The sequence below is a fragment of the Bidens hawaiensis genome, unplaced genomic scaffold (assembly GCF_021521415.1).
Source record: "Bidens hawaiensis isolate Kalapana, Puna unplaced genomic scaffold, B.hawaiensis_p1.1 tig00419365_1, whole genome shotgun sequence".
In the NCBI taxonomy this organism is placed as follows: domain Eukaryota; kingdom Viridiplantae; phylum Streptophyta; class Magnoliopsida; order Asterales; family Asteraceae; genus Bidens; species Bidens hawaiensis.
In genome coordinates this window covers 262,051-383,946 of record NW_027504836.1, presented here as the reverse complement: position 1 = coordinate 383,946, position 121,896 = coordinate 262,051, and the positions used below count along the sequence as shown (strand labels likewise).

At 35.4% G+C, this 121,896-nt stretch overlaps 9 protein-coding genes, 1 long non-coding RNA gene and 4 pseudogenes across 12 annotated transcripts; 5 read left to right on the top strand and 9 right to left on the bottom strand.

Annotated features, from left to right (window-relative positions):
* Positions 1 to 10,802: 10,802 nt before the first annotated feature.
* LOC143608435 (secreted RxLR effector protein 161 pseudogene) lies at positions 10,803 to 11,534 on the top strand (annotated as a pseudogene).
* Positions 11,535 to 16,964: 5,430 nt separating this feature from the next.
* LOC143608444 (uncharacterized) lies at positions 16,965 to 17,944 on the top strand. Its single transcript, XR_013149252.1, has 3 exons — positions 16,965 to 17,494; positions 17,562 to 17,640; positions 17,720 to 17,944. It is a non-coding gene; the product is annotated as an uncharacterized LOC143608444 (long non-coding RNA).
* A 1,213-nt stretch (positions 17,945 to 19,157) lies between these two features.
* On the bottom strand, positions 19,158 to 20,847 carry LOC143608401 (cold-responsive protein kinase 1-like). 2 transcript variants are annotated; one of them, XM_077083450.1, is made up of 6 exons: positions 20,616 to 20,847; positions 20,216 to 20,539; positions 19,858 to 20,086; positions 19,629 to 19,779; positions 19,437 to 19,511; positions 19,158 to 19,306 (listed from the first exon to the last, which is right to left on the bottom strand). In XM_077083450.1, the coding sequence occupies exons 1-6, from the start codon at positions 20,683 to 20,685 to the stop codon at positions 19,259 to 19,261; spliced, it is 897 nt and encodes a 298-aa protein (XP_076939565.1). In that variant the 5' UTR covers positions 20,686 to 20,847; the 3' UTR covers positions 19,158 to 19,258. The 2 variants fall into 2 exon arrangements, with proteins under 2 accessions (XP_076939565.1, XP_076939564.1); XM_077083449.1 differs by having other exon boundaries at positions 19,158 to 19,511.
* A 3,569-nt stretch (positions 20,848 to 24,416) lies between these two features.
* Positions 24,417 to 27,802, bottom strand: LOC143608376 (chlorophyll a-b binding protein CP29.2, chloroplastic-like). The gene is made up of 2 exons (XM_077083426.1): positions 27,284 to 27,802; positions 24,417 to 24,892 (listed from the first exon to the last, which is right to left on the bottom strand). The coding sequence occupies exons 1-2, from the start codon at positions 27,785 to 27,787 to the stop codon at positions 24,530 to 24,532; spliced, it is 867 nt and encodes a 288-aa protein (XP_076939541.1). The 5' UTR covers positions 27,788 to 27,802; the 3' UTR covers positions 24,417 to 24,529.
* Positions 27,803 to 29,252: 1,450 nt separating this feature from the next.
* Positions 29,253 to 30,407, bottom strand: LOC143608416 (cis-prenyltransferase 4, chloroplastic-like; annotated as a pseudogene).
* A 166-nt stretch (positions 30,408 to 30,573) lies between these two features.
* LOC143608415 (uncharacterized) lies at positions 30,574 to 32,687 on the bottom strand. Its single transcript, XM_077083462.1, has one exon. It carries the CDS (start codon positions 32,572 to 32,574, stop codon positions 30,688 to 30,690), a length of 1,887 nt encoding a protein of 628 aa, XP_076939577.1. The 5' UTR covers positions 32,575 to 32,687; the 3' UTR covers positions 30,574 to 30,687.
* Positions 32,688 to 34,155: 1,468 nt separating this feature from the next.
* Positions 34,156 to 37,594, bottom strand: LOC143608390 (pyruvate decarboxylase 1). Its single transcript, XM_077083438.1, has 4 exons — positions 36,972 to 37,594; positions 35,837 to 36,000; positions 34,795 to 35,752; positions 34,156 to 34,529 (listed from the first exon to the last, which is right to left on the bottom strand). Exons 1-4 carry the CDS (start codon positions 37,464 to 37,466, stop codon positions 34,359 to 34,361), a joined length of 1,788 nt encoding a protein of 595 aa, XP_076939553.1. The 5' UTR covers positions 37,467 to 37,594; the 3' UTR covers positions 34,156 to 34,358.
* A 24,171-nt stretch (positions 37,595 to 61,765) lies between these two features.
* Positions 61,766 to 62,748, bottom strand: LOC143608434 (trihelix transcription factor GT-3b pseudogene; annotated as a pseudogene).
* Positions 62,749 to 71,280: 8,532 nt separating this feature from the next.
* Positions 71,281 to 73,901, top strand: LOC143608433 (protein LNK2-like). Its single transcript, XM_077083476.1, has 5 exons — positions 71,281 to 71,632; positions 72,739 to 73,003; positions 73,470 to 73,599; positions 73,685 to 73,832; positions 73,893 to 73,901. The coding sequence occupies exons 1-5, from the start codon at positions 71,609 to 71,611 to the stop codon at positions 73,899 to 73,901; spliced, it is 576 nt and encodes a 191-aa protein (XP_076939591.1). The 5' UTR covers positions 71,281 to 71,608.
* A 9-nt stretch (positions 73,902 to 73,910) lies between these two features.
* On the top strand, positions 73,911 to 75,507 carry LOC143608432 (protein LNK2-like). The gene is made up of 3 exons (XM_077083475.1): positions 73,911 to 74,369; positions 74,967 to 75,112; positions 75,198 to 75,507. The coding sequence occupies exons 1-3, from the start codon at positions 73,911 to 73,913 to the stop codon at positions 75,460 to 75,462; spliced, it is 870 nt and encodes a 289-aa protein (XP_076939590.1). The 3' UTR covers positions 75,463 to 75,507.
* Positions 75,508 to 77,195: 1,688 nt separating this feature from the next.
* On the top strand, positions 77,196 to 84,015 carry LOC143608370 (flowering time control protein FY-like; annotated as a pseudogene). Its single transcript, XR_013149245.1, has 18 exons — positions 77,196 to 77,508; positions 78,702 to 78,790; positions 78,900 to 78,968; positions 79,052 to 79,156; positions 79,236 to 79,331; positions 79,409 to 79,491; positions 79,564 to 79,635; positions 79,787 to 79,884; positions 79,977 to 80,036; positions 80,133 to 80,193; positions 80,923 to 81,010; positions 81,082 to 81,144; positions 81,234 to 81,312; positions 81,400 to 81,489; positions 82,143 to 82,234; positions 82,313 to 82,704; positions 83,324 to 83,497; positions 83,588 to 84,015. The product of XR_013149245.1 is annotated as a flowering time control protein FY-like (transcript).
* Positions 84,016 to 90,095: 6,080 nt separating this feature from the next.
* On the bottom strand, positions 90,096 to 95,023 carry LOC143608399 (protein NRT1/ PTR FAMILY 5.4-like). Its single transcript, XM_077083446.1, has 4 exons — positions 94,904 to 95,023; positions 94,588 to 94,805; positions 91,556 to 92,061; positions 90,096 to 90,936 (listed from the first exon to the last, which is right to left on the bottom strand). Exons 1-4 carry the CDS (start codon positions 95,004 to 95,006, stop codon positions 90,096 to 90,098), a joined length of 1,668 nt encoding a protein of 555 aa, XP_076939561.1. The 5' UTR covers positions 95,007 to 95,023.
* Positions 95,024 to 106,306: 11,283 nt separating this feature from the next.
* LOC143608383 (aspartyl protease AED3-like) lies at positions 106,307 to 108,767 on the bottom strand. The gene is made up of 3 exons (XM_077083430.1): positions 108,253 to 108,767; positions 106,836 to 107,310; positions 106,307 to 106,755 (listed from the first exon to the last, which is right to left on the bottom strand). Exons 1-3 carry the CDS (start codon positions 108,658 to 108,660, stop codon positions 106,406 to 106,408), a joined length of 1,233 nt encoding a protein of 410 aa, XP_076939545.1. The 5' UTR covers positions 108,661 to 108,767; the 3' UTR covers positions 106,307 to 106,405.
* A 1,316-nt stretch (positions 108,768 to 110,083) lies between these two features.
* Positions 110,084 to 114,230, bottom strand: LOC143608380 (DUF724 domain-containing protein 2-like). Its single transcript, XM_077083428.1, has 6 exons — positions 113,727 to 114,230; positions 112,827 to 112,947; positions 111,890 to 111,990; positions 111,738 to 111,810; positions 111,607 to 111,660; positions 110,084 to 110,839 (listed from the first exon to the last, which is right to left on the bottom strand). Exons 1-6 carry the CDS (start codon positions 114,198 to 114,200, stop codon positions 110,214 to 110,216), a joined length of 1,449 nt encoding a protein of 482 aa, XP_076939543.1. The 5' UTR covers positions 114,201 to 114,230; the 3' UTR covers positions 110,084 to 110,213.
* Positions 114,231 to 121,896: the final 7,666 nt, after the last annotated feature.

Sequence of the window (121,896 nt, the reverse complement as noted above, 5' to 3'; positions counted from 1 at the left end):
TCTCTTAGCGAATGGCCTTAGCGAATGGCCTAGCTCGCCCTTATTTCCTTAACGAATGACATGCTAGTTCGCTAATCTTCCCTTAGAGAATCGGCTGGCGAATCACACCTACTTCGCTAGTTACCCTTAGCGAATTAGGGTTAGGTCAGGGAATGTCAGAACATTCCCTGACATCGCTAACCTCGTACCAACCTTTTCCGGCGCCGCCGCCGGAAAACCGCGGATTCGCCAGAAAAACGTGTTTTAACTCGTTTTCACCGTTTTTCGTCCCGTTCGATCCAGATCTGAGCTAGGGTGACCCCTAAGCTCATCATAGGTTCGGTTTATACCCGAATCCACCCGGATCTCGTGACTTAAACGGTTTAACGGTGTCGGCTCGTCGTTTCGTGTTCATAACTAACGGTTTTAAGCTCAAACAATAAAATACTATCATTACCTCGGGTCGGTTCTCATTTTCCTTCTTGATATTGGTTTAGAGAGAGAGAACTAGAGAGAATCTTAAGTGTGTGTTTTGGATGGTGTAAGGGATATGTGTAAATGAATTAAATGGAGGATTAAGGGTATATATATTTTTGATCATGGGCTTAAGCCCATGGTCTTTCCTTCATTCCTCCATAACCCAAGTCCACAACCCATATCCATTTACCCAACACAAGTCCATCTCGTATTCTATTCAACTAAACCGATAACGACCCGCTATAAAATAAATGAACTTTATTTATTAATATAACCGAAAGTAGGATGTTACAGCTTAGTTGGGAAGCAAACGAGTAAACCGTTTCCGAAGTCGGCGACTTTCAGAGCAACCCGAGCCTTGGAACTAATCCATGGAGATTTATGCGGGCCCATTACTCCTAGTACCATAGCCGGAAATAGGTACGCGTTCGTCTTGATAGATGATTTTTCACGTTTCATGTGGATTTTTTTGTTGAAGAAAAAAAGTGAAGCGTTTGAAACCTTCAAGCGATTTAAAGTCATGGTGGAAACGGAAAATAGTGAGAAAATCAAGATGTTTCGAACCGATCGAAGGGGAGAGTTTACTTCTCATGATTTCAATCGGTTCTCTGAAAACGAGGGGTTTATTCGGCATTTAACCGCTCCATATACACCTCAACAAAACGGTGTTGTCGAGAGGCGGAACCGCACGATATTGGATATGACTCAGAGCATATTAAAAGCGAGACAAGTTCCAAATTACATGTGGGGTGAAGCGGTGAGGCATTCAACCGACGTGATTAATAAAATTCCAACTCGAGCATTAAAAGACAAAACACCGTATGAGATGTTAAAACGAAAGAAACCGGATCTTAAATTTCTTAAAGTTTTTGGATGTGTTGCGTATTCAAAAATAGTTGCGGGAAATATTAAGAAGTTAGACGATCGTTCGAATCGTTTAGTTTATCTCGGGAGCGAGAAAGGTTCGGCGGCGTATCGTTTATACAATCCATCGACTAGGAAAATTGTTTTGAGTCGAGCGGGTGACACGGTTTTTGACGAAAAGCAAAGTTGGAATTGGGGTAAAAGTACCGAAACAATCGACGAGGAGGGTCGACCACCTAGCATGTTTTTGGTTAACTTTGGTGATGAAATTGACACCGGAGAAGGAACCGTTAATATCGAAAACATCGGATCGAGCCCTGAGTCAAACTCTACGAGTTCAAGAGGTGACGGGGGTGAAGAAGACGACGAAGAACCGATAGTCGAAAATGCTCCAACAAGCTCGGCTAGTACAAGCAACACGGTTACACCTGAGCCAGCTGTTCGGAGATCTTCTCGAGCCACGGTTACCCCGGTACATTTTAATGATTATGTCTTGAATTCGAGTATAATTGATGAAGATTTTCTATTGCTTGCGGATGATGAACCGGTTTGTTTTGATGATGCAAAATTGAAACCGGAGTGGATGAAAGCAATGCGTATCGAGATTGACTCGATAAATAAAAATAATACGTGGACGTTAACCGAGTTACCACGTGGTTCTAAGGCGATTGGTTTAAAGTGGGCTTTCAAGGTTAAAAGAAACGCGGATGGCTCGCTTAATAAACACAAGGCGAGACTCGTGGCAAAGGGTTATGTTCAGCAACCCGGAATCGATTTTGACGAGGTTTTCGCACCGGTGGCTAGACTCGAAACGGTTCATTTATTGTTATCTCTCGCAGCGAATGGAGGTTGGGAATTGCATCACCTCGATGTCAAATCAACGTTCCTACATGGCGAGTTAAAAGAACAAGTTTTTGTTTCTCAACCGCTTGGTTTTGTTAAAAAGGGTGAAGAACACAAAGTATACAAATTATCCAAAGCGTTGTACGGATTAAGGCAAGCTCCGAGGGCGTGGAATACAAAGTTGAACGTTATTTTGTTAAATTTGAAGTTTCACCAGTGCATAGAAGAACAAGCGGTATACCGAAAGAAAATTGTAGCCGATCTTTTAATAGTCGGTGTGTACGTTGACGACTTAATCGTGACGGGTTCCAATTTAAACTTAATAATGGAGTTTAAGCACGAGATGGCTTTAAAATTTGAGATGTCGGATTTGGGAAAGCTAACTTATTATCTCGGAATTGAAGTTTCACAAATCAAGGATGGGATAAAAATTAAGCAAGAAGCGTATGCGGAAAAAATTATAGCTGAAGCGGGAATAGAGGTTTGCAATCCTGTTCAAATTCCATTGGATCCGAGTATAAAAGTTTCTAAATTTGAAGACGAAGAAGATTTTGATGCTACGAGATATTGAAAGATTGTCGGGTGTCTCTGGTACCTGTTACAAACTCGTCCCGACTTGGCGTATTCGGTCGGAGTCGTAAGCCGGTACATGCAAAGCCCGAAGCAATCTCATGCAACTCTTATAAAGCAAATTCTTCGTTATATTCAAGGTACTCTCAGTTTTGGTATTTCTTACACTCGTGGGAAAAACGTGTTAGTTGGTTATAGTGATAGTAGCCATAACATTGACCAAGATGATGGCAGAAGCACTACGGGGCACGTATTTTATCTTGGGTCTTCACCAATTACTTGGTGTTCTCAGAAACAATGTACAGTTGCACTCTCATCGTGTGAAGTAGAGTACATGGCGGCAAGCGCAGCCGCGTGTCAGGCGGTTTGGCTAAGAGACTTGATAAGTGAGTTATTCGACAAGGAAATTCAAGCAGTGGTGTTACGTATCGATAATACATCAGCAATAGCTCTCGTGAAGAATCCGGTTTTCCATGGAAGGACCAAACACATCAAATCTCGGTTTCACTACATTCGAGAATGTGTTGATCGTGAAGAAGTAAGTGTCGAGCATGTTAGTGGTGTTAAGCAATGTGCTGATATCTTGACGAAGGCTCTTGGGAGAATCAAATTCAAGGAGATGCGGGAATTACTTGGAGATGAAGACTTGTCGGTTTCGAGTTCGAAATTCCGGGAGTGATTGTTGGGAATTTCGGTTAAAGACCGTTAATTGGCGTGCAAGGTTAAGTAACGAGATTTAAGGAGCGGATAATTATAAACAATTAAATGTGCTTAGATTTAATTGTTAGTATAATTATTATGTCCTATTATTTAGCAATCCTAGTTGTAGTCTAATTGTGATAGGTTAGATTATAAATACTCGTGCTTTGGGGTTTAGAGATTGTAATTGGGTAATTGAGTTTTATGAAGGTTCTCAATAATAACAAACGTGTTTGGGTGTTTAGCCAAATTAGCGTGTCTGGTTTTGAGTTTGTGTTCAATACCTGGTACCAATTCCATTAATTTTTACCCGTTTAATTTGTTACAGATAAAATATGGTATGACCAAAGTAAATTTACTAGGCATATGAAAAAACATCTAAACAATAATACTTGAGTAGAAAGAGTTTTGTCTTAACTCTTAAATGAGCAAACTTATGATACTTTTCAACAATTAAGCTAGGGATGGCAATGAAACCCGAAACCCGATATAAATGGGATTAGGGTTTGGGACGGGTTTGGGTTTAGTTTTGAAATTTTTCATGTGTTTGGGACGGGTTTAGGATTTCTAAAATACCGGGTTACCCGACCCGATTACTCGATAACATTCACCCATTTACCTGATTATATACGGGCATAACTTATATTATTATTATTATTATTAGATTTTGTTGCTAAGTGTATACCTCAGCAACAAAAATAAAATAAAATCAAACAACATATATAAATTTAAATGAAACTTGTTTAGCAGGTTAATAGAGATATTTTACTATACATATCATTCTTCATTTGTTATAATCAATTAGTTATAATTTATCAAAAACCGATGGGTTTTTGATTGGGCATACCCAACGGGTACCCGAAACCCCACTGGTTTGCCCGATACCCGAAAAAAACCCGACGGGTTTGGGATGGATTTGAGATGGGTTTTACTAATCGGGTATGGGTTTAGGATTGCCTAAACCCGTCCCAAACTTGACCCATTGTCATCCCTAAATTAAACACATATAAGCACACTTTTCTTTTTCTTTTTATTTCAATGGGCTTAATAGAGAAAAGACTTTTTAAAAATTGAATGGCAAGCCCAAGCCATATGACTTGTCATCTTTTAGGTATTCCTGTATATTAATGGAGCTAACTCGTTCTGTAACAACTCGGGTTTTCAATTAATATATTAAAATCTAATACCTGACCCGCCTTATACTCAAAAAAAATTTTATCGTAAAACACTTCGTTTATGAGTAATAATATTTTTAATCTTGTTATTTATTATATCTAATTATTTATCCAAAATAACTTTGAGTCATATTCATTTTTCACCCTAACTCATAGTTTTAACTAATATTGCTCCCACACTTCCACTATAGGGACTAAAGTGCAAATCCACATTTATAACCCATTCAATCTGTTAAACCCGGGATCCGGCCCAAACCCGTGCCCGTAGTTCGAACCCGATTACTCATATGATAGCTTGGACCTTAATTCTCGTATCTATTTTGGGAATTAAATCTTTATACGCGTTTTACGTTCCTTAATTGACCTGCCGACGTTGTTAAATTGGTTAATCGATCATTGCAGATTCGTTTTTCTTGTTTATACTAGCCGACATACCTCGTTCTTCAATCTATATCATAACGCGACTCATAACACAATTAATCTCGAATACACAACCCTAGACGCATCGCCAATCATTACCCTAACACGAATTCCTTTTATTCAGTCCGTAATGAACTGTACAGACGCTTAATGAGCCGTCTGTTGAGGTTCGCCGTTCATCACTGTGTCGTCTGGGTTTAAGGTAATCAACTATATCAACAAGTTCGTTTTTGGTGCAATTTCATTAACCCTAAACTTAATTTGATGAATGCTAACTGGTTTAACGAATTGAAGTATTAGGGTTTATAGCAATTTGAGACTCTCGCAGTATATGTTTTTAAATTTTGGTTCTCATTCTTTCACCAATTGACACACCAGCCCCGGTGGCTTGGTGTCTGTGTGTTCTATAACGTAACCCGGCTCGGGGTGCATGTTCGAGCCTCCCTTAGCCCCGTTTTTGATGTTTTATTTTTTTAAAGGTTTTATTAATTGGTATTAAATATCTATTTCATATAAAACAAATGGTATTTTATTAAACCGACACTAATGAGTTGCGTTTCTTGTCAAATAAATCTCATTGAAAACTTTTGTATATATATATATATACACATATATATATATAAATATATGTATTACATTTCGATAATAAACTTTAATTCACGTTGTCTCGTCGTTAAACGTTTTTATAAACTTATATCTTTTTTATATATGTATTTATTTTTATAAAAATATAACATATATAATTATAACTAATATGTTGAATACATGTTAGCAATTAGTTTTCGTTAGAGACTCAAGATGAATATTTACTATATGTTATTACTACAAATCATGACTGTTTATCTAAATATTTGTATATTTGTATTTTATTTATTCTAATAATTATAATTAAAGCCTATATTAAAATTTGTGATTTTATAAATATTAAACAAAATGATTTTAATAATCAATAATGTTAGTCCTTGGAAAAATAATCACTATTAAAATCAATCGTTCAATCCAATAATATCCAAGTCACAACATAATTTAATTCACGTCGAAATCTCAAATTTATTATATGTGCTATTTCATTATTGATTAATTCATAATATTAATATTATTTAACTAGAAATCTTTGACGGTAATCCCGAAGGGTTTACTTTTCTCATCATTTCTTATTCCGTTCATCCGATCAAGGTGAGTAATCACTCCCCTAATTTACTTGTTTTCAAATGTTTTGGGGACACTTGCGTACCACTTATCATATTATTTTTTTTATTATTTCTCAAACGCAAACTGTGATCTTTGTGTTGTGTATCAATTGAATGATTGCATGTTACTTGCTATTTGCTTACTTGCTTACTTGAATCGCATTCGGAGAGGTCCAACATAATCTCATTATAGTATGATCATACGACCGTCGTAGTGGCCGGAGCCCGATCGCATTGGCAATGGTTTCACCGACACCTCATTTTTTGTAACCAATGCCCATTCGCATGGCAACGGTTTAGCCCTTTCTTTTTGGTTGATTGTTTATGTATGTGCTATGGTTTAATTGTTTATACTCACAGATAACAGTTTTGCCTATTTTTATTCACTTATATCATTATATATTATTACCATTTTTGTTTGTGTCAAAACTGGTGATCTACTCACTTAACATGTGTTGTTGACAAACATATATTTTGTACGCATTTGCAGGTTATAGATTTGGATTGCTTATCGAACTGAAGCTCACATAGAGATGACTTTAGGATAAAACGTATACAAGAATAGTTGGTTTTGTATTTGTAATTTTCTTTATTTTTGTTGTATATGAATGTTGTTTGATAATAAATAAGTTAATTAGATATTGTCGCTTTATAATTTCATGATAGTAACCTTGTGAGCTGTGACAATCAGCTCACGCCCCGACATTTCCGCCTTAGGTTGGGGTGTGACACGTTCAATCTATCCGAGATCAACTTGCTAAAATTTGAATTTGAGCCAAGTTTGAATGAACTTGAATGATGTTAGCTAAAGCAACATTTTTTCAACCAAACACTGTTAGTATACTTCTTAATAGTTGAGGGGTCTGTTTGTATAATTCCAAATGTTTAGGGTAGTTTATGTAAATTGTTTTGAGTCTGTTGGTATTAATACTGTTGTAACAGAAGTCAAAGTATTCGTTAATAGAAATTTCGTTTTCCCTCTTTTCATCTACTTAAAACCCTAAAAAACTCTAGCTTTCAATTTTCTCTTAATTCTCCATTGTTGCTGATACCTTGCTTCAATTGGTATCAGAGCACTGGTTTCAATCGATCATTTGCTTCATTTGATCCAACGAATTGGATCTGGAGAATCGATTTGGTCAGCAATACACCAGGAGAAGAGCCATGGGAACTCCCGCACCGCCTCCGAGAGAGAACTACATCCCGATTCCAATTCAATGCCCGATGTTAAGTGAGACGAATTACACCATATGGGTTGTCAAATTGAAGGCTATTTTCAATTTGCACGGACTATGGGAGGTAATTCAGCCGACTGATCCGGCACCGGCAACTGTTGATGTAAAGAAGAATAACGCCGCCATAGCCTATCTCTTCCAAGCGTTACCAGAAGATATGGTACTTCAGATTGCGAATCTTGAAACGGCGAGAGAGATGTCGGAAGCCATCAAAACACGGTTTATTGGGGCAGATAGAGTAAAGAAAGCGCGTCTTGCGACCTTGAAGAACGAATTTGAAGGTCTGAGGATGGAAGATGGTGACAATATAGACGGTTTTGCTGCCAAGATAACAGCGATTGCGTCTAAGGCGAATGATTTGGGTGAACCATTCGAAGAGAAGAAACTAGTTCACAAATTACTCAATGTTGTGCCAGAAAAGTTTATCCAGATAGTAGCTTCAATAGAACAGTTCTTAGATCTTGATACGATGTTATTTCAAGAAGCCATTGGTCGTCTAAAGACGTTTGAAGAAAGGACTAATCTGAAACATAAGCAATCAATGGCTAAAGATGACCAGTTATTGCTTACTTATACAGAATGGCAGGCTAAGAAGAGGGATAATGGGTCCAAGAACAAGAAATGGGGATCAAAGTCTGGTCAGAAAGGAAAAGACACAGATCGTGGTTCCAAGAACCAAAGAAATTCAGATAGGCCAAAGAAAGATAAGTCACAAATTAAGTGTTTTAAATGTGAACAATTAGGACACTATGCGAGTGAGTGTTCTGGTTTGAAAGCCAAGAATCAAAAAGCTAATCTCACTAAGATTCAAGAAGAAGGAAGTGGGCAAGGAGAGAATGGTCCAGCTCTGTTTATGGCTCAGTTGATTGATTCAGAAAACAAGGAAAAAGTTTTTCTGAATGAGCATAGAGTGAACCCTTCAAGTTTTGAATCTAAGGATGATCAAGAGATGGAGTTGTATCTTGATAATGGGGCATCCAACCATATGATTGGTAATGTTTCAATGTTTTCTCATATTGATAAAGGTGTAGCTGGTTCTGTAAAATTGGGTGATGGATCTTGTGTTGAGATACAAGGAAAAGGTTTTGTAATTCTAGAAGGGAAGAATCATGAGCATAGATTACTAACAAATGTGTACTTTATACCACATTTGAAGAGTAATATATTGAGTCTCGGCCAGATTACCGAAGGTGGTTGTGAGGTCAAGATGAAAGGGAATTTTCTTTGGTTGTTTGACAAAGATGGAAAGTTACTAATGAAGGTAACTAAGTCTGCAAACAGATTGTACAAGATTAGTTTGAAGATTGGTTCACCAATGTGTTTCCAAGCAAAAATTGATAGTTCACCATGGTTATGGCATGGTAGACTTGGACATGTCAATTTTGAATCATTAAGAGTGATGACAAGTAAACAGATGGTGAAAGGAGTACCATTGATTAATCACCCTTCTCAAGTTTGTGAAGCATACTTGGCCGGTAAACACACCAGAGATCCATTCCCACAACAATCCCAATATAGAACTGATAAGCCTCTCATGATGATCTCAGTTGATCTGTGTGGACCTATACAACCTACAAATTCAGCAGGTAATAAGTACTTTAAGCTTTTACTTGATGACTACACAAGGTTTATGTGGTGCTACATGTTAAAAAGTAAAGATCAAGCATATAATTTCTTCAAGTTGTTTAAAGGAAAAGTAGAGAATGAGTTTGAATTGAAGATTAAGTGTTTGAGGTCTGATAGAGGAGGAGAGTTTACTTCTCAAGAATTTAATATGTTTTGTGAAAAGGAGGGTATTACAAGACTGTTAACAGCTCCATATTCTCCTCAGCAGAATGGGGCGGTAGAGAGAAGAAACAGATCAGTGTTGAATATGACTAGAAGTATGCTCAAAGCTATGAGTATGCCTCAAGATTTTTGGGCGGAAGGGGTAAGACATTCAGTGTATCTTCTGAATAGACTTCACACAAAATCATTAGATCATTCTTTATGAGGCTTTGAAGGGTAGGAAGCCTGATTTGCATCATTTAAGAGTTTTTGGTTGTGTAGGCCATGTGAAAATCACACAACCAGTGCTTAAGAAACTAGATGATAGAAGTTTTCCAATGGTCTATCTAGGAGTAGAAGCTGGCACAAAGGCTAATAGGATGTATGATCCAGTGAGAAAGAGAATTGTAGTTAGTAGAGATGTGAAGTTTGAAGAGAATAGAGAATGGGAATGGGCTGAGTATCTAAAAGAGGTTAGTACTGATGATCCTAGTTGGATTGATTTTCTGTTCACGAAGATGAGGTTGTGGTTGCACATGGAAATGTGGTTCAAAATGATACAACACCTTATTCATCTCAGAATGAAGAAGGTGAGTCATCTGGTACAAGTCTTGAAGAGACTGAAGGAGGGTTAAGAAGGTCTAGTAGAGTATCCAATTTACCTCCTAGATTTGGTGATTGTTCTTGATGGGAACATAAGGTATGGTTTGAATAGAGAAGAAGAATCTCAGTTTGTGCAGTTGGAAGCTCACTATGTTGAGTTACTTCTTGTACAAAAAGGAGAACCATTGTCCTATCAAGAAGCAGTTAAGGAAAGTGTTTGGAGAGTGGCTATGGATGAAGAGATTGAAGCCATAGAAAAGAACAAGACTTGGGTGTTAGTAGATCCTTAGGAAGTGTAATCCAATAGGTCTTAAGTGGGTGTTTAAGATAAAAAAGGATGTTTTAGGTAAAGTAACAAGACACAAAGCCAAGCTGGTTGCTAAAGGGTATGTACAACAATATGGTGTAGATTCTGAAGAAGCTTTTGCACCCGTTGCTAGGATTGAAACTATAAGGCTGGTCTTGGCATTGTCAGCAAAGATGGGCTGGAATGTGTATCATATGGATGTAAAGGCAGCTTTTTTACATGGGGACTTAAAGGAAGTTGTATATGTGAAGCAGCCAGAAGGGTATACTAGGAAAGGGGCTGAACTGAAAGTGTTTAAATTGTCAAAAGCCCTTTATGGCTTGAGACAGGCACCAAGAGCTTGGAATATCAAGCTTGATACAGTTTTAAAAGAGTTGAAATTTAAAAGGTGTCAGAATGAACAAGCACTTTATGTTAAGTCCAACAAAGATTCATTGTTGATTATCGGAGTATATGTGGATGATCTTCTTGTTACGGGAAGTTGCATACAAGAGGTAGAAGAGTTCAAACTCCAAATGAGGTCTAAGTTTGAAATGACTGATCTTGGTTTATTGAATTACTATCTTGGCATTGAGGTTGAGCAAACGAAAGAAGGAATATTCAGCAGACTGCTTATGCAAAAAGGATACTGCAAATGGCTGAGTTAGAAGACTGCAATGCAACCAAACTGCCTATGGAAGCTGGATTGAAGCTATACAAAGATGAAGGTGGTGAGGATGTTGATGCAACAGTTTATAGGAGACTTGTGGGCTCATTGAGGTACGTAACTCAGACAAGACCTGACATATGCTATGCAGTTGGTTATGTGAGTAGATTCATGCAAAGTCCTAAAGAATCTCATATGAAAGCTGTTAAGTTTTTGCTCAGGTATGTTAAAGGTACTCTTCATTATAGTATAAAGTATGGTAGGTTTGCTGGAGGTGGCTTGGTGGGTTTTAGTGACAATAATCATCTAACGGATAGTGATGATGGAAAGAGTACTAGTGGCAATGTGTTTTACTATAATGATTGTCTTGTGTCATGGCATTCACAAAAGCAACAAACAGTAGCTTTGTCTTCCTGTGAGGCTGAGTTCATGGCTGCAACTTCTGCAGCATGTGAGGCACTTTGGTTACAAGGCTTAATACAAGAAATTACTGAAAATAAACGAGAGGCTGTGGTAATTTGGGTTGATAACAAATCAGCTATAGCTTTGATGAAAAACCCTGTTTTTCATGGCAGGAGCAAACACATCAATACTAGATATCAGTTTATAAGAGAGTGTATTGAAAAGGGTCAAATCCATGTTGACTTCATAAGTGGTAATCTACAAAGAGCTGATATTTTAACCAAGGCATTACCAAGGTTGAAATTTGCAGAATTAAGGTGTATGCTTGGTGTTGAAGAATCGGATTGGTTAGAGTAAAGTTTTTGGAATTAGAGGGGAGTATGTTAGTATACTTCTTAATAGTTGAGGGGTCTGTTTGTATAATTCCAAATGTTTAGGGTAGTTTCTGTAAATTGTTTTGAGTCTGTTGGTATTAATACTGTTGTAACAGAAGTCAAAGTATTCGTTAATAGAAATTTCGTTTTCCCTCTTTTCATCTACTTGAAACCCTAAAAAACTCTAGCTTTCAATTCTCTTAATTCTCCATTGTTGCTGATACCTTGCTTCAAACACTACTAAGATCGAAAGTATATGAATCTCATAAATTTCAAATTTGTTAAAGCACCATTTTCCATGTTTTATTGTTACTTTAATATATATATATATATATATATATATTTGCATAACTGAGCTATAAAATTGATCATTGTCCTTAACACTTAAATTAACTAGTATATTAAATAACGTTTCATAAATTTCATGTGATGCATGCAGGTGCTCGATCACTAAAGTTGTTTATGGAGTTGTGTCGTAAGTGGGGATTGGGGAATCTGGGTTGTTACCGTCTACATTCTCATCTGGCAACTAGTCAGACCCAAAGTACGTATGTTAGTTTAATTACTATATCTTGATTTAACTTTATTATTCGATATACTTTTTGGAATTGAACATCAAATTGCTAGTGGATCTCTAAATGATCCGAAGAGTGGGCATGAATATCACGTGTACGTAGTGTCAAGCATGTCTACTAATGATCGGATGTAAATGGACGGATTTTGCAACCTATATCAAATGTGAACTTGTACGCATATTAGTGCAACGAATTAAACTAGTTTATTTCTAGGATTTGATATTAAACGCCAATAAAAACATGTTTATGGTGTATCATGAATTGTAGGGTGTACAAGATATTGTTATTAAAGTGATTAACATGGCACACATGCCCTCATTTACCCTCGTTTATTACTAAAAAAATGTTTGAATATTTGAATGTAAAATAATAGTCAAATATTGTTACATGCTAATATTCGATTCAAATGATTCACTTCCTCTCTTTTCTCAATCAAATAAAGTTTTAGAATCCTTAAAATTTTCATTATTAAAAACTAAACGAGTGAAAAACTAACGTGAGCTTTAGAGAATATAAATGCAATATATTTAACAAAATCGAAAGCTCATATATGTGGTATAGAACATATTTTATTTGTGGAAATTATAATGTTTTATGGAACGTAAAATAGAATATGTGATATGAAGACCAAGTTATTCGATTTTTTGACGTTAGTAAAATAATTTCGAATAGCTTATAATATAGCCTAAAATAGGAAAAGGTTGGTTTAATGTTGAACAGGAGATAAATTGAAGAAAGGTCAGTGCTGAGATTTTGGACCAAATAATTTAATGTTGTCAAATCATAGATCGGTTGAATATAATACCTAGCTAACTTTTGAACCCAATTTAAAGTCCTTATGGGTATGTCAATTCATCATGTATATGTCAATCATACGTCACACATACAACTCTTTCATTAAATAATACATTTATCCTCACTCTCACTTCTTCCTTTTTCTTTCACACATTGTATATTATATGGCCAAAGAAAAGTGAAGTTTAATCTCAGTCGTACACTCTTTGAGATTAAATCCTAGCCGTATAAAGGATTTTAAATGGTAGTTTTCCGGTCGGTTACCGGCGGTTCCATCAACCATTTTTTTCGTCCATGTCGTGGGTAACCGCCCAACCCTAAATAAAAATATATATCTCGCCCTCACTTCCTCTACATCATCCTTCTCAATTTAAGATTGCGTCCATGTATAATCAATCTTTCGCGAAAACCCTTATGACCAAAAAAATTTGAAGTATTGCATCATCAAAGTTGTTTAATTGATTCTTCTGGTAAGTCGATCGTTATTATTCTGGTGAAACATGAGACTTTATTTGTGTCGAAGCACGAGATGAATCTGACCTGATCCATGACGATGTTTCCACGGATTTCGAGATGAACGAACCACGTCTTGATCTTCTTCTCCGGCTAGTTGGGATCTGCAATGACTTTTTGGGGGTGTGGAGGTGACCGCTAAGAAATCTCCAGGATCTCTTGTTCACAGACACAAAAATATGGTGGTGGCTCTTATTGAGAATGACCAACCCCTAATAAGGAGGTGGAGACCTCCTTATATAGGGAGCCTCATGGCCACCATCATGGTACCTCCACAAAACCCCCTCAGCCCAATAACATTGTATTAGTCCATATAATAAAATAAGCCAAACATAATAAATTTAGGGTCGTAAAACCGGGTTTAGTACCATACCCCTACAAGCCCCCCCAAGTCCAGCGTTGCTCCTGGGCGCGCAAGCGTTTAGGTGGAGCGCTGGACTTTATGAGGGGTGGTAGGGCGTGAGGCGGTTTTTTCCCTTTTCTTCGGCCTTATCTTTATTGTCTTTGAGTTTTGGGAGGTTTTCTTCATGATGGTGACGTGTTGTGGTTTTTGTGATAATGATGGTGCACTAGCATGAATAAGATATAGCACGCCGAATAATAAAAGCCTGCGCGCGAGGTGACTTACGAACTATGAGAATAATAAAAGGTTGCGCGCGAGGCGACTTACGAGCTATAAGAATAATAAAGCTTGCGCGCGTGAGGCGACTTACGAGCTGTAAAAATAATGAAGCCTGCGCGCGAGGCGACTTACGGATCTGAGAATAATAAAGCTTGCGCGCGTGGCGTCTTACGAGCTATAAGAATAATAAAAGCTTGCGCGCGAGGCGTCTTACGAGCTATATGAATAATAAAGCTTGCGCGCGTGAGGCGTCTTACGAGCTGTAAAAATAATGAAGCCTGCGCGCGAGGCGACTTACGGATCTATGAGAATAATGAAGCCTGCGCACGTGGCGTCTTACGAGCTATAAGAATAATAAAAGCTTGCGCGCGAGGCGACTTACGAGCTGTAAAAATAATGAAGCTTGCGCGCGAGGCGACTTACGGATCTGAGAATAATAAAGCTTGCGCGCGAGGCGACTTACGAGCTATAAGAATAATAAAAGCTTGCGCGCGAGACGTCTTACGGGCTATAAGAATAATAAAAGCTTGCGCGCGAGGCGTCTTACGAGCTATAAAAATAATGAAGCTTGCGCGCGTGAGGCGACTTACGAGCTGTAAAAATAATGAAGCCTGCGCGCGAGGCGACTTACGGATCTGAGAATAATAAAGCTTGCGCGCGAGGCGACTTACGAGCTATAAAAATAATAAAAGCTTGCGCGCGAGGCGTCTTACGGGCTATAAGAATAATAAAAGCTTGCGCGCGAGGCGTCTTACGAGCTATAAAAATAATGAAGCCTGCGCGCGAGGCGACTTACGGATCTGAGAATAATAAAGCTTGCGCACGTGGCCTATGGGTTTATGAGGATTCCCAACCTTTAAGTTTGGCGCGTAGCCATATGGGATATTATGAGGATTCCCTACCTTTAAGTATGGCGCGTAGCCATATGGGATATTATAAGGATTCCCAACATTTAAGTATGGCGCGTAGCCATATGGGATATTATGAGGATTCCCAACATTTAAGTATGGCGCGTAACCATAGGGGATATTATGAGGATTCCCAACCTTTAAGTATGGCGCGTAGCCATATGGGATATTATGAGGATTCCCAACCTTTAAGTATGGCGTGTAGCCATATGGGATATTATGAGGATTCCCAACCTTTAAGTATGGCGCGTAGCCATATGAGTACAATCATGGTTGTTCTTATCCTGATTTGGATTAGACTGTTCATTTGTTATGTCGCTTACGCGCGGCCTGCACAATGTCTCCTTTATTCTCACGCGCGGATGTGGTTCGTGAGCGTGCATGATGCGTGAGCATCTAATATGCATGAGCGTACGTGAAGCCCAATAACATATGTGATGCGTGAGCATATGAGATGCGTGAGCATGTGATATGCGTGAGCATACGTGATGCGTGAGCATATGTGGTATGCGTGAGCTGTGGCGTAGAGTAATCGCCGGGAGCGCGCATGCGATCCGCTGTGGCGTAGAGTGATCGCCGGGAGCGCGCATGCGACCCGCTGTGGCGTAGAGTGATCGCCGGGGGCGCGTATGCGACCCGCTGTGGCGTAGAGTGATCGCCGGGGGCGCGCATGCGACCCGCTGTGGCGTAGAGTGATCGCCGGGGGCGCGCATGCGACCCGCTGTGGCGTAGAGTGATCGCCGGGGGCGCGCATGCGACCCGCTGTGGCGTAGAGTTATCGCCGGGGGCGCGCATGCGACCCGCTGTGGCGTAGAGTGATCGCCGGGGGCGCGCATGCGACCCGCTGTGGCGTAGAGTGATCGCCGGGAGCGCACATGCGGCCCGCTGTGGCGTAGAGTGATCGCCCGGAGCGCGCATGCGGAATCCGAAGTTGATCCACAGGGAGCGATTTTGATCCGCGGTGGCGCGCACGATCTAGAGATTTTGAATATCCACATCAGGTAGGTTTTATGTAAAACCAACAGATCTAATAGGATTTATAGATCTATGAATATGAAGTGTGACTGTTGCTCAAACGAACCCAGATCTGAAAAGATCATAACTAGATTTGGTATATTTCACTTAGAAAAAACACAGATCTAAGGGTTTTCCCCAAAAGTTCGGTGGTATTTCTTCCTGTGTATTTCCAGATCTGGAAGTATTTTTAGATCTACGGATTTTTGGATTTCCATAGATCATATCTGAAAGAAGAAACCGTAGACCCGAGATATTGATGAACAGATCGGAGGGCCGAGACGAGAAGCGAAGCGTGGTTCATTGCCGTCCCACGGATGGCGCCAATGTCGAAGCACGAGATGAATCTGACCTGATCCATGACGATGTTTCCACGGATTTCGAGATGAACGAACCACGTCTTGATCTTCTTCTCCGGCTGGTTGGGATCTGCAATGACTTTTTGGGGGTGTGGAGGTGACCGCTAAGAAATCTCCAGGATCTCTTGTTCACAGACACAAAAATATGGTGGTGACTCTTATTGAGAATGACCAACCCCTAATAAGGAGGTGGAGACCTCCTTATATAGGGAGCCTCATGGCCACCATCATGAGGCTAGGCCCATTAGGGTACCATGATGGTGGTCATGAGGCTCCCTATATAAGGAGGTCTTCACCTCCTTATTAGGGGTTGGTCATTCTCAATAAGAGCCACCACCATATTTTTGTGTCTGTGAACAAGAGATCCTGGAGATTTCTTAGCGGTCACCTCCACACCCCCAAAAAGTCATTGCAGATCCCAACCAGCCGGAGAAGAAGATCAAGACGTGGTTCGTTCATCTCGAAATCCGTGGAAACATCGTCATGGATCAGGTCAGATTCATCTCGTGCTTCGACATTGGCGCCATCCGTGGGACGGCAATGAACCACGCCAATCCGTGGAAACATCGTCATGGATCAGGTCAGATTCATCTCGTGCTTCGACAATTTGCTTATTTGAATTTTTTAATTTCGTACAGGTATTATGTGCCTCCTCATCCTTTGATTAAAACATTGGGTCATAATCCTTACCATGCCTAATTTTCAGTAGGTAATATTGCAACATTCTTCATAAATTCAACCGAGTTTTTTTATTTTAGTTTTTAGAGCAACCGGATCACGGATTCTCATGATCTTGAAGAAGCATTTGTTAAAAATGTCAGAATATTATGATTATGTAAATATACATGTCAAGTTGTTGTTCATTGATTATCAATTAACATAGGCGAAAGAAGATGGTTTATTTGATAAGTGAATTGGATGTTTCATCAAATGTCTCATCCTTGTATGAAGGTAAGTTTTTATATTTTAAGAAATAACTTTTCATGTATTGTGATGGTGATGATTCTGGCTGTAGATAACATTTTGAATCTTTATCAAGCATTAGCAGTCAGCCACTTTAATTCAGTGATAATTGCCTTGATGTGAAGAAAGTTTTGATCGGTACACCCGCCTAATAGGGCTGCTCTTTATCATATGACAAAAGCTGTTTTTGCTAGGTCTCTCCTTTCCCTACACTTTGTTATATTTATACATGTACATCTCTTGTCTTGCATTTAGTTTCAGGTTTCCAGATATATCATCAATCCAGGTGAAAATGCCACCAGTAAACTGATCAAGCAAAAGCAATCCAGTTATTGTCTAGGTAGACTTGTGATATTTAGCTAAAGATGAACACTGTGGTTTTGTGCTTATGTATAGTTTTTGTTGATGTATTGTGACAGTTTGAAAAATGCAGCCGCTTCTACTAATTAAGGATGAGCAAATGGTAATGATACCGGTACTGAAAACGTGTGTTTCGGTACAAGTGCCAAGTTTTTAAGAAAATCACGATACCGTACCGTACCAATACCAAACTAAGCATTTTTAGTACCAGTACCAAATATTTAAGAAATTCGGGATCGGGAAAATGCCCCAAATTCCCTTTAAGGTTTTGACGATTTGCTTTAGAAAAACAATGGTGATAATCAACATTTAAGTGAAGGGCAAAGAAGCCACGGAGATTTGAAGACTTTGCAAGTTATGGATCGAGTTGGTAAGTTGCTCAACCTAATTACTTTCTTCTTAACTTATATTATGTTTTCATACAGAGGAGCTGCTAGAGTTGTTATACTCTACATGGAACCTATCATTGTATGCATACAGGAGTACATTGTATAGTTTATCATTGATATAGGAATGACAGTTTAACCCTTTGAATGCCGAAAAGGGTAAACTTGTCATTCTATAAATTATGACCATAGAGAGAGTGATTATATGTTAGGATTATAACATTAATTTTTTTTTAATTGTTGTCCATAACATAAAACTTGATTTTTTTTGACAGAAAATGGTGTAATTGTTGTACCTTTACAAATGAGAGCCACAGGTGCAACGACTCTTGGTGCTAAGCCATTCAGATGCCCGCTTTTATCTAAACGGGTCGGGTCATCATTGTATTTAATTCTTTTTGGAAAAAAAATTAATAGAGTTTGGGACATCAAGAGGCAAACAACAAATCTGTAGTAGATATTAAAGACCACAAAAAAACATTAACATGTGTTTCATATTTGGAACTTGGGAATTACTCGAATTCTTTTGATGGTAGATCCACCCAATGACTCAAAATGAAATCACTTGCGAATTGTTGCCTACAATTTCTCTTTATGCAGTTTGACATTTTATTGGTAAAAAGTTCCACAAACAAATTGATATAGTAAATTTAAGTTCCAGAAATGACCCGTTTGACTTTTGCAAAAGCTTTTATATGAATGTATATGAAACTTAATGGACTAGTCTATGAATCTGACCCGTTAACAAACTAACTGATAACTTTAAGCCGTTCTAAGACTGTCTGATATGAACAGGATGAAACTAGAATGCAAAAAGGAATAACCCAAAACTGCACTTTGACTTTTTATGTGTTCGCGTGTTGATGGAGTTGAAGTATCTCATCCAGAGCTACATCTACTCATTCATGTTACCGTATTAATGTAGTCCTCACATTCCCGTGTTGATGTTCCCGTCCACCGGACGGGTAAAGTACTAGTTATATGAAGGGGCCAAAAGAAAAAAAATAATTATCTAAAATGATGTCACAATCTTACAGACAGACACCCTTGAAAACATTGATGAGTACAGTTACCTTGTAGCAAGAAACCATTCATAGAGTTAATTTATAAATCATCTAGGAAACATTTGTGATACACTATAAGAGTTACTAACTTGTGGAGAACTAGTTACAAAAGGATTCACTGACTGTTTGCCTCGGGAGTTTGTTGTGTCTAGCGACTTACCCCCGCTAGAGGAGGAACGGCGCGGTTGGTATATCCCTGGTTTGGTTAACAATCTTATATTAAGTTTGGCTGTTTTTAAGAGCATCTCTAGTACTTGGCTCATTGAGGGTCTTTGGCTTGAAACCGCTTGTGTACAAAATAATGCAATTATAATGAACCGCATTACCTCTTCACTCGGATAATCTGTTAGGTCAGGGTCAACAATATCAAGAAGTCTTTCTTCATCTTTCAGCTTCCAAGCCTACAAATTAATATAGACCGTATTGTCAAGTCACGTCATGTCGCAAACTTTCAATGAAAAACACAGGTATTCAAATAAACAATAAAACTATATTTTGATGATAGTAAAAAATAATACATGTTCAACAAGACCCAAGAGATCCTCCCCGAATGCCGCTTTACTGCTACTTCTACAACTTATAATTTCCAGCATAAGTACCCCAAAACTATATACGTCCACTTTCTTTGTAAGTTGTCCAAACAATGCATACTCTGGGGCCAAGTATCCCCTATCATATTATATTATATAATATCAGCGCAAGTTTATAGAAAAATATATTTGGTGAGATAAATGAATATTTTCGTACACGGTTCCAGCTACTCTAGTGCTAACATGAGTAACATTATCCGGGAAAAGTCTTGCAAGCCCAAAATCACCTATTTTGGGATCAAAGTTTCCATCAAGAAGCACATTACTCGCCTTTATATCCCGATGCACAACGCCTTCATTGTGAAGATATACAAGACCGGCAGCTGTGCCTCTGCATATACTAGCTCTTTTACCCCAATCTAGCTCTACTTGTTTGCCTCGTGAACCTACAATATTTTAATAACCTTACACTTATTTCATATAAACATTTTTTTTGCTAGTATATATTTTGACATATATAAACAAATGTAATTAGTATAGTCCCACTCATAGCATAAGCGTATAACTATATATACCGAGTATGGCAGTAGCAAGGCTGTTGTTGTTAAGATACTCGTATACTAAAATCCTGTTACCATACTCGACACAACAACCAACTAGCTGGACGAGGTTCGGATGCTTAATCGTGGAGATCATATTAATTTCAGCTAGGAATTCAACCGTCCCTTGTTTCGATTCAGCAGAAAGAGACTTAACGGCGACTTCAGTCTGGTCTCTTAGAACCCCCTTGTAGACAACTCCAAAGCCGCCTCCACCAATCTTATTTTCAGGATGAAAGTTTCTGGTGGCTGATCTTAATGAATTATACGAGAATTGTTTAACGTTGTTCGTAGCGATTTCTAACCAACAAATTAAACACATGATGGTGAATTTGAGTGTAATTATTTATGTAAAATAAAATGTGAAACACCTTACCATCTGCAGCTTGAGTACTTGTAGTCTTTGCTTTACATGAATCAAAAGCACCAAAACAACCAATACCCATTGCTCCAAGTCTGATATATATTTAATTAACCCACGTCTGTTCTCCAACTAAATTAATAAAAAAAATAAAGATGAATTAATAAGTGCAGAGGTTGGATACCGGAATAGCTAGGAGAGGAGACAAAATTATATTAAATGATGAAATAATTGATGTAAACAAATCACCCATGGTTCCTTATTGGAAGGCAAGTTGACAATGAGGGAAAGCAAAACCGAACCAAATTATAAAATATGTGATGTCATGTTTGATATTTTTCAAAAATGATGAACATATAAAACTATTAATTACTCTCTCCGTCTTATTAAAATTATTTATATTTCATTTTTTATTTGTTCCATTACAAATATCTATTTTCAAAATTTAGAAGCTAATTTTCATGTTTACCTTTAAATACACACAACTAGTATTAATAAACAATATTGATGGACCCAATTTTCAAGAACATTATTATCATTTGGTAAACAAAAAAAGTAATTATTCAGTCTACTTTAAACTTTGTGTTTTTCAAATTAATACACTTTTAATTGAACGAAGAGAGTATAATTTATGCGATGGCGACTAGATCAATGTGTTATTGCTGCAAGAGAAGTTCCTATCGAAATTCACTATGAATCTTTGGGGACTTATTATGAGATTTATGGACACTATCTAATAGTAAGAAGTATAAAAAAAGAAATTCTTTATATATATATTCGAACCACTCTTGGTCAAATTTCTCTTTATCGAGAAATAGAAGAAGCCATACAGGGGTTTTGGCAGGGCTGTTGTAATTCTATGCTGCCAGGGGGAATTCGAATCTCGCCAGGTTAACTAGGACTAGAATTGCGGAATTTCTACGTGAATCAAGATCTAGAAAAGGAAGTTTTCCAATCACTGACTCAAACCCATTGTCAAATTCTACTCAGCACCCAAAATACATAAAGGATGTCAACTAGTTTTGTGTTAAGTTCAGTTTGGTCATACAAATTATTTTAATGAAAATGTTTATTTTGTTTAATATGAACAAATTATATTTCTAAGTGGATGTAAGGGGTGTTTGGGAATTGGGATTTCTTATTTTTACCTCCTTAAAATGTATAAATTATAACAATCAGCTATAAGTTATAAATTTATCCTCTCATATAATAATTAATCTTGACGTTATTTTGACGTTATTTTACTAATCTGCATGAAGCCTCGGGTGGGCAAAAGTGAAATTGCACTAATTTTGACGTTATTTTACTAATCTCGTGAAAATAACGTTAAAAGTGACGGACGGTTAATCAGGCATCATGCAGTGGCGTTGATAGCCGAAAGACAAGGGTACATGCACCGATCAGCCGGTGTCCCGATGATTGAGTGCTATGTGCCTTATGTCCAAGGCTTGATGCAAAACTACTATTGAGCCGGGGGTCTCACCGGAAGCAGCCTCTCTATCCTTATGGGGTAGAGGTAAGGCTGTCTACATCTTACTCTCCTCAGACCCTACTATAGCTTTGCTATTGGTGGGATATACTGAGTACGATGATGATGATGATGATGATATAATAATTAATCTCAATTTCAATTTTTTTTTACTTTTCATTAGTTATAATTTATAAATCATATGGAGGTAAAAATAAGGAATCCCATACACCCCTAAATATAACAAATATATTTCTTTTACTTTATTTTATGAAAGCTATAAATAAATTCCAGCGTTTACTTGTTAAGTTTAAAGCTTGCATAAGCAAATTAAAAGTGGTGATAATGTATACTCACAATTTTAAATGATTTTAAATGATTATAAATGACACATGAATAGTCAGTCAACCTCTAATTTTGTACTAATTTAGGCCAATAATTTGAAATAAAAATTGTCGCACAGTAGGATGAAAGGGACCGGCCGGTGGCTTATAATATGTTTTCTTTTTGACTTGTGATCGTGTTTCTTTTTGGTGAGTAAAATTAAATTAATTGTTACATATATTATATGGTTGTGGAATCAGAAAAACCTAAAGTTATTTTCACACGAGATCGAAACTATCACCAAATATTTCTACTTTCTAGCTTTTTGATGTTCATCATAGTAGGATGGTTATGTGTCAATTCAAATCCACCTTTGTACGTGTTAATCAAAATAAGTAAATAACATCCATGGGTTTCTTATTTTATTTTTTATTTTAAATTTTGAATTTTACTTTAGAAATGTTAACTTGTTTTATAATACAAAGGGAAAGAAAAAGTTAACAGAATAAATCACAAAATATGAACACATGTCTTCATTCGATCATTTGTGTTCGTTAGTTTACGTTTGTTTAAGTTAATTCATTAGCTTATGTTCGTTAATATATTCATCATTTAAAATTTCCTTTAACTCATTACAACGTACTTAGTCTAGTTTTAACAAATTTTTATGTCTAACATATTATTTTCCGCATTACTTTTAACTTGTTTTAGCTCAGTTATGTCCGTTCGTAAAACCGTTGTTTGTATGATTAATGAATGAACATATACGGACATAAACATGTTCATTTTCTTAACAAACGAACGCGAAAAAGTAAACCTTGTTGGTGTTCAATCGTTTGTTCGGTTAAAACTAAACGAACAAATTATTGTTTTAGTGTTCATGTGGATTGTGTTGGTCCTTCAGTAAAATAGGAGCTTTTGAAGGATCTCACCCCCTTCAAATTATTGTTTTCGTGATCCAGATGTTGGTCGAACAATTTGGAAAACTAATATTAAGGAAAACATTGATTTCCATTGAATGCTTTGTTTCTTTGCAATAAAAACATATGCATGAAGTAAAATCGCCTAATGTAAGTTCAGGGCTACAATGACTTTTAACTTGTTTTAGCTCAGTTATGTCCGTTCGTAAAACCGTTGTTTGTATGATTAATGAATGAACATATACGGACATAAACATGTTCATTTTCTTAACAAACGAACGCGAAAAAGTAAACCTTGTTGGTGTTCAATCGTTTGTTCGGTTAAAACTAAACGAACAAATTATTGTTTTAGTGTTCATGTGGATTGTGTTGGTCCTTCAGTAAAATAGGAGCTTTTGAAGGATCTCACCCCCTTCAAATTATTGTTTTCGTGATCCAGATGTTGGTCGAACAATTTGGAAAACTAATATTAAGGAAAACATTGATTTCCATTGAATGCTTTGTTTCTTTGCAATAAAAACATATGCATGAAGTAAAATCGCCTAATGTAAGTTCAGGGCTACAATGACTTTTAACTTGTTTTAGCTCAGTTATGTCCGTTCGTAAAACCGTTGTTTGTATGATTAATGAATGAACATATACGGACATAAACATGTTCATTTTCTTAACAAACGAACGCGAAAAAGTAAACCTTGTTGGTGTTCAATCGTTTGTTCGGTTAAAACTAAACGAACAAATTATTGTTTTAGTGTTCATGTGGATTGTGTTGGTCCTTCAGTAAAATAGGAGCTTTTGAAGGATCTCACCCCCTTCAAATTATTGTTTTCGTGATCCAGATGTTGGTCGAACAATTTGGAAAACTAATATTAAGGAAAACATTGATTTCCATTGAATGCTTTGTTTCTTTGCAATAAAAACATATGCATGAAGTAAAATCGCCTAATGTAAGTTCAGGGCTACAATGACGATTACTATTTTCCAAACGGACTCGATTTAATGTCAAATGTAACTAACATATCAACCGTAAAATAGGTAGGTGTCTCAAGCTTTAATTTTACGAGCACATAACAATATTTGTCACAGCACACGATCATGGGGCTCATATAACATAAACTTTATTTGCACATAATTAATTAATCTTGATCAAGTGCCACCAAGGGTCAAATGTTACAATCTTTACAGCCACGTACTTATATAATATAGGGAGACAAAACAAATTAAGAAAAGAAGCCGAAGGTATCAAGAATGGTGGTGTGAAGTGGGTCACTCAAATGGGTAACCCAATTGTTGAGTGGACCTTTCCCCGTGGCCGCAGCTTGGACCGCAAAACCAAGAAACGCTACCATTGCAAGACGGGCGTGTTTGATCTCTGCTAGTTGGAGCACCTCTTTCTTTTCAGGGTCTGCTGCCAAGTTCAACGGGTCGAATGGACCACCCGGGTAGATTCTTTTCTCGGGATCTAGCTCGGCATTCCTTTGGAACTCAATGTACCCGATAACCAAAACCTCAATCCATATCAAAGTGGTGATGGAGAATGGCAATGGTTGACCCAAGTAAGATGACCCGTCAATTAGTTCCACCTGAAAACATGCCTTAGTATACATTATATATGTGCAAACGCCAGTGCCGGCTAAGAGGCATGGCTTGGTGGTCGACTGACCCGGCCCAACACCCCAATAGACCCAATTTATGTATTTTTAATGTTTAAACATAATTACTCAACTAATTTAAGACCTAACTTTTTGTTTGCCTTTGGCCAAAATATTCACGATTCTCGAAGACAGACCTAGCAAACGCTCACTATATAGGATGTTGGGTCAATTGACATCGTAGTTTTCATTTCTTTCTTTTTTTTAATCATATTATGGTTTGTTGATCGAATTTTAACTTACTTAAAACAGAGCAATTTATAAATTTTGCATCCAAAGAACAAAATGAAAAGCAAAAAAATAAGTTCAGTTTCAATTACATATTTCAATTATTCTTTCAGTATGTTTGAGTGGTTATTACCTTTTAATATGGTCATTTCAATTACTTCAAAACCTCATTGCATGTATGGTCTTATGGTTTTAGTTATTGTAGAATCATTATTTATGTAACCCGACCCGACGTCTAAGAGAGATCGAAAATTAAAAAAACCCGACCCTGATGAATAAAAATCACAAGTCTGTAAATCCTATCAAGTCCCACATTCGGAGGTAGCATGTAATGTCCATGTGTCTATAATATACTTACATACGATTTACTACAAATTGTATGTTCCCATAATTAGTTACTCTAAATTAATTGGAATAAAATAAAATATGATTTTAATTATATATATATATAGGGGAGATTTCAATTAAAAACCCCTTTGAATTTTAAGAACTCGAAAGAACTCAGTGTAACGATTTTTTTTTTGAATTTTTTTTACACATGCGTAATATATGTAAGTTACATACACGTAAAAAAATTACAGAATTTTTTACGCACCGAGTTGACTTTTTACACATGTGTAACGAACGTAAAAGTTAGTGTAACCACTTACATATTTATTATTTCTCCTACTTTGACTTTTTTACCAGATTTAATCTCAACCCCATATTCCAATCCATTTAATTAAATGTGTGGCCTAGAATTGAGTTCTTAAGTTCTTAAAACTCAACATGGTTCTCAAAATATCCCTCCCCTATATACCCTTATATATATATATATATATATAGGGGTGAGTTATTGTACAATAATGACTTATCGTACATTACGTACGCGACACTGCTGGTCATCGATTTCAGTTTCACGCGGTGACAATTTGGTAAATAACCCAAACAGTAGTTCGCGATCAAATTTATCGATTTAAAATCGATTCCGATCCAAATTCATAACTCCTTAATCTATCACATCCAGTTTCTAAACTCTAATCACAACTTACAGTATGAAATCTCAAAAGTCAAAACCCAATTTGAAAAGAACGTCACTGAACATTAAAAATCTTCAAATTGATCAAAAATTGATGATTTAATCAATAGAATTGATGTGTAGAAGGCTTTAGAATCATCAATCGATTATGAAATTGCATAATAATACACTTAATTGAGCTATGATTAGGGTTCATGTTTAAACGTTCTGCACAAAAACTTTAAACGTTTTGGACTTTTTGTACAGAACTTCTAAACTTTTTGCACAGAACTTCTACATTTTTGTCTAGAACTTCTAAAGTAAAAAGTTTAGACCAAAATGAAGAAAAAGTTTAAACGTTCTGACAAAAAATGAACAAAAAGTTTAAACGTTTAACTAATACGTTCTGATCAAAACTACAAATTTAAACGTTCTGACCAAAACGAACACCTTTAAACGTTCAAGTTTAGATGTCATGTACCAAAACTTTAGAAGTTCTAACAAAAGGTTTAGAAGTTCTATACAAAAACTTTATACGTTCTGTTTAAACGTATTATACGTTCTGTTTAAACGTTCAGAACAAAAATCAATTAAACTTTAAAAGTTCAGTACAAAAAGTTTATACGTTCTGTTTATACGTTTTAGGTTAATGTTAATACGTTCAATGTTAAAACCCAGAACTCAAACTCAAAATTGATAACTGAAACTTCAAATTGATGATTAATTGGATCAATTTCAAAGTTTAATTGATCAATTAGTTCATCAATTTCAATTTCAATTGATCAATTTGATAAACTAACCTGTGAACAACTCGTGACGGAGAAAGATGGTGTTCACGACGGTAACGTCGATGGTCGCGACGGTGAATACAATCGTTGGACGGTAACGAATTGATGAACGGTGATAGTGAAGGCGGACGGAATCGATGGGGGCAGTGGATCATAGTTGATGAAATTTACAATATTGCTATCGTGAGATTTTGATATCAACAGTGTAGGAACTCGCGTACGTAATGTATGATTAGGGATTATTGTATTGGATCTTTTATCTATCTATATATATATATATATATAGGTTTCAACATAGTACGTACATACCTTTCCAGCATCTTGCCATGTAACACCAGTGACCGATTCAACAGTGAGGGCACCGAGGGTTGCCAACATAGCCCACCTTCCGTGGATCAGCTCACACTCTCTAAACCTCTGCAGCCCAAACACCTCCGTGTACGGTTGGAACGGTGTCGACTTCACGTCTCCACTCTCGAACCGAGTCCCAATCACGTCTCCAGCCTCGTTCTTAGCCAAATTCTGGTCCAACGAGTCCAAATCAAATTGTAGGTACTCAGCAGGTTTGCCCAGACCAAATGGGTCAAACCCGTAGTCCCCAACTAGGCTTCCGTCTAGGTACTCTGGCGCTTTTGCGCCAGGGTACCATAACGGCCTGTCTGATATGACAGACTTGGAAACCTTTTTAGGTGGCGCGGGCTTCTTCCCGAACCCAAAGCGGGCAGTGACCCTACCACCAGAGTTGCATGGCAACTCTGGAAGACGTGTTCCAATGAAGGATGATGCGGTGGCAGCAGCGGTGGCGGATGCCATGGCTAAGGCTAAGGGCTAAGGTTAGGTAAGGCTTGGTGTATGAATTTAGGTGGTGTTACTTGTATAATGTTGGAGGGGTTATCTAAGTGAGAGTTTGATGATCGTTGGATGATGTGAGTGAGTCCATCTGACGGGTGAGAGTCATCATGCCTTATCTAACCCTTATCTATTGGCCTCATGTGGTTGACATGGATTGGGAAGAATATATATCTCACGTAGGACCCTTTAAACTTAAGGTGACGAATCGTTAGCGTTACCATGAATATCTTGTTATCATGATGTGCATTCCTTGTGGATTAGAGCATAGTAAACTCATCAAAAGAAAAACCTACAAATTACAAACTCACACTTTGGGTATTTATTTTTAGATATTAAACAATCGTACCGTTTATCGTCTTTGGGTTTGCTCGATCATATTGTTGTTTAACTTCCCGACTTTAAAATTTTAAATATCTATAGCATTATCTTGTACGTAGACAAGATGGTCTCAAAGTTGGGTGAATGTTTATTTGCGTTGTTAAGTCACCCTACGTGACCCCGCCTCTAGAGTTTTTTGACGTTTTAAAATCTAAGTAATGCAAGCATGTATGACTAATTATAGTCATGCTGATTGAAGAGATTTTCCTCCATGCTCTTCATCATAACACCGTCGATCTTTTAACCCTTAATAATATTTTAAGTTTTGAAAAACCCTTTGTCTTGAAGCCAAAACTAATTGGGAAATATAAATACTGTTTTGATGATAATAAAAATATTTATGACATGTTATAAAGTTTGCCAACTATAGTTATCCATATGGCACATACAGGTTGTTCAATATTCAAACTACCCATCAAGTTTAATACGAAACAAGGCATATGACAAGTCGTACGTGTCATACAACGAACGGACCAAGATCAACAATCCAAACAACGTGAATAACACAACTAATATATTTATGGCATCGAGTAAAAAAGTTTATAAAATCAATTACATGTTTATAAAAATATAGATTTTATATAACCAAAGACATTTCCTAATATCTTTCGTAAAACCAAACAAAGTTTTTATAAATCAACAAACTTCAAAAATATAAATAAAAATATTCAGCTTGTGAAAGATTAATTACCAATCTATTTAACTTACGCCTATAAACCCTCTAGTCGTCTAAAGGAAATTATAAATCCCCTTCAAGATTTCTTCTCCTACCTATGAGACAACTTGCTACCAAATTTTTCATTTCAAATTCTATTTCAAACACGAGTTCTCGTTCATTTTAACTTCATTTTTGAACACACGTTAAATTGTTATGAAAGGCTTATAAAAAACAATGCAAACCTGTAAACTGTTATATAAACCCTTCCCTCTCATTCATAGTTAGTTCACTTGCAAAAATGATTTTTGTTTTATTTGCTATAATCTGAGCTCAAAAGTCAAAAATATAATTTTTTTGAAAAGTGTTATCCACCATATCGTCTGAAAAGTGTTATCCACCATATCGTCTTTGTCTTTGTTGAAAAGCCTTGACAGCTTGTAAAAGTTGATCTTCTCCAAAATCCGGCCAAAGAGATTGAGTGAAATATAATTCCGTGTACAGGTCCGTCCCCGAGAATGATAAAAAAAATTTAGGCCTCGTGCGAGATAAAATCCGGGCCTCCTCCTTAGTTAAATACCCGCCCCATTAGGGTATCGGACGAGTTTGGGATTACTTTTGAATTTTTCACAGATTTGGGACAAGTATGTGATTTGTAATATACCGATTATCTGACTCATCGAATAAGAATAAGAATACCGGGCCTGTCCGTGTATGCCACTTGCCATAAAAAGAAGTTACTAAGTCTAATCTCCCCGCTCGTCCGAATAAGAATATCAGGGGGTGGGTGAGGCTGCGTAACAAGTTCATTTTCAATCATAAACTCATCGACTTCCTGCGGATCCATGAGACCATCTTTCACTTTTTGAGCAATGCTTTGACAAGCTTGGACGATATCGTACTTTCCACTATAGTTAATTGCTATAACAAGATTGAGTCGTGAATTGTTCTCCGTCGTACGTTCAGCATATGTGATGAATTCTTTTAAAGGATTTTGGAAGCTTAGACGAGTCACCAATGACAGAAAGTTTGATATATAATTAAACATGTGATTTGCCACATATATATGTGTGTTATAGACTTATTGTAGTCAATGAGATTACCTCAACATATAGGCAATTTCATCTTTTAAAGAACTTTCAAGTAGTCCCATCTTTTAAATCACTTACTAGAATAATAAAATTAAATTAAGATGAGGTAAATTTAAAAATATACTTTGGGTCTTAACCAGTTGTCAGATGAGAATGCGAAGACGGTGACAACCCGGATTCCCCACGTACAACACAAATCCACAAACAACTTCAAAGATCGTGCACCGGCCAAGTAACCCGCTTCAGGCATTAATCACCGGGCCCGAGCCCATCTCCTGTTTCCGTCCACGACCACTGCGACATGGTTGGGCATCGGGGAACATGCAGCATCTGATTGTGTGAGTACGTGAAGCCGGTGGCTGGTGGGAAAGAGAGAGGAGTTCGGTTGGATTAACAGGAACCAAGGATTGGGTGGGCAGCAGAGTGAAGGAGAGATCATTATCTTTCTTTTGTTTGGGCTTTTGTATGTTACTATGATATAATAACAAAGATAAGTCACAAAATACAGCAAACAAACAGTTAAAAATAGCCACAAAATAACCAAAAAAAGGAAGAAAAAGAAACAGTAACTCACACAGGGCATAATTATTCTTTAAACCAAGTAACATGTTTACTTAAAATAGAATTGCTTGTACATGGTTTGCATTGCACTTTTAACACCTATATTTTACAACAATCAATAATAAATTCAATATCATGTATAACATAAGATCAGCAGCAGAAAAAAGAACAAAGTGTCATCCAACATATACATTATTCCAGCATCTATCAATAGCAGCTCTAATCTTGTTTGGTTTACAAACTTGCTGAATAACAGCTTCCCAAGTGGATGCTTTCGGTACAAAATACTTTTGAAGCATCACTTCGATTATATTACAAGCCCCCGCAACTCTGTTTTTCTTATGAAGCCGAATCACAAGTTCTTCAAGAAACTCACTCCCGTCTTCTAACGAAACCACTTGTGTCCTCAATGTTTTCAAAAAGATGTTGCACGTAACCAGATCGGGATCACACCCGTCATCAATCATGCAGTTTAGCAGATCAATAGCACGGGAAACACAACCATTGTTACACAAACCATTTATAAGTATATTATAAGTGACCACATCAGGCTTAGCTTCACATGACATCTGGTTAAAAAGCTTTAAACCTTCTTCCACAAACCCGTTATTGCATAACCCGTGAGTCATTGAAGTGTAAGCAATAACATCAGGTTTATACCCTTTTGACAGCATATCCTCCCAAACACTCGTAGCTTCTTTTACTTTCCCGTTACCGCAGAGCCCGTGAATAACTACACTATAACTAACTTCATTTCGCACACCAACAGTCTCGTTCCAAACATCAAGGGCTTTATCGGTGTTTCCCGTGCTGAAATAACCCTTCATTAGTGAGCTAAACACAAAAGCATTCGGCTTACAACCCATCTTCTCCATCTCACTTATAATATCTTTAGCCTTATCGGGTTTCATCTCTCGACATAAACCATCTACAAGAGTACTATAAAGTACAATATTCGGCTTCAATCCCTTACTAATCATATCTTTCCATACATTCAATGCTAATTCGGGTTTTCCCTCTCTGAAAAACCCGTTTATGAGCGTTGAATAAACGAACTCGTTTGCTTTATATCCTCTTTGTTCCATGGAGGCTAACACGGATGCACCATCAACCGTCCTCCCTTGTTTTACTAACCCGTTCAATAGCGTACCGTACGTAACATCATTAGGAATGCATTTATTACTAACCATTCTATCCAAAAGACTAACCGCTTTATCTAACTTACCCTTTAGGCAAAGACCATGAATAAGCGTGTTATACGTCACTTCATTCGGGATACAACCTTTTAAAAACATATTCTCCACAATCTTTGCTGCACGAGCCAAATCACCCTTTTTGCATAACCCGTTGATCAAAACATTAAACGTCACCGCAGTCGGAAAACAACCCTCGACATGCATCTCGTCAAGGAGACAAACCGCCTCATCGATCCTATCTTCTTTGCACAACCCATCCATCAAAGTAGAATAACTAAACGCATCCGGCGTGCATTTTCTAAACGGCATCTCCCTAAACGTCTCGATAGCTCTATCAACCAATCCTAATTTACACAACACTTTAATAATCAAATTGCAAGTCAACACGTTCGGTGACACACGCTTCTCCCGTATAACAACACAAGTGTAGAAATCCAGCGCCTTGTCGAATAAACCGTGTTGTATAACTACATTAACGACCGAGTTAAATGATCGAACAGTTGGCGTGCATCGGTACCCGACCCACATTTTATGAAACAAGTCAAGGGCTTTATCGGGTTTGTCGGCTTTGCCGTAAGCCTTAAACGCTAGGATAAAAAGGGGTTCTATAAAGACTCTTTGTTCATGTTTCATTTGAGTAAAAACATTCTCTAAAGATAATATGTCTCCTGATTTTGCGAAATTGTGAATGAGGTTGTAAAATGTGGAGTCACCGACTCGAAAGGAGCCGAATTTGTGAGCTGATTTGAATATGTGTGGATGAATTGGTGGTTCGCTTTGGGGGTTAATGGCACAAAGGTGTCGAATTTGAAGGAAACGTATTGAAAAGAAGCGTTGTTTGATTGCACAAGCACACAGCAAAGGCATCAGAATCCTGGGCTAATGGTCGATTGAGTCAATCAATTTCTCATTAACATACCTGCTATTGGAACTGTGATTATGTGGATGGAGGTACGAACGAAGTCAAGTGAATTGGAAGGATCTGCGACTAGGGTTAAGTAAAGAAGTTTGAATATATTTTTGAGAATTAGAGGATTATTATTAAATAGTTAAATGAGTTTAAACTCGTCCGTATAGGCATGTTTTAATATGCTTTAACTAGGGAATATCTAATATAATAGTAACCGACTTTCAAAAGTGTTTTAATTAGGTCACTCATGTATATTTTTCTTAAATCAGGTCACTAAATCTTTCTCACCGATTTTTTTGTTTGTTAAGAAAGAAATGAATGATAAGATGTGGGGGTCGGAATTTGCAATATATGTAGTTATATTTTTAAAAAATTAAAAAACGTTAATTATATTAAAATTCAAAAATAAAAAATAGAATTCACGTCGACTCTCAAAGTCAACATAAAAAAAAGATAAAAGATTTCCTATGTGAAACAAAAAATAAAAACGTTCAAAAAACATGTTAAAATCGTTAATTTAATAAAATATGAAAGTTGAGTGACCTAATTGGAACAATTTTTAAAGTTTAGTGACCTAATTGGAACACTTTTGAAACTTGGTTAGTATTCTATGAAATTGCCCCTTTTAACTATGTCATAAACGTGTCGATTTGTTTATGACAGAAAATAGAGGTGCATAAACCGGTTTAGAGTTTTAATTCAGTTTAGTTTGGTTAACAAAAGTTAAAACCAGTTTGTTAACGGTTTCTGTTCGGGTTGAAACTGGTCTTTTGACCATATTACTATCGGTTTCGGTTCAGGTTTTGATCGGTTTCAGTTTGGGTTTTGACCAAATTTTGATCGGTTTTGGTTCGGTTAACCGGTTTTGGTGGGGAAAACTACAAAACGGTTCCGAACCTACAATTCTAAACCAGTTTCTACATAATCGATTTCAAACCGGTTCGGTTTCGGTTCGACTTTCGGGTCGGTTCGGTTAACCGGTTTGTTTGTCCACCTCTAACAAGAAGTATATTTAAGTAAACCTGCACTTGTTTATCTTCGTGTCGTATAAACAGGTCGTGTTAGAAATTGCCAGCCGGGACTGAATGGTGAAATGAAGAAAGGAGAAGAGAAGCGAGAAATACGCATCTTAAATGAGCGTGAAACATTGTAAGTCCAAGTTTGGTCAATGTGATCTAGGTATATTATACAATTTTTAAAAACAAATTACATGAATATTTCAGTAGTATCGTCAATATTGTTTGTTGTGTAAGTAATTAACATCTTATTATTCCATAAATTTAACTAGAAATCATGAATTCCATTTAGAGTTTTGCTTTTGTCACTCGAGATTTTTCCCAAATTAGAATTTTCTATGATGTGTAGTCATAACTTTCCAACCCTAGGCGTTATACGGCATGTGATTTTTATATAAATATTACAAAATAGTAAGCATAAAACGTACAAATCATTTGCTCATAAACTTAGTTTACAAAAATGTATAATCACAAACAAGTTGCATAAAGGAATTATTAATAAACTCTTTTCGTGTTTCTTAACAGGTATAAAGTTGTAAAGCTAGCTCATGGACGAAAATGACTGATTTCATGAATAAAAATAAGACCACGACGAAAACTTTATATCATTAAACTAGCCTCCAACATCCCACACCAAATATTGAAATACATGACAAAAGGAGTTCATAATTGTTGACACACGACAGACTTTAATAATTACTTAATTAGTTATATGACAAACGTTTTTACTGAGGGTTCGGAGGACGACTATTGGCAGCTGAAACTCTCGAACCCCACTCTAACAACTCTTTGCTTGTATCATCCTTGTGCACAATCACTTCAATGAAACACAAACAATCCTTCTTCTCCCCTGTTGCTGTCTCTATTGCTTTCACTAGTTCTTCTTCACAAAACACCTACAAGTTCATTCATATTTTCATATCATATTACTTGCTGCTTTCTACACATTTATTGTAATTAATATTATCAGTTAAATTTGTTCAGTGGCGGACCCAGAAAAAGATTTCACAAGGGTTAAAAGAAGATCGGTGTCAAACTTTTATAGGGGCCAATCGAGATTTTATCATATATTTACCTTTAAAAATATTTTTCACAGGGTCGACCGACACCTACACCTTTAGTGTAGGTCCGCCACAGTAAACAAACTAATTATTATTATACCTTGCTGGTCCAACACTTGCCCTCCCCATTGTGAATTGCATCAACAAAAGCAGTGTAGTTCCAGTTCTTGATCACGTTGTACGGCCCGTCATGGATCTCTACTTCAATCGTGTAACCGCCATTGTTGATAAGAAATATTATGGTGTTCTGCCAACACCGTATCATTGTCGACACGTCCTGTGCCGTTACCTGGAAGCTGCCATCACCGATACAAGCAATCACTCGTTTGCCCGTTGCAGCCTGAGCGTACCCGAGTGTTGCACCAACTGACCACCCGATCGACCCGTATTGCATCTGGAACTCGTACCCGCATCCTTTTGGAAGTTTAAGCTTCTGGCAGTTGAACCAGGAGTCTCCAGTTTCGGCGATCACAGCTGTATCACCAGACAGCATGTTCTGTATGTGCTCGAATAGAACATTAACCCTCAACGCTTCCTTAGGGTCGCTCTTCACGGGATGCCCTTCAGGGACATAGATTCTATGGTAATTCTCATACGCAGTCGTGTTCTTCTTAAGTCTTTTCGCCAACCCCGACAAGAAATCCTTCATCAGCACACACCCAAACGCTGGCCCGTTACCGATCACTACTCGGTCAGGCTGCACGATGATTGCCTTCTCCTTTTTGAGAAGGAGAGAGTAACCCACAGAGCTGTAGTCGTTGAATATAGGTCCGGCAAATAAGTAGGCATCAGCAGATTCTACAATCTCTGCACAAAAGGTCGTGCTTACAGCGCCCCAGTATGTGCCAATGAAATGAGGATGGTGTTCTGGAACTAGCCCCTTTCCTGATGGCATCACAGCAACCGCATAGCCACTTGAGTCGGCCATTTCAACAAACGCATCGCTTGCGTTTGCAACACGCAGTTTGGGACCCCCAACCATCACTGGCTTCACTGCCTTGTTTAGGAACTCTGCTGCAGCCTCTATTGCTGCTTCTAAACCCATCTGGTTACTCAACCTACAAAGTTTTAAATTAAAATCAGCAAGTCCTGAATCAGGTAATTTATAAAGTGGAAGAATATATATTATTTGTATAACTCACTTGCGCGAAAGACAGAATGGAACTGGTTCTCGACTAAACGTAGGATGCGGAATTGCTGGTAAATTGCAGCTGATGCTGATATAAACAGGCTTGCTTTCTTTCAAAGCAGTGGAGATCGCAGTATCGATCAATTCATGTGCATCTTCCAAGTTGTTAACCACAGCCTACATTCAAATTACTAATAAACTTAAAAAACTTTCAATTATCAATTATATTCAATTATTCATATAGCACCCATATTATAATTATATTATATCTCATTCGTAGGGGTGTAAACAATCTGTGCTAAGTCCGAGCTCGGCTCATTTAAACAAACTTACGAGAGTTTGAGCTTGAAATGTTTCGAGCTCTTTTCTAATGCTTTAACTCGGCTCTTGAGTTGTTTCATCAAGGCTCGGCTCTATTATTTATTAATTACTTTATATACGTTTTTAATTATTTTTATTATATTCTAAGGAAAACCTTAAACAAGCCTAAGTTTGGCTCGAGCACTTGTAAAACCGTGTGTAGTGGATGGAGCGTATGTGAATGCGTTTTGCGTCATGTGGCGCCACGTTATCATAGGGTCTTATGACTAAAAGAGGGTCTTTATGACTGAATGGGTGTCGTGGATGGAGTCCATACAAATCATCACTTCATTATTATTTTATTATTATCTTTTTATTAAATAAATAAACCACCAATCACCTTCACCTCTTCCCCTTCCCTTTCCGGCGCTTTGTGGTAAGCGCTCCCCTCCAAAGCGCCCCACTACGCATAGTTTAATAAGTTAAATAAGCCAAACCTCATCTCAAGCTTTAGCTCGGCTATGTATGTGTTAAATTAATACATAAAAAATCCAAAAGGGATCAAAATTAAAAAAAAACATAACTTAGGTAAAACTTTAAAATACACAAAACTGGATCAAACTTATAAAAAAATACAGAAGTTAGGTAAAACTTAAAAATAAATAAAAGTATACAAAACTTAAGTTAGCTAGTACTTAAAATTAAAAAATACATGTTAAGACTTGACGAACCTAAACAAGTTTACCATACAAAACTCGAGCTCGAACTCAATAATTAAAGGAGCTTCATTTGAGGCTCGATATGGGCTTCATATATAATCATATATGATATTTGCAGTACATATATACCTGGTAACAAGTGACGGTCTGAAAGCAACGAAGCTCCTGACTAAAATCTGGCAACCCAATGGTATGATGAAGGATTCTGTTAGTCCCATAGTCATTAGAATTCGGTCCACCGACAATACAAACAAGCGGCAGGTTCTCACTGTAAGCTCCAGCAATAGCGTTGAGAACACTGAGTCCACCAACAGTAAAGGTAACAACGCAGGCACCGACGCCGCGAGACCTAGCGTAGCCGTCAGCAGCGTATCCAGCGTTGAGCTCGTTGCAGCACCCCACCAGGTTGAGCCCAGGCTCAGCGATGAGGTGGTCAAGTAACGTCAGGTTGAAGTCACCTGGGACTGAGAACACGTCCGACACTCCGATCTGGACCAGGCGGCGGGCCAGGTGGCGGCCGAGTGTGGCGTCGGTGGAGTTGAATGGGGTGGTGGAGGGGTGGAGGGCGGTGACGCCGCCGTGTGGTTGGGGTACGGATTCCAGTGAACCGATTCTGGGGTCCATTTGATTGACACGTGGCTTGTGGAAATGGTTAGAATATTTGTTTTGAAACGTCCGTCTGGAATGTGGTGGTGCATGTGTATATATATAGTGAGTGTTAGGATATGATTAGTTTAATTAATTAATAGTTTAATACTCAATACAAGATGCGGAAAGAAAAGAAAAGAAAAGAAAACCGTCAACAAATATGCTTTCTTTCCTTTCCTTTCCTTTTCTGGTTTATAATATTTTATTATTTCATGCATAAACTTTAATGATATACATTTTGATCCACATTATGTCTTTACTTTCAACGCTCTAAGGGAAAATAAGAAACATAGATGAGTATTAACATTTACGGTTAGATTAATTAATTAATTAGTTCAATAAGGTAAAAAAAATCGTCCATTATATAGTTCCCAATTGGTTTGTTTTATATTTTAATACTTTGACCGGTAAAATCAAGCATTACAACATCGAGTCAACGTGAATTTAATCGAAATCGATTTCGTTTAATATGGTGTAAACAACTTTGGTAAAATTAAAATGGTAAGCCCTGAAAAATAAGTTACCACACAAAAAAATAAAATATTTAAAATGATGTTTATCCGGTCTCAAACGTTGTCGATCATGAATGATGGTAAACCCGAGCATTGGTAATTCTGAGCGTTGCTACGATGAGTCGACGCAAATTCTGTCGGTTTTAGTTACGGTATCTATGCGAATTTGATATGTTTCAGATACGTTCATTATGGTAGTGTTACTAAACAAAAAATAATAATAAATTTGACATGACCTGATATTAGTATCACTTAGGCTATGCGTAGTAGAGGGGGTACAAATGGGGCAAATTGTGACACGTGGCTCCCAGTCAGCAAATGATGTGAATTTGTTTTTGGGATGTAATAGTATATGGGCTACAAATTTGACCCACAATATCTTTTTTTATTATTTTCTTTCTATAATTAAACTAATCAGATAAAATCCAATTTATTTAAATAATTAAATAGAAATGCATTAAAATTAAAAATAAATACAAAAAAATAACTAAAAAATACACAACTAAAAATATAAAAAAAACATAACTAAAGAAAAAAATTAAAAAAAAACATTACTAAAAAAAATAATCTAATATCCATAATATTTTTTTCACGTCGTTGTTGAAACAATAATGCGGCTTCCTCGTGAACCCCCCCCCCCCCCCCGCTTTGAGGGATTCGTAGTCGTCTTTCATGTGACGTAATTCCAACGTCTGGTTCAGCTTTTTTTGTTATTTGTTGGATGCTCGAAGGTCGTTTCCTATTACGGTGGCATTTGTTTCCAAACGACCGACCAACTCGTTTATTTCATCGGGCGACGTATTGAATCGTGTTGACGACGAACATTCCCCCTTATTTTTTATCGATCTCCCGCGTAGTCGAGGCATTTCCTCTACTTCTTCGTCGTCGGCTAAATTAATCGTGTCGTCCAGGAAGAAGCTACGAGCATCGGAGGGTGTGTTTGGTGTGCTCGAATTTTTCGACGACGATGTCTTCGACCTTTTTGAAGACCGGGATGAGCCGACTCGTCGGACGACCGGAAAGATTGGTGTCCCGCTCAATTTTGCGCAACCGCGTAGTTTTTCCAAACAATTCAAATACTTGAACGGTTTCCCGGGCCGCTCCAGAGTTTAGCCCTGAGCTCGAAAGTCGCTCAAGGCTTGAGTTATAATGTCGAAGTCGTTATGCCCGCTACGCCAGCCGGACCCCTGCAACCGGTTAATTATCCAGGCAAATTTTTGACAATCGGCGTTAAGCCCCTTCCAGTGGGCTTGAACCGCTTCTTTTCCCCGGTAGTCTTCGGGCTTATTGGTTATCGTGAGCCAAGCTTCAAAGACTTTCTTCCAAAACACCCCGGTGGCTTGAAAGTTATCTACAAATTAAAATTATTTGTCACAATTGGTATACATTTTAATAAACACTAAATACATTTTTAGTAAATACTTAATATTAAAAAACTTACCGACGTTGGGATCCTCCAAAATGAAGATCCAAGCCCTTGCGAGGGCCACCTCCTCCTCGCTCCAATGTTTGTATGGATCATGTTGCGTCATCGGCTCCCCCGGTTGTTTCTTTTTGTGTTTACGGGTCACCTTTTTGCTTGAACTGGAGGCCCGTGCCGTTTGCGACTTCGGTGGTGTAGACCCGAACGCCGGCATTGTGTTTTGGGGGCTGAGAAAGTTGGCGTACATGTTTAGGTTCGGGTCGGAAAATTGAAACAGAGAGCTCGGTTGTTTCAACGGGTTCCATTGTAAGTTCGGTTGGTTCGGTTGGCTCGGTTGCGAACCATACGTTTGACCGGAAGCAGGGAATTGGTAGTTTGGTTGGCTTGGGTTGTTTATAGGATTCATTTTGCTAATTTTTTGTAAGAATTTGGGTATTAATTGTGTATAAAATGATATAAAATGGAGAAGAATGATGTATGTTTATATATATATATATATATATTGTTTAAATTAATTAAATTTTTTTTAACAATTGACCGTTGCAACGGTCATTTATATATAATATTATTATTTTCAAATTCAGCCGGCGACAAATACAAACCGCCCCCGCCCCTTTTCTCCCAATTATCGCCCGGGGGGGGAGGCGGTGTTCTAGCCCCTTCGCGCTCACAACTCGCCCGAGCCCATGCCAACTACACATGGCCTTAACCCAATGAATGATTTTAGTCTATAATAGTAGTGGTAGTCGTACTAATAATAATATTAATAATATTAAATAAATAAATATTTTAAGTATTAATAATAATAATAATAATAATAATAATAATAAATAATGTTGATTGATTACTCAAGATGCATTTTGCTTTTCACTTGACTAAATGAAAAGGTGAAGGTTCCTCGTGAAGGAGACCGAGAGAGATCTAGAAAGGGTGGGGTCTTAAAATTGGCACGTAGCGTCATCAATAAGTAACCAAATAATAAAGTTTCTTTTATAAACAAACAAGAGAACTGTCTAAATATTTTGAAATGATCTAATTGTAAAAAGACACAACAAGCTAGGTTAATCTAGTCATACGGAATCTTTAATCACCTTCAAGTTATCTCCAGTTTCAAGTAAAAAGGACTTTCACTTGGAGATCACAAAGATCTCAGTTTTTCTTCATTGAGCAATTTATAACTTCCCTTAAATGTTGTATATGATGATCAAACATGCATCTATTAAATAACTCATATTTTTTACCACTACACCATATTAAAAATAACAGCCAAACAATAGAGCGACATAGTGTATTTTCAAGCTTTTTTAAGAGGTATTTATTTAGTTAAATTATAGAATACTTAAGATGCTGATTTCTAGTAAAGGAAATGTCACAAAGGCAAAGAAACAAAATTGTATTTCCCTTCTAGTTCCCGTGGACAATTCGAATGGTGTGGTGTTTATTTTCAGTTGAAAAATATTTTATTTTTAATTTTAGTACAAAGATATATCATAAAATAATGGTATATTTATCTTCACATCGTTATATGTTGATTATAACAAATTTAGTCATCGTGAAAAAGTTAAGTCTAATGATTATTAATTGGGTGTGAACGAACCAAGTCAAGCCTGATCTTGTTTAAACTTGAGCTTGACTTGTTTAACATTTTTAAGACATTATATTTCAAATAGTTAATTGCGATTTTCGTCCATGTGGTTTGTCCAAATATGCAGTTTTAATTCAATGGTTTCAAATTTGCGATTTCCGTCAATGTGGTTTCATTTCACTTTCAATTAAACCCGAATTCACTAATCCTGTTAAGTTGTCATTAAACCCATCAGCGTACCATTCACGTGAGGGACAATTTTGTCCTTTTTATCCCAAATACACCATAGCCCTTCACGTAAAGAGGCTTATGAATTAGGACGGGGGTTTATTTGGGGAGAAAAGGGACAAAAATGCTCCTCACTTGAGGGGCACGCTGATAAGTTTAACGACCAAACTTAACGAGGTTAGTGAATTTGGGTGTAATTGCAAGTGAAATGAAACCACATTGACGAAAATCACAAATTTAAAACTATTTGACTAAAACAACAGATTTTGACAAATCACAAAAACGAAAACCACAATTTACTCTAATTCAAACTAAAAACCCATCTATGTAGCATAAAACACTAATAATACACATACATATCCATCAAGAAAGGATTTTAGGCATCACCAACACAATTTAACCAAGGTATAATCTACATTATAAAACAAATCAATCCAAACCTATCAAGGACCATGGATTTTCGAAAGTTTTAAGGCTTCAAGAGAATTCTAGGCTTCAAGAGAATTCTTTTTTGAAACCATTGATAGGTTTGGATTGATTTGTTTTATAAACACTAAAGTCGTCTTTTTTCAAGAGAATTCTAGGCTTCAAGTCGTCTTTCATGTGACGTAATTCCAACGTCTGGTTCAGCTTTTTTTGTTATTTGTTGGATGCTCGAAGGTCGTTTCCTATTACGGTGGCATTTGTTTCCAAACGACCGACCAACTAGTTTATTTCATCGGGCGACGTATTGAATCGTGTTGACGACGAACATTCCCCCTTATTTTTTATCGATCTCCCGCGTAGTCGAGGCATTTCCTCTACTTCTTCGTCGTCGGCTAAATTAATCGTGTCGTCCAGGAAGAAGCTACGAGCATCGGAGGGTGTGTTTGGTGTGCTCGAATTTCTCGACGACGATGTCTTCGACCTTTTTGAAGACCGGGATGAGCCGACTCGTCGGACGACCGGAACGATTGGTGTCCCGCTCAATTTTGCGCAACCGCGTAGTTTTTCCAAACAATTCAAATACTTGAACGGTTTCCCGGGCCGCTCAAGAGTTTAGCCCTGAGCTCGAAAGTCGCTCAAGGCTTGAGTTATAATGTCGAAGTCGTTATGCCCGCTACGCCAGCCGAACCCCTGCAACCGGTTAATTATCCAGGCAAATTTTTGACAATCGGCGTTAAGCCCCTTCCAGTGGGCTTGAACCGCTTCTTTTCCCCGGTAGTCTTCGGGCTTATTGGTTATCGTGAGCCAAGCTTCAAAGACTTTCTTCCAAAACACCCCGGTGGCTTGAAAGTTATCTACAAATTAAAATTATTTGTCACAATTGGTATACATTTTAATAAACACTAAATACATTTTTAATAAATACTTAATATTAAAAAACTTACCGACGTTGGGATCCTCCAAAATGACGATCCAAGCCCTTGCGAGGGCCACCTCCTCCTCGCTCCAATGTTTGTATGGATCACGTTGCGTCATCGGCTCCCCCGGTTGTTTCTTTTTGTGTTTACGGGTCGCCTTTTTGCTTGAACTGGAGGCCCGTGCCGTTTGCGACTTCGGTGGTGTAGACCCGAACGCCGGCATTGTGTTTTGGGGGCTGAGAAAGTTGGCGTACATGTTTAGGTTCGGGTCGGAAAATTGAAACAGAGAGCTCGGTTGCTTCAACGGGTTCCATTGTAAGTTCGGTTGGTTCGTTTGGCTCGGTTGCGAACCATACGTTTGACCGGAAGCAGGGAATTGGTAGTTTGGTTGGCTTGGGTTGTTTATAGGATTCATTTTGCTAATTTTTTGTAAGAATTTGGGTATTAATTGTGTATAAAATGGAGAAGAATGATGTATGTTATATATATATATATATATATATATATATATATATATATATATATATATTGTTTAAATTAATTAAATTTTTTTTAACATTTGACCGTTGTCAATGGTCATTTATATATAATATTATTATTTTCAAATTCAGCCGGCGACAAATACAAACCGCCCCCGCCCCTTTTCTCCCAATTATCGCCCGGGGGGGGGGAGGCGGTGTTCTAGCCCCTTCGCGCTCACAACTCGCCCGAGCCCATGCCAACTACACATGGCCTTAACCCAATGAATGATTTTAGTCTATAATAGTAGAGGTAGTCGTAGTAATAATAATATTAATAATATTAAATAAATAAATATTTTAAGTAATAATAATAATAATAATAATAATAATAATAATAATAATAATAATAAATAATGTTGATTGATTACTCAAGATGCATTTTGCTTTTCACTTGACTAAATGAAAAGGTGAAGGTTCCTCGTGAAGGAGACCGAGAGAGATCTAGAAAGGGTGGGGTCTTAAAATTGGCACGTAGCGTCATCAATAAGTAACCAAATAATAAAGTTTCTTTTATAAACAAACAAGAGAACTGTCTAAATATTTTGAGATGATCTAATTGTAAAAAGACACAACAAGCTAGGTTAATCTAGTCATACGGAATCTTTAATCACCTTCAAGTTATCTACAGTTTCAAGTAAAAAGGACTTTCACTTGGGGATCACAAAGATCTCAGTTTTTCTTCATTGAGCAATTTATAACTTCCCTTAAGTGTTGTATGTGATGATCAAACATGCATCTATTAAATAACTCATATTTTTTACCACTACACCATATTAAAAATAACAGCCAAACAATAGAGCGACATAGTGTATTTTCAAGCTTTTTTAAGAGGTATTTATTTAGTTAAATTATAGAATACTTAAGATGCTGATTTCTAGTAAAGGAAATGTCACAAAGGCAAAGAAACAAAATTGTATTTCCCTTCTAGTTCCCGTGGACAATTCGAATGGTGTGGTGTTTATTTTCAGTTGAAAAATATTTTATTTTTAATTTTAGTACAAAGATATATCATAAAATAATGGTATATTTATCTTCACATCGTTATATGTTGATTATAACAAATTTAGTCATCGTGAAAAAGTTAAGTCTAATGATTATTAATTGGGTGTGAACGAACCAAGTCAAGCCTGATCTTGTTTAAACTTGAGCTTGACTTGTTTAACATTTTTAAGACATTATATTTCAAATAGTGAATTGCGATTTTCGTCCATGTGGTTTGTCCAAATATGCAGTTTTAATTCAATGGTTTCAAATTTGCGATTTCCGTCAATGTGGTTTCATTTCACTTTCAATTAAACCCGAATTCACTAATCCTGTTAAGTTGTCATTAAACCCATCAGCGTACCATTCACGTGAGGGACAATTTTGTCCTTTTTATCCCAAATACACCATAGCCCTTCACGTAAAGAGGCTTATGAATTAGGACGGGGGTTTATTTGGGGAGAAAAGGGACAAAAATGCTCCTCACTTGAGGGGCACGATGATAAGTTAACGACCAAACTTAACGAGGTTAGTGAATTTGGGTGTAATTGCAAGTGAAATGAAACCACATTGACGAAAATCACAAATTTAAAACTATTTGACTAAAACAACAGATTTTGACAAATCACAAAAACGAAAACCACAATTTACTCTAATTCAAACTAAAAACCCATCTATGAAGCATAAAACACTAATAATACACATACATATCCATCAAGAAAGGATTTTAGGCATCACCAACACAATTTAACCAAGGTATAATCTACATTATAAAACAAATCAATCCAAACCTATCAAGGACCATGGATTTTCGAAAGTTTTAAGGCTTCAAGAGAATTCTAGCCTACCTATCAACGACCATGGATTTTCAAAAGTTTTAAGGCTTCAAAGAGAATTCTAACCTCAAGTTTTTGTTATGCTTGGATTTCATCTTCAATTTCACCTATTACAAATCAAACTTTGTTCTCCCCCATTCTTGCTTTAAGCCGATCGACTTTAATGTTTCTACTACTTTTGTTTTCTTTTACAACAATGCTTTTACCCTAAATTCCCAAAAGTCATTTTTATATAAAATCCAAAACTTTGGATGTTACAATAGCCAATCAAATTTCTTATATAACTTATTAAAAAGATATGCAACTTCACAACACATCAATGATTCTTAGTTCAAATGGTTGAGGTGAAACAATCAAATATTTTATTTAAAAATAGAAAGGTCTTGGGTGCAAGTCCTATTTGTGATAAAAAAAAATTAAGCATTTCAGGTTAGGCTTTGATGTTTTCTCACTTATGATGACTATAATCATGATGACGGAATGAAGATGATCGAATGAGTCAGTAACCTGACCAAACTTTATAAAAGAAAACTCACACTTTAGCAAGAATAATTGGTAACATTGGTATAAATTGTTGCGTAATTATAGAAAAACTATAATTCGAGAATAAAATTCGCTTAGGTACAACATTTGTTATTCTTTATTTAATTTACGAGGGTATAGCATGTGTTACACACGGGTGGAAAAACGAGTCAACAAACATAATAAATTTAAATAACAAATTCAAGCAACATAAAACTTCTTCAAACTTTCAGACCAAAATTTTAAATCATTTACATGTTCTAGATATTAAAAGTTAAAAGTTACAATAAGTTAATGTACATCGAACAACCAAAAAACATCAACAAAAGACTTAAACATGTTCTTTCATATTAAATCACCATCAACTTCTTCAAACATTCTAACAAAAGAAACTCATTTTGCTTCACCACTTGAAAATACAATAAAACAATAACATACAAATTAAATATAACATTTGAACATTAATAAAGTTGTTTTTATTAAATTGTTGTTTTTATTAAAATAAAATAACATACAACAACAAACAAAGTAAAATAACAAAATAAAACATATTTCAAACTTAAATCATTAAACCAAAAAAATATATCAATAAAAACCTTTTTTGGCCGTCATTTTATACCTAACAAATTTGATACTCTTTTAAAATAACCCGTTTTGAAATATTTTCAATATAGTTACAAAATATAAAAAATTTTGGAATTAGTTAACTTCAAAAAATTATGAATTTTATTTTTATTTTTGACCAATCTTGCAACAAAATTTTAAATCACTGACATTAATATTTTGTAAAACTTGCAAAACATAAAAACGTTTTACAATAAATGAATTTTCAAATAACTCTGGGAAGATTAAAAAAATTTATGTTGACTTTGAAAATATTTAAAGGTGAAAAAATATGATACAAAAATATATATACCATATATACATGTACTTTAATAAAAAATATATTAAAAACGTGGAAATTAATTGTTATATTTAAATGAGAATATTATTAAAGACATTACTAACGAACGTATATGAATATCCTTCCCGTACAAACAGAAAATGTAATAGACACATATTTAAGATATTGACATTTTATGTTGAGTATATATTAGGAAAATGAATTAAATTAGAATATATTAAATGGTTATTTAAGTTATAAATCTGTTTACCAAAATTTATAGAACTATCAAAACTAATAGTCGATCAACAATATTAAAGGAATATATTAACTTTAAATATTTTAGAAAACACCGAACCACATTATAGTCAATTAAAAAATAAATAAATAGATTATACTCAACTTATTGATTTGAAATTTGAATTATTAATTTGAATACATGTAAAAAATAATAATTATAAATAATGACTTTCAACTTTATTATATTATTTGATTAAATTAGAATATAATAAATTTTTATTTAAGTTATAAATTTGTTTACCAAAATTGTTAAACGAAATTTGTTATAGTCAAAGATCCTAAATACAAAAAATATTACAAAAATCCTGGCATAATGTAATATTGAAATTATTACTTTTTTAGTCGATCCATCTTTAATATTATTTTATTACCGTCAATGAAATATGCATTCAATTTTGTTACAAACTCATTATCATTTGTAACATTCATTACTTTTCAAACCCGAAAACCCGACCCATTTTAAATTTTCGGTTTTGTTTCTATTTAAATTTATATATTTTTATAATATTATTAATTAATCTTAATTTTCGTTAATGTATTTTATGTGATCATTTCTATGCAATTATACATTTCACATCCCTTGTAGTATTACATACTCATTTAAAACACTAATGATCAAGATCAAATATTTATGTACATGTTCCATGCAATTTACTAGAATTATTATTTAACTACAACTACTACTTTTATTATTTATAATAATTATTATTTTATTATTATCATCATCTTTTCATATGTTACTTAACTAATAAAAACTAATGAATGTTTTAATTCAATAAAATTTATTAAAATAGTAAAACCTTTTGAATACACTGTTAAACAATTTTTAATTTGTGTTTTAATTATATTAAATATAATTAATTTTTATAATTTCCTTACGACATAACAACTCTATATTTTCAATATAAAATGAGGATAAATCCTCCATTATTTTCACACCTCAATCCATTCTTTTCTTAAGTTTAAGAGCACTAACAAGTAAGTTGTTACCATTTCAAGCATTTTATAGCTTTCGTTTTGATTTTATCTTGAATGTTCATACTTGTTCATAAGTTGTTCTTCATGATCATGTTACTTTTATCATAAAACTTTTATATCTTGGTTTTAATAATCATTATGATCATGGATATCCAAGATGAACACTGATTGTTTTAAATCTTGGATCAAGCCTAGTTATTTTGCAAGAAAAAACATGAATATATATTTATCTAAATCTTATGATTCGTTGATCATCATAACTTATAAACTTTCTTTTAAATAAGATTATTTATAAAAATTTCTTTTATTTAAATATTTTACAATAGATATAAAATACTTCATATCTTTGAATTAATAATTGAGTAAATTAATTATTGTTTATTTTATTTCAACATAACTACTATTTATAATTTTCTTTAAGAGAATTCATGCAAAACATTTAAGTTAATTAATTAATTATGTTACTTGGAAACAAATGTCTAATCATAAATTGTTATTAATATTATTATTTAATCTTATATTAATAAGTTATAATTATTTGTCTACAAATCATTCTTCAACTAATAAACATCAAATGATTTATATAAACTTTATTCATTTTTATTAAACTCATTAAAAATCCCCAAGTCCCCATCTACTATAAGTTAATTAACTTTATAATTCTGGTAGCTAGTCCTTGATTTTTGTATCTTCGTTATTATTTATAGTTTCGTGAGATTCAATTGCTTCGTTTGTTAACCCGCTTTCGGTTATTATTTCAAGTTGTCTCCAATATCAAATGTGAGTTTCTCACACCCCCTTTTTACCCTTTTTAACTATTTTGGGGGTAGCATATATATCCTATCAAAATTCAATTTATTTTATTTATTATTTACAAACTACAATTCGTATCATGGACTTGTGTGTTTACTTGTTACTTGCTCAATTATTACGTGCATGGATTTCTTCGATAAGTATGATCATACGCCCCCCCCCCCCTTTGCGCCCATGGACCATTTGTTTCTGGTGGAAAAGGGACTCCGATCTGAGTACGTTGGTGCACAATCCCAACTGAAAAAGTCCTTCATTTATTCTTTACACTCATGGACCATTGTTTCTAGTGTAAAGAACCCTTATGTGATTTTCACAAGTTTTCATTAAATTGTATGGTTTTTATATATTATTTCAACTGTGTGAACTCACCAACTATTCAGTTAGTTGACTTTATTTTATATATATGTTACAGGTACTTTCGTTAGAGGATGAATTGGCGAAGATACTAGAAGTTAGGTTATTTAAATAATAAACAAGAAGACATTTGTTTTGTTCCTCCTTCTTTGTGTTTGTTCATTTGAAATAACTTGTGTACTTGATGCTTTGGAATGAATTAATGATAATATTGTCATTTAATAGTGTCACATGTGTTTTGAGCAATCTGTACGTCACACTCAGGCGTTTCCGCTTTAACCGGGGTGTTACATCATTAATTGTGACATTTATGTCTAGTTATAAATTGGTCAAACATATAAGATAGGAAGATTGTGGAAATTGGAAACTAATAAACATTATATCATTGACAATGGAAACCAAAATTTTCCATAACCAACTGTAATATATCTTTTTTTAGAATTCAAATTCAAATAAAATTTTGAATTTTTATAGTGCATTAATTGTTACAGTGTATGTGACATTTATGTCTCATTATACATTGGTCAAACAAAAAAGATGAAAAGTGTTTGAAAATTAGGAATTACTCAAAACTTAATCTTACTAATGGATACTGACAATAATATTGACAATTGATAAATATTTTTTTAAGTGCAAAAGTATACATAAATACATAAATAATAACAAAAATATACATCAATATTAAACAAAAAATAAGAAATCTTATCAACAAATCCTCAATCCATGAAATTAACCATATCAAGTTGAAGACATAACCTGAAATGAGAAAATTAAATATTAATATTAATATTTAATATCACATAATAAATATATTACCAATTATAAAAACAAATATTCTAATTGATAACCAGAATATTTGAATAGTGTTACATGAAAAATAAAATAGGAAAAATCTCCATTGTATATTCGATTTTGATATAGAACCTAAAGAGATTATAAGAAAATCATATAATAATTAATATAAATACAAACAAAAACGGAAAACAAAAATCTTACCGGAAACTTTACCGGAAAACCGTAATAACTTCAAAATAACAATTCAATCTTGGATTTTGATATACAACCTAAAGAGATTATTACAAAATCATATAACAATTAAAATAAATATAAAACCATATCTGAAAACCTTATCGGAAAAATATATAAACTTGCCGGAAAATCATATAACATTGTTGGCCATTAGAGTATAATATATAACCTTAACGGAATACGATCAATCCAGATCTACATTACCGGAATATAGAAGATGGTGGATGGTGGAGTTAGTAAGCCGAGAGAGAGAGAGAGAGATATTAAAATGATTAGAGTGGAAAATCTTAAGGTTTAAATAAGTTTTTTGAGTATTTGGTGAACATGACACGTGACAGTATAATAAACAATATGAGAATATAAACTTGGTGACTTGAATGTATAGGTGAATAGGTTAGTAAAAGGACATGTGAAGAATTGGTATTGCTTTAATAGATTAATAAGATATTTGAAACTTTTGCTAATGTGTATTTAAGTTTTTTATTTGAATGAATTTAAAAAATGGATTCAAAAGAAAGGTCAATACTGTATCTCTTAAATTACAATATGATTTCTCATACCATTGTTGAAAAATTAAAAGCCATTATTCACTATCTATACTATATATAATACATAACTAAATGACAAATTAAAACGTTTGTTTTAAGGGATTTATAATTTCTAATGCATAAGGTACAAGTGTAATAAAAGACAAAGTGGTCTTTTAAACACAATCTACACACGTTATTTGATTTCAATAACTATAATTAAAAGTTTGGTATCTCAACTTTAGTCAAATTTTGTTAATTTAAGAAATAATTACAACTTTCATCCATCATGTTTACCCAATTTTTACTTTAACTTTATCCCTTTTGGTTTTCTTGTTATATCTTTTACAAAAATATGATTAAATCAAAATCTGAACATACCCATTTAACGAGCTTATTTTATTGACGTGCCAATATAATTTTTTTTTAAAACTGATAAACGGTTTAAATTGTACAAGTCATTAATGAGTGGATATATGCATAAATGTACAAGTTAGTTTTACAACTAAAAATTAATTACAAGTATAGTACCTCAACTTTAATCAAATTTTGTTATTTTAAAAATTACTTACAACTTTGACCCCTCATGTTTATATAAATATTACTTTCTTTTAATATGTTTTACAAAAATATGATTAAAGGTACTCAAATCATATAAATATATATCAAAATAATCAAGGTGAACTTGTGTTTAAGATTTTATCTTTAATTTTGAGTTGAGCTGAGTCGGCTCGGTATGATGTTCGACTCGAGCTAGGCTTGGCTCGCTAACAACCTTTTAAGTGTTGTTTCCCGCTACATCGTGCGAGCATCTGACTAGTATTAAAAATTTACGTTTTACAAAATAAAATAATTTAACAATTAAGAAAATAATATATATAGTTTTAGTAATTTACATTACTAAAAAACTTAAAAAGAAAGGCTATATAGGTCGGTTAATCCTCAATTATAATATGAAATGAAATGTTTTGTTTATTCAAATACAAACATAAAATGACACGGTTTGTTGAAATTCATGAAGTCGGTATCAAACAATTTCAATTATAATAACTTACATGTCTTTTTATTAAAATAGAAAAATAGTACTAACAAGTAGGAAATTCCTACTTCCTCCTACGTAGTACGTTCTAAAGCCTCACCCACCCCCACCCCCACCCCCACCCCCAATCAAGACTTTCACGCGTTCTTAAAGAAAATACCTATGAATTAGTCAAACAAACAAATAATAATAAATGATAACTTTATAAAATAGTAACCATTTATCTCGTTCATCTATATGTTGGTCAATTCTAGTCTCTCTATTTATTTTTATTCTCCAAACACACACACATAATGAGCAATCATGCATCTAAAAACCACGGATGCTTCTCCTCGGTCCTCCACCGTTTCCTTTGCAGTGGTGGCCTTCCCACTCATCCATCCTCCGATATCGACAGCCCAAAGAAAGACTTAATACCATCCCCAAGTACCCATAACACCAACACTAACACTAACATGACCAGTAGTACCCCAGTTGGCATAGTAGCAAGACTTATGGGACTTGACTCCATGCCCAACTCACCAATAATATTCATGCAAAAGAGCAGGTCATTTGGCTCTCTTGATCACTTCTTACCAAACTTCCACATTCACCGCCGTGTTGTTTCCTTCCGGGAGCATGATCTTGGCAAATCTGACATGGGTTTGACTCCAATACAAGAAAAGTACAATAATAATATGAAAATAAAGAAGATGAAGAGTAATAATAACACTATCAAGAAACAAAGTCATGGTGTGAAGGTGAAGAAGGACAAAGAGGAAATGTGTACTTCGGTGCCATTGAAGATGAGAAGGAAGAAATTAGTAGTAGTTGATGATGGGTTTCCAGATGCAAAGAAGTACAAGAACAAATCAAGAGTTAAAGGTAGATGCAACCAAAAGCATGATCATGATGAACATATCAAAAAAGAGATGAAGAAAAAGTCCATGAAGTTAAAGAGAAGAGAAACTGATCAGGATTATTGCATCAAAGTGTTGAATGAGGTTTGTAGGTTAACAATGGTGGAACTTCAAGGGGGTGTTTGGGTTAATAATAATAATAATAATAATAATAACATAGTACAAGAAATAAGCTATGAGATTGGCCAACAAATCATGAAACATCTTGTGTATGAAATTGTTGATGAGTTATGTACCAACCTATAAGTTTATCGATTTTCGGAGTTTAGAAGGTTAATTTGTGTTATGTTCTATTAACTTTTCTTTTTTATATAAAATGTAGACAGAATTACAAATTTTGTCCTTTAAAAAAAGCCAAATTACGGTTCGTGTCCTTTTCTAAGTTTCCTTGCAGGCGGTGTACTTTAAACTTTTTTTTTCTACACGTTATGTCCTTTACGCTAACTGGGTTAGAAAAACTCAGTTAAATGCCCTCACGTGAGGCGCATGTGAGGGCATTTTTGTCTTTTCACCTGTACCTGCAACTTCTTCTTCCTCTTTCTTCTTCATTTTTGTTCTTTCATCAAACACCTGGCAGACCTTTCAATCTCCATTGCTACCAATAACCCCAAATCCTACCAACACACTCTTATAACAATCAAACCCACAAATTACACAAACCCCTCAATCTCCATTGCAATTCTCACATACCTTTCATCCTCTTGAATCACCTCATTAAAGAGAACCAACGCCTGCATCTTCATCTCAACTCGCCCAATTTTAAACCGACACAGCAAATCATTAACATAAAACCTAATATCGTCTCTTGACGCACCAATCCCAGGTTTCGAAACCACAATCGCGTGATTATTATTCAAAAACAACAACAACCCATTATCACCAGTAACATATTCAGACAAACCCTAGAAGGAATTGTCGAATTTCGTGGTAATAATATCAAGATCACTCTGCATTAACAGTTTGCCACTGTATGTGTTTTCAATACACTTCTGGGCCAATTTGTTACAGCAATTTATTGTTTCTTCAAGGGTTTGAATGATTGTGAACAGGGTATTACTTTCTCCGTCGCCGGTGCCGGAATAAAATTCCGGCGGGAAGGAGTTGAGAACGTTGAGGATTTGTTCGAGTTTGTGTCGGATTATTTTCCATTTGGATTGGAAGGGTTTGATGGAGTGAGAGAGGAAGATTAAGGATGAGATTTGGTCGGTGGTTTGTGTCACACCCCGACCAAAGGCGGATTATACATCGGGGCGCCACATTTTGTTTCATTACCCGTGACACTATTGGGTGTCAATATTTATTAATACACATTTATCGCGCGCGCGCAGCGCAACACAAGATAACATAAATCAACAAAAATCATTATATAATAAAGCAAAGTATTCGATCAACATAAACTTGTCTCGATACATTTTAATCTAGGTCCAAAATAAAATAAAACTTCCTACGTGTCCACAAGCTCCAAAACAGCTACAGCAAACCTGAACATGTGTTAAAATAAACGTCAAACACTTGCGTGTTGGTGAGAAATCAAGTTTAATGCAATACAGTAAATCTGCGCGCAACACGTGTATGTCTAGAGTTTAGCAAGGGTGTAATCAGATTGTGATCAAGCCTAAGATAGATCATAGCTCATAGTTCAATCCGTGCTCCCAATTGAGCACAAAAACGAGAAAAACATACTGTGCAAGTGTAAACAAAGAAAACCGTAAACGATTGGTCTCCCGTGTTCATCCAATGGATCCATGAAAACTTCGGAATAGGCCGAACAAAGCGGTTAATGATACACACATACAAATAACAGCCAAGTAAACATCCTCAACACATGGGACACTGCGCGACTAAAGTTCATAAACAGTTTAAGACTCTAAGTTTGTATGAACACATGAACATCCCAAAACATTAAAAATAAAAAGGGATTAGGTACGAGATAACTCACATGATAAACGGTGCGATGAAGATAAATAAAGCAAGAACCAAACAAGCAAAGTTAACCTATAAATAAGATTATCGGTTTAACGATTGGTTTTAGTGTCTGTGTGTGAAATGTTAAAGAAAAGGCTGGGTATAAATAGGCAAACCCTAGGGAACACAATCCTGGAAAAAGGGGAAAATATCACACCAAATCTAAGCAAAAGATATGGCAGCAGGAAAAGGGGGAAAAAGCTGTCAGGTTACTGTTCACAGCACATGGGATATGTCAGGCAAACACTGTTCAAGATAAGGAAAAGAAGATCTCAAAAGATATTGTCAGTCACCTTTTTCTGTCAACCAATAGGATTGACGCGCATGCTGCGCCGAAAGTAACTTTTCAGACAAAGCAAGTTAGGTCAACAGCACAAAAGATAAGATATCACCAAAGGTAAACGGCTGGATAAATCAAGATAAAAGACACAAGACTTAGCGCGAGAAAGCTGAGTGCGTGAGCGCGAAGGCACACACAGAAGGCTGACACAGACAAACCTTAGCGTGCTGCGGGAAGAACCACAAATCCTTAGCGCGTCGCGGAACGAACTGAAATCCTTAGCGCGTCGCGGGAAGAACATAAATCCTTAGCGCGTCGCGGGAAGAATATAAATCCTTAGCGCGTCGCGGGAAGAATTACAATTCTTAGCGCGCTGCGAGAAGAACTACAAATTTACAGCGTGTCGCGGGAGGATCTACAATTCTTAGCGCGTTGCGCGGAGAAGTATCATTCTTAGCGCGCCGCGGGAAGAACTATAGTTCCTAGCGCGTAGCGCAGGAACAGTCAATCTTCACGCAGGCTTCCTTGTAAGGAGTTAGCGCGTGGAGCTGCGCAGACATCCTTAGGCGGGAAGAGCCAAAAGACAAGCAAGGAGTTAAGAGAAAAAGGGGTTCAAGGCTCGGGTTAAACAAAAGGGGGGGGGATGGCGACAAGAGAAAAGAAGGCGGGACGGCGGAAAGAAAAGAGAAGAAGAGGAAGGAGAGGCGGAAGAAACATTTTAAAAATATATATATATACATAAAGATTTATTAAAGGTTAGATTTATAAAGATTATAATTAATTTTTAAATCATAAAAAGAATCGGATCAGAAAACGGGTATCTGGGTCGGGTCGGATTCGGGCAGATGTTACAGTCTCCCCTACTTTAAGAAATTTCGTCCCGAAATTTATCTCGAAGTAGGATGCGCAAAGAAAAGGTACGGGGATAAGGTCGATCAAAAAAAAAAAAAATCGTTTTCATTAAGGTTAAGCGTGCAATCCATGATTATAAAGTTTATTAAAATAGTTTCGCCATTAGCCAATTCAACAAGTTTTCCTTAAGTTAATGCGCGGTCGCGCGAGCTTCTGCTCAAACGCGCGAGAAGTAAACTATCGGCACCAGTAACAAAAAGTATAGATGCATAAAATCCGTAAAAAAATGTACCATTAACTACGTCATTAATCGCTTGCGCTTGGTGCGCGGTTATAAGTTTGTCAGCGCGTCACTTGGTTCGAAATTTGGTTCACCGGATTCGCTTGCGTAATCTGTACTTGTAGCCTCGGGCACGCGTTCCGGAAATGACTGGGATCACCGCAGTTAAAGCACGATCTTGGTTGGGGATTCTGGTATGCTGGTTGTGGGTTCTGCGGGTAGGTTGGTGGTGTTTGCACAATTGGGTTGGCGGGAGGGACTCTACAGTACTCAGCAGAGTGACCAGCGCGGCCACATTGGTTACATTGCCTACACGAGGCTTGAGTTGGGTGATGAAATTTACAGGTTGGGCAGAAGGGCTGATTTCCTGTGTAGGGTTTCTTAGTTGGCGGGGTAGGGAGTGCAGGATTAGCTAAGGCATAGTTATGGACTACAGGGGGAGTTGGGTAGGTAGACAGTGGGTTAGGCGCGTATACTGGAGGTTGGTAAAGGGGTTGCTGGACAACGAGTGGGTTAGTAAGCGCGTAAGCTTGATGATTGGTTTTGCGCCTTCGTTTATGGTTTGAGGGTTCTGGCTTGGTTTCTGTTGGTTCTGGGTCAGTCTTGGTGGGTTTGGTCTTTTCAGTTCCCCGCAGGAACAGGGTTCCTGCTCTGACATGGTTGTCGCTGAGCACAGCGGCCAACTCGATGGCGTCAGAGAGGGTTACTGGGTTTCTCGCCCATACAGAATCTTGAATTTCCATGGGAAGACCCCCAAGAAATTTTTCGATGGCTCGGCGGGAAGGGGTAACAAGGTGAGGGACAAGCAAACTTAGTTCGTGGAAGCGCGTCGCGTACTCGCGCGCTTCGCCACTGTACTGCTTCAAGTTCCAGAATTCCTCTTCGAGGCGCTTGACTTCGTTGGGAGGGCAGAATTCTCGCGTCAGAAGTTCCTTGAATTCCTCCCAGAGCATGCTAGAAGCAATCTCTGCGCCACGCGCATGAGCTACTCCGTTCCACCAAGTAAGCGCTCTAGATTCCAGGACACTTGAGGTGTATAAGGTTCGTTGGTTTGGAGGGCAATGGGTATGGAGAAAAGTGTTTTCAATTTTCTCGAGCCACTGGAGCATTATGGTGGCTCCTTCAAGTCCTTTGAATTTCGGAGGGTTACCCGCATTAAAGGATTTAATATTGTAACCAGAGTGGTTGGTATTGTTTTGGTTTAAGGCTTGGGCTATCGCGGCGGCCATTTCCTGGGAACGTTGCTGCCTACGTCTGCGCGCGGCTTCTCTCCTCTGATAACGAGCTGATAGTGGAGGCATTCTATAAAAGTTCTAGTTTTAGTTAATATCATGTTATGAGAAACCGTTTTAGCGCAAAGTATAACCTTGTTAAAGCTTGTTTCGCGAAGTTAGTTGCTAACAAAAGTTAAGGTAAAGTAAATGACTTTATATGCAGACTTAATAAAGGTAACAAATTCGAATCGAGAATCGACAATTCATGTATCACCATGACCTTCCGAATTCTCAATTTTAAAAAAAAATATACGAGCAAACGGGTATTGGAGATTGACGATTCATGTATCACCATGACTTTTCAATCCTCAATATAAAATATACAAGTAAATAAGCATTGGAGATTGACAATTCATGTATCACCATGACTTTTCAATCTTCAACTTAAAAATATAAAGTAAATGGGAATTGAAAGTCAACTATTCATGTATCACCATGACTTCTCGGATTTTCAATTCCAACAAACGAACATAAATAAAAATCGAAAGATCGCGGAATAAAACATAAAATCACACGCTGCGTAAGCGCCAGCATACATAATAAATAACGAGTAATTAACAATAAGCGCGCAAACACGAGATTTCTCTCATGCGCGAGAGGGGACTTAAGTTTTCTAGGTCGTTACGTCTAACCACCTATCCTAAAGTCAACGAGCTCTGATACCAATCTGTCACACCCCGACCAAAGGCGGATTATACATCGGGGCGCCACATTTTGTTTCATTACCCGTGACACTATTGGGTGTCAATATTTATTAATACACATTTATCGCGCGCGCGCAGCGCAACACAAGATAACATAAATCAACAAAAATCATTATATAATAAAGCAAAGTATTCGATCAACATAAACTTGTCTCGATACATTTTAATCTAGGTCCAAAATAAAATAAAACTTCCTACGTGTCCACAAGCTCCAAAACAGCTACAGCAAACCTGAACATGTGTTAAAATAAACGTCAAACACTTGCGTGTTGGTGAGAAATCAAGTTTAATGCAATACAGTAAATCTGCGCGCAACACGTGTATGTCTAGAGTTTAGCAAGGGTGTAATCAGATTGTGATCAAGCCTAAGATAGATCATAGCTCATAGTTCAATCCGTGCTCCCAATTGAGCACAAAAACGAGAAAAACATACTGTGCAAGTGTAAACAAAGAAAACCGTAAACGATTGGTCTCCCGTGTTCATCCAATGGATCCATGAAAACTTCGGAATAGGCCGAACAAAGCGGTTAATGATACACACATACAAATAACAGCCAAGTAAACATCCTCAACACATGGGACACTGCGCGACTAAAGTTCATAAACAGTTTAAGACTCTAAGTTTGTATGAACACATGAACATCCCAAAACATTAAAAATAAAAAGGGATTAGGTACGAGATAACTCACATGATAAACGGTGCGATGAAGATAAATAAAGCAAGAACCAAACAAGCAAAGTTAACCTATAAATAAGATTATCGGTTTAACGATTGGTTTTAGTGTCTGTGTGTGAAATGTTAAAGAAAAGGCTGGGTATAAATAGGCAAACCCTAGGGAACACAATCCTGGAAAAAGGGGAAAATATCACACCAAATCTAAGCAAAAGATATGGCAGCAGGAAAAGGGGGAAAAAGCTGTCAGGTTACTGTTCACAGCACATGGGATATGTCAGGCAAACACTGTTCAAGATAAGGAAAAGAAGATCTCAAAAGATATTGTCAGTCACCTTTTTCTGTCAACCAATAGGATTGACGCGCATGCTGCGCCGAAAGTAACTTTTCAGACAAAGCAAGTTAGGTCAACAGCACAAAAGATAAGATATCACCAAAGGTAAACGGCTGGATAAATCAAGATAAAAGACACAAGACTTAGCGCGAGAAAGCTGAGTGCGTGAGCGCGAAGGCACACACAGAAGGCTGACACAGACAAACCTTAGCGTGCTGCGGGAAGAACCACAAATCCTTAGCGCGTCGCGGAACGAACTGAAATCCTTAGCGCGTCGCGGGAAGAACATAAATCCTTAGCGCGTCGCGGGAAGAATATAAATCCTTAGCGCGTCGCGGGAAGAATTACAATTCTTAGCGCGCTGCGAGAAGAACTACAAATTTACAGCGTGTCGCGGGAGGATCTACAATTCTTAGCGCGTTGCGCGGAGAAGTATCATTCTTAGCGCGCCGCGGGAAGAACTATAGTTCCTAGCGCGTAGCGCAGGAACAGTCAATCTTCACGCAGGCTTCCTTGTAAGGAGTTAGCGCGTGGAGCTGCGCAGACATCCTTAGGCGGGAAGAGCCAAAAGACAAGCAAGGAGTTAAGAGAAAAAGGGGTTCAAGGCTCGGGTTAAACAAAAGGGGGGGGATGGCGACAAGAGAAAAGAAGGCGGGACGGCGGAAAGAAAAGAGAAGAAGAGGAAGGAGAGGCGGAAGAAACATTTTAAAAATATATATATATACATAAAGATTTATTAAAGGTTAGATTTATAAAGATTATAATTAATTTTTAAATCATAAAAAGAATCGGATCAGAAAACGGGTATCTGGGTCGGGTCGGATTCGGGCAGATGTTACAGTTTGCCGGAGTTTTGAAGTTCCGGCGAGGTGGTATGCGAAATCCCATGTGCGAAGCTTGTATGCGAAATCCTCGGATGTGTGGCCGGAATTGGAAGGGGCGACGGTGGTGGAGCCGTGAAGTGAGAAAGGTATGTGAGAATTGCAATGGAGATTGAGGGGTTTGTGTAATTTGTGGGTTTGATTGTTATAAGAGTGTGTTGGTAGGATTTGGGGTTATTGGTAGCAATGGAGATTGAAAGGTCTGTCAGGTGTTTGATGAAAGAACAAAAATGAAGAAGAAAGAGGAAGAAGAAGTTGCAGGTACAGGTGAAAAGACAAAAATGCCCACACATGCGCCTCACGTGAGGGCATTTAACTGAGTTTTTCTAACCCAGTTAGCGTAAAGGACATAACGTGTAGAAAAAAAAGTTTAAAGTACACCGCCTGCAAGGAAACTTAGAAAAGGACACGAACCGTAATTTGGCTTTTTTTAAAGGACAAAATTTGTAATTCTATCTAAAATGTATATAAACTGTTAACATTTGTGTCATGTTATAAACAAAATTAAATAAAGTTCAATGTTCTTTGTCTCGCTGTTCCAAAACATTTTTCATTATATACAACATTGTGAATGACCTTTAAAATTTTATTTAGATGCAAAACATACATATGTTTATATAGACAAATCGGACCGAAATTTGAACTTGTGTAAGTTCATTTCCTAAATCCCCTGAACGAAAATCAACTATATATTAATCCTATATAGAAGATAACTTACTATGTGCTACGGCTTTACCACACGACCATATATATAACCTATTGCATTTTAAACTCGTTGTCAAAGATGTTTTGTTAGTTTTTTTATGAACAGTATATATGTTATGTACTCATTTAGTTTTATAATGTACTGTGGTATATATGTTCATGTTTGCAAAGCACACAGCAGATCAAGAAGGGATCGAAAATGAGCATCTGAACAATTTTTATAATTAATTTTATGATGAGATATAAAGCCGTTTGTATAAAGTTTTGGTCACGACTAGTAGCTCACTTTGATTGCCTACAACAAAATTTAGGAAACCGTTTAAATAACAGGATTAACATTATAACAAAAGGATCATAAAATATGAGTTCGACTTTGTATTTGTACGTAGTTATATAAGAAAAAAATAACATTTTAGTAAGAAAAGGAGTGTATATTTTTTGACTTTTAATTTTAGAGTTGGGTGCCGACGAAAACCAGGTACGTGTGAATAGAGATGCGGAGGCATTGAAATTTTTGTGATGAAGGGAAGACTTTTGGTGAGTGTACAGTATTGTTCCCTTCTTTTCCAACATTTTACAGTCCAATAAATTAATTTTACACGATTGATATCTCATTGAGATGTCACATCTAGATGTGTTTACATGCTTGATTAATCGATGTATTGGAATAAGATACCTGAATATGTTGAAATGGGGGTTTGTAAAGGCATTGAAATAGTTGTTCACATATATTCAATGTTATAAAAATTGCTTGTTATTATTCGGGCGTTGGAGTGAGGTTTAACGATTAGTCGGGAATATTAATCAGGATTAATTGGATAGGAATTCAATGTATAATTTTCAATTTTATACACGTATACACATTTTTATATGTAATTTTCAGGTTTATATACACATAAACATTTTGGCCGGAATCTCATTGGAATTTGATGAATTTGGTCGGATTCTCGTCGTACACCGCCAATTCTAGCCAGATCCTCGCCATAAAACTACGACTAAGTCTGATTAATCGCGATTTTGTCGGATTTGACATTTGACTGATTAATTGACCAACTAGCCCAAAATTAATCAGTAGGGTGGGAATTAGCGATTTATTGACACCTAGTCGGGATTTTTGCAACATGCATATATTACGTATCATGTTATGTATCAGGTACCATATGATTTGTAATCACATCATATAATAATGTTGTATAATCACATATCACGTACCAAGTTATATGACAAGTAATATAATTAGTTATCGCTATCATTGTTCTTTAACTAAAAACATAAAATTCTTTATATTATGGCATGCATTTAAAAAAAATTATAAGTATATAAAAGTTATTCGATTTTTAAAACTTCGTGAAACTAAATTTAACCCTAATTAAAAATGTTGAGTTTTTGTTTGTTTTTTGTTCTTGTAGCGCAATCTGTGTTTCACCTAGCTAGATCCATCATGTGTGTATGTATGTATGTATATGTGCTCACTAGGAATGTTTTGATGTATATAAATCCCATGAAAAAAATGGACTATATATGACTATGACTATGACCAATAATTGTTTTGGTGTTGAGGACACGAAGATTGATTATTGTTATGAGCTAAGATCTAAGCTTGTTTAAAAGTGTGGTAATAAGAGTGTCCCGTTTCTCAGCCCTTGCTTCCTCTCTCGCCCGTCTTTGGTCTTCTCTTTCTCTCGATTGCTCATCAAGCCTTAATCTTTCCTTCTCCATTTCTTCCATTCTGTTCCTCCACTCCATCTCCTTCATCCTCCTCTCCTCCTCCCTTGCCTCGTACATCTTCATTAGTTCCGTATTGGTTTGCATTTGTTGTTTCATAAACTTCTCTAATGTCTCCCTCAACTTATAACTACTCTCACCCCTATTTCTCTTCTTATTACTGCCACTTGCCTTCTCCGTATTGTCATTGTCATCCTCATGGTCGTCGAAGGAAAATTCTCTTCTTGGTTCCATTGACAATAGTCTTTGCATTCGATTTGTGAAAATCTCTTGCAACTCATTGTAGAATGGGAAGTATTGTTGTCCGCTGCCTTCTTGTTCCATTCCCTGCGCATGTTCCATGTTAAGTTTCGTAAACGAATTAATTAACATCTTTTTAGGTGGCATATAAACAAAATTCGAACATGTTTTAGGTGATTCTAGATTCTTGCTATTTTTTTAAAGTTCAAACAATGTAGACAAGGATTTTTTATTTTAACTTTTTTTTTCTTTTTAGATCTTGTTACCATGCGCGCGCGCACACACACATATATGTATGTGTGTGTGTGTGCATAGAATCAAGAGAAATGAACCTTGTAACGAGTAACAAGATTCTTCCACTTGGTTTTGCAATGCTCGACACTGCGATTATGACCCCTCTCCTTCATCTTTGTAGAGATGACTTCCCAAAGAAACTTGTTTTGTTTCGTCTCAAAGAATGTGGAATCAAGGTCAGCCCTTATCATCACTAAATCCCTTGTTTCTTCTTGTATACTCCATTGTGGAAACCTGCCACCTTCACTCATATGATCATCAAGGTGTCTAGGATCCATATGAACAAAAGTTGTATTTGGAACTAGAAACTAATTGGAGTTTTGTGATGGTTTAAAAGAAAGATAATATGAAGGAGAATTTGAACTTATAGGGTGTAATTTACGTGACTATGAAGAGTGTGAATCTGAATAGTCAAAGCTTGACCAAGAATAATAAAAGAAAAGGGAAGATTTGCATTTGCTAGATATATTGGTGCTTAAATGACAAATCAAAGCGTGTGATATGAACTAATTATTTGTTGGTTGAGTAAATTGCTATATATTTTGTGTAAAGTAAAATGTAACCAAAAATATTAATAGCAGTACGCATTAAATTAAATTTAAATATGACTAAGATGAGTAGTTATCTAGCATATCCACATATTTATGAGATCTTTATTAGAAAAATGTTTGACCTGCTGTTGAAAGTCAATTAACTTTTTAAGCACTTTGTCTTTGGTTTTTTTATTTCTTTTGCCAAAGTCAAAAACAGGAACCCTGCCAATTGATTACTCGGTTGACTATAACAATAAAGATTAGTGAATTAACACACAATAATAATAATAATAATAATAATAATAATAATAATAGGTGGAAATGAAGTATGTGCGCTATGACGAGAACTCGGTTGGCTCGACACTAGTATGGTATGGGCATTCGCTATATCAAGCGAAAGAGTAAAAAAGATAACCAAAAAAAGTGTTGAAATCCCTAGTATTCATAAGCATGTATACATGCATGCATGTATCAATGTTTGAAAACCGGATAACTCATTAAACCGATCAATGGTTGATGGTTGGGTCTAAATCGTGTATTATAGTGTGTGTTAAACATTTTTTTATTAAGTTTTTAGTTAGAACTATGGTACTTCAAGCATGCTTTTGTATTTTAGGGTATTGAACGTTAAAGATGCTTATTCGGATTAGTTACAAGCTTATATTGGCTTCTTAGGATGATCGGGGTTGATACGCCTACATTTCAGAGCTTAGACGGGTGAAAAGAAAATAAAAATTTGAACTGTCATTCCCTCGCAACACACGAGCACAAAAGACACATCCCTCGTGGCACGCGAGGGTGTTCTGAAAGTGCGACAACTATTTTGTCTTTCTTGATAAGCAAAGGACTACGCATAATCGCTTCGCGACACGCGAGGGATCTAAAAAACGAGGAAAAAAAGCTTTAATGATATTATAATCAACTTTCAACCCCCATTCGACCTATCTTCTATTCCATTTAATGTTTTCAGACCCGGATAATGTCATAAATAATATAAGTATATATTTATTTATACAGTAGAAACTCGATAAATTAATACTAGATTATTTAATAAACTCTCTGAGATAATATTTTTTGTCGGTCCCGACTCGGGGATAAGGTGTTAAATTAATAATTCGCTAAAATTATAAGATAATACATTTTGATAATTTCTTTAGACCCCGTATAAAATATAAATTAATAATTCCTTATATATAGCATATTACATGAATGATTTATGAAGGTTTCTTGAAAAATGACTCAATTGTCTTTTGTTTTTTGTTGAAATCAATTTCCCCTTGAATCTCGTCCCTAATTTTCCTTAGCATGGTAAGAATTTCTGGTGTTGTTTTCTCATAGCTCAACAAGAAATTGTTCAATGTGATTGCCGCTTCAATAGCTTCGTTTCGCGAAATGATACATTGAACACAAGAAGCATAATAAGGTGGGAGATTGAAGGTTTTTTTTAAATTGGGTCATTTATTTGATATACATGCATTGTATACAATAATTAAGTGGAAGCTTGAAATGTGTTTGTAAACTAAGTATTCTACTATAAATTAATAAAATATTAATTAATATATAAATTAATAATTATTCATTTATCGATTAATTAATAACTTTTTTAATTAATAAATTTTGATGGTTTCAAGTGTATTATTTTATAGAGTTTCTACTCTATATATAAAAAAATTTACAACTTTTCATGAAACTTCAAAAAAACATAATCCAAAACATACATCATAATCCAAAAAGGGCAAATACAATATAAAAATAACCAATCAACTTTTATAAAAGTCCCTTTACATTTGTTTTTTTTGCATATTAAAGTCCCTACACATGATATTTTAAATAAATTTATGAAAGATTTTCAAATAAATATGTAAATTACAAACTAGGCCCATTATGTTTAAAGTAAACCACCATTTTATCCCTTTGATTTTGTCACTTTTAATCGTTTCAACCAAACCTTTATTTTTTTATCCGGACCTACTTCAAATCTTGTTTTCTCCATCATCTTTTTTGGCTCCATCCATGTTTTAATATTAAATATGGGCATCCTAGTCTTTTTATGCATTTTTTACAATATAAATTATATATAATGTCACACCCCCATCTAAGGTCTAGAAGTGCGACCAGTGAGTTGGTATCTTGTTTGTAAATAATTCAGAGTTGCGTTATTTTGCGGAAGACTTATAAAACTTTAAGGATCGAAAATGTAATTTATATATATATAATCAAAAGACTGGAATTATAAAATACCCGTTTAAAGTTGTTAACAAAAGATTACTTGTTTTATGTTTACAAACCACCATATTAAACTTATACAAAAGAAATCCGAGCCATCGGATATTAGTACTTCGCCATTTCCAAGCTCTAACTTTGTTCACCTGCAAAATGTAAGAAAATAGTCAGCAACGAATGCTGGTGAACACGCTGACGCAAAAATATTTCTTTTACTTTATTACCCCTCGAGACTACGCCTGCCTCGGCCCAACGTGGCTTAGGAATAACAAAGTCAAATAACACATTATAAATATGAGCCTCTACTCTAGGTCACCTCAGCAAACACCGCAGCGTTCGACTTAGTTAAGTACTCGTAAATATACACATAAGGTCGTACTCCCTGCAGGAGAGCGTCCTACGACCAAGGGTGGTGCGATCATGCCCATTCATCGCATAGTACCACCTATGTAAGGATCCAGACATACGTATACCGCAGCCTGAGGGCTAGGTTTATACCCTTATTCATAACGGTTTTAGGAACACATAGTTCCTTGTAAACAATTTCAAATAACAAGTTTGACTCATTTTAAATAAGTAAAAGTTTGGGGTCGTATTCACCTTCTCGCTTTAGGATCGGCTTCACTCACCGTCCAAGGGTCTTTCCCTTTCTTTATCTCGCACCTATAGTACGAGTATAAATATTTGTTAGTCGGATACACGATCCGGCTTAAAACCTTTAGTCTTATATCTCAATCCTCGATTGAACCTTTAGTTTAATTCTTATTTACTTGAAAACCTTTAGTTTAAAAGTAACTTATAAACCTTTAGTTTATATTCAAAACCCGACGTTTCTTCTTCTCCAAGAAACGTAATCATTTTCTTTTATTATTTAAGAATACTCATTATTCATTAAATAATATTTTCATAACAAAGATTATATATACATATATACTTACACACAAATATATGTAATCACAATATTCAATACACAATCTTTTATTCATTTCTTTGTTATGTTTATATTTCTTTTCTTTTATCGAGGTATCGAGTATAACCTCGACTTAAGGCTCAAGCCTTTAATATAATATTGAATTATATTGAATTCGTTATTACGCCTAACCTTAGTGGCGTATAGAAACCCTAGGGACTCGAGCAGCACTCCAACGCCGCTTTAATCTTCTCGACACGCAAATCGAGGAACGCCAAATCCTCAACACTTGATGACACGACTTTCAAGACTCTTTGTCATCTTAACAACACCTTCTTGATTGAGTGTGGGTGAAGGGTGGTATAAACTTCGAAGAAATGTTGTTACACAAACGAGGGATCGGCACGCTTATCGAGGCAAATCGTTATATGTTCTATAGAGAGGCTAGAGAGAAGTGAGAGAGCAGATTTGGTGTGTGAAAATGATCTGCCCATGGCCGCTATTTATAGGCAATATTTTGGATCCCGTCGCGTACCGCGACGTAGGCCAGGCCAGTCATACACTAGACCTGCCACGTGTTGCCACGTGACAGGCACCGCTCCACGTGGCGACAGACGTTTCCACTGTGTGCCACGTGCACGTGTCACACATTGTCAGTCACCCTATCGCGTACCGCGATGGGTGTTTTCTTCTGACCTGTCGCGTACCGCGACGGTCAGGAAAATCAGAATTTACATTTTAAACCCTCCACTTTGGAATTTGGCAATTTTAGTCCCTAGACTTTGGAAAGTTGATACTTTGAACTCGAAATTTTCACGATGTTACATATAATATATTATAGTATGTATGTATAAAGGAATTTGGTCGGCCCTCAACCACCGTTAAGAGCTCGTCAACGACAACTGTAATTTGGGATTTCCGATTACTTTTTTAGTCTTTTCCCAAAATCGACAGCCGCATTCTTCGACGCCAATTGTTTGATGTCAATTTCACCTTCCAACGCCGACTTGCATAGATGGGATTGATTGAGCCATCCAGATCATAACCGCCGTCAAGATCTGTTTTGCTGGTTCACTCGGTGGGTCACCGGGACCGGTCCAACCGCCGCCCACAAAACCCGACCGGGTTTCTTAGAAAACAAGTCAAATACCATGACCTGGACCGGTATTAGTATCGAGTCTTGGTCGAGACCGGTCTGACCAGACGGGGCGGTCCGAGTTTCAAAACATTGGTTCCATTGGCTGTAGACGAGCTAGAGGGTGACTTTGCACCATCCCAAAGTTTTCGGATCATTGAAGCTTCTATGGTTTCGTCCTTCCAACCCATAAACGAGCTATTTACCATGCGAAGGCGAGGCTAAATTATTTGTCACTTAAGGTGTAGGGTTTTTGTACACACTAAATGTTTTTGTGATTTCTATCTAGAATTGCATTGAGGTTCGATTAGTCATGTGGTTGATCTAGCTTTATGTTTGTTTTGATTGATTAAACAACTGTTTTTATAGAATTCTTGTTTATCGCCAATTATTTGGTATGCGTTCATAAACATTTAGGATTGAGTTCTTATAGTCATTGAACCGTTTACCATTAATCATTGATCTATGTTGATTTTTATATTTAACGAACCAGTAATTAGGTAGATCGTGTTCAGTTGTGTCAATTAGTCGGATTGGGTTCTATGAACCGTCATAACCAAATTACAGTGTTTGGTAATTATATATCAATCTTAATAGGCGAGTCATGCCTATGTGATTATCCAGTTGATAGAAGTTACAGTTTTTCATTTTATTGCATTACCCGAACCTGAAGTGTGTGCATTTCTCAAATTGTTTTACAATCAAATCAATATTTAATCCGCTTGACATCATTTGTCCAAAATAGTATAAATAATTAAGAAACAATTAACTCGATTAGCACTTTCCATCGATTCCTAATTGATTCGACACTTTACTCGCCCTTATTAGTATATATAACTTTATAAATATTTTTTATTAATCTTTTGACATTTATCAATGGTTAAATTATTGGTATCATGACTAGAACACTTCACCAACCAATTACACATAAAAAGGTTCACATAACTATAGAGAATCATATTGTCATAATTTTTAGCCAATATTGAAGTTTACCGAATACATTCATTTATACATTTTGGCCTAAATTTAAGGATTTTGGCTTTCATTTATGCTTTTTGATGTCTATTTATGCAGTTTGGTCTCAATTTATGTATTTGGCATCCATTTATGGATTTTGGACTTCATTTCTCCGTTTGACTTTGATTTCTTCGTTTGGCTTACATTTCTTCATTTTTGGCTTCCATTTCTTCATTTCGGCTATCATTTACACATTTGGACATATATTTATGCATTTTGGCCCCTTTATATGCATTTTAGCCATCATTAATGCATTTTGGCTTTCATTTCTTCCTTTTTGCGTTTATTTTTACATTTTGGCTTTCATTTATGCATTTTGGCTTCTATAAGTATTTATGTATTTTGACCTCTATGTATGTATTTTTGGCTTCTATAATTATTTATGCATTTTGACCTCTATGTATGCATTTTGGCTTTCAATTATACATTTGGTATCTATTTATGCATTTGGCCTCCCGTTATGGATTTTGGCCTCCATTTATGCATTTTGACTTTTATTTCTTCGTTTGGTTTCACTTCTTCATTTTTGACTTTCATTTCTTCATTTTGGCATCCATTTACACATTTTAGCCTTCATTCGTGTCTTTTGGCCTTCATTCATGCCTTTTATCATCCGTTTATGCATTTTTGCCTCCATTTATGCATTTTTGCCTCAATGTATGCATCTTGACTTACATTTATGCATTTTAGTCTCCATTTTTTCGTTTGGCTTTCATTTCTTCATTTTGGCATCCATTTATTCATTAATCAATTGTTTAATAATATAAATTATCGTTAACGGTAATTAATTTCAATAACTATAGCTAAACATGTACATGTAAGTGACACGGAGATAGCAAGGTACCCAGACTAGGATCCAAAAACAAGACAACACGCTTTTACAAGAACACATCCACCTGCATCCATAAATGAAAGGAACTTTTCATCAACAAATCATGCGGCCTTTATATGTAAATATCAAAACTAAAAATAGTAGGGAGATCTTTTTAAACAAATATATAAACCAATGGTTAATAGGTTATATGCAAACCCACTACTAAACTAAACAATCGCACTCATTACCTATCTAAACAAAGAAACATCTTCAATCAAGGTACACCGGCATAACACGAAGGTTACACTGTAGTACATGAGATTCAAGCTAGCATGACTGAGGGCCGGCCTTTAGGGAGGGTGGGGTGTTCGACGGCCCCCGGCCCGACACCTCGTTAGGCCCGAAAATATTTAAAAAAAAATTATATGTACTTTTATGAATAATAAGATGTATATTTAATGTTTAAACCCAATTACATAACAACTAGTATGGCTTAGTGACAAAAATGTATTACTTTCAACCAAAATGTTGTGGGTTCTAGTCCCATTTGGAATATGTTTAAGCTTATTTTTATGTCCCCGTCGTGTAGCTCAGTTGGTTAAGGAGGCGTAAGACTTGGAACAATAAGTTAGAGGTCGTGGGTTCGAAACCGATCCTAAACGCCAATCGCCTTGCCGCTGAGTAAGACTGATTTACCTCTCACGTGATGGACCTGGGACGGTCTAGCGTGGGCCGGTTTGCGTGTCCGGAACAGCACGTTATTGGAACAATAAGCTTATTTTTATATAAAACCTTTTTACATAACTCAAATCATAACCAAGTGTGACCAATAAAAAATTTAATTGTTTAAAGCTAACAAAATACTCATTTTACTTCATCATCATCATCATCATCGTACTCAGTATATCCCACCAATAGCAAAGCTATAGTAGGGTCTGAGGAGGGTAAGATGTAGACAGCCTTACCTCTACCCCATAGGGATAGAGAGGCTGCTTCCGGTGAGACCCTCGGCTCGATAGTAGTTTTGCATCAAGCCTTGGACATAAGACACATAACACTCAACCATCGGGACACCGACCGATTGGTGCATGTACCCTTGTCTTTCGGCTATCAACGCCACCACATGATGCCTGATTAACCTTCCGCCACTTTTAACGTTATTTTCACGATATTGGTAAAATAACGTCAAAATACTCATTTTACTTGAGGCCTAAAAATATTTTCGCCTTCGGTCCAAAAAAAATTTTGACTTCTTAGAGCCGGGCCTGGCATTACTCTAATTTTTGCCTATGCAAGTCCAAAGCATTATGATCATGCAATATATAAATTCTGAATCAATAATACAAATTCTTTACAATAAATAAATTAAAATTAAAAAATAGTTTCACAATAATAGAAAAAGATAAAATCATAAATATAAAAAAATGAATCCATGAGGTATAAGGCTATCATCTACGGTAGGGGGCTTCGAAGCCCCTCTACCGTGCCGCGTCAGCGCCACGTAAGCACCGAGGCATCGAAGCCCACCCCAAAGATGCCCCATTATGGTTTAATGCCCCAAGAACGTCTATTTTTCTTTTATATATATGCTATATTTTTGTTTTTAATTAGTTCAACCTGCTATCTAAACCAACTGTACATATAAAAGAAATCAAGATACCTTCTTTTCTAACTATGTATAATTTACAGCTAAAATTATTGTATTATGGTCACTAGATACTCTAATTATTTTACCAACAGATTGAGTATAATAAAAATGTTTCAAACCATAACCCAAACGAAAACCACGTTCAGTATGCAATAGATGACCTTTTTAAGTTGTTTAATTTTCTTTTTTCATTATAATTGTTAAGGGACTTTTATAAGGAAAAAACCAGAAAGTATATTGGTTTTTTATAGTATTTACCCTACATATGCATGTATGTGTGTGTGAGAGATAGACAGAGAGGGCCCACATGATTTTCTGCCGCCCACCCCTCGTCGGCGCCCCTATGTGGTGTTTGCCGCCCACCATGCCCAAAAAAACCCCATCCACACCCCATAGCGTATGGTCTAAGCTGCGGGTCTATTATATAAATAAATTTGAAACAAACTAAATATTATCTGAATTTATCAGCTGTCGGAGCGCTGTCCAACTAATCAAATGAAAAAAAAAGTCAAAATAAGAAACTAAAACTAAAAATAGGAAAATCCAATCCACCAATAAAACAACCGATTTTGATCCATTTTTCCAAACCACACATTTTAGATACTGACTAAACTCCACCTCACACGTGTCCAACATAATATCCACCTCTCATTAATTCTGTTCGATCTAACCATCTACTTCTGGGTTATGTAACTTCATATTGCAACTGGGAGTTTTTACTTGTTGCTTGCTTGCTTATTCATGTTTTGTTTTGGGGACACAAGTTTTGAGAATAATCGGCCATGTGCGGGTTAAGACGTGTTGGATTATTAAGCTGCTTGGAACATAATAATAATATTGTTACCACAACTTACAACGATGTTTAACTGGGAAGACGAAGAGGTTAGTAGCTAGTTGTTTTTTTTTCTTTCTTTTTTTTTTTAAATAAATTATTTCTCATACTTTTATTATGGCCTTAGTGTTTGTTATAAGTAATATGATTCATATTTCTTCTCACTAGAGCATAAATGTTTTTTTTTTTAAATAATGCCTTCTATAGTAATATAGTATCTATACTGCTAGAGTTTGTCTGGGTGTGTGTTTTAATAATTGTGGTTGCAGCTGAATGTTTTTGATGTGTTTAGAAGGAATGAGATTGCTTGGGTGATAGGTGATTCTATACCGTTGACCGACCAAACACACTCTTTTTTTCATTCCTCACAATGTTCTATTATTTTCCGCATGTCATTCATGCATACCAACACACTAACTTACACCTTAGACCCCAAATCCTTAATTAAGATGCTATTGTAATGGTTTTGTGTATTTTGATTTTTTGTGGTTTAGCAAGTGCTTAGGAGATCATCCCGACTTTTGGTTTGTGTTTAGTAGGGATGTTTTATATTAGAGTTGGTTTTCTTATTGTTTTGGGCTTAGATAACCTTAGGGATATGTCCCGGGTTGTTATGTGCCTTTGTTTGTATTCTTTTACTCTTTCTAGTAAAGTTTGCTGGGGGCTCGTCACTTTTCTAAAATAAAATAATAATAATAAATAATAATAATCCATTACTTAGGCAAAACCATATGAACCATCTATGTAATTAACTCTTATCTAATTGGTCTAAAATGCGAAAAACGGGGTCGGATTTTAGGGGTGTTATAAGGGGTAATGTACACAACCTCTGAATCGATGGCACATGTACTTATACCAACAGGTTTGCTTCTTTTGGTTCTAGTGGTGGCATCATATCATTCCTTTGTTACAACACTAGACTGTGTTGGTGAGCTTTGTCCCATTTAGAGAACCATTCATCCTGACGAACACTATTTGTGTACAATAGAAATGGCAAATACTCTACACACCAACGAAGGCGGTTGCCTGACTACACACACAGAAATAGTCATCTTGTGCAAAGTTTCATAATTTGAGAAGTAGATGTTATATGTGTGTGTGTTTTAAATTTGTAACAGAGAGATGGAACTTATATTTATCTTATGAATATTTTCAGATTACAAATATTATATGGGGGGAGGAAAGTGAAAATAAAGATCACATTGTGACATATCCTGCTGAAACTTATGGAAAGCCGCCTAATAAGGAAGTTGCTAATGTGAAGCTTATTCAAAACACAACTGCTTCTGATAATATAACCATATCAGGACAAGAGAACGATACAAAATATGGCTTGGATGGAAGGGCTTCATCTGATGAATTTGGTTCACTGCTTGGTTTATCTTCATCAAAGGCTACAAAGGTGGATCATGAACACTCAGGTACTTAGTTATAATACAATGCTGAGTAATATAACACAATGTCAAGTAATATAACATGCTGAGTAATATAACACAATGCCGAGAAAAAAGACACAATGACAAAAATAAACAAAAGACGCAATGATAAATAAAAAGACACAATGATCTGAACCAAAAAAATCAAAATCTACAAGCTAAAAATGAAAAGCGAAAAGCTAAAATCTAATATCGTAGAGTTCGATGAGATGATTCCAATGCCACTAGTTTGAGTTCAATCTACGGCTTCCTATTTTAAAACACTATATTTTTAACTCAACCCATATATGGTATAATATTTACTTTGTGTTTTTTATACTAAAAGAGTTGACCATAAGCTCAATCAACCCATTCATAAAACAAATGGTTCAAAAATACTAAAATAGACACAATCACACATAAATATGCTCTATACTTTTTATACTAAAATACCACCACTGATTTTTTACAGATGAAAAAGCTCAAGTAGATAATGGTTCTCAAATTTTTGACAATCAGGCTGTCGACAGGGTTCGAAGTAATTTTGTTGATTATGGTTGGGCCAATGTCGGGAGCTTTGATGATCTTGATAGAATGCTAAGGTAATGTAATTTACTTCAGATCTTTTGCATATAATATATATTTATTTTATTCCTGATGTTATTCATCTCAAGTGGTGTTCTGCAGCAACCATGACCTGGAGTTGTGGCCATCTACTAAGGATGTTATTGGCTGTTCGGAGAATCTGGAAATGCTGTCTATGAACTCCCAAAGTATAAATTTAGCAGATTATTTTGAAACTAAATCAAGAGTCATAAAAGATGAAAAACAAACGGTAATTTTTGTATACATATTTTAAAACTGTAAGTAAACTTTAGAGTTATATATGTTTCAGTACTGTTAGTGTGCACAGATGAAAAATGAAGTTGGACAGTTTAGACAACATAGCAAAACATCTTGTTTAAGTAACCAAGAAACCGAGTCTTTTGGGTACACGCAATTCATAAATGCATGTCCGTCTCCTAGAGATCATAGCATGCATTCAGCAACGACGCGTGAGCAAGTGTCATATCTTTCGGACAGAAGTACTCCTTTGATCATGACACCTCAGGAAAAAATTGAAAAATTAAGGAGGCGGCAGCAAATGCGGGCTTTGCTTGCGATTCGTAAGAAACAACAGGAGATAAGTCATCAGGATGATATTTCAAACCTTGAAATAGAAAGCCATCATGTGCAGTTTGCGAGAACTAGTAGAGTGGAAGTTGATCAAAGTGTGAGCAGTCAGAGTGATTCAGTTGGAAGACATGTGCTGATGGATAAAACCGCATTGGCAGATACTGTTGTACAACAATTTCAAAATGTTATTGCAGGGGTGAGTATTATATTCATACTCACAAAACGGGTGGTTGGTTGGTCAAAACATGACTAAGTTATTACTACAAAAATCTTTCATTATACATATGATAATTCAACTGCTAAGGATAAAATGATTTAGGAAGTTTTATGCTATAAAAATTCACTTTGAACGATTTCGACTGTTGTACATAATACAACGTGTTAGGCAACCTTTTCCTAAGTAAATCGGTCAAAATAGCCACCTTTAATTCATAACAACAGATATAGCACTTGATCTTGTGAATAGGGGTGTGCAAAAAAATCTAAATATTCCGGTTATCTGAAATATATATTTTTTTAAATTATTAAATAATAAATATTAGTTAGAAATTTTGGATAGGCCTTCTGTAAACTTTTGGGTATTTCAGGTATCCGAAATAATCTTTTTAATAATTATTTTGTATTTCTTTTTAAATTATCAAGTAATCAAATATTTTTTAGAATTCGGATATCCGTTTATTTCCAAATTTCGGATTCGAATATTTGATATTTTCAGATATCCAAATTTCGGATATTTGAAACTTAGATATTCAACTTTAAAGATTTGTGATGTTAATGAAGTGATTTGGTGCAGTTGAGCATTCAAATGAGGGTTTGTATCAGAGATAGCTTGTTTCGTTTGGCTCAAGGTGCTTTGCGGAGAAAAAATGATGGCACTACCAACAAAAGAAGCAATGATGGCACCAGTGTTGTCTTGGAAAGACTAAGCAGTACAAAAAGGTTAGTATAACCTTATAAAACACAGTGTTGGTATATGCCATGTGCTGAAAACATGTTAAAGCTAACATTCATTCCTTTATGACAGTTCAACAAGAACACCAGATGTAGAAACAAAGACTAATCCCATTGATCGTGTTGTGGCTCGCTTGCTTTTTCATACGCCACCTCGGGAACTTGTGCAATCACCATCGGAAGCAACAACCACTCCAATAGTCAGTTTTCTTGCATGGTTGAAAATAGTACAACTAATGGTAATAGATTGTAGAATGAAGCCCATTCACTTACAAGGTTTTGCATGGTATTTTGGATCAAATACAAATGAAATTTATCATTCGAACTACGCAAAGTGAAGAAGAGAAAGATGTGGTGGCGAAATTGTAATTACTTTGAATAGAGTAATTATGTTGTAATAATTCTTGTGCTATCGTAATTACACTATAGTTTTACAACTAGCATAGTAACTATTATACTGCTTTAAATGTGTTTTAGTGTAATAATAATTAATACACATTAGTTGTGTAAGAAATATGTTATATAGTGTTATTATTACGCTATTTGCAAAAAAGCTACCACATGTTTTTTGTTTCACTTCATACGCTTCGAAACGTGCTCCAATTCTCGTGTGGGGGTGTTTGTGCGTGTGACGTGGTAATCCCTATAATCGCCTAACGTGTATGATATATGTGAAATCATGATTTTTAATGAGTTAGTGAATATGCATCTAATCTAGGATATTTCTGTAACGTGCGTCTAGTTATTGTTTAAAAATTGTACGGATATTACGGATTGTCACAGATTCAATAGACTACCACTCTTTCCATTACACTGAGGGGTGACTTATGTTATAAAACCAAAAAATTATGTATAAAAAACATATAATTTTTTTAAACAATTTTGGGTCTCTCGAGAGAATGGATACGGGTCTGTCATAAATTGACAAATTGACTTTTAATAGTCCAACCTTTTTGCGGTTGGCCGATTATAATCTCGTTTCCGAAAATAGTGGCCACCGAAACTAGTTGTTTTCATTTGAACTCCGTTAAGTTTTTTTTCCCTTCAAATGTCAAGCTGATAAATTAATATTTTTGATTCGAATGAGGATACGAGTCGATTGATGCAAAACTCACCTCAAAATGTGCCCATTCGTCATGTGGGGTGTTTGTGCGGGTGACACGGTAATCCCTATAATCGGCTAACGTGTATGATATACGTGAAATCAATTGTGTTAGACTTTTGATGATTTAGTGAATATGCATCTAATCTAGGATATTTTTGTAATGTAGTTGCGTCTAGTTATTGTTTAAGAATTATACGGATATTACGGGTTTTCACAGATTCCATAGATTGCCATTCTTTCCATTGCATCAAGAAACGACTTATGTTATAAAACCAAATTATGTATTAAAGCATATAATTTTTTTTAACAATTTTGGGGCTCTCAAGAGAATGGACCTGGGTCTGTCACCCTCCTCGCCTCCGTTTAGGCCGACTACGAACCATGTTCCTTAGCCGCAACGCGTGAAGTGGTTGATTATTAAAATTAGGGGCGAAGTTGTTGACAGGGCCTGAAACCGACACGAAAAAAACTAGGTTTGGGTCGATTAAAATGACCCGTTGTAGACGGGTCGGGTTCGGGTAGCCCGTAAAAGACGGGTTGACCCATTAACCCGTTTAACTATTAAAAAAACATTATATATATATATCAGTGTTTTTTCGGTTTTTTATTTTTCTGAATTATATCAATTTTGTTTAATTTTTTGATAAATAACTTAAATAGTCCATGTTCATGTTGACCCGAATTTATATTTCTACGAAAATGCGCCACTGTGAGTTAAAAATTTAAAATTGAAATCTTTAGACACAAATAATAATCTGTGTCGGGTTCATGTTCAAATTTCCACCTCCAACTCACAACTAGCCCTAAGTCCCTAACTAAAAATCGTTAGCGTTGTGTATGTAATTTAAGATTTTATTTCTTTTCTTTATCGACATGACGGTGTAAGAAAATACATCACATCAACATCTCGTGTTGTTTGACAAACCCTAATAATTATAATAATAATAATAAAAATAATAATAATAATAATAATAATAATAATTTTCCATTCATAAACAATCCTGATTTCTTAGGCTTCAATTAGTTAAAAGGATGATGTACAATGATCCTCAACAGCAACAGCAACAGCAGCAGCAGCAGCCAATGTATCACCAGCCACCACCACCACCACCGCAGCAGATGATGCAACACCACCAGCAACAGCAACAGCCGCCACTGCCTCATCAATTCCAGCAGCAGATGATGCGTCAGTCTTCTGCTTCTTCCACTACTCTCGGTGGTGGTTACCAGGACTATCACCAACAGCAACAGCAACCTCCTCCTCATCCCGCTTTCGACGGTTAGCCCTTTATGAATTTCTACTTGTATTAGTTAGGGTTTTGCTTTTACCCTTTAGAGTTTTTGGTTCCAACAATGAGTCAGTTCAATTGGAGTCCGTTTGTGTCGGAATACATAATTCTGTTTACTTAAGCTGGTTACATTCATCATCATAGATGGATGAACTTGTGATTGTTGTTTAAACTTGTTATTAGGGGATGCATTCAAAAACTTTATATTTATGCAATATTTTATGTCGGTGCACACCAACTGTTTGACGGAATGTCTGACTCAAGTTATGTTGATAAACTTTATAACTCGGGTTACGGTCCTCAGTCGGGTAATTGCCCGAACCCTGACTGAGACCGATTCACAGCAATTATCAAGACCGAAACATAACCAGGAAGAGTTGGGTAGGTCTGGGTTCGGGTTTTACGGGTTTTTTTTGGTTTGGACGTAAGTATGCACACCCCTAACAACAACCATACCCAGTAAAATCCTACTCATAGCAAGGCTATTGGTATGGTATTGGTATTGTGAGATGTAGGCAGACCGTACCTCTATCCCAAGAAGAGGTAGTGCTAGTGTGCTAGTGCTGTACCTCTTAACATACACACAACATCATAGAACAAGACACAACCACAATGGTAGACGGCAGTTGCAAGCAAAGTCTGCCTAAGGTGTACACTCTCCTAAAGGTCATTAACCCTAATATGTCCTCAGAGAGGTGTAACTCTATCAAATCATGCCTAACCCGCTCATCCTAAGTTAGTTTGGGTCTGCCCCTAAACTTTCTCCCCTCCACAATGCAGGTTTCCACTGCTATGCTGGTGGTGTCACCTGCCTCCTCTTCACATGCCCAAACCATCTCAGCATCCCTTCCCTTATCGTATCTGAAATACTAGCCACCCCTATTCTTTCCCTAAAAACATCATTTCTTATCTGGTCTATTTTGTAACAATTGAGTCTTGTCTTGTTTGAGAATCAACTACAAATTCTCTTTACTTTGTTGATTGACCTGTTATAGTTTTCTTGTTTCTGGACGTTATAGTGTCGTGTTGTTTGTTCATTACTTATCTTTAGCATTCTGTTTCTATCTTTTAGCTGTTAATGCTAGTCGCTAGTTTATCTTCAATATTTATCCTTTTGTTATAATTTGGTTTTTTTGGTTATGGTTAGTTGTTTTCTTTTCCATTACTAAATCTTGTGCCGCAGGCCATGACAACTTTGCTGCCAAAAGGATGAGGAAAATCGGACAGCGAAGAGCTGTTGATTACACAAGCACTGTCGTGCGACATATGCAGGTAACATTCTTTTAGATAACCGTTCTTGTTTTCATGTTGATCTATAACATACGCTTTATCTGGCCTGCAAGTATTTTTATATTATATTTGCGTATAAATTTCTATGCAGACTCGTTTATGGCAACAAGATTCACGAGACAGAACAGTATTACAACCTACACCAGCTGCAGCAATTGATGTCAGGAAGCATTCTCGTTAACACAACATGATTGAATGTAGCATGCTAATCTAAACATGTTTATCATGTTATTTTGTATGCAGATGTTACCGACAGTTGCATATTCAGATAATCCATCCACCAGCTTTGCTGCAAAGTTTGTTCACACATCACTTAACAAAAACCGCTGTTCAATCAACCGTGTTCTGGTAAAATTCTTAAGAAACATTAGCATACACTTATTTACATATGAACCTGTATTGTTCTGACACATGCATTTATTTGAAGTGGACCCCGACTGGCAGGCGACTTATAACTGGTTCACACAGCGGAGAATTCACATTATGGAACGGTCAATCTTTCAATTTTGAAATGATTCTGCAGGTATGCTGATTTATGCGTCTTATTGTTACTTATGTTTGATGAACTGCTGAGACTTGTCATAATATTTGAATTTACAGGCTCATGATCAGCCAATCAGATCTATGGTATGGAGTTATAATGACAATTGGATGGTCACGGGTGATGATGGAGGCTCTATAAAGTAACAAACCTCATGATTTTTGTGTACTTGTTAATTTGTAGTTTTTGAAGTTCATATGTTGAATGTGTTTAGGTATTGGCAAAACAACATGAACAATGTGAAAGCTAATAAATCTGCACATAAGGAATCTGTTCGTGATCTAAGGTATAAATATATTTTTTTCATTATGTCTAATAAATCTGCACATAAGGAATCTGTTCGTGATCTAAGGTATAGATATATTTTTTTCATTATGTCCAGAATTTTCTTGTGCATTTTGCCATTTATTATAAGTTGACTTTCTACTTGTTAACAGCTTTTCTAGAACAGATTTAAAGTTCTGTTCATGTTCTGATGACACAACTGTTAAAGTTTGGGACTTTGCTCGTTGCCAGGAAGAACGTTCTTTAACCGGTAATGTTTTGTAGAATGTCTATTTACACTGTTTTCACTAGTTGTAACTGTCAAATAAAGATAACTGTAATATGTGGTTTTAACTCAGGCAGGCCATGGTTGGGATGTGAAGAGTGTTGACTGGCACCCTACCAAGTCTTTGCTAGTTTCTGGTACCATTTACTTTTATATGTAATGTTATTCGAAATGTTTATTATTATTCTTTTGGTGTAATAGACTAATTTATATATTTTTTTGTGTTTTATTAGGTGGGAAAGACAATCTTGTGAAGCTCTGGGATGCTAGATCTGGAAGAGAATTATCTTCATTGTTAGTGCAAATGATATTTAATATTATTATATCTGTTCATACTGTTTGGATGTTGCAATTTTGTCTCACTTGGTTATGAATGGGTTTGTAAACGAACCGGACAATGACGAACAGAGCATGTTTGTGCTCGTACATTTAAATTTACCGAACAAAGGACTGAACTCGAAAAGTTAAACTAAAAGGCCGGTCTTCTTGTTCGTGTTCCTTTACGAAAATGTGCATGTTCATGTTCGTTCCTTAACAGTATAAACGAACGGTTCATGAGCATATACAAACGGACATAACAGAACATAGATGAAAGAACATAACTGAGTGAGCACCAATTAGAAGTAAATTGAACGTCTATCTATTTGGTCTAAAAAATTAATAAAACTTGTCTAAATTGTAATGGGCGGTATCTTAATTTCATAAACTATACTAAATTATATAGCCCTAAAAATTGAAATGAATATATAAACAAACATGCATGTACAAAAGTAAACAAACGTTTATGAATATAAATTAACAAACAAGGCATGTGCTCATGTTGGTTTGTTTAACTAAATTAGCGAACATAAACGAACTTTCTGCTACTTCACTTAACGTTTTGTTCGTTTACTGGTCTAGTTCGAATGCTTGTAACCTTCAAAATTGTTTTATACAAAGATTTAGGTTCTTGTTGTAAGTTGGAACATATTATTTTTGAAATCTTAAATAACACGTTAATTAGTTAATGCTTTACGTATGCAGTCATGGGCACAAGAATACCGTTCTTTGTGTGAAATGGAATCAAAATGGTAATTGGGTATTAACTGCTTCTAAGGATCAAATTATCAAGGTGCATCTTCTTAATCTTCTTTTCATATTACTTTCTCATGTGGGTTGAATAACCATTTTCTACTCTTTCAGCTATATGACATTAGGGCTACGAAAGAACTGCAATTTTTCGTGGTCATAAGAAGGATGTTACTGGTTAGTGCATTACTATTACATTTTGCCATACACATAAGAAATGTGTTTTATCCTATATATCTTTTATTTACACTTTTTTTTAATGTTAGCACTTGCTTGGCATCCATTTCATGAGGAGTATTTTGTCAGTGGGAGTTTCGATGGATCAATCTTTCACTGGCTAGTTGGGTAATATGTTCTTATATGTGAAATTAAATTCTTGCTACTTGTTTTGCTAGAAATTAGTTTTAATTTTTAATTTATTATAATACACAGACATGAAACTCCACAAATTGAAATTCAGAATGCACATGATAGCGGTGTTTGGGATCTTGCATGGCATCCCATTGGGTATCTTCTTTGCAGGTACAACTTTAATGCAACTTATTTTTTACATGTTTTAAATTAACTGTTACATATATTTATTTATTTTTGGCTTTCCAAGTTTGAAGACCTGTAAATGAACCGAACAACCACGCACATGGCATGTTTGTATTCGTTTGGTTCACTTTAACTGAACAAGTGATTGAACATGAACAGTTGAGCAAACGGAGTGTGCTTGTTTGTGTTCGTTCTTCAAGAAACTGAATGTGTTCATGTTTGTTTGTTAATGGTATAAACGAACGTTTTATGAGCATAAACGAACAGATATAACTGAACATAGATGAACGAATATAAGCAAGCACAATTGAGCAACTCCAATTAAAAGTTGGCTTAAACATCAATCTGTTGGGCGTTAGATAAAACTAGACTAAATTGTAATGCTCCTAAACAATTTTTAAATGAGTATATAAACAGACAAACATAAATTAACAAAAACGAACATATATGAATGATCAAGACGTGTTCATGTTCGTTCGTTTAACTAAATGATCAAAAGGTTTTGCTCATGTTTGTTAGTTTATTAAATAAACAAACAGAATTGAACTTTCAGCCAAATAGTTCACGGACAATTCACTGAACGTTCAGTTCATTAACTTGAAGTTTCTAATGCCGAAGTCATGTAATTATTGATGCAGTGGCAGCAGTGACAACACAACAAAGTTTTGGTGCAGAAATAGGCCAGGTGATCCAGCTCGTGATAAATTCGGCATGGGTAATAATAATCAAGGTTTGTAGTTTCATTTCTAGATATTAATTAACATGCGCTTATTGCCTTTTTTAATGATTTATTTATTATTTTAACAAGGTTACAATGAACAAAATTCCGGTCTTGCGGAACGCATGCCTGTCGGTTTTCTGGGGCCCGAGCCACCAACTACCCCCGGACCATTTGCTGGATTGAATCGGAACGAAGGCACTATTCCCGGGATTGGAGTTGCAATGCCACTGTCGTTAGATACATCACAGGGAGACCAAAAACCGCCCATATCCTCATCAATGCCCCTAGGTGCACCACCATTACCACCAGGCCCACATCCGTCACTGTTTCAACAACCATATCAACAAAACCCACAGCAACACCACCAGCAACTGCAGCCACTGCAACATCCAACTCATATGCCACTTTTGCCACATTCTCATTTACCCCGCCCATCGCTCCCGATGCCACCTCATAACATGCCCATGCATGGTCAAATGGTAATCTTTTATGGGGAACTTTCATGTAAAACAAAAGTTATCTATGCCCTTACGAAGTAATTAAAATATCAGCCATCAGATATACCCAATTTGTTAATAACAATTTAGTAAATTACCATTTTACCCTTGTTTTTCTAAAACTTAAAACTTTCAGTATACTCATCTTTAATCAATTTTTTTTATTTACCCAATTTAGCTTAAATTTTTACCCAATTTTATTTATAACAAAAGAAACTAACAGTGAACAGAAGTCGGCATCTGATTTGAGTTGGATTACTATTCTCTGTCATGCTTCTTATTAGAACATATAGTTTCAGTTGTTCGATTATCTGCTGTCGAGAGAACAAAATAGGAGAGATGATGCTTGTCGTCAATGTCGATTAAAATCTAAATAAAAAATAGGGTTTAAACAAATATATTGGTTAGGGGTAGGATGGTCATTAAGTAAAAATTCATTAGAGTTGGGTATACACATGATATTTTTTGATTTGGCTGGGTATATACAATATTTTTCAAGTTTGTAAGGGTACATATGAAACTAATCCATCTTTTATGCTGATTCGGTTTTGTTTACTTTTTACATTTGGTTGGTGGTTACCGTTTCATTGATGTGGTGCAGGGTACAATGAACCAGATGGGCCCACCTATGCAGCAAGGCCATTTTATGGGCATGAACCCCATGCATTCAGGGCCGGGAGGTGCACCACCAGGCAGCATTCCAAATATGCAGGGGCCGTTTAACCGACCTCAAGGGGCACCGATGCCCCCAATGCCAGGGTTAGGTCCTTATCAGGTAAGATATGTAAACTGTTGGATTTTTTATTTTATTTTAAAGTGTCTTGTTATTATTAGTTGTGACTTGGAATTTACATTTGTTATGAAGCCTGGGAATCCAAGTGGTGGTGTGATGGGAACGGGTCAACAAAATTTTCGTACGCCTACGGGAATTGCACCACCGCTGCCGCCTGGACCGCCGCCACATGGACAAGCGCCTCAGTAGGACTATGTTGTACATCTGATTGTCTTTTGGTTGGAGCACATTGCGGTCAAATTGGGATGGATGAATGTTGAGGGTTTTTACCATGTGTTGGGAAGGAAAAGGATGGTGTATTAACTGTTATTGGTTTTATAATTGCATGTTTGAATATACTGATTTTGACAAGTAATCAAATGTGTCTTTTAGTTGTTGGATTATATATGAATGAATGATAACTCTCATTTTGTTGGTTTTGTTTTTAGTTATATAATATACTTATATGATATGGTGCCGTCACACAATTAAGTTTTGGATGATGTTGATATAGATATATACGTGTGCATACTGAACTACACATGACAATGAAAAAACACTTGTAAATTAATTATAAATAGCCCACAATGCATGGTCTTTAAGTCTTTTAACACTCCAGGCTCTCCAGCACTATTTAAATCTATCATTCTATAATATACATAAACGAAGACAAAAATCCTATGTGTCGCGATGTGGTCGCTCCCCCCTTTTTAAGAGTCACCAGATTTGCTTGATTTTTGAATGGAGTCTTCTCATGCATTTTACCCGAATTCACGGGTATGGGTCTTACCAAACCCAAATATTCCTTAAACAGGTTATAACATCTTATTAAATTAAAAATTATTCTCACCAAATTATTGGTGTAAAAATCCTATAAAATAGGATATACTAGAAATTATTATCTTATTTATTTTAAAAAAGATATATATATATACATATATATATATATATATAGGATTAAGTTCATTACAGAAGTATTTTTAATACGAGAAGTGCAAGAAATGAATTCAACCAATCACAAATTATTGTTTAATTTTATAATTTATTTAATGGCAGGGTTATAATAGTAAAAAAAGTGTTTTTGTCACATATAGTAAGTCATTATTAATGAGGAAGTTACAAATAATTTTTAAATTGTATAGATTTTGTTTTTTTTTTTTAAATTTGAATCTCATATAATTACACAGAATAGTTAGATCTCAACTTTGAATCTCACATTTTCTCATAAGTTAAAAATATCTTTTAATAGTTATATTAATATTATTTTTTTTTGTTAGCTTTAATCTCATTTTTTTTGCAATTTCAAATCTACACGGTTAAAACATACATTATGAGAAATTACACTTAAATAACGTGAACATGTATGAAACCAACACTTAAATAATTGTGCATTTTAGTGTGCAGTTTACAATTTCGTTAGTGGATAAAATCATAAATGCACTAAGCCACTAATCAATAAAAAAAATATTATTGTCTAATTTATTAAATCTCTATTAGAATGACTAAGACCAATTTAATTTTTTTTTGCCGGTCATTACTACCAGATTTTCATTAATATTCAGAAATATTAAATACACACAAAAACCATTTTAGTCATACACACAATGTAAATGGACTATGATTCATCATAAACATAAGACCCAACTACTTAAATTTAAACCTAAGCAAAAAGTTTACCACAAATGGGTTAAAACAAAAAAAAAAGACAATATGCAACCTTACTTTTTCCTACTCCTAGATCAACCTAACTTTCACTTAGCTTCCGAACCCCCAAAATTTGTAGTCGTTTTGTGTTTACATTCGAAAGCATATTCTTGGTTGCAAATTTAATCTTTAGACCGAGCAACAGTGGTTTCAAATTCACCATGGGCATGGTATTGTTTTCAATCAAAGCCTCACCTTTTTTGTCTGAAAAATTTTCATACCCCAAGTATATTTTCAACTGTTTATAAGAAACAACAAAATAAATAAAATTAATTATCATGATCTTTTATGAAGAAAAACTATGCAGTTGAATACTACACAATCAAGTTATTATCCAACCTACACAACAACAAAATTCTTCTTACACTAAATAGTGTAGCTATATTCAACCCAAAATGTTATTCCTACACTTCAACATGGTTATTCCTACACAAGCATAATATCCAAAACCGTTATAAATTAATTTTATGACTATAAAATTATGTAAACTATATACTACTGCAAAAATAGCTAACAAATGTAAAGTTATTATCTAAACCTACACAACAACAAATTATTCTTAGTGTAGCTACATACAACCCAAAATATTATCCCTACACTTTAACGCGGTAATTTCTACACATAATCAATTTCGATATAACATCCAAAACTATAATAAAAGAACAATATATCTACTAGATAGTGTAAACTATATACAACCATCGAAATAACTACCAAATGTAATGTTATTATGAAAACCTACACAACAACCATTTCTTCTTAGACATAACATAGATCCCAACACAAACAATTTAACCATACACATACTCATAACACATATTCCCTACATATAACCTACACAAACAAATTAACCATATGCATAACGCAGATTCCCTACACATAACACATACTCCATACACATAATACATATTCCCTACACATAACCTCCTGCATAACATACATCTGAAATTAACACATAACAAGATTCACATCTCTCCCATCTTTCATAGAAACATACTCCCTGCATCTAACCTCCACAATAAACTACATCTACAACAACCAGAATTTCTACATACATCATAATAACTTAAATCAAAATAAGATTGTATTATACATTAGCTTACATTTGACATCAACACATCTTTAATACCAATTATACACAATTACATACAAAGAACAAATAAAATTCAATGACAAATTCTCATATTTTAGTTAGATACACCCACAAAAAATATTCCAACACTATACCACATAACATAGTTGATTCATTCAATGTGTGTGCCATTCAGTATTGTACCTACACGTGAATCGAGCATTCTAATTTAGTATCACACCTACATGTGAATTGAGCATACCTAATCGGGCATGCCTACACATGAATTGAGTATACGTACACATGAATCAAGCATTCCTACACATGAAACAATTATCATTAACAAAGTAAATAGAATTTGAAATTGTTTACCTGTAAATCATTAAATATTTAGCATCCACATCTTGAACATACAACATACTCCTTAAATAAATAATATAATATATTAAGATGGACTTCTTCTAAAAATAAACCTACATATATATTTAAATACCACAATAACTACTTGTATATGTAGGAGTTCATATGTAGTGTACGCAAATACAAATACAAACACAAACACAAATAACAGTTTACACTATACACCGACCCACAAAAAACTACAATACATAGTTTACACACTCGAGTGTAATGTAAAGCTACACAAATCATACATGAATATAATAAAGAGTATATGAGTCAATATATAGCTTATACGAATTGCATATAAAGCTTCTCCATGGAACTAATTTAATCCTACAGTATAGCACATAACAAAACTAAAGTGATAAAAATATAAAAAGAGGTTGTAGGAATCAATTAGAATAAAAAAAACAATAATAGCATACCCAAATCAAAAAATAAAAAGAATCAATTATGTAATTTAGGCTGTAGAATTATGAAATCACTTATGTATACAAATCTAAAAAAATAAAATAAAAATACAACCTAATCTTAGCCACAATGACAGTATCACACCCTAAATTGAGTTCTTTACACCTTGTTTATGTAAGCGTGCTACTGAATCTTCAACAAAATAATGCGGAATTTTTATTTTGAGGCAATTTCTTGAATCTTCAATTTATTATGATGTTGAGATTGTTAGGGCTTAAAAGTGGGGACTCAATTATATAAGCCCGTTTCTTATTTTAGGCTACACATTTAGGACTATTGTACCCTTTTGCATTTAAATACAATAAAACCATCCATTTAAATATTACAAAATGAGCATCTTAAATATAGGCCTTAGATCAAATAAATCAAAGGTTGTAATTAATTTCTCGCGCTTCTCGTTATAATATGATTTCTCGCATGAACTATCCCCTATATATATATATATATTATTTAAATTAAAAACCAATTTTATAGTAAAAAAATAAACGGGTCTTGGGTTTTATTAAACCATAAGTATATTATTAACTTTCATAAATATTATTTATAATTAAAAAATCAATTTTATAGTAAAAAAATAAACGGGTCTTGGGTCTCATCAAAACCATATAGCTTTTAAACCGGGTATAACATTTCATTAATTTGTGAAACAATTTATCATCAAACCATAAGCATATTATTAACTTTCATACAATAAAAAAATATAAATTCAAAAAATAAATAAGAATTAAAACAAATAATTTAAAACAACATTATTAACCTTAACATCTTGATGATATATATAGGGTGTGGTTAAAATAAAAAGTGGAGTGTATATAAGAAGTAATCAGGTGCGTTAGATATGTTGATCTGATTGTTGATATGGAAAGTGTGTTTATTATATGGCGTGTTTTATTTTAGTTGTGGTGTGTTTAATTTTTTTAAAAAAATATATATTATTAATAATTAAGAAACATTTTTTTAGTAAAAAAAATAAACGGGTCTTGGGACTCAGCAAACTCATATTAGTTTTAAACCAGGTTATAACATTTTAGTTATTTGTGAAACCATTTTATCATCAATCTCTGTATATTATAAATTTCCTTACAATAACCAAAATTAAACTCCAAAAAAGTATATAAATATTAAAAACGAATAATGTAAAATAGCCCCCTTAATACGGGGGATAAAAACTAGTATACTATATTAATAGACTATACTTACCCTGAGTTATTTAAACTCAAATTACTAATAATTATCTTATAGCTTCAAGTATGACACATAGTTTTAAATTTTATATGCCAATAAAAAAGAACCGATAAACTTAGCGTACTAATTTTAATTATTTATAAAAATAGTAAAATCACATAGTGTAAGGTTTTATATACGTTTCAAAGTCGCATCATATATAATACTAATATTTTATATATATACACACATTTTTAGCAAACATGGATTTTATATGTGTGTATACATATAATACTAGCTTAGAATCAATGTCTTATCAGGTTATAATAAATTTTATAAAGTCAGTCATAAAGATTAAAACTGTTTTTTTTCATTGAAGGTAATTTATATTTTTATATAAATGATTAATATTGTTCTATGAATATAATTATGTGACATTAAGAATAGTGATCTTAGCGATGCAAGATATCTATTTTACAAAAACACGATGTACCAACTTATAAAAATTATAAACAATCAAAGTAAATAACCAGTAACAAATGCTAAAAATATTAGTCAACAAAACAAAATGTACATACACAAACAAAAACATCAAATTAAACATTGTCTAACAACAAATGTTCAAAACATTGTTTTTTCTAGAAACACACAATGTTCATCTATTTTACATAAAGCAAGTCATTTTTAACCTTTTCACTTTCTTTCATAATTCTTCTTTAAAAAAAAATTCATGTTAAAATTGGTAAATATGAAATGTTTCTAGTTTTAGAAAAACAAGGGTAAAATAGTTATTTTGGATTGTTTTCAATAAAATGAATAAGTTTGATAGTTGTAACTTTAGAGCATTCTCATCCAATACCTATCTTCAAACCAAAAATTACACTACATGTTATCTGTCCATTTTAATTATATAATACATTTTTATACCTTTATCCATTATATTTTCTCTTCCCTCCATGCACAATCATTTTCAAAAAATATTAAAAAATTATAGAGGGTGAACAATATTTTTTCAAATATATTGAAAAATCATTGTGTTTCCTAAAATATAATAACTCTCACCATAAACCACTCTCTTAAATTATAAAAGCACCCCTCACATAAAATAGGTGGTTGGATTAGAATGCTCTAATATGATATTTTTAAGTATGAATTGGGTATATTTGATATTTCACAAGTTTGTAAGAACATACATGAAATTCTTTCAATATTCTTTTACTTATACTTTTATGCATGGCCGGCAATGATAGTAGGGCAAGATGGTCGACGGTCCCCGGCCCAATCACCTTGCTAGAGCCTAGATTTTTTTTAAAGTTATATATCTTTTTTATGAAAAAAATACGTATTTTTAATGTTTAAACTCAATTACTCAACTCACTGAAACATTTAAAAAAAATTACACAACCCAAATTATAACTAAGTAAGCCTATTTAAAAAATTTTAAAATTTAATTAAGGTCCTAAAATGTTTTCGCCTTCGACTTAAAAAGTTTTAACAATTCGTAGAGATAGCCATGTTTGTTATATTTTCCACATTTGAAATGATCATAACCCTACTTGTTTGGTTTGGTAGAGAGGTTGATGAATGGCATGCTGCAAATGGTACTCAAAGTTAATAAAGGACAAAGATTTAGGAATCTTGATTTTGAAGATTCTGTCTTGTTTTTGTTTGATGAGGTCATTATTAACGTTTGACTGATGTTGGTTTGTTGGTAAGCTGACTTTTAGTTATGAAATCATTTATAGATGATGATAGATGTTATTACTTATTACACTTATTTTGAGGATACTAAACCTCATTCTCCCTCTCAACCTTCTTATAAACATAACCCTTGGCTACAACCACATACAAAACCAAACTAAACCCACTCAATGATGCTAACAACCAGTAGAAATAATCAAGATGCGCTCGGTTCATATTATCCTGTAGCCATTGATCACCATGTCTTTCTGTAACAACCTCTATCAAGGATATAAGTCCACTGCTTATAATGCTTCCTACACCCAACACACTCATATAAGCCGCGGCCCCCATACTACGCATCTCATCCGGGACTTGATCATAAAACAACTCTTGCATTCCCACGATCGCTAGCATGTCCGCCACACCCATCAACACGTATTGTGGGACTAACCACCATATACTCATTGGAACTATTGACTTTGGGTGATCAAGTAACCCGTGTTGTGTGGCAATGCGGATCCTTTTTGACTCAATCAAAGCCGACGTGATCATGGTCAAAATGGAAAAGAATATCCCAAACCCGATTCTTTGGAGGATCGTGATGCCTGAGGAGTTACCAGTGAGCCTTCTGGCGGTGGGGATTATGAGCCGCTCGTAGATTGGGACCGAGGCTAGGATGGTTAGGCCTGGGATGACTTGTAGAGTTGCGGCTGGAAGTTGGTGGTTGGTGGAGCCAATGGTGCGGATTAAGGTTGCGCCTTGTTTAGTGTAGAAGGTGGAAATTTGAGCTATTACCACCCCGAACATCAAGCAAGCTAACCATACTGGGACGAGCCGCACTAGGAGTTTCACCTGTTCCACTTGGTTCACGGTGCAGAGTCTCCAACGGTTGCCTTTTCCTGACGACACGTCGGTTTCGTCTATAATCGCTGCCTTGTCCAAAAACCTATATATCAAAGTATGATTATGTTCAAAGTTTTTAAAAACTTTTTGTTAATGACTATTCCACACTTTCTATTATACTTGTTTAAACCCTATTTTTTATTTAAATTTGATTAACATCAACGATACACACTATTGACATATATGGAGTTCTAGAGTTTTTATTTTAAAAAAATGGTAAAATATTCAAGAAATAAATATAAGTTAAAAATTAGGTAAATAAAAAAATTTTGAAGTTCAAGATAAGCGTTTACGCCTTATAAGGGTAGGGATGAATTTCGTATCAGTGCCAGAAATCGTCAAAAATCGATACCGGGAGTGATACTAAAGGTGTTTGGACGGTATTTGAAGGTAAATCAACCCAAAATATTAGTACTGGAAGTACCAATCCCAAAAAATAAAAAAAGCGGGTACCGAATTTGGTACCAAATATACTCGGTGAGGGTACGGTACGGGCCATTTGTAGTGCATCCCTAGTTTAGGGTTTGAAATTTTAAAGTTTTTGAATAAAAAGAGTAAATGAACTATAAATTTCATATTTTACCGATTTTTTAAAAGCCAATATGATATTTTCAATTTTTAAGTTTATAGCGGTATATATGAAATTGACCTATGTTATATACCTGAATTGGTTGGTACGAGCCAACGGCTTAATCATAGTATCACTTTCTTCTTCCTCCTCGCACACACTCCAACCTTTTTCCAACGACAGCTTCCGCTTTCTAAACGCAGCCGCCACCACCTGGACCACCTTTGTAACCGGGCTGCCCAGTGGCGCCTCGCGCCGATAAGTACTTTTGCCAGCTAAAAATATCCCAAGAGCTACCGCGACAACTACGGTGAGTATTGCATAGCCCAAAGGCCATCCAACAGACTCTTGAACATAAATGACAACTAGTATGGACATAGTGGCCCCTAACACGATCCCCAAGTACCACCAGTTGAAAAACGAACTCTTGGCGGCTCTTTCTTCTGGGAGATTGTCGTCGAACTGGTCCGCGGCAAAGGTCTGGATACAAGGACGATGACCACCTTCCCCGATGTTGATTACATAAAGTCCCACAAAATAAGGTAGTGAACGATGCTTCAATGGGATTGCTTTTGTAGATATGACTAAAAGCACCAATCCCTGTTATAAAAGTTACAAAATAATAATAAACACTTCTATATAAACATAAAATTTGACTTTATCAAGTTAGTTCTTTTTTTGATCGATTTTTCCTAGTGTAGCACATTGTATTATTACGTACATTACAAGTATGAGCTTTGTTTTGGAAAATAGTAACGATATAAAATTTTAAAGTTTTTGATTAAAGATCACGGTGGTGAATGGATCACACTCACAATTTAGTATATATTAAATTTAAATTTTAGTTTCACTCGTTGTGTTTACTATTCATTAAAATATTTGTTTTACTTGGTTGTACATGTTGCTTTATGGGTTGTGCATATAAGTTTTTTTTTTTGTGAAATTTATTCGACATACCCTAGCCATCTCTCTTGTCGGCACTCCACCACGCTAACATCTATCTCTCCCTTTATTTAAAATTATTTTTTTTCAAATGATGACTTTCATAAATTATTAATTAATGTAGTCTCTCTTTTTCTCTTATCACTTTCTATTTTAAGTTGTTAATTAGTGTATGTATATCTGTATTTACGTATGCAAGCGGTGTTGATTTTAACTTTTTGTTCTTGACATGAATTTTCTCTTATATAAAGTCAAATAAAATGAAAAATGCTAAAAAAAATTAGGAACGAAATAAACCACATTATTGTTCTTTTTTGACGCGAAAGGAATGATCACGATTTCTAGAAGGGGAGAGCCAAAAAGAAAAATCTTAAATATATTAATAAATTATTTTAATTATATTGGTGTTTAAACTCTATAAAAAATTAAGAGTGAGGAAGAGAGGGACGACAATTTTCATGATGGTGGCAACGATGTTGTTGACCGTTGACAATGCCAATGATGCTAGTGGGGTGTGGGCGAGAATCAGTAACAAGTTCAAATTATTAAAGATAGAGATGAAAGAATGAGATTTACACGGAAAATAAATAGTTACATAAATGGTGAGAGATAGTACAATTTGTTTTCTTACTCCGTTAAAAGGTTTATACATTTAGTAAAGTCAGATAACAAGTAGCAGGTTTTATAAACATGTATATTTATAAATTTAAACCCACGCAAGTTTGGTTTTTAGTAATTCCTATTCAGTACGCCACTATATGAAAATTTTAATAATAATAATAATAAATGAAGCCACTTGAAAAGATATGAGAAAATTCAAAATAATAAATGATTGTGCTTTAAATAGGAGAAAGTCACTTTACCATTATTTCTATTTGCGTTAATAATTAATATTAATAAGTAATTTAAAAATATAAATATCCATTGGGACGGTAAAATAAATGGTTATGAAAATATATGTAAGGCTAAGGGGTGTGGGGGGGCTCTAATGGGGGCTCCAGTGGGGGCTCCAGCCAATAATATTATGACGTGTGGCAGAGAGAGAAACTGGATAAGGGGTGTGTTGGAGCCCCCGCTTGAGCCCCTGGCCCTGGTGTGGAGGGGCTCCAGCAGGGGCTCCAGCGATTTTTTTTTTTTATTTTTTTATAAATATATTCAAACAACGTATTTATTTTTTTATAAATATTTTTTTATTTTTTTATACGTGTCAAGTTGTGGTGATTGATATGGGTGAAATGGGGTATTTTATAGATGAAATGGGGTATTATTTAGGCAAAAAATATTTTTTTTTTTAATTTAACCGGGTCCCAACGGCTATTTCTCCATTCCCAACGTCCATTTTCTCTCTCTTCTCCCGCGACCAGGCTCACGCCTGCCTGGATTTCCGCGCTCGCGCCCCGGTGGTGTGGGGTTAGCGCCCCGAGGCGCGAGCTGAGGGGCTCTAGCGCCCCGGTTAGCGCCCCACACCCCTCAGCCTAAGCTAGATTATCGGATGGGTCAATGCTGTTAATAATCTAAATAGAATGTTAAAAAAATTATATATATGTGAGTTAATTTTGATTGATTGATTGATTGAGTTAATTTTGACTTTCGAGACCACTAATACATGTCACACAGTGTTAAGAAGACTTTAAAGGTCAATAATACATGCCACACACAGTGTTAAGAAATGAGTAAGTTAATTAAAAGTTTTGAATTTTGATGTTAAGGATAAGGAGCTTTTTTCCGATAGTGAACTACTAGACGTAAAGTTTGAATTGTGAAGAGATTAACATCAAATAACTTGAAATAAGCATGTGTTTTCACATCAAATTGGATTAGACATGCCACCATAAACTAGTCTTAATACTTACACAAATAATAATATTTATCTTATAAAACACTTGCAATATAATGTAATATTATTTTATCTAGAGTTGTATTAGAAAAAATTAAATTATGTATTATGTCATATATGTATAAAATAGAATTATAAATATTACAAACATAAACTCACAAATAAATGAAAAAGTAGTTAAAAGTTGAAGATCAAACTTTTAATACTAGTAATTACTAACATGAAATGAATCAAGAACATTTTGAGCTTATATATTGTGAGTAGCTAATTAGATAAAGTTAAACTTGAAGAACAACGCACGTATTGAAATGAATAAAAGTAAGATAGATTAGATAATTTTAACATACCAAGAGATAGGTGATGGACGAGAAGACAATGGTTTTGAATCTACCGAAATAAGAATCGGCTAGGAAACCACCGACGATCGGGAACAAAGCGGACACACCGTGCCATAAGTTAACATTTTTGGCCGCGGTGGCTATAGGTTGTCCCATAATAGTGGTGAGGTACATGATCAAGTTTCCTGATAGCCCATAGTAAGCAAATCGCTCTCCGAACTCCACAACTGCGTCATGATCATGGTAATAATATTTATGGATGGATCGGTGGTGATGAGAAAATAAGGAAGAAATAGCTAGACCTTAACTGTTAAGAGGTGCTTACAAATTATGAAAATGGCCGACTTCCAACCACCTTTGATTGCCTTTTTTGAGGGAGTGTTGACATCATTGTGGTCACACTTGGTGAAAACCACGGAAGTCTCCATATGGGAAAACCTTTCAAGATTCAATCTCAAAGCTTTATAATATATATAATATATGTATTATTATTATTATTATTATTATTATTATTATTATGCATATATATAGAGAAAGAAAGAGAGTCTATGATATTTTAGAGTTTCACTTAATTGGTCCTTCTTGTCTATTTCAATGTACACTTTTCCTCCTTACATTTCTAACTTTATCTTTTCTAAAACTACAATATAAATTGATTGTATATGTGTATTAGATATTAAAAAAACTAGAATTTATAGGTTTGTGTTTATAACAATATAAGCACTAATAACTACAAACAAATAAATGCAACTTTTTCTACACAAAAAATGTTGCAATCAACTAAACTGAAATAGGTTGTAAGGTTCATCTAAGTTGAGTTTCATTCGGTATGTCTGTGTTATGCAGCATAAAAATTGGATTTAACGGTGAGGTCAACAGTTTGAAACTGTTGTGCGAAGATATATATAAATAAAACACGAATCACAACTAAGCTTTAAAAACCAAACAATCTATCCTAGTTCACACAAACGGCAAGTGTACCGGTCGTGTATAGCAAAGATAAGGAAAGTCCGGATATCGAACTCGAAGACACGTGAGAACGGCTCAAATAATAGACCCTAATCCAAGTCCTACCCTAATAATATTTAATTGATTTTATTATTATTTTTTATTTTAATTAGTTTAAAACTAAATTACTTAACTTAACGAAACTAACAAGAAAACTTAACGGCACTTACGGAGCTTTTAACAAATATGGAGAAACGACTACCTAGGCAAGAATCTTATTAATAGTTCAACGGTTAACGGAATAATTAATCACACGACACCGGGATCTTAAAATAATCAAATAAGGCTTATTAAAGTTCGCTAGATCACCTCTCGGTCTCACCAACTAACCCTCACAAATCTAAGAAGATTGAATAAATGCACCGGGAAAAAAGATTATTAAGGTACCCAAATGACGCATCTCCTCTCGGACTCAACGACACAAAACCCGCTTAAAATTGGTACTAGCAATTATAGGGATAAAGGGGTAACAATAATTAACTTAATCTAAGACACATATTTGCACGCAAAACTAAACCGGATAAGACCAAAACTCGCTCTCGCGCAATTCTAACCTAACCGAATAAAGACGCGAGACAAACCGACTCCCTATTACCTCTCGGTCGCAAGGAATGTGAAACTATTGAATTTTAATAATTAAACGTACTCAAGATTCCTATGGTCGCGCTAACCACAATAAGATCAAAAACACCAAGTCTAAGACCTAAACGTAGAACTCTAACCAAATGACACACAATCAATCAATCAAAGTAATACGCGGGATCAATAAGCAATAATTATATAAAAACAATATTTAACACATCAAAGATTAAATTATATAAAGCTTTCAATAATAATACGTCGTGTAACTAGTCAAAACCAAATAAACCGCTAAACAATGTCAATAATCATCTCAACCTAGGTAGTACAAATAGTTTAGCTACTCATAATAATAAAAGAGTCAAGATAAATAGTAGCCAAACTCATGTCTAACAATTATTGAATGAAGTAAATAATGTTTTAACAAGTAAAACCGAATAATAAACGAACCAATTAGTGCTCCAAACCTCTTGAGTAAATGCTTCCTTGCTGCTGCCTTCTTCTCCTATTGATCTCAAAAAGTTTGAAAAATACTTTCTTCTTTCTCCTTGAAGAACTGCCGATCGGAATAATATTAATGGTTGTGGTTTTAATATTTTTCCTCTTTTTGTTTCACTCCTTATCATAAGAACTTGACCAACCCAAAACAATTATAATATTTTATTCTTCTTTTCTCTACAATACCGTGATTGTTGAGCAAAACCAAAGAAAATGGTTTTTTAGATTGTTGTCTTTCTTTTGATGTCCAATGATCCGATCGGACTGCCCCCCCATGGTGTTAGGGTTTTTATTTTTTAATGCATAATATATAATATGCATGTAATAGTCTACACTTGTGGGCTTGGGTCGGGCTTCAACTTAGTTCTTCAAGATTTGATCAAAAAGGCCTCCAATGTCTTCAAAAACTCGAACCTTTTTTTCTTTAAAACTCGTAACCTACACAAAATAATAAACTTTGTAAAACCAAGTTAAAACGAGTTAAAAACATTATTTATTATATAAATTAGTAATAAAAAGGTGATAAAATGGTACAGAAAAATAAGTGTGTTTTATAACACATCAGAAACATTTAACCAGCTGTGTAAAACAGATCAAACGTTTAACCTTAATTATATATTTATCTTTCAATTTTTACATATGCAATTAGATGTAATATATATGAACCATCTTATTGTTTCAAAGATATAATTACAGACTATAGAGTTAAAAATATAAAATGATTGAAATTGTCTAACTCGAAAAGCGATATGGGTTCATCGATTCAGAAAACGCAACCAATTTGGTTTGCTTTTAGTGGTTTAACTCGTATATGGTATAATCAAACTTTGAACATCAATAGGATCTAATCGAGGTTGAGGGTTTCACATCAGCAATTCTTGTCATTCATCTGGTATAGTCCCTAATTAATCGTTAACCACAAATCGGGTTCTCAATCAGCAATTCTTGTCATTCATCTGGTATAGTCCCTAATTAATCGTTAACCACAAATCGGGTTCTCAATCGGATATGTGAACCCGACTTTGGGAATGGAGAGACTCAAGAGAGATAACTATGGGGGGCCTCAACCGATTAATTATTTATTTTTTTTATTTTATTCTTTTGCTTGCTCTAATTTTTATTTCTTTCATTCATAAATTTTCATCCACCTTTAATAAATCTACCCTCTCTGCTTCTTACATAGTGTTCTCTTATTGATTGATTTTCGCTATAATTCACCATTACAATGCATCCACCTCTAAATATACTTTTAGGTAAATATTGAAACACGTGATCATATTCCTAGATTTAATGCTATGATCTTAAACAAGAAACACTTGCATTAAATTAACAAGTGGCCAACTTGTTGAAAGTAAATAATAAAATAAAAATAAAAGTTATTTTTTATGATGATTGTTACGATGATTCCCAAAAGCATTTAATTTTATCAAAACCGATGGCACATGTTATAACAAATAAAATTGTCAATGGACTAAGAGTACGCTAGATATATAGTCGAGGACTACTTTTGTAATATACTCCTTCTACTCTATTCTATACACATGCGTAAGCCACATGGCATACAATACTTGTAATCTAATGCCTTTTTTTTTCTTAAATGGGAAATTACAAAATAAAGTAATGTGTGCTTTTGATCTATTAGAGAGGTTGTATACTTGTGTGTATAAGATAATGCGTAGTGAAGCGTCTTTTGTGTATAATATTTTTATAGTGATGTGGCGTCACATGACACACAACGCACCCATAAAGACGTTATTCATTACATACGGTCTAACAATTTTGTATTTTCTATATTATAACAACTTACATATTAGAATAAAATAAATTATCATGCTTTAAAATTGTTCATTTAAAGTCATTATTTATTTTAGCTTCTTTAAACAAACTCAACTTTTATTCGTGTTGCAATCTTGATATATTTTTTATATGCTAATGCATGTTTTTTTAACTAAATGATTCGAATGAAACGTATATAAAATCTTGATTTGATGAATGTTTATAGCACTTGCATCTCACACCTTATACACCTTTCATTTCTAAAGCACGAATAAAAATATAGTTTTGTGCTAATTCAGCTTGCACATTCTATCTTTCATACTTTGAGATATATAGAATAGCATAATAGTAACTTCAAAAATAGAAAGTCTCTACTCATCAATCTATATAGTTATATGAGTGCATAAAAATAATAAAAATATGTGTTTCAGTGTTTGTGAGTAAGATATATAGATATAATTAGAGAATAGGATGCAAGATGTTTATAAAATATTAATAAAATTGATAGAAAAATGTATTTTTAGTTAACTTGATATAAGTTAAACAATTATTAAGCTTAATTATATATATATATATAAGAGAAGTTTGGTGCCACATGGCGGCACCAAACTTGTCCATACAATTTTCATTTTTTTTAGCATTGGTAGCATTACAAACGTAACAAGAATCGACCCAACGTCAATTTTTGTTTACGTAATAGAAACAGACTGAATTCGTGTAAACTCACTGCATCAACGTCCAGGACTAACAATTATAGGTTTTTGATGGCATTTGTTATTTTATTTTGTTTTAGTTCCGGTACCGTAACGAAAACCGACTGGATGCCAATTTTCTTTTTTATTTTTTGTTTTAGTTCAGGTACCGTAACGAACGAGAAAGAAACCGACCAAATTAACGTAAAGTCTCTGTCTTTTGTTTTAGTTCAAGTACCACCATAACGAAAACCTACCAACTATCATTTTTGTTTTAGTACTGGTACCGTAAGAAACCGATTGAATTCATGTTGACTTATCATCTCAACGCTTGAGACCGACAACGCTTGACATTTTACCACCACTCAGATTTTACCGACTTGCCCAGCGCAACGCGCCAGGTAATTCCTAGTTATTCTATAAATTTAAACACACCTTCATAAAGTAGTAAATTAAGCATCTTTTAGAGTATATTTAATATAGATGTAGTATAAAGTATCATAGTTAATAATTGGACGAGTGTGAGACTCCTTGTGAGCTCTCCTTCGGTCTCAAGCTTCACTTTTCCTCGTCTTGTTTACTTTCGCATACTTTAATCCTTCTTTTGTGACAATGCAAGAGAATCTACATGTTGGAGCATGGTTTTATACATTAATATATTAAAAAATAATAAAAATAGTCACTTTCTTAAAAGTAATATATCTTTATGCATATGTTAAAGTTTATCATTTATACTATAGTCTTTTAACTGTTGAATCATTGATCACGTGTATAATATTTCCTAGCCTATCATACTTTAATCAACATGTGAATGGTGGGCTAGTTTTATGTAGGAAGTGTTGTTTATGATATCAAAGACAAATACAAGAAGAAATCTAGTTCATAAATTTAAAATTCGAAGGGTTGACATTAGTGAGAGAAAAACTATAAGGAATAAAATAGAAGTTATTATACTGTTTTTTTGACTTTATCAGGCCACATCTTAATTCCTTTATTATTTTAAAACATCCATAAGTTTTTATATGACATGTTTTAGAAAAAAAATTCACTATAATAGTGAAAGTCTTCTTTTATAATCTTTGATATGTTGGTTTGTTTATACATTGTGTTCACGTTCTGTGTATATGTTTTGATCAACGCGACCGTTTATCTTTTGTAATTAATCGTTATATAATGTTTGAAGGATGGTTTCATATGCTATCACATTACCTAAATTTATGTTATGACTTTTATATTATAAATAAAAACTCATCCGTAATCTTACACACACTAGCAATCTACTACAAACAGTACGTTGTTTGCTTTAACACTATTATTATACTTCCCGTGCTATCCGTATTTTCACTCAAATTTCATTATTTGCATTTCATTATATTTTCAACTCATATAATACACAAGCCACTAACCTATTAAAAGTGATTCGTATTTAACAGATTAGTCAAATCTTATTTCTGTTGATAGAACAAATTACTTAAAATAGAAATTAGTGCTTAATAAGACTTAGAACAATGTGATATAGATTTTATTTTATAACTATGCATTTAACGTTTTTACTAAAAAAAAACTTTTATATATATTGAATTGTGATACTTGACAAAAACATAAACTATATAGATATATTGAATAATGTGTCAAAGATTCATATAGTTATTTATCTTTAAATTGTATACTCAACAAGCACATAGAAATACACATAAATCAAAGAATTTATGCTTAAAGTAGCATCATGCGTAAAATAACATAAACCAATTTAAGATAGAATTACAATACATGAATGAAGAAAACAAATCCACATTACAATTGAAAGTGAACAAAAAAAAATATGACAATGAATAAGGTTGTGACTAAGAATTCATGTTTATCATGGATCCTTAAAAACATATTGCATATCTCCCCTTAGAGAACACTTATGTCTCCTAAACAGGTCCGGCTCCAAGAATGCAAAAAAGAATTTAGGCCAAAGACGAAATTTTTTTTTGACCTTTAGTAAAAAGAATATTTTTTTTTGGTTTAAACAATTTAATTCCAAAGTGGCTTACTTTATTATAATTTGAGTTGTGTAAAAAATTTTTGTAAATAAGTTTAAAAATTTCTCAAATAAGACTAGATACCACAACCTTTTGGTTAGATGTGATACTTATTACCACTAGACCAAGCTAGTGGTCATGTTATTGTGTTGAAACATTGAATATACATATATTTTTTCATAAAAGTAAATATATTTTTTTTAAAAAAAAATCGGGCCTAGCGGGGTGTCAGGCCTGTGGCTGTCGACTACTCCGCCACACCCTACAACCGGCTCTGCTCCCAAATCACGACAACTAAAAAAATCTCAACCGTCAAAAAAGGCTCGAGCTACTGAATCTGTACCCAGGCCCGACTCCGATAAGCCATAAAAAATTTTAGGCCGAAGGCGAAAAATATTTTGGGCCTAAAGTAAAATGAGTATTTTGTTGACTTTAAACAATTTAATTTTTAAATGGACATACTTGGTTATAATATGGGTTGTGTAAAAAACTTTTGTATAAAAATAGGCTTAAACATACAAATGAGACTAAAACCCATAATCTTTTTGTTGAGAGTAAAACCCTTTGCCTCTAAGTCAAGCTAGTTGTCATGTAATTGAGTTTAAACATAAAATATGCATCTTGTTTTTCACTACATATAATTTTTTTATTAAAAGAATTCGGGCCTAACGGGGTGTCGGGCCGGGGGGCTGGGGGGCGTCGACCACCCAGCCCTCCCTAAAGGCCGGCTCTGTCTTTACCTTGCACGAGTAAAACTAACGATCTCTCGATTTCTGGAAAGTCTTTTGCTATGCATTATGGTGATTATGGTTAAGTTCAACTAAGTTAGCACCTTACTATCCTTGGCAAAATATTGAAACAACCATAAAATTTAACTATTAAATAAGTAATAAATTGTATAAAACATCTTAGGGGGTGTTTGAGATTGCTTATTTTCATCAACTTATAACTTATTAACTTTTTGAAAAGTAATAAGGTGTTCGGGATTGCTTATATTGTGAGAGCAAAAGTTTCATAAGTTACAATATTGTAACTTATTAACTTAATGAAAAGTTATAAGGACGTAAAATAAGGAATCCCAAACACCCCTTTAATAATTTGGGGGAATTGACTTTGACTCATATGGGACTTTTGGAACTATGACTGTTATGGTTGTAAACCTCATTATTTTCGGCTGTTGACAGAACTTCATATGGGTTTTAAAACTTCATATTATTGAAGTTGAGAGTCTATGATGGTCACTAGAGGCTCTATTGTTAACAACTTTTGTACTTGAGTTTACAAGGCAATAATATGTATTTGAGCCTGTGTTGTCTTTGATTGGCAATTGAGATGGCTTCTTAACACAAGCAGCCAGATTTTTAGCCTGAACTTGCACTTAATTTATGTGGAAGTAAGAGATTGGTGAATTCAATGATGATGAGGAGAAGATCATATGTATTTTCGATTACTTCATTTTGTATAGCAGGTGCTTTATGTCGTTCTTCGTTTGCGCTTGAATCTTCTGTCTAGGCTCTGATGTTCATTATTTGGAATGACAACGCATGTTGCAACCATAATGGAGATCTGAGCCTCAAGTAATTCAATTCGCAGTTCGAGATTATTTATAGTTTTGTTGTATATAACTTCTTTTCATTTATGTTTTGACTTAATTCACATTTCGTGTTTATTTATAGTTTATTTATATTATTTCAAACGTTTATTATTTTTTTTTTCTTTGCACATACCCGTCGCAACATAATCACGCACGTTATACGATATTAAAAAAAGGTATTTGTTTTTAAAGTATAGTAATAAAGTACTCAAATTAAAAAAAAAATTGTGTTCGATTTCGTGATTTATTTATTTTTAAGAAATAACATCGTGTATAAAAGTTATGGACGTTTAAAAAATTAGACTACTTGAGAGTGAACAATGGTACGCTGTAACATTTTATTCCTCAAAGTTGTGTAGAAAACTAGTTGGCATCCTTCAATGATTTAAACCGTTGATTTTTTGATCTCATGGTCCAAATCATTGAAAATTTATATTAAATCTTTTACCTATATATCTATATATATGATCTAGGAAACTAAAATTTTATATATATGTCACGGTTATTATTGTTTCTTTTGAAATGCAAAGGACACTACGAATGGTTACAATGAACACAAATCACCAACTTACGTGGCTACAAAGGTTGCCGTAATGAAGATGCAATGCATATCATATGTATATTTGGTGGAGTCACATCACTCTCTTCAAGTCAAATGTGTGTTATTTTTTTTCTTTTTAATTTCTTTAACAAATTATTATATATTTTATTGAAAAGTTAAAAGTCAAAGAATAAACCCATAAAATAAACAGTTTATGAGAAAATAAGAATTGGTGAGATGCATGCATCGTATGTTTCTAGGGGTCTATTACGTGATACAATTGTTTTCCAGTCTACTTTCCACTGAGTTGTGGTTTGATATGATTATTGTATACATAAGTGGGATATGGCTAAACTTGTGAGTTGTGATGTTGTCACTTTTTACTGGTTAAGTTTTCTGAAAGTTATATATAGAATCTATATAACATGAGTTTGGTCAGGTGGTTATTGAACATAAGTTGACTTATTAGATAAAGAGTATATCTATATTTCATGAATGTTTAGCAACTTTTATATGACGTTACAACCTTTCTTAGTGATTGCTAACTGTTTCCTTTTTCCCTTTTTAAAGTATAACATGCTTAGGAATTATGGGTCAAGTATTTTTGGTTAATTCCTTTGATCTTTGACACGCAAAGCTTCACGCTAGATGTAAGATGATGGTCCTATCACTCTTATCAGAGAATTGAAGATGATGGAAGAAAACTGTTTCGTCAAAGAAGAGGGTTGTTTTTTACACGTGTGAGGTGTGTAGGTGTATAGGCCCCCGTCCAACTAACATAAGGGTCTATATATTTTTTTTATAAAAATACATAAAATTTGAACAAAAGACAATAAAAAATGTTTTTACTTAAAAGATGAAAGTCTACCGTTCATACTATTATTTAAATTAGATACAACTAAAAGAGTATGACATGAAGAAAGACATAATAAATTGATATTCATAGCTATTAAGATGAGATTTTGAAAAGTTAAAAAAATGAAGAGTTGAGTGTTATAAAAAATCATTTTGCTACGATAATGTTCTTTTATTTTTTAATTCTATATTTTTAACAAAAAAAAAGGATTTTGTTAATTCTAATTTTTCCACGCCTGGGAATGTGGGTATTTCTCAAAATTTGGATCTTTTTCTCCTTTTAGGTGGGCCCATCTAAGTTGAAAAGAATTAGATCAAAATTTCGTAGCCCACAAAGATACTCTCTCAACTCTCAAGCCAATATCTAAAAAGAGAGCAAGGGTTAATAATGGCCCATCGCCCATTTGGACTTGATGGGATTTTATATAGGGTCGTCCAAACTGTTCGTCGCTCGAACTCGCTCGCCGCTCGTTTGGAAATTGCTCAGAAAATACTCGCTCGTTTTTCGCTCGATTGTAAACGAGCCGCTCTGCTCGGTTCGGTTTACAAACGAGCCAAGCAACGAGCAAAGGTCTGCTCGGTTTGGTTCGGTTCGGCTCGAATATTTTTAATTTATTTTATATATAATTATATATGAACAAATATATATATATATAGACAAAACACATAAATAAAAGCTTACAATTTTTTTAACCCCTTAAAATTTTTCCTATTTCGTAAATTTTATAGTTTTATTTGTTCTCTTCAAGTTTTTAGAATACTAGTATGTGTTTACATGATCAATTTATCTCACTTCAAACTTACTTTTAATAAAAACTTGCAATCTGTTACACGTTTGTCTAAAAAATACTAATTTATTTATAAAATATATAATTTACAACATTTAAACTTGTTTCTTATTGAAAATTTTAAAGTGAAAAATAATTAAATAATGCTCGAAATCGCTCGATGTTCGATCGAAAAATGCTCGATTCGATTTTGGTTCGTTTCGGTTTTCGCTCGGTTCGAATTTCAGTCGTTCGGTTTGGTTGTAAACGAGCCAAGCAACGAGCAAGCGTTCGCTCGGTTCGGTTTAACTCGTGAACAGCCCTAATTTTATAGGCTTAAAATCTTGTTAAGCTAAATCCTTTTATTTCTGAACAACTTATTCCGAATTAAAATGCTCTTCATTAGGGAAAAGTATTTTCGGTACCGGTACCGAGTGGTACTGAGTTGGTATCGTCGGTATCGAATAGGTACCAAGTTTTTAGTTTTCGGTATCAATATAGTACTGGTACCGGTTTTTCCCAAAATCTGCACGAAATACCAGTACCGAACCGATACTGGTACCGTATTGGTAACAAACTGAACATCACGGTACCAGTACCAAATATTTTGAATTTCGGAATCGGTACCGGTCGGTAGCGGTACCATCCCGAGCTCATCCCTACTTTTCAGCTCGTGGATCCTTTCATTGTCTCCTGTTCGGATTTAATTTGGTATTGCTAGCGCAATCTTCCGAATACATTGTGGCGAGTAAACCTATACTTTCCAAGGATATTTCCACGACCGGTTCAAAATAAAATTTTGAGTAAACCTATACTTTCCAAGGATATTTGCCGATGTTCATGTTTCCCCTACAGCCCTACGTATCCTCCTTGATTCGTTTGGGGATTCCTTTCGTTTAGTTTCTAGCTTGGGTGGTGGTGACTTTAGTTTTGTTCAGTGTTTTTTTCGTTGTTAGTTTATCTTCGTTTTTTGTTGTGTTTCTAGCTTCTTACTAGATTTTTGGTGAAATAAAATCTCTTGATAAAAAAAGGAAAAATGGATTTTAATAATTCAAATTATTATACACTTCCAGTATTATTCCCGACAAACAATCTAACTACTAGTAATCCCAACTTTCGAATTCATTACTAATAACAGTCCCACATTCATATATAGTTAATTTTTTATGACAAACTTTTTACTTTTAAATTATTTTATTTTATACGTATAAATGTGTATTTTCAGAGGAGTGGTGTTTTTACATGTTTTTAGCCAATTCCATTTGAGTAGTCTAATACATAAAACAAAAACAAGATATACTAAATTATATTATTAATCTGAAAAAGCATATAGCAGTCTTAATATAAATAGAAAGCTACCAACGATAACATATGAAAATAAAAACAAGCTAGCCTTGCAAACTTAGAACACCTCCATGTGAACATTCTTACTAAAAGTACACAACATGAGACAAATCTAAACCATGCATATGATATGGGGATCACGTGATTCAAGAGCAGCTTTCAGCCGAGATGCCCACCTTCGAATTCGCCACGTCAAACAGGATCCGATGATTCTGTTGCTGCATATTGGCCACCACGTTTAGCGAAGGCGAAGCCGACATAGCCAAGCAAGTAATGCCACCCGCCGAGCTGTAGATCAGAAAGTTCTCCTGCTTCATTGACAACTCCGCACCCTCGAACATGAAACTCATTGTGGGCACTTGTTTTCCAATTGGGACGGTGTAGCATGTGTCGAACCCTCCAAGCGACGACACCACAGCATGTCGCCCCATTCTCCTTCTGAACTCGTCTCTTACTGCCGTGTATGCTGGTGTCACTAGCCTTGTGAACACCGTCCCTGTTAATTAAAATAATTAATTAATTAAAGGGATCATGACTAAAATGTCCATTTGACCAGTAAAAGAAAAGAGATCATGCCTGAATCAATGATGGTGCCAGCACCATTACTCGGGTTGAGTGCGAAAGCACTAGGTGGGATATTGACAAGCTTAGGTCCGACTTTGATTCCGACTAGCTTAACGTAGTAAAGTGAAGGGTGTCTAGGATTCGAAAGTAATGGTGTGTACTTGATGTTTTTGGGTTGACCGATTGGACCGAGTCTGAGGTTTCCGGAGAAGTTGGGAGACTTGAAGCTAGGGAGGCAGTAGGAAAAGGTGGACTTGTAGAGGGTTTTGGTTTGAGATATGAAGGAGAGTGAGCCGCGACCGAGGCCTAACACGCCTTGTGGTGGAAGGGAGGTTCCTATGGCCTTTTGGATGCAACCAAACGAGTAACCAGTAACCGAGTCGATGGCTAGGGTTATATTGTCTTGAGCCAAGTTAGCGGCGATAGATGAGGCTCCATATGTCATGTTCATCAAGCATGTGGTTCCTAGACAGTTTGTGTTTTGCACCTGAATGTTCAATATATTAGGTTGTTTGATTTGATGTTTGTGAGCATAAATACATGTATATGTTTTGGTAACTCAATAATCATATTGTAATAATGTACAATACTGCAATATCAAAAGGAATTACATTTTTAACTTACATAAAAGAATTAATTAATTTTCTTCTGATGCATAATACAAAAAGACATGCTATTGCTACCCAACTTAGATCTGGGTATTTACTTTTACACATCAACATTCTTTCTAATTATTCTCTTACATAAAAAATTAGTAAATTTTATTTAATGCAATACAAAAAGACATACAAATATGTCACCCAACTTAGGTCTGGCCGGGTATACTAACATAATAACATTTTATACATCAACATTCTTTCCAAGAGAATGATGTTCGAATCAGATTCAATATTGTATCCTTTAAAAAATTAGAAAGTAACTCCTAATCTGATTAAGATATATACTTGTTGAGTTGTTGTATTAAAGTATCACTTAAAGTGTTTGTTCTTTTTTTCTTTCTACTCTTCATTTATGATGCTTAATCAGATTCAATTGTCTATGTAAAATCTAGTTGTAAAAAAATGATGTTAGTTAAATATTATATATATCCCTAGCTACTTGTTAAATTTATTCTTATTGTCTCTTATTTTTTATAGCTGAGTTTGCGAAATTAGATTGGAACAGTGACATGTGTAGAGATCTACAAACGTGAGTCATATTTGTAGCTTTTGTTTTTAAAAGAGTTTAAAAATTATCAATTAAAATAAAAACATACTTTTCAGGGGGGAAAGTAACAAAGATGATAATATCTAGCGGTGGCATGGGCCCTGGAGTCACGAGCGACTCAGATCCATTCATAAATAAAATAAAGTATAGTAATTAATAGTTACAACATTTAATACATAACATACAAATATTGTAATAACTTTACTCTAGTGTATGTACGTACCTGTTTGCATTGAGTAGCACCACATTCAAGAGACTTAAAAGTGGTAGATTTAGCAAACGCAAAAGGTTTATTAGACCCACAGCCGACACAGCCAGTGCATGGGACCATGTTCATGTCGGTACTCGTATCCAAGGCCATAAACAACGTTTGAGCCGGTGTCCCGATCTTAGCCTTGACGACATAAGTCGGGCTTTGTAAAATCTGTCTGCCTGACCCAATGGGAACAAAAGACCTGCCCGCGACTAAGCTCGCGAGGTAGGTGAGGCGGGTGTGGTCCTCAGCTTGCATTTGGAGCACTGTCTCCGCCGAATGAGTGACTCGACTATTGAGAGTCGAGTCACCCGAATGGGCGGAGACGGAAAGGAGGAGGAGGAGGAGGACAAGGAGTAGTGGATGTGGACGCTCCATTAGCGGTGGTGGGATATGGGTATGGGAATAATATGGTGGGGTGGGATGTGCATGTGTTTAGTATATATAGAAATATATAAAAGGTTATGGTCACAAGGGTTTGTCTTCTTGTGTGGAAAAGGAAGGTGAAAGTTAAAACTTAAAAGATTGAAAGCAGGGCAATTATGTTTACTGTTAGGGTCAAATAGTAAGGCCAAAATGAGTTGATGTTGATTGGTCAAGGTATGGAACTAGCTAGATAGTTGTATTAGAATAGTGCGTCAAGACATGTTGCGTCAAGGCAAGTCGTTAAAACTTTGGTCAAATCTAAGCGTTGTCGGTCGCAAGCGATAAGGCGGTAATTCGACGTAAATTCGGTCGGTTTGCATTGCGTGTGTTATTGTACCAGGAATCCGGGACTAAAACAAAAATATTATAACACTAAGGTAGAGAGTGTTGGTAAAAACCTCATTGTTGTCCATCCGGGGCATTGAGACGGGGTGACTCGACGCAAATTCGGTCGGTTTCCGTTACGTTCGTTATGGTATCGGAAATCAAACAAAAAAAACAAAATTGACATTTAGTCAGTTTTCGTTACGTTCGTTAAGTTGCCATAACTAAAACAAAACAGGGTGAGTCTATACGAATTCGGTCAGTTTCCGTCACGTTCGTTACGTACTTGAGCTAAAAAAAAAAAGCTGGCATTCGGTCGGTTTTCATTACATTAGTTTGTAGTACTCACCCCACTGGCCTACCAACAAATGTTACAACATTGCATTAAAGGGAAGGGGGTGGTTCTTCCATGAAGTACCCAAACTTCCCGCTAAAAAGAACCAATGGGTTATACTTCCCTTTTACCCGAATGAACCCAAAATTACACAATTCAATTGTGGCGGTGTTCCCAAACTACCCAATTTCACTTTCCACACAATTGATGATTGTTGTTGGCATACGTTTCGGGTTGGCCAACCCGATTTTACTAACCATTTCATAAGAGACGGTGTTCTCAAACTATCCGATCGGGTACCTCAATGTGCTCCCTTCAACCTTACCCTTGTTCAAATAAGATTTAACAAAAGAATAAATTATAAAATATCATTTTATTTTATTTTATTTTTTTCACCAAAAGATAGAATTGCTGGTAAAGCAAACTTATCATCCTTCCAACTGGTTGATTTAATAGTTCTTTGTGGAGCTAATTCCGGAAATCAACAAACACATTGCATTCTTCCATCTAACCCCACCAAGAATATGCTAGCCTTTTGGAATCAATCGGTACATTTTCCGCAAAATCTCAATTTGCGATCAAAAGAATCATCCTCGTCGGCTCTTTTAGGGTTCGTAAAACATATTTCGAGCTGAGTTTGTTTCAAATTGTCGCGGGATTGCTCGTTTGGGTTTAACTGCACACCAAGTGTTTTGTCGTATTGCCTTTGAGATCAACATTGATGATACAAGGCGAGCTTGATCTGGGTTAATATCGCTAGTGCACACCAATAAACAAGTTTTTTCACATTAGCAGAATGAGCTAAAACTAATACAGATATCATATCTAACAAACCAAAAACAAACAGTTACAAAGGGCTGCCTACAAGTTTCTCAAAAGCATCCTCCCAATCGCCGGAAACAAGATCCAACTTTGATTTCAGCCTCACAATCTCTTCCTCCTTCACTTTCTCCATAGCCGCGTTTTTATCCATCAGTTCTTTCAACGCACGCATCTGCACTTCTAATTCACCCCTCTCTTCCCTTAATAAAGACTTTTCATGGTAGCAAACTTCAAGCTCCTTTTCAACTTCTTTACATGCGTTCTCATACTCGCCCGCTTTAGATTTCAAAGAAAGTAACTCCTTTAACCGACCCCGAATCAAATCCACATCAAAACCATGAGTCTGCAACACACCTAAAGTTTCCAAATGCGCGTTGATCGTGTCAGCAGAATCTTTCGGTCGCAAGCCTTTATCTGAAACCATCTTAACAAGATTTGCATACGTAGTTAAGTGACCGATTGCTAAACCCTCACGGTAATCCTTTCTCATCTTCTTCAATGGTAGGAAGTGTGGCTTTTGAGATGGGTATAATTCAGTCATTGCCCATAGCGGTGACCGCTTGATAAAAGGCCAATCTTTTTGGTAGTCTGTGTCGGTTTCGGGCCCACTTGTGACAGTGGCCTCATTCTTAGAACTTGAGCAGGAACTTCCTGTAAATAATAACCAACAAGCAATAAGACCCATGCGTTGTAGAGCTTTAAACATCGAAACGCTAGCACAAATGTGTATAACTTTAGTGTTGCAGCAAGGGTGTTGATTCGTACAGTAAAAAATGTGTATAACTTTAACGTGCACACATGTACTTAGATGACTTGTGCATTAACACACGAAACTTCGTTTTCAATAAAACTTATACCGAAATATAGATAAAAATAAGTGTCGCAAAGGTATATTTGAAACGTTATATAACATCATATTTTAAAATGTAAAAAAAAACTTAGGACACCTGTTAACTTGTAATTGACTAAATTAAAAGCGAAAAAAAAACCGTTGAAAAAGTTTAGTGAAAATGATAGGTTTAACTAAAGTTGAAGGGCCTATAATGTAACATACAAAATACATTGCAGTACATGTTTGTACATTGAGCTCGAAAAGTTGTTAAAGAGTGAAAAGTAAATTTTCCTCGCAAAGAAACTTTGCAAATTGCAATTTAATATAATATAATATAGGGGTGGGATTCGATACAAATGAAATTAACCTACTATACGTACAAATAACTTGAGTAATTATTATTACTCTACAGTTTTAAACTAAAGTAATTACACTACAAAAAGTTAAGTAGAGCAATACTCTAGTTCAAAAACTGTAGAATGATAGAAATTATTCTAGTTGTTTGTAAGTTAAGTTATTAGTTTTTTGTATTTGATCCGCCTAGCACATATTAACTAAGTGAAGAAACGATATAAAAATAGCTTACTCTTTAAAGAGGATAAAGGCTGCTCATCAATCTCAGTACTGACTTCATGTCCATCTACAAAAACAATAAAACATTCAAACTTATTACTATCCAAATTAAGATGCTGATATGGTTATGTTTCAAAACAGTACCAATTGGTTTATTAACCACAAACTTTTGCGGTCTTGCCCTCTTTCTTCTCCGGTGACTCGCCTCACGAGTTTGCTGTTAACAACAATCACATATTACTCTTTGTTAGTGAGTTGCTTACAATTCAGAGTGCTAAAACAAGTAAACTGCTTACTGTGTTTGTGATTATTGTTTCATGTCCGGCGGAAGATGAATGTTGATGAGATCCGTTTGCTTCCAAAACAGACTCAATGAATTTTGGGTTTCCCTTGCTACCTATACCATCATAAATATATTTACCATAAAGAAAACATGATTATAATTAAAAAAATAGAAATGGGACAGTTTTAGGTAATCCCATACCCAGATGTTACCCCAAACCCGGCCCAGCACCAGTCAGGTTTCTATCGAGTAATTACCCGACGAATATCGGGCAAAACCACATGTTTTGGCATATCGGTTAATTTATTCAAAATACCTGTCGGGTATACCGACCCAAAACCCATCGGGTATCTATCGGGCTTTAATAAAATATAATTAAATAATCATATCGTGTAACTACTAATCAATTACAACAAATGATTAAAAGTAAATAATACCTAAGCAAAATTAAAGGAAATACAGGTCAAAAAACAACATACAGTTTCAAAATTTCTTTATACGTAAATTTACTCTTCATTTTTAAAGTCTCGTCTTTATGGTTTTCTATAGGTTTTGAATTAACTATAGATGAAGAGTTTGAAATTAAATTGATTATGAATTTAGGAGGCGGATACATAGCAAACAGAAATGACAAACTGATTCGAAGTTTTTGTAAGTGGAGAGAATTTAGGACGGTAATTTGAACCAATTTTATATATATTATAAATAGAAAAAGAAAACTATGTCAAGTTACTCGGGTATATAATTGGGTGAAAAGGCCTACGTTATCCGGTAATAATCCGGTCAGGTAATCAAGTATATAAATAATCCCATACCCACAAAAAAAATAAAAGTAGACCCAAACCCGCCCCATACCCTAATGGGATGGACATTTTGGGGGTATTTTTTATTGTCATCCCTAATTATAGATGAAATTTGGAATAATATAATGCTGGTTTTGTCAGACACACCTGTTGAAGATTGGAACCGTTTCCTGCTGTAAGTAAGCGAACCATCCACAGAAGAATTTGAACTCACAGATTTAAGTTGAGCATCATCAGTTATTAAAGCTTCTGACTGCTCACCTGCTGTCTGCATTAACTTTGACTTTCCTAGTCAAACAATCTTGAATAACTTTAAGTTGATTTACAGTGTAAAGTCAATTTACATGGAATGCATATATGAACCCTTTTGCAGTGAAAACATAATCTAGCATACCCCTATTTAAATTTCTTCCATATATGATCAAACTCTGAGTTTTTCCAGCCTCAAAATAATGGTATTATTTGCAGTAACAACATAATCAAAGAATACCCTATTCAATTTCTGCCATATACGACCAAACCTAGTGTTAATTCAGCCACAGAATAACCAAAATCATAGCAACACTTGCAGTAAAAATATGATCTAACAAAACCCTATATATGATCAAACCTTAATGTTCTTTCAGCTGCAAAATCACATTAACAATTTCAGTAAAAACATACTCTAACAAAACCCAACTCAATTTCTAGCATAAATAATCAAACCCTCATATTCTTTAAACTGCAAAATCATACTAACATTTGCAGTAAAATCATAATCTAACAAAACCCTACTCAATTTCCAGCATAAATAATCGAACCCTAATGTTCTTTCAGCTGCAAAATCACATTAACAGTTGCAGTAAAAACATAATCTAACAAAACCAAACTCAATTTCCAGCATAAATAATCAAACCCTAACATTCTTTAAACCGCAAATCACACTAACACTTGGAGTAAAAACATAATCTAACAAAACCGTAATCAATTTCAAACCCTAAACCCCAAAATCACATATAACAATTGCATTAAAATCATAATCCAACTCAAACCAAACCCGAAAGATACCTTCTTTGGCGGAACCATCCACCGAGAACCGACCCAATCAACGTGAAACCTCAGCTTCCGGTTCTCAAACACAAAATCCTCAAGAGGGTTTTCAAACTTAACCACGTATTTCCTAAACCCCTCTTCACTAACCACATCCTTCACCACACCGGGCCGCCACCCGTCTCGGTGGTACGCATCCACAACATCACCCACCTCAAACCCATCAACAACACCATCACCCTCAACAACAACATGAGCCTCCTTTACAATTTTGTCTTGATTACGGCGGATATTACGAGGAGGAATGGGTCGTACGGAACAAGGGTCGACAACCTCGGACAAGACCTTATTATTATTATTATCAACTTCGACAAGCTCATCGTACGACACTAAGTACCCGGATTCAGTTTGGTCGACTAAGGTGGCCACCTGCCAGGCGCCCTGGAAGATTACTTCTACAGTGGAGCCTTTGGTGATTATATCACTGGCCATTGATTGATTCAGGGGTTTTGAAATGAGGGTTTTGAAATGAGGGTTTTGAATCAGTTCATCCAATTGAAGTGAAACTAAACTATTGGGTCTTTGATTGGGTTGTTGTGTTTAAGAGATGGTGATTGAAATTGAAGTGATGCTCAGCGGCGGCGCCATGGCTAAACAAAAATGGTTTAACTCAGGCGGAATGTCTTTAAAAAAGCTTTAACTTTTGAGTAGGATACATAAAGATATAGATATCATGTTGATTGGAGTTTTAAAGGGTTCGTGAAGAATAATAATCAAGTTGTGAATATGTTAATTGGGTTTTGAGTCAGGGTTTAGTAATCGGGTTCATGGGTTTTGAGTCAGGGTTTAGTAATCGGGTTCGGGAATGCCTAAACTCGTCCCAAACATAACACATTGGCATCCCTAGTTGATGAATGTAAGGAGTCAGTTAAACGAGTTAATTGGTTGATTAAATATACTGGTTATTCGTGAATTGACATGTTTAGATAAACAAACAGAAAGGAAGGCCTACTACCGGCTATTGCGATCAATTGGGTTTTTTAAGTAATAAATTAAAGGAGTAGTATATACTAATTAAGGGTTTAATATTAGTTGATTTGGATTAGAGATTAGCTTGGGATGGTACTGGTACCGAAATTTTGAAATATTTGGTACTAGTATCAAAATCGAAATGTTCGGTACGGTACGGTATTTCGTGCAAAATTCAAGAAATGTTGGTATTGTACTGATACCAAAAATTAAAAAACTTGGTACCGATTCGGTATCGACGATACCAAATCGGTACAAAAAACATTCATCCCTAATTTGGATCACCACATCAATAGCATTTCTTTTTCATTTGAAATCTTATTGAAGTCGGGTTTCTTCTCATCTTTCGGTTGTTGACATGTTTTGTTTTTCTTTTAAATAATTTATTGAATTCTCTAACCACCATATTCATAACATATTCATCTTTATCACAACTTTTGAATAAATCATCGTCTTCACTTAAAGCTTTTGAGTGTTCAACTTTAAGAGCTATGAACTTTGTTTTCTTCTTCTTGTGTTTAGAGATTCATCATTTTTTACCATATGATTACTTCATAAATTTTAAATGGATTTTAAGATTCCCATTACATCATTCATTTGAAGAGCATTGAGATCTTTTGATTCTTTAATGGCCTTACCTTAGTTCTTCATTTTGAATGTAATGCTCCTAAGAATTTTATTTTTCAAATTATATATTACTATTTTCATGCAATTAAAAAATTTTATATGATGTTATAGATAAAGAATAAGTTTGTATTACATGTTAACAAATTCTAAATCTAATGTATTCTAATTACTAGTTATTACTTATTAATCAATTTATTTTTACGATTGAAATTAATATGTTATATAAAATATGAATATCCTGTAATGTAATTAAATAATAAAGAAAAAACTATATAATATAACATAAATTTCAATTTGAGAAATGAAGTCAACGACTGTCTGAAATCTATACTATCATTCAACAATTGTTATCTATCGACGTATATATAAGAATAATTATGTAATCTCCAAAGGAAAATATTTCATCTTCATCCTCAACTTTATATCATTACTCTCTTGTTTGTTTTTACATTTTCACACTGTTTGGTAGAAAGCAATAAAATGGAAATGAAAGTGGAATAGAATAAACGATATAGTAAAATAGATCATTATCACAAATTAGCCCTAAACGTTGGAGTTATAGTCATGCACTCATGCTTATTATAATTATAAATGTTAAAAAAAAAGTATAAGACTAAAGGTAGAAAGATATTGTAATCATGTTACTAAAGCTGAAGTCGTATTTGAAACCAACATTTGAAAATCACACTTTTATTTTAAGAATAAATCTTACGCTATCAGATAAAATATTCTGATCCATTTGGAATCACACTTTTATTTTAAGAATAAATCTTACGCTATCAGATAAAATATTCTGATCCATTTGGAATCACACTTTTATTTTAAGAATAAATCTTACGCTATCAGATAAAATATTTTGATCCAATTCAAAAGGAGGCAATTTCCTCTTGCTATTTGTTTTGCAATCAGGGCTAATAAGAGCCAAGGCCAATTACTTTCGAGGGTTAGTTTGTTTCTGATACCGTTGGTTTTTAATCATATCCAGTTTTATATTGCGTTGTGTAGAGTTAAAACCAGAGCTGGAGTCAAACTAATATTTTCGTTATGTAGATGATAAAATTCAAATAAGACTACACATGTTGTACATAAATAAATTTTTAAAGATTTATAATACATTCATCATGTAATATTTTCACTTTATATAACTTGTAATTAATTCAACTTGAGTTAAATGCCATTTTAGTACCTGTGGTTTAGTCAACTACGCAACTTTAGTACATATTTTTTATTTTGTGCAAATTGCTACCTCAGTTTCAAAAATCTTGCTTTTTAGTACCTTTTTTAACCCCGTCAATTTTCATCCGTTAAGTCTGGAGTATTTATGTAGTTTCATTATTTAAATAAGGGGTATTTAAATAATTTAACTATTATATTTTTGTTTTTCTTTTTCTTCCTCTTTTTCTCTCTCCCCGACTTTAAACCCTCAAAAGTAAATCAAATTAAACTAAAACATTGAGCTCAAATTATGAAACTCAAATTAAACCCGTATTTAGGAAACTCAAATTAAACCAAAACATTGAGCTCATCCCTCAAAAGTAAATCAAAATATCAACTAAATCACACCAAAAAAACTAATTTTTCCCATTGAAACATTTCATCATGTCACACCCGGCCCTGAGCGGCGGAAACAGCCGGGCGCGCGCGAGTGGGGATTGATAATTAAGCACGGGCCATTGCAAAACATTCAAAGATTTTCATTGCGCATGAAGAGTTTAATACAAATACATTACATTGTTTAAAAAATTATAAAAACATCCAAGTATAAAAACTGTTGAAGATTTCCACGCCATATCCCCATGCGCGGCGGGAACAACCACGCGCATCGAAGGGATAGAACTAAAATCTTCCAAAAAGCTAGTTTAGATGTTCAGCGTGAGGTGCTCTAAGTGTGACTCCATGCGCTACCTAGTTATCTCCTGAAAGACACGTAAAAATATTTGAATCAGTATAAACTGAGTGAGTTCACAAGTTTTAGTAACTTGATAAATCGTATTGCATCATAATCTTGATACAAATCATTCTGAAACATAATTCTGATAGCATCATTAAACACATGCTTGGTAAAACATAGTTATATCAACATATTCTGATAAAATCGTTCCGCGGGTTACGCGCGAACATTTCTGGGAACTGTGCTCGTCTGTGTAAGTGGCGCTGCCACTACGAGCTAAAATAACGTAATACCGTCCCGCGGGTTACGCGCGGACACTTCTGGAAAACTGTGCTCGTCTGTGTAAGTGGCGCTGCCACTACGAGCGAATATATGCTGTAATACCGTCCCGCGGGTTACGCGCGGACGTTGTGCCGGAAAACAAGGCGCTCGTCTGCGTAAGAGGAGCGACCTCTACGAGCGGGCTCAAACCCATAGTACTGCCCCATGACCATACTAGGCACTCGTCTGTGTAAGAGGTGCGACCCCTACGAGTGGGCGGATCAAACCAGCAGTCCCTACCCTTAGAGTTCCAATGGTAAAGTGATCACTTACTCGAATCTGGTGCACTATCATCGAAAAACCATAGATAACTGTTCGCATTGCTCATCATGAAACATAACTTAAACACGTAATCGTTTGCTTAGCTTGTAAGTATACCATGATAAAACATTATTTAAGTACGTGTCCCTCGCCCCGAAAACAGTTTAAAAGTAGTGAAAACAGTGAAAATGGGGCTGTGAGACTCACCTGTGGTTCTTGTTAAGGGATTAATCGAGATTCGGGTTTTCTTGGTGTTGGCCTCGGAATCGAAGGTCTAGAATACGATTAAATAACAAATATATATATTAAGATCAAGATATAAGGGTTGGAAAGTAGATCTCAAGGTTATAATCTCGGCTTACCTAGTAACAGGATCGGAGCTGGAAACAATGGATGCTTGGGAAAAGATTAGTGCAAGTTTGTAGTTCTTTGAAGTGTGTTTTGGGTGATAATTTAGGCTACAAATTTATAGGCAAACTTAAGGGAACATAATCCCTTGCTTTAGGGAATTGTAATCTTTTGAAATGATGATAAGGTATGGAAATTATTATTATTTATTAAAAAGAGTAGAAAAGTAGATTAAAGATTCTGATTTGATATGGACAGGACATGCAGGGCTGTGGTTGGTGAGAGTGGGTGGCTGGCAGTTGACTTTTACAGTTTGCTTTTTCAGTGCTTTAGACAGTGTACAGTAAAAAGTAGAAGTTTTCTGAAACACGCAACCGCCCTCTTTTGGGCGGGGACAATTTCCTTAAATCTGATCATTTTGACTAAGTGTTCTGCGCGTATAACTTGGTGCGCATAGCTTCCTGCGTGTAGAACATTTCTTTGCTGCGGGTAGGTGCGTAACCTTCTCGCAGTTAGGGACATTTGAGTTTCATTTGTAGATTCTCCAGGTGGTCTTGGTATTTCAACATAGTGATCAGTCATGTTGAAGTCAATTCCATCCTGGAGCTTCAGACAAACTAGCTCTCAACGTTCCCGCCATGCGGGTAGGTTAGTTCCCTTCCGCACGCGCATAAACGATGTAGGATGCACCCGCCTTAGCATCATGCGGGATGGTCAACCCATAGACAACATAACGTTTAAGTTACATGAAAACATAAAGCCAAAACATTCGCGCATGGCGCATATAATATATGCTCACGCAGGTTCTTAATATGGTGCGCTCGCGCAGGGCGCACATAACACATGCACGCGCTGGCTAACATGGCGCGCTCGCGCAGGGCAAACATAAATGCCCGCGCTGATTCTAACATATGCTCGCGCCGGGCGCACATAATGTGCCCGCGCTGATTCTAACGTAGCGCGCTCGCGCAGGGCGCACATAACAAATGCACGCGCTGACTAACATGGCGCGCATAATATTTACAATCACCTAATTATTAGGTTGATTACTTAGTTTAAGGGGTTGGGAATTTACCGGGTGTCACATTCTCCCCTCGTTAAACGAATTTCGTCCCGAAATTTAGGAGACGTTGCTGGCAGAAGCCATATTCTGAAAGAGGTGTGGGTATTTTATGCGCATCTGATCTTCTCTTTCCCAAGTGAATTCAGGCCCACGCCTTGAGTTCCATTGAACTTTTACCAACTTGATTCTGCTTCTGCGCAACCTTTGTTCTTTCCAATCGGTTACTGCTATAGGCTCTTCTACGAAGTGCAGCTGTTTGTCAATATGAATTTCTTCCACCGGTAAAATCAACGTTTCGTCAGATAAACATTTCTTGAGGTTGGATACATGAAACGTATCATGAACTCCACTGAGTTCGGCGGGTAGACGGAGTTTATAAGCAACTGGACCGATCCTCTCCAGGATCTCAAATGGTCCAATGTAGCGCGGATTTAGCTTTCCTCGCTTACCGAAACGGGGGACTCCCTTCCATGGAGAGACTTTCAAAAGTACTTTATCCCCTACTTGAAACTCCAACGGTTTCCTTCTCATATCAGCATAACTTTTCTGTCTGTCGCGTGCTGCCTTAAGGCGATCCCTTATCTGAAAAATCTTGTCTGTTGTTTCTTGGATCACTTCTGGACCAGTCATTTGCTTGTCACCCACTTCAGCCCAGCACAGTGGGGATCTACACTTGCGCCCATACAAAGCTTCGAACGGCGCAGCCTTAATGCTTGTGTGATAACTGTTATTGTAAGAAAATTCAACCAACGGGAGGTGGTTATCCCAACTACCTCCAAAATCGATCGCGCACGCGCGCAGCATATCTTCCAATGTCTGGATCGTTCGTTCGCTTTGTCCATCCGTTTGGGGGTGATAAGCCGTACTCATGTCCAGTCGAGTACCTAACCCCTCTTGTAATGATCTCCAAAACCTTGAGGTGAACCGACTATCTCTATCAGAAATGATGGACACTGGGACTCCATGCTTTGAAACTACTTCTCGAATATATAGTCGGGCTAGCTTTTCCATTTTATCAGTTTCTTTAATCGGCAGGAAGTGTGCTGACTTAGTTAACCGATCCACAATAACCCATATTGTGTCATAACCCCCAGGTGTCCTTGGCAGTTTGGTGATGAAGTCCATAGAGATTTGTTCCCACTTCCACATGGGAATTTCTGGCTGCTGAAGCAACCCCGATGGTTTCTGGTATTCAGCCTTTACTTTTGAACACGTCAGGCACTTACTGACATACATCGCGATGGCGCCTTTAAGATTGGGCCACCAATACAGCGTTTTCACATCTTGGTACATTTTGTCTGCGCCAGGATGTACGGAATACCGCGTCTTGTGAGCTTCGTTTAAAACTTGCTCGCGCAATCCTCCCTTGAGAGGGACCCATATGCGGTTGGCAAAATATCGAGTGTTGTTCCCTTTTAGTTCCAAATTCTTAATCATACCCCCAAGGCATTCGTTTTTAACAAACTCTGGTTTCAAGGCTTCTTGCTGAGCGTCTCGGATGCGGGTAGAGAGATCTGCGTGAATGGTCAACCTTAGAGCCTTGACTCGTAGCGTTTTTATTCGCTCCTTTCTGCTTAGCGCGTCTGCTACCACATTCGCTTTCCCCGGATGATACTTGATCTCGCAATCATAATCATTTAACAATTCAACCCATCTTCGTTGCCTCATGTTTAATTCCTTCTGATCGAATATATGTTGGAGGCTCTTATGATCCGTAAAGATTACACATTTCGTACCGTAGAGGTAATGGCGCCAAATCTTTAGCGCGAAGACAACAGCTCCAAGTTCTAAATCATGCGTTGTGTAGTTCTTCTCATTGGTCTTAAGTTGGCGCGAGGCATACGCTATAACTTTGTCTCGCTGCATAAGGACACATCCGAGTCCCTGGTGTGAAGCGTCGCAGTAGACAACGATGTCATCTGTCCCCTCGGGCAGGGATAAGATTGGCGCACTACATAACTTCTGTTTCAACATTTGAAATGCCGCTTCCTGGTTTTCGCCCCAAACAAACATCCTGTCTTTCTGAGTTAGCGCGGTCAGAGGTAGAGCTATCTTGGAGAAGTTCTCAATGAAGCGTCGATAGTAGCCAGCTAGTCCAAGGAATTGCCTCACCTCGGTTGGGGTTTTTGGCGCTTCCCAGTTTTCGATGGCTTTAACCTTAGAAGGATCGACGTGTATTCCTTTCTCGTTTACAACGTGACCGAGAAAGTGAATTTCTCTAAGCCAAAACTCGCACTTGGAAAACTTCGCATACAACTTTTCTTTCCTCAACAATTCCAAAATCGATTTCAGGTGTTGCTCATGCTCGGCCTTGGTTCGAGAGTAAATCAAAATATCATCTATAAACACAATCACAAACTTGTCCAAGTATGGTTTGCACACACGGTTCATCAGATCCATGAATATAGCTGGCGCATTAGTTAGCCCGAAAGGCATCACTAAGAACTCATAATGGCCATATCTAGTTCGGAAGGCTGTCTTTGGCGCGTCTTCCTCATGGACCCTAAGTTGGTGGTATCCTGACCGTAGATCTATCTTCGAATAATAACTGGATCCCTGCAACTGGTCAAATAAGTCGTCAATCCTCGGTAAGGGGTACCGATTTTTGACTGTCAGCTTGTTCAGCTCCCTGTAGTCAATACACATTC

Excerpts from the sequence above, each read along its gene's own strand:
- LOC143608383 (XM_077083430.1), bottom strand. The coding sequence starts at position 108,660 with ATGGAGCGTCCACATCCACTACTCCTTGTCCTCCTCCTCCTCCTCCTT. Across the intron at positions 107,311-108,252 it reads GTGCTACTCAATGCAAACAG|GTGCAAAACACAAACTGTCT; the intron begins GTACGTACATAC and ends TTGAACATTCAG. Across the intron at positions 106,756-106,835 it reads TGGCACCATCATTGATTCAG|GGACGGTGTTCACAAGGCTA; the intron begins GCATGATCTCTT and ends TTTAATTAACAG.
- LOC143608376 (XM_077083426.1), bottom strand. The coding sequence starts at position 27,787 with ATGGCATCCGCCACCGCTGCTGCCACCGCATCATCCTTCATTGGAACA. Across the intron at positions 24,893-27,283 it reads CATGGCAAGATGCTGGAAAG|GTGGAACTAATTGACGGGTC; the intron begins GTATGTACGTAC and ends GCATGTTTTCAG.
- LOC143608390 (XM_077083438.1), bottom strand. The coding sequence starts at position 37,466 with ATGGACCCCAGAATCGGTTCACTGGAATCCGTACCCCAACCACACGGC. Across the intron at positions 36,001-36,971 it reads AGACCGTCACTTGTTACCAG|GCTGTGGTTAACAACTTGGA; the intron begins GTATATATGTAC and ends ATTTGAATGTAG. Across the intron at positions 34,530-34,794 it reads GCAAGTGTTGGACCAGCAAG|GTGTTTTGTGAAGAAGAACT; the intron begins GTATAATAATAA and ends ATGAACTTGTAG.
- LOC143608401 (XM_077083449.1), bottom strand. The coding sequence starts at position 20,685 with ATGGGTATTGGTTGTTTTGGTGCTTTTGATTCATGTAAAGCAAAGACT. Across the intron at positions 20,540-20,615 it reads AAGTACTCAAGCTGCAGATG|AAATCGCTACGAACAACGTT; the intron begins GTAAGGTGTTTC and ends TTTGTTGGTTAG. Across the intron at positions 19,780-19,857 it reads ACTAGAGTAGCTGGAACCGT|GGGATACTTGGCCCCAGAGT; the intron begins GTACGAAAATAT and ends ATAATATGATAG.
- LOC143608432 (XM_077083475.1), top strand. The coding sequence starts at position 73,911 with ATGAAAAATGAAGTTGGACAGTTTAGACAACATAGCAAAACATCTTGT. Across the intron at positions 74,370-74,966 it reads TTCAAAATGTTATTGCAGGG|TTGAGCATTCAAATGAGGGT; the intron begins GTGAGTATTATA and ends GATTTGGTGCAG. Across the intron at positions 75,113-75,197 it reads AGACTAAGCAGTACAAAAAG|TTCAACAAGAACACCAGATG; the intron begins GTTAGTATAACC and ends CCTTTATGACAG.
- LOC143608433 (XM_077083476.1), top strand. The coding sequence starts at position 71,609 with ATGTTTAACTGGGAAGACGAAGAG. Across the intron at positions 71,633-72,738 it reads TTAACTGGGAAGACGAAGAG|ATTACAAATATTATATGGGG; the intron begins GTTAGTAGCTAG and ends GAATATTTTCAG. Across the intron at positions 73,004-73,469 it reads GGTGGATCATGAACACTCAG|ATGAAAAAGCTCAAGTAGAT; the intron begins GTACTTAGTTAT and ends GATTTTTTACAG.
- LOC143608399 (XM_077083446.1), bottom strand. The coding sequence starts at position 95,006 with ATGGAGACTTCCGTGGTTTTCACCAAGTGTGACCACAATGATGTCAAC. Across the intron at positions 94,806-94,903 it reads GTCGGCCATTTTCATAATTT|TTGTGGAGTTCGGAGAGCGA; the intron begins GTAAGCACCTCT and ends ATCATGACGCAG. Across the intron at positions 92,062-94,587 it reads CGTCCATCACCTATCTCTTG|GGATTGGTGCTTTTAGTCAT; the intron begins GTATGTTAAAAT and ends CTTTTATAACAG.
- LOC143608380 (XM_077083428.1), bottom strand. The coding sequence starts at position 114,200 with ATGGCCAGTGATATAATCACCAAAGGCTCCACTGTAGAAGTAATCTTC. Across the intron at positions 111,991-112,826 it reads ACGGTTCCAATCTTCAACAG|GTAGCAAGGGAAACCCAAAA; the intron begins GTGTGTCTGACA and ends ATGATGGTATAG. Across the intron at positions 110,840-111,606 it reads GCCTTTATCCTCTTTAAAGA|GAAGTTCCTGCTCAAGTTCT; the intron begins GTAAGCTATTTT and ends TATTATTTACAG.
- LOC143608415 (XM_077083462.1), bottom strand. The coding sequence starts at position 32,574 with ATGCCTTTGCTGTGTGCTTGTGCAATCAAACAACGCTTCTTTTCAATA.